Below are 144,179 nucleotides of genomic sequence, written 5' to 3' on the forward strand. Positions count from 1 at the left end.
TGAACAAATATCATAAGATGAAACATGCAAAAACAAAACTGCAACTTATCACATGTTAAATTTGTTTCCGTTGTTCATTCAATCGTTGCATGCATTTTCATGAGCTTGATGCGTATCAAAAACATATAATCAAATCTGTTTTTGAATTTGTTAAACAACCTGAAATCGCGGTTTTCTTTCAATTTGATGCGTTGCTTATTTCGATACCGGATCTTCACATAGCCGATGTGTGTGTGTGTGTGTGTGTGCGTTTAGTCTATTTTCTCACTTTTCGTTGAAATTCACAATTAGAGGAAAACAAAACACTTCATGTCGGTGCGAGAGATGCATAATTTAATTACTTTCAAATAATGTGTGCGATGTTGAATGCGTTCGCAATAGCAGATTCGATGATGGTTTTTCCAGTCGTTTTTTTTGTGTGCGGTTCTGATAAATCTGCTCGTTCGTTTTCATTGTGGTCAAAACGTGCATTTTGCACAATTTAATTCCATTTCTTTTCTTTTTTTCACGCCGGTGAAAATCAAGTGCGAAGATAATAATCAGATAATAGCCACCCAGAAATGGTTTCATGAAAACAAAACAAAAAAACAGACAATAAGCATCAGCTGATTCATAAAACAATTACGGACACTAAATGGAGGAAACTTTAATTATCAGTTGCATCGTTTGGATCTAAAAACACAGTTTTGAAGTAGGTGCTAATCCATAAATAAAATCGTTTGATTTGTATTGAAATAAGGTCGCCCATAGTAGACTTGTTTCACTTTTTCGAAGTCGTTCAAAAGAAACTAGAAGCTAATTATTATTTAGCGCTTCTTTTTGTGTACATTGTTTGATTTGATTTGGTTTGGTTTGATTTGGTTTGGTTTGGAGGTGCAACGAATGTCTTTTTTCGAAATAAGTGAATGTGACAAGCTGCTGTGAACGAAAGAAGAACGTCGTCACGTAGATATTTTTATGACAATGGCCACCACTTCCCATTTACGGATGGACTGATTATTATACATCGGAATGGATTCATAGCACTAATAGTGACAGCACAACATCTGTATCGCTCGCTCGCTTCGTTCGTGTTCATACTTTCCATGCGATTTCCACTTGAGTTGAAATCAATACCGTGCCATTGTGTTTTGTGTGAAATGTGACTTGGGATCGCAATGAATTCTCGTTTGTCACCTGTTTTACTCTCTAATTGTTTGAAATGACATTCGCGACGCGACTCTTCACTCCGCATTTGGCTTATGTCGACGGCGAACAAACAAAAATGTTCACAAGCGTTTCGCTTTTATCGATTTTGTAGGTCAACAATGGTTGGTATCGGTTGTGCGCGATCTGACAACGCCAAATCACTGGAATGGCCATTGTTTTTATGGTTTAGAATTGCGAAAACAATTAACAGTCTCTCACAGTTCGTCCGCTTTTCTACCACCGAAGTCAATTTCCATTCAATTGAATCCAGTGAAATTCTGGTGAAATTATTTTTAATTGTTTTTTTGCCTCAGTTGATGATCAAGATCAAAGTGATGATTACCCAATCTTTTCGAAATCCAAGCAATTTTCACATGTAGTTTTTTTTCTCTGTACATCAAATGGCCATGTTTCAATTTCTCTCTTTCTAAACTGCTTAATCGGTAAGTAAACACAGCTATTGAGCTCTCTTCCTTATTGTTGGCAAAAGCGCCAATTTACCGAATCAATGACCGGATTATTTCGATTGAACATAAGAAAAAAACAGTTTTTCTTCAAACAGCAAACGACCAACCGGAATTTTGCCAATAATTTCTGTGCAAGACAATTTTCAGTTAGCTACCGCTGAACAAGGCAAAAAAAAGCTGTCTCCGTTTTGTGTACTCCAATCTCCAATCGTGAAATGTTTTTCTTTTATTGCTGACTGCATATTTCAAAATGGAATTCGCAAATCGCATCAAACGTCTAGCGGTTCTTTTAGATTGGATTTTTTCTGAATTAGGCATGGCCATACGACGATATGCGATGCAAACGTGCTGCAATCAAGAGAGCAAGCATTACAACACATCGTGCATCAGGCCAAATGTTACCTCATTCATTTCATTTTGACGTTGGCAAAATGCGCAAATTGTCAATTCCAAATAAATTCAATCGTATGACCCAAGCATTTAACTTTATTTATGTTGCATAACGTCAATGCAATTTCGATGCACACACAACATGCACACACACACACACACAGAAATGGCATTCGAAAAATAAATCTATATCGTATGTAATCCGTTGTTTTTATTATACCTGTTTGCCAAACCACTGCAAATCTATCTATCGATACACTGATCGAGTCGCATATACCGTAATTAAACTGTTCTGAAATTGTGCACTGAGATATGTGCGACAACGACGAAACCGACTCGCTCAGCAATGAAAACAATGTGAATTCATTTATCAAAACGAAAAAAGCAATCGTAAAATATTCAATACCGCAATATAAACGAGTCACAGGCTAATGAAATGTTAAGCGAATGTGCCAATGTGGTTTGCGTTGCTGCGGTTTTCAATCTAATTTCGAAGGGGATTTGTCAACCGAACACTCACATTTAATTGAATAGTTTCGTTCATAGCATTTTTATGTAGAAAATATGCTGTGAATGAAGAAGTTCTTCCTTTTTACTTCTCTATCGAACAAAAAAAACGCCAAGTGTGATATTTTTAATCTCCATTTTGATCAGATGCGAACACTTGAGGCTTGGTTCTCACATTTATAAATTCAATGGGCTCCTATTTATGTTTATTCATTTTGTTCTTTCTCTAGACGAATAGAACATCATTAAGAAAATTTATGCAAATAGCCGTTGCCGCCATTCAAACGTATAAATCAACGTGTAAGCGTCAGTCATTCAACATCACTTGAGTGACCATACCATTTTAAGAGAAATGTTGAATGAGAGAAGAAGAAGAAGAACGTCGACGAGTTGCTTGTCATTTTTTCCTCTCAATGATCAACGTTTGATTATCATCGGCCACGTTAATGTATTTACATCGATAGCAAATAATGATGTTAAGCGATCAATGAGCTTGAAGCAAAGTGTGTGCGTTTTCCATTGACGCAATTTTATTTTAATATGCACGTTTGAACGGAACCAGCTCTTATGCATGTTTATATTTACAATGTTTCTTTCCTTCGGCTGTGTTGTTTTTTCTGCTCCTCCATTGATTTATGTTGAGGTCATTGTGATTGTAAAGAACGAAATTATTATTATCGATTATTGAACAAGTGTGGGGATTGTTGTGTGTATGCGCAATCGACGAATGAATATGTGATTTCAATTAAATTTTGGTTGGCTATTTATTTTATTATAGCCATGCCATGTTGTTTTTCTAAAGTTTAACACAGTTTTTGAACTGTGCTTGTAAACGCCACTCAGCATATACGTATGCTGAAGGTTCCGACGCGTTACAAAACCGAATAGCCTTGCGCTGTGGAAAGGGTGCCGAAAAAACATATTATAATAATTGCTATCGATCATAATCGAAATAATCTTAGTAATAACTTGAAACATTCCACAAATTCATTTCTGGCCCAACAAACTACTCGATATCAAATTAACAGAGTTGTTTGCTGATTATTTGAAATGGTCATCTCATGTTTGAATTTGATCCAAATTCTGAATTCGAATCTCCGGATCGATGGGCGTTCGTTATGGATGTGTGTTAAGTTTTGAAAACTTTTAATGAAACAAGACGATTACGTGACATACGAATCCAAATAAAGTAAACACTTTTAAATGTTACTATCAAAACAAACATAAATGAAACACACCGGAATGAATGAAATTCTACCATTGATTGAGCATTTGATGGAATTTAACACGACTGCCGTCTAGTTTTTGAATGACTTCATAAGCCAATAAGTTCTGTTCAGTCGCCTTCTGATGTCTGACAGGCCGAAAGAGCAAAAAAAAAACTTGTTCGACACACCGTTTTCAAAAGACCTTGATTTGACATTTAACGATGAATATCGGCAAAACAAACGAATTGCCTAAAAATAAAACATGGAACTTTTGATTTGTGTTGCTGCCATTGTTGTTGGATGCGCGCGCGTTTCGCTTCCTTTTGAACGAATGTGTAATTTGATTAATTAACAATAGCATCATTTAAATATGTGCGATCAGTCATGCTTGATATTGATATTAATTTTGTTTTATTACGACTTTTTGGGAGCGGCTTCGAGTATGCATTATATAATTGCCATTTCGAATCTGCTCAAACGAGATGGTGTTTGAATTTGGTGTTAATTTAGTCATTATTGAGAATTTCATTTTGAGATGCATTTGAATTTCAAATTGAAGCTTAAGTTCAAGCTATCGTCTATTCACTTCATCATTACATATCCTTTCATTTGCATAACAGTAACCTCAATTGAAATGCATCCATATGGAAATTTGTGGACTTAATTGGTTGTTTGAAACATTTTACTTAATTATTATGAATTGGAAACGCTTCCACCATTGATTACGTGCGTATCGACACGCACATCTAATTTTAACACACACGATTTGCCTCAATTGAATGGAACATCAAATGGAGAACGCCAACCATATTTTCAGCCGTAAATCCAATGTGAATCAACAATTTGATGCAACAGAGCCATCTGATTGGCTATAGACGAAGCAATATATACGATCGATGGAAAACTGTTTATGTAAATTTATGAGGGCTCTTGAGAAATAAATTTCAATCAAGTGAAACTTTCAATCGATATTTCCATAAAATGTTTGTGTGTCTTGGTCCATTCAAAAATGTTCAAAGGGGATAAAAAAACGTATCATCTTTTCGGCCCACAGAACATTCTTTGAGAGGAACCAAAAATTGTTGCATTCGACTCGATTCAAATTCGAGCATGAAACATAAATCGGATAGCTAAAATGAGTGTATCTCGTGCACCCACATGTTTCAGTGGAATTTCGATTTGATGCTTTCCAATGAAACCGCACGGCATTGCGCAGATGCGAGTATTGCAACCGTGGATACATTCAATGTAATCTAAATAAAAATAGAAAATATCGCTTAAAATGTTCACTTGAATCGTGAGTGTGTGTATACCAAATGTACATGCTACGAAGCGACCGCATCGCATGAATGTTCATCGAAGCATATTCTCGTAATTCTATACTCAACGGTGTGTTTATTACACACATGATGAATGTGACGGTTTGCGTGGCATACGTGTATGAGTGTGTGTGTGTGTGTGTGTGTATGGCGCTGTCATGCGTATTGCATTTTATTACGTTTATGTTTTGTATACTTTGCGTTCAGTTGAGTTTCTCTGAATGCATTGCGTTTTCCACCAAATGTCGATAGCATGGTGTATACGGGGGCACATATGAGCGTGTTTTGTGTGAACAGCACAACACAGCACCAATACCAATGCGGATAAAACTGACAGCAACACGGTTTTTATCTCTCATTTGCGTGCATTTCTCGTATAAATAGCCAAAACATTTCTCCTTCGCGCGCGTTGTGTCTTTCTCTGTTGCGCGCATATCGCGCCCGCATGTGAACAGCAAGCACAATGAACCTTTTCAATGTATTGAACGTTAAATTTCAACGTTCAATGGTAAATTCTTGACTCTCTGTACACTGGTGTGTACACACAATCCATCCAATGTACACACATACACACAGCCATGCATGCTGTCGTTTCTTTTTCCCTCTCCTTCTGTTTCATTCGTTGTATTTGTCGGTCTCGCTCGTTCCATTCCACTGTTTTTGACTCTCGCAATATCTCGATGAAGTTGAAGTTTTTTTTTTTCTTCATTAAAGCTGAACAACACACAACAGTCAAATGAGAAACGAAAAAAACGTAGGGCGCGCCATCATCATTTTCTCAGTTGCGTTCGATATATTTTTCATAATTTGTTCGGAAATTGACGGGAAAAGTTCGTAAAATTGTGCAAAAATCACCAATGAATATCATTGAATTGAAATTGTGATCGAATAAAGTTCAACGGCTTATCGTTTGCTTCGAACGAATGTGGTGTTCAGTTGTGAAATTCTGATAAGAAAATGTTCCATGGACGAGAGAGAGTGTGTTACGCGAAGTGAAAAGTACGAGTTCTATTCAGTAGTATGCGAAGTGAGAGTAGCAATAGTGCGTTCATACGTGCCACAGTGTACAGTGTGCAGTATGCTTGATAACGTTAAACCATGTAAACTTATTTAAATCGAACGGTAACGTTGACGAATACCGAACATTTGCTATGCGATTTTTCAGTTAATATTCAAACGACATTGAATCAAAGTGTGAAAAAGAAAAGAAAGCGCTTCGTTGCGATGAAATTCAATTTTCGCATACGCATTTAATTTCATTAGGAGGCGAAAATTACGCACATTCAAAGTTTCACAATATAATAATACGACTTTCGACAGATTAAGCGCCCTCGAAGAAAAGACTATGGAAATATTCGAATCGACCAGACGCCTTTAATTGTAATCATCTGATAAATTACAGCGCCTTTTCTCGGCGCTCTAGAGCTATTATCCTTTTTGTCGGCAACATTCAGCCAACACATCAACGGCGTCAAACGCGCGCGAGAGAGATACGCAACGATAACGTCTTTCAAGCTCATTATCCAGCAATTTTATCAACCAAACCGTGTGCATCAAACTCACTCACAAGACATATCGGCACGAAGAACATCGATACGCATGTTCGGTTTTGCGGGAAAAAGGCACGTTTTCCAAATCGTTCGCAAAATCAATGCTAAGAAACAGAGCATTTTCCGCCATCGCATGCGAATCACTTCCATTGTGAGTTCAGTTGTTGATATGTAAGCAACCTGATTTTCGTCAACCGAATCTCGTTACTCTATCTCTCCCCCTCTCATTGTGTTCGGTGATATCGTGAGAAGACTTTTCATTCACAAGGAATTTTCGATCAAGTTGAGCGCAATCAGAGTGCCGAAACGCGTAAACAATCAATAACCGAAGTGAGCTGAACAGAACAGCCAATGTTGTGTGTTTGTGGATATAAATAGTTTAACAGTGACGAAGAAAAAAGAAACGTTGAAAATAATGAAAGGGTTGAACACACATTTGGTTGAAATCCAATGGTGAAAAGTGAGTGCGTCTAAGCAATTTCAGTTCATCGATAATTTGTGAATGATTTCAAACTGAATAATTTAGTGTGTGTTAAGCGCTAAAATTGTGTGCAAACTGCCAAAGTGCTTGTATGAACAGAACAGCCTTCAAAACTATATATACACATATATATGTATGTTGGTTTCACATTCAAGTGGCATTTGTTCTAAATTCGAATTCCCGATTTGGATTCGGATAGTCAAACTACATTTCTGTAGACAATGTTGGCGATCAACACATTATTCACATTCGACTGAAGGAATTCCATTCAACTGAAGTACAAAGTAAGAATGCCATATTTTGGCGTATAATTCAAATGACAATCATTCTATGGTTTTATGTATAGAGAGAAATAACACATCGGTTGACAGTTGGACTGCTCATATTCGCATTCATATCGAAACAAAACATGCCCAAAATTTGTTTGTATTCAATGCATACATAATTTCAGTCCAGTTCAGTTGAGTACATTTATTTTGTAGTATTTTTGGCATTCATTATTCGAGTATCTTGTGGAAGTGCCCGTTTGAACAGTTACGATGTATAGACATTTTTGCATGTATGCGAGAATAACAAAAGTGTTAACAATGAATTGTGTGTAAGTGTAAATGTCGAACAAATATATGCGAATGCAAGACAGAAAAGGAGCGAAAGAGCGCAAAAGACCGATTGAGACTTGGTGAGACTGAGCTAACTCAACCAGCCACATGAAATGAACATAAAAACGATACATACGGCACGTAAACTTCTTACAAACACGTTTACAATAAAGCAGAAAAATTGTGTAATGTTTTGTTTGCTTGCGGTAGTGATGCGTAAAATACACTCATTTTTAGTCGATTCCTTTGCCGTAATGTGCCCAATGCCATTCACAGCACATGAATGCCACAGTGAATAGCAAGTACGGCTTTGTCAAAAGTGTTCACTTAGAACACTGAGCAGCTCATCTTCAAATGTTTCGCTCCATCGACCAGCTCGACGGAATATGACGACATCACATATGATGTTAAAATACTATAGTATTTTATATTGTACGGAGGTTCACCGATTGATCTTTCTGAATTCGAACGAATCTTTAGAGGCTTACATCATGTTCGAAGTTAGTAATAGCAATTCAATTTCTTGCCGATAAAAGAGAAAGAAAATGAAATTTGCCCGAGTTTCAGCCTCCACATGTTTTGACAACTTTCTACAATCACTGTGTTCGATGAGCAGCCAAGAACTTTAAAATGCTAGTTTTATTTTCGCACTCACTCTCTATGTGCCGTTCTTTTGCACTAGCCGCAAAAATTCTCGAATTTCCGCATCGAAAATGGTTTGCTATCTTGCAACATGAATTTTTTTTTTTTGTTCATTCGTTCGTCTTCTTCTTTGGGGTTGTGCTGTCGCACTTGATCTTGACAAAAAACTGCAAAATATATGTGTATGGCATATTGACATGAACGTTGTGAGTGCCATGTTCAAGTGGCTGTACTTGGAGTACATCGTGTAACTGCCACTTTGTTCGTTGCCTTCATTGTGTCGCCCGTGACATGCAATCGTCGACAAGATTTTACAAGCATCGAGGGTTGAGACGACGACACCATCATCATCATCATCATCCAAACCCATCGAATGCCCAGCGATTTTCTGTTTTTTTTTTCATTCGTTTGACATCGATTTATTTTCATCTCTGAACTTTCTCGCTTTTATGTATTGTTAAACATCATTTTGCCAGTGTAGACGAGCATATTGTAATCGTCAGTACACGCATCAAATTAGATTCACTTGCACAGATGTCATAAACTGATTGCGTTGCACTCCCATCGCATACTATCGATTACATTCATTTCTGCTTTCCAAAAATAATGATGATGTTCAACATTTTACTTGCATTTTCACGCACGTATTTTCTTTCTGAACGAAGAAAACTTTAATCGAATCGCTCATCCATCTGAATATCAGCAGAAGGAAAAAGTGTGTTCGAAGAAACAAAATTCATTGCATTCAGAGAGAAATATTCATAAATTTGTATTCGGTGCGACAATAAATAAAGTATACTATCTATCATCCCTTTACTTTGATCTTATCTGGTGAAATGTGTGCGCACTGAAGTTGTCAAAACATCATGTTTCACTTTCATGGATATATTCAGTGAATTTTATTCACTACAATAAACACAACGACTTTCTTTATCGCATTTGCGACTATTTTACAATTCATCAGTTTTTTTTCTATAAGCGCAGATTTTCAAGTAGATAAAACATATGACAGAGAGTGATAACGCATAATATCAGTTATCACGATGAAATCCAAACGTAGCAAATTGATAAGAGCTATCACTTATCATCCTTTCGACATTCACGAGACTTTTGAGATTCGGTGAAAGGGACGGAGAGGTTATTTTTTGTTTGATAAGCACTTGAAAGTGCAATTCATTTTACTTCAATTTTACTTCCGCAGTGAATAATCTGTCTTTCTAGCCGCACGAGCCAAAACCGGTGTCAATTATTATTTTCAATTTTCTGAAAAAAAAAAAAACGCAATTTTTTCTCAATACTTTCGAATTTTCACGTTAGAAATAGAAATTAATACTAATTTCTCCAATGGGTTCTCTAATCAAACAACATTTGTCACCTATTAGTTCTTTGCCTATCGCAATTTAAACGGTTTTGTTAGTAAATTTCAAATGTGTAGTGTGAATGACTTGAATGGGCGATTGACACGTGAACATACTACCTTGATCTATATTTCAATTAACCCAAATATCCGATGAATAAACACACAGTTCATGCGGTTGCCTTTGAATGAAATGGTTTTGTTTATGTTGCCAACACTTCACTGTCACTGCAATTGATGTGCATTGTTCCTATTTTCGATTCGACATTTTGCACGTTTTGCAAAATTTCGCAGAGAAGAGAATGACCTCGACCTGTTAGTTAATTGATGCATGTAGTAGCGAACGACGAGAGAGAAAATGACAACAACAAAGACAACAGCAGCCAACAGCAGCAGCAGCATCGGATCAGCATGTATATATCCAACGATAAACCATATCGTTCACATTAAATCCTCATCATGACGGAATTATCGCTAAAATGTTTAGCATCAGCATCAATAAAACACACTTTCCATGAGTTTGTCACTCATCCGTAGCGTTCCGAAACATATTGATAAAACGGATTTCATAAAATCAATAGTTATGTTGTTTTCGTCTCTCCAGCTACGTATATATATACAGCCATAAACAAGGGTTGAATTTCATTGAATGTTGGATGCTATCTCGGGAGCCGCATGCCATGGCAATCGTATTGTTATGCTTTCAATGCGATGATGAGTTGCTGGTGTTTGGAAATGCTTTTATGAGCGTATCCAGTTCATTATTCAGCATCCAATTCGTCAGCAAAGGCTGCAAATTGTTCGGATGCGTAAAAGTCAAATATTGTGGTAAACACATGACTTACAAATAAAATTTACCCTTTTCCGAAACAACCAACACCAATCACTGAAAAGTGGTTTTCGAATGCTGCAGCATGGCACGGCTCTGAACTCTCTGTGTGTAACGATGATGTTTTCATAAACAACGGATTATGAATCCACAAAATGGTTGAGCAAATGCTATCAATAGCTTGGCATCGTGCATATCATTTAGTGATAAATTAGTCGCTTTTAGTGTCGAATTTGTATAATTACTGTATGCGGCTTATGTCTACGTCTGATGGTCTGACACCAAAGTTGTTTTATGAATTGACGACATAGTGCAGGTGACCGAAGGCGCACTATCATCAAGTGCGTGTGCGGTGGTTCAGTCCATGGCCAAGAACCACCCATTGTATCGCAATTCCAAATGCATGCCATGCATTGACAAAACACACGTCTCCCATAATTTAACTTTATGCGATGACATCATTGTCAACTTTGATGCAGTCCATTAACATTCTCTAAATGTAAACGATGTAAATAATACGGTCAGTTAAGCCCTAATCCACTTACAACACAACATTGAATTTAGAATTTTATGAAAGAGTGCTTTTGTATTTGGGCTGGAATATTGCAAACTCATCAATCGAAAGCAACCGCAAATGTAGGGAGACAAACAAATTGAAGAGAAACAAAATAAAGACCGAAAAAAAATACTTTTATTCATTTTGTCTGTCGTATTTTCATTTTTTTTTTGTTGCTCTCTGTCGCTGTGCGGCCATAAACCATTGTGAGATAAGCGAAACTGTTGTTGACAAAGGTGTGAAACGTGACATCGTATCGTCTTCTACTTATTACTTCTTTTCGCCTTTGCCGCAAAACCAAACACACATTTTGTCACATTGTCCAATGTCATTTGAAAACAAGATTTGACGGCGCTTGGTTTTTTTTTTTGTTCATTCTCCTCACTTTTCGTTCCTGTTGACGGTTGCAAATTTTTGTTTTTGATTGCTCTTCAACGCTTAAATCATCTGTTTTATATGATATATTCTAATTGAAACAGCAAAGTTCAGGGCGAAAACACATTTTGTTTTTGCTGTTGACAAGAATCAAAATTTAATGACTGAGTTGGTGCCATCAAGGTTAATTGACAAGAACTGGTGGGGGCGTTAATTTGGATGTAAATTGCTAATTTTGCACAGACTGACTGTCGACGATGTGTTGCAAGCTTACGGAAGAACAATTTCATCAATTTCGTTTTCGTTTTCGTTTTCTCTTTCAATTTCAATGTTTCAGTAAAATGCATGCGAAAAAACCGCAGACGAGATTGGCTGGATCGTTGGCAAAATCGCAAAAGCCTAAAGTAAAGAAGCCAATAAAACCAAATACTGCCTCCAAACAACGTCCCATTCCGTCATCCGTTAAATCTGTTTCGAGTAAAAAACTAACAATCAAAAAATCGGCAAAAACCAAAGATGAATGCGAAAATAATGAGAAAAAATCAAAGTCATTAAATAAAACTGAAAGCAGCAGCACAACGGGCAAATCAGCATCAGCATCAGCAGCATCAGCAGCGATGGGATTCAATTCTTCCAAAGAAAAGTCGAATAACAAAAAACCGAAATCGGAAAGGAAATCCACCACGCCAATTCCACGGCGAAAAGACGAAACGGGAATCAATGGCGAGAAGAAGTCAGCGGCTGCCGTCGCTGTCGCTGCTGTAAAAGACGAGAAAATCATTAAGAGCAAAGAGTTGAAAAACTTAGATATTCAACTGTGCGGCTATAGCAGCGTGGCGGTGGTGACCCGCGAATCGACCGGATCTGACTCAGACACGGATCGTATAATAAAGGCATCGATATGCGAAAATGTGAAAACGAAGGCGCGTGCCGCATCAGCAACATTCAATTCATCGGGTAATCGGTCACCTTCCTCGGTTAGTTCACCTGGACCAAATCATTCGAACAAAAGTGCAGCCACAAACGAAAAACTCAGCAAAAATGAAGCAGCTTTAAAATCCGCTGAAAATAAAAGCGATAATAAAATGGGCAAAAAGAAAGAGACGGCCAAAGTTAAATCGCCCGCTAAACCGAAACCAACGACAAAATCGGCTCAAGACGATGAGAAAAATAAGAGAAGTACTAATGACAACAGAAAGACAGAGGGTGATAAAAATGCAAACAAATCACAAAAGGCAAAATTGAAGCCAACAAACGAATCGCCAGCCAAAGTGGTTGCACCTGTCGTTTCAACGGAGAAACGGATAGAAATCAAAACACAAGTGGACGAATCGAAATCACTTATCGACACAATCGCCGAGGCGATAAACGAAGTGGTAAAACAGTACAATGTCAGCAACAACAGTAGCGGCAGCGGTGAAGCAACAGGACCACCACCACACACGAACAACACCACCAGCACCAGTACCAAACCAGTTAAAAAGGATAATAAAATTGTGAAAACGACAAAGAAAAAAGTTTTAAATGAAAAGAAATTAGATGTAATTGAATCAGCGTCCGACTTGGTAACAAATAGTCGAGACGCAATCAAAACGATATCAAAGAATGCGAAAGCAAAACAAAAACTTGCAAATGACAATAAAACCGATGATAAAATTGGCGATCAAATTAAACAAAGCAGTGAACAGATTATGGACAAAGAAACAGCTGCCGCAATTCCGAAGGCGTCTCCGCATCAGGCATCAACCGAGGACACAAAGTCAAAGAAACCGAATGATAAAGCGAATAAGTGTGGTGGTAGCAAAGGCACAGCAAAACCAAAACCTAGTAAAAAATCTGCAAATTCCGAACAAACCGAGGCAAAAGGATCCAAGATTATTAAAATCGATTTGAAAAGCAAAAAGAAAGTCAAATCATCGTTGGCGACAGTAAAATCCGCATCATTGAAATCGGCAGCAAAACAACTCCAGAACAAAACGACAAAAGAACTGAAAGTGTGTCAAGATGATGGAAAGAAAAATGATGAGCATAAATCTCCAGCTGAACCAGATGAAATGTCTGACGACGACAATTTATCATTGACTGAGCTCAAAGCCCAGCTAAACTCAAAAAGTGACGCACAAAAAACGGAATCAAATGCGAAAAGCTCCAATGCAAGTACAAAACTAGTCAATGCTGCAAGCAGTTCAGCAAACAAACAAAATACAGCAAAAAGTAGTAACTTTAAAAAACCAACGGGTTCGAGTACTGGAACGGGCGTTGCTGCTGCTGCTGCTGCTGCTGCCACTGCCGCTCCAAAAAAGAAGTTAACAAACCAAAAGGAAACTGGAACAGCAACAACGAGCAAATCAGATGTGTATGAATTTCATGATGCAAACTTTAGCGGCGATGATACACCATACGTGCACAAGAAAAAGCGCGAAAAAATTCCATCAAATGCAGCGGCCAATGAGAAGAGCGTGGGAAAAGATGATGCTAAAAAGACCGTCGAGAAATCAAAAACTTTACCATTAAAGAAACAAATCAGGCACAAAGTTATGAAAGAAACAGCTAAAACAACAAAAACCGATCCCAAGCCAACGTCAACAAGCACAAAAGGTAGCGCCAGTCGAAATAGTGCATCTGACGCGAAAATCGAACAAGGTGACAATGATCCAGATAGTAATGCCGGCGAAACAAAGAAATCGACAAAAGTGCATGCAAATAATGGCCACAAATTGGCAGCCAAGAATCGTCGCTTGAAACTATTTGGATTTTATTCGGGACCAAAACGACATCGAATGGCTTCATTGAATGCACTGGCAAAAGTTCAATGTTTGTATGAGAACGAATCACGGACGGCTCAAGAGCTTGGTTTCGTCAAAGAGCCACAAAATGTGCAACGAATGAAAATTGTTTCGGATGCTGATAAGATTGAACCGAACCAAGCGACGGCCAAGAGCAGCCATGGCAAAGAGAAGGAAGTGAAAGCCGATATGGAGAAGAAAGGAAAGAAGCCGAAAAAAGATGGTGACAATGCAAATAGCGAAATAGTTCGTGATGACGTTGCTGTTAATAATCGAACTTTGCGCAAAGTGCCGGGTGTACGTGGTGAGGGCACAATGTGGGAAATGGAGAACAGCAGCATGGACGAATCTGACACGGAAAGGGAAGAAACACAAACGGTAAGTTACACATTGACTACGTTTTATAGATTTGATCAAATTTATCAGTTTGTTTATATATATTTTTTTCGGGTCGATTCGAACTTGTAGACGAAACCACAAAAAGCCAAAGTAAAAAAGAAACCTTTACCGAAAAAGTCAGTTGCATCGACCAAAAAACAGCCAAACACTGTCGGCAAAGATGAATCGAGTAAAGTGGCTCATAAAAAATTGAAAGCAACTCCAAATAAAGCGAAAAAGAAGAATGTCACCAAGGCAAAACCAAACAGCGATGACAGTGATAATAGCAGTAATGACAGCGATTCCGATCGTGAATCGCACACAACTGACCGAAAGCCTGTGCTGAAAAAATTTAAAAAATCCATAGCTCGCAAGGCTGCCACAGCATCAACCACCACCGTTTCCAAATCAAGCGATGTCAAAGAGGTGGTCGTTCGGAAGCGCATGGCAAGCTTGAATGCAAGTGCAATGATGGCAGCCACTTACGAGGTGGAACGTCAATTGGACAAATGCGAAGAGAAAATGTACAAAGTCAGTGCCGATGCAGACGAACGAATTACACCGCCGAAAAAAGCTAAGGAGATCAAAAATGAAGTATTCGAATTAAAAGATGTACGTATTTAATTCTCTCAAGAGGCATTTTGGATTTCGATGAGATTTGCTACTTTTTCGCATGAATGAATGTTTTCGAATCGATTTTTTTCTTCTTCTTTAGACAAAGCCCGTTTCGACGAACGTTGTAATCGTTCAAGACACTGACGTAACAATCACTGGAGTCTATGTTAATTCGACGCTTGGCTCGAGCCAAGAGGCTTATTGTAAGATGCAATATCGCGTTCAGTCTAGTGTAACTGAGGAGCGACTCGTTCGGCCAACGCCGCAAGAGCCACCCAAATCGTACACTCCACTGAGTGCATTATCGTGTATGCTGCCGCCAGGTAACGAATGTGGTGAGTGTGCTTATCACACCCAATGACAAACTAAGTTCGTGTTCAATTAACGCTACTATGTTTAATTTTAATTTATTAGATCCACACGGAGTACCAATTGGAACCCCGTCGTCGTCATCATCAGGTTTGTTATCGATGCCGCCACCCGATTGTGAGCCGCCGTATCGATATCCACCGATGTACGCACATCCACCACAAGGGACCATACATCCGCATTTACTTCAGCCACCGCCACCAATACATCATCCATCGAGTGCGTTTTGCCCAATGCCACCACAAGTACATCACGATCCCACTGGTGAGTGCAATGCAACTTTTTAAATTCAATTTTATTAAACTTCATTTCCAACATAAAGCAAAAACATCGCCTGCTTTTTCTATTGGCATGACAATAAATTTTTATGGTGTAAAGTTATTTAAAAAACGCTATTGTTTGCAGTCAGTAAGTTACGCCGAGGAAAAAAAACATAGTGTTCGAAACCAGTCCTATAATGGATTTTTTTTTTCTCTCTTGTCGCCTCATAGTTCAATCGGTGTTTTTTTTCAGCTCGATTTGTTGGTTTCGACGACAAAGAGACAGCTTGTTATATAAATCCAATGACTATGTTGCGGACACGAAAAATTGTATGCTCTCACAAAAAAAAACGAGTCTACCCGAAAAGGCTTTGGCAGCATTTTCGAATCGAGAGACAAATCCTCGTTTTTCATCTGTACACACAAACCGATCCGCATGAAATGTGATATCACATGCTGTGAAAGAGCAATTTATTCCTCCTGGCGGTTTTAATTAAACGGAAAAACTTTGTGTGTTCGTTTTTAATCTTTTTGTGTCTGCTAAAGTTTTTCCATCATTTTATTTTGGATTTGGCGGCCGTGTTTTTTTTCTCTCTCTCTCTTGCCTGTTTGTTTTTGGTTTTTCGAGAGACACAAAAAAATTACACCAACATAAATTGCCACCAAAAAGTTAAAGCTTAAGCGTTTACAAAAGTGTTGATTTCAATTTAACAAATGAATTATTCAGAAGCTTTTGTGTTTGATGCTCAATTTAAATCAAATTTAGTCGATGGGTGTGCTGTGTGTCTCGTTGTGGAATAGGGTTTGAATTGATTGGAATCAATACGCGGGCTTAAGTTAATCAATCGGTAATACTCCATTGTTCTGAATAACATGGAAAGCATCGACACGACACCCTTTTTTGTGTTATTGTTCTGTCGGCTTTCTAACACCAATTATGACAGACACAATTTCCATGAGTGCCTTAATTACAACAAATGAACAATTGATTCATGTGTTGTTGCGCTGGTGTATGAAGTACACGTTAAACGATAAATAAGCGTGTATGATATTCGGGCTACCATCCATTATAACTCTGACACTACTTTTCAAAAATAGAAGAAAAAAACAACAACAACCTGTATCAGTGCGTACCGCATATGGCAAAGTTCACTCAATTCACTCTCTCTCTCCCTCTCCCTCTGTTTCTCGTTCTCTTATCCACTAAATCTATTTGCTTTCATTTTGAATGCACCGTTTTATGACCTTGTGAATAACATCAATTTGTATACATTTATTTGACTCTGCGCAAAAACCAAAATGAAGTTAAAATTTGCGTTTATTCAGAGAGTGCGGGAGAAAACGTGATGAACGTCACAAATTGAATGCATTTTCAAATTTGGGACAAGTTAAAATAAAAATGCGCTTGAAACAGGTTGAAACAGGTAAGTAAAAGTTATACAAAAAGTGTTCCATTTTATGAAATTCTACAGAGTCATCGCAGCATAGCGAACACAGCTTCCTGAATCATTTCAAAAAAGCGTGCAGCTTTTTTTCCCCTTTGAATTGGAGAATATGATAGACATAATTCAACCTTCAGCAAAACAGCTTTTTAGGCGCGGCAAATTCTTTTCTTTCATTTTCTCGTTTGCAAACAAATCATACGTTCCCTTTTTATTTGAAAGTTATTTGATACACTGTACTACTATCGCTTTAACAAGTAAATTAAATATCATGAAGTGCTCCAAATGTACTACATCACTGTTGCACTTGAATATTTTTTGGGTGGAAAAACCAGAAAAAAGAATTCCAGACGTGACACACGAAAGGAGAGGATAAAATGATGAAATTATTTTCATATGCGTCGCATATATTATAAATACATGCATAAACACATTGGCAAACATGTGTGTTTTTGCCATTCTCGTGCCATTCTGTGGGGCTTCATTTTGGCTTTTCACATGTGTGAGATTTAAATTAAATTTGTGCCATATATTTACATTTCGCTGCACCCTTTCCATTATTCATGACTGCAAATGAATTAATTATGCGGCATACAACTCGACATTATGCTGTTTGTCTGTTGTCGAAAATCTCGTATGCATCGAGGACTCATCATTGTTATACTCTTTATAATTTACTAATTTTGATACTTGGTTATCGCGCAAGCACGTAAAATGAACACACACACTTTACATTGACTGGAGCGGTTTTTCATGTCACTCGCAATTGTGTCAAAAATCGAAGAAGGCTTTGATTTTATTCGCACCAAAAAGGTAACGGGATTCTTTTGCATAGTTTCAACTGAATATTACATTCTATGACATCACAATGGATTCGAGTGTATGAACGAGAAGCAACACTGAATTGCATGTTCAATCAAAAGGAATGTAAGTTTCGCATGATATACAAAGGAATTCACGTAAAGTGATAGCTTAAAGGTTCGACATCAATTGCGCATTCTTTGTCATTTCTGAAAAGAGTGTACTTTTCTTATTAGAGTGTGTCTTTGTGAACAGAGAGAAAGTTTGCATTAAACATTTATGCTTTTCTTTCACTCGTACCTTCGGTCGACTTGTGTTTGTGTTGCCCCCGTTTGAGACAAACATACATACGTATGATGTGCTTATGTGATGCAATGACGTTTTCAATGCAAAAGCACAAGAATCCACACAAGTATCAAGTGGTGTTGCTTTATTTCTTTTGCCAGTTCTTTTTTTTACTGCTTGACTCGTCATTTCATTCGACACATTTAAATACCATTATGTGTGTGTGTGTATGTGTGCTGAACTGCTTGATATGGTGCTTCAACCGGGGAAAATGAATAAAATATATATTACAATTGAATTGAAATAGTCCTGAAGCACTGGGTATAGCAAGCACATCGATGAGGTATTTTGTGTGAAGTGAACTCTTCATTCACTCTCGATTTCAATGGAAATCACTCGACGCTCGTTTCATTGAAATGCAAATATACACTTTTATTTGGCATGTCTCAATTGATTGCCACATTCAGCTTTTATTTCTAATACCGACGCTTCTTCTCTCTTTTTATTTTCATTATTTGAAGATATGATTCACTAGTACGCAGTAACGGCGACCATTTTATTGCTGCAACGAATTTCAAATGCGTTGTAATGCAACATATTGGTGTGGTATATCTAGTGGAATTCTCTTCACTTCTTCTGCATCGAAAAGAAACATTTTCCGATTACCATTTTTATGATTGCAGTTGGGGAATCGTAATGGTAAAAATTAACCAAAGTCAATTAGTATTGACGTATATCAAAGGAAATTTTACTGGGATATTTTTAGGATGGCAACCATATTCATATTGTTCCAAAGTATTGAATGTATCGAATCGTTGATGAGACTTCACCCTCTAAAAAAAAATTGAAACTACGACCACAATATACATGGTTCGAAAATAAAGTATGCAATGAAATCTCTTCGTTTGCTCGAATCAATTCCATTTTGAATTGGTAATGTTCTCGGGCACATTCGATGTTCATTTCGCACATAAAATCACAGTGTCGATGACTTTTTCGCCACACTCGACTGAGTCCGAATGAATCGTTGACTTTTCTCGTCAAATTCCCGTTCCCAAACACGTGGCTCCTCTATTGGTCTCTTTATTCGAATGGGAATAATTCTATTTTTTTTCTTCCTCTCTCAACTTCTTTTATGTGCGCTATCTTATGTTCCAGATCTGTATACACGCATTTTGGCGTGCAAAAATTTGCGCCAGCAAAGAGACGACGTGAATAGGGCAATGTACGCAACCGAATCGATCTTAAGTTGATCACTAATCGCGCTCATTAATTTGGCACTAGTGCATTGAACCGCTGTGTGACGTGGTCATTACTTGGTCGATATACTCGGTATTGCGTAAGATTCATGTGCGAAAAAAAAAATCAAATCGCACCCACTTCAACGCTATACTTGTTCGCTTAGAGCCCAATTTTCTATTGTATTTTGCGAATCTCTTCTTGCTCGTCATTATTCATGCCATTTCATGCTAACATAATTACCTCTTTCGGCACTTTGCCATTTTTATTGTTTTTGTTCCATCAGATTGATGTGTATTTTTTACTGCTGCCTCATGAATTCGGTTTTTTTTAAGTGTCATGACCGGCAAAACATTGGTGCAGAGGAATAAAAAAGAAGAAAATTTGTGTTGATGAGTTGAACGGAACTTTGACACCACCAAAACTGTTTGTTTCATTACAATTTGCCAAAATGTATCGGTATAACGGTGCCCAATCTCTTCCGTCGCTAAAGCATCGATGGAAAGATTGAAATCATAAAACAACATAGCAACATGTGAACATACTTTTGAATGTTAATCCAAATACACACATCAAATTCAATTCATTCGTGGGAGAATTTGCATTACTACGAAATCGTCATACGACAATCCACAAGTTCACTTCGTTCAACATCATTCGAAAGAGCAACAAGAGCGGTAGCGTAAATTTTCATGAGACGCAAAAGACGCACCACACACACAACGTTCAAAGACTACTTGCTAGCGTGAATCTATATGAAGTAATAGTGTGTTTGCTACTCAATATGTTCGGATGAATAACGCATACACAAGCGAAGGTTTCGTTCGTTGGCGCATGTGTTGTTTTTTTTCCCTTCTTTATTTGTGTTGTTTGAACAGCGTATCGTTATTCTAGTGTATAAGTTGGCTCAAACACCCATACAAATAGGCATTCGCGCGTTGGCTACACTGTTGAATATGATCGGTATACGATTCAAACGACGTACAAAGAGAGAAAAAAAATACGAAATCGAAATCAATTCACATCGCAATTGATTCAACGGCAGCGACAGCAGCAGTAGCAGCACTGATGTGGCGTTAAAGTCAGTTCATTTGAGAAGTGTATCGCTCAACGGCAGTGAACACACACAGTCAGAGAATTGCATGATTTTCAATTCTTTGGCGCTAATAATGCGCCTGCAAAATGCATCGAACTGGAAGTTTTTATGCACTGAGATGTGGCCTTTTGGCTACGATATAACAGAAGGAATTGAAGTGTGTGAAAGAGAAAGAGCGAGCAAGAGACGCGAGGGGAAGAAAGATAGAAAAACAGAGAAAGAGCAAGACTGATTGGGAAAAGCATTAGATTCAGTCGACTGAGTACTTGTTGTCACTACAAACTTGGTTGTTTGTGTATATCGATACACTGCCATCGGACTTCTCTCTCTCTCTCTCTCTCTCTCTCTCTCTCCCTCTCACACATTGATTCAGTCAACGAAATTATCAACTTAAGCACGAATCTGTTATCGGTTTAGAAAAATATGGTGTGTATACATAAATGCGAGCTCATCTACCGCAAACTCGGATTCAGACTCTCTTTCTCTCACTCGCTCACTCTCCCGCACATCGAAACGTGCGGAACATCGCATTGACGTGACAAAAGCCACATTCAATGCCATACACACTGCGATTTAACCGTCGCTACTCTCGACTAGCTGCTGCCTTTGCTCTAGCTGATGTTTTTTTTTGCGTTGTGGCTCGCACTGAATCCATCTGAAAAATAATTTTTCTCCAGTTTCAATACGTTCCTTCTAAACTCTGTTGCTCGTGTATCGTATCATCGCGGTCTTTTTGTCTCTCACTGTATGTGCCGTCTATTCTGTGTGCTGTTGCCGTCACTGCTGCTGTTGTTTCTTTTTTTTTCATATGATTTTGCACACAATCTGAAACTTTTGCGAGAATCTTCGAGTATGAAATTTCAGAAAATGTTGTTCGTTTCGTATTTCGCATGTGATAAGTGACGTGTTGTTGGAGTATGCGTACCGTTTGCACACAGTGTTGTGTACACACATACGATTGTGCGATGGCACCGCACGTTTTCAATGTATTGTTTCGACTGATTGCATAGTAGCAACACGCGATTCTCCTTTGCCTTTAGACTTGTTCTAGCGTTTGTACGAAGTGCTATTTGGACTGATTCAGGCAAAACGCTCCCTATATATATATATATATATATATATATTTCTGTTTTTTTTATTGTTATGTCACATGTATTCAAGAATACGAAAGCGAAAATCACATACCGTGCATGTATTCAGTCGTTTATTTAGTGCGCACTAAAGCGTGTTCGAATCAAGACACAGCCAGTCGTTTTGTGTGATGAATATTTCGCCGATGATTCTTCAGGCGAGCGAGTTTATTTCGTTTTTGTGTATCAAATTGTGAAACATTGGTCGTAACCAATTGAAAAATATTGACACTTGTTCAAGTGCTTATGTGTGACTTTCACAGTGACCGATTAACCATTGAATTAAAAAATTAAAAAAACCAAATCGAAAGGGAAAAACATACGAGACAAGAAAAAAGTGGATATTATTTTAAGTTTAACAAAAGCATCCAGTTTAGTTGCGCGCCCCCTCCGAAAGAGTTAAACGCGGATAAGTGATAAAAACAGAATTTCACACTCAAATTGAAACGTATTTCACGACACACGTTTTTTGTATTACGTGTGGATCATTATCTCCGATTTACCGCATTACAATTTCAACCACAAAAAGACTACTCCACCAAACTGGATAAAAAAAAAAACAACGTAACGTCGTGTGTTGTCATTTGTGACACGAACACAATTTCCCATTTTCGGCGTGTGTAAGTAAAAAGCCTGATATATTCCGAATCCATATGTATATGCATAGACACGCGGTATGTGTTTGTCAATTGTAGTACATTGGATTGCCTTCCTCAAACTCTGTTTTGTGTCGTCGGTGTAGTCGTGCTTTTAATCGAACGAAACGAAAAAAAAGAGAAATATTTTCGACGAAGTTTGCCAGTCAGTGTTTTTCCTCTACGTGTTCATTGTCAATTCCGGCGACTATAACTACCATCTCTCGTTTGCACGAGGCGCGACACAACTTTCCATTTATATATCTTCTTTTTTCGCTGTGTTTTTCTATCTCCCTCTCTCTCTCTCTCTCTCTCTCTCTCTCTCTCTCTCTCTCTCTCTCTCTCTCTGTTTGTAATTCGACAAGCAAATACGCAATTTTTGGTGAATGCAAATAACGCACAACGATATTGTGCTTTAAAAACCATTTTTCGTCGGCGGCAAGTGATTGTGTGTATACCGCATGGATTTTAATGCCGGAAAAGCGTTCAACGTCACCGGGTTTTAAGTTTGTACTCAAAATTCAAACGAGGTGTGAAAAACGATATTTAAACTAATTGTTGTAACTCGGTTTCATCCCTCGCCGTCTGTCACCGTTTCATCGACCACATTTCTACACTTGCCACCTTCAGTGCGACAAGGCGTTGAAAATTTTCTTCGTTTCGGTGTCAGAGACGATGTGAGCCTAGAGTGAAATGATGATCAGAATTAACACCAAACTTTAAATTAATTTTCCCAATGGCTGTCAGCTATCATGATAAAATCTTCATCATCATTTCAATTTCGCCCTGCACGTCTCGGCCTCATCACAACGCCAGATCGCGACAGAAAGTGTACGGCTTTCGCTGCGAAGGTGTCACATCATTTTAATTTTTTCTGTTTACGAAGGACCAGAGAATTAATATCATTACACCAAACGTGTTGACGCGTATAATTTGCATAAATTTTCAGTTTTTGTTGAAACGTTGGTGTACACAACGTTGCTTCAAGATTTGCATTGTCATTGAATGCTTTTTGCTTTGTCGAAAAACAAACCATCAGAAAAACACACATACTTTAATACCATTGTTGTTGTTGTTGAACTTAGTTTTGGTTGAAATTTTGTGGCCGACAAATGATTGTTGTAAATACATATTGAACGAGACAAAGTGAACTCAATTTCTTCGAATGTTCATAAACTTTGTGGTATAATACAAGAAACAAAACAAACTAGAAGACAAGAGACAATACACATTTATTCTGAAGTGGTGTGTTTTTTTGTGTGAAAACGTAATTAAAATCTTCCTCAAAACGGATCCCGCAATTTTGGATTATTTTGAATACCTGAATTCGTTTGGTAAGTATCTATAGTTGTATTTATTCCAAAGATCAAGTGGAAAAATCACATGAAAGTGTTCATTCGAAGAATTTATCGAATTTCCAAGCATTAGTTTGCCAAAACGATAATACTTCCGAGAAAATGGATGAATCAAACAGGGATCACGCCCAATATTGATGCTATTACAGACACGCAGAAAGTGTAGGCTATTTGCCAAAGACGATATATACCATTTTCATGATATTTTTCGAATGGAGGCGCTCTCTGTGAATGTAGTGGTTGAAATTGTCGATTAAATGCCCCGACATTGGTGGCATCGTCTTGTGTGCGGTGTTCCAGTGCACTTGCACTTGTTGTTGTTACCAGGAAACTTTGTTTCTTGTTTTCTACATTTTCAGACACTGGATACTTTTTCGTTGTCTGGGCTCTCTTTTTCTCTCTCTTGCTCTGAATGACGACGATATCGATAACTGAATTCATAGCGCAAATGTTGGATGCCGACGCCGCAAGTCTATACACTGAGCAAATGCTCATTGTAAATTGCCTTTTCCATACGGCATACATATATGTATATGTATACCTACACTACACCACACACATAGACATTTTTCATTTTTCTCGCAATGAATTGCGAGGAAAATCAGTTTTCTCCGAGTGCGCTTTCGCTTTACTGCCATTGATTTTAAAAGGCGAGACAGACACTACCTATATACACACATTCACTCTGCAGCCATTGCATGAACGCATCCCGAGAATGATTCCTCTATTTTGTACTGAACATCATCGTTCTCGCCGTGATAAAAACGTGCACGTCTCGCCGTTTGCATTTTCCGATAGAACAAACGCAAAATAACTCTTTTAATCCATTCATCAGGCTTATTTGCGACGAAAAAAAAACGATTCACATCTAGAGAAATAATATCGAATAATGGATCAATAGAGCTCATTTCATTTTCAAACTACAGTTTTTCAGTTTTTTTCCGCGGTTTTATTTCACTTCTACTCTCTCTATATTGAACGCTCGCTTTTTCACTCTCTTGGTGCGCACGAGGAAAATGAGGATATCTACTTTGAAAAAAGAAAGTTTTGCTGCGTATTTTTTTCCGCAGCAATTCATGGGAAAATGATTCAAATTAAAAGTTATTTTTCCATTTTTCTTTTCAATTTCAATTATTGAAGGAAAATCCAAATCATTATCGTTTGTTATTGGATATTTGATATGGGATTTCAATTGATGGAGAATTATCATTCACTGAACATTGTTCAGCAGAAAATGAACCGGAACCCTTTCGGAATTTATTTCCAGTTTTTCTCTCCCCCAACTGATATCGACATGACGATTGACGAAAGAATGTTTGTGAAAAAAACGAAAAATGTTGTTTCCGGTCATTTTTTCCGCTTCATTTTACACATGTTTCTGAATGGTATAATGGCCACACAACATGATGCTCGGAGCCGGTCAAATGATTTTCAAATTGAAATTTCGACATATTAAAGAGGTTAATAACGAGAGATATATCGACCCATCACCATTGTCATCATTGGCATTCACTGCGAATGTGTCATACATCATCGACACATACTTTTCCTGTAGTTCAACCGCAAAAATTTCCCCCAATTCATTCGGCCATTTTGGCCCGAAATGATTTGGGTTTGCCTTTTTCACGTTTCGGTTTGATTGTTGTGAATCAGATACCGCATCGCTTTCTCATGCCACAAACAACACAAAACAATTTACGGTCGACAAATGCGGTTGATCCGAAAATCCTTGTACATTCTCTCACGCAATATGACTTATCGTTCGATGGCTTCTACCCCCCTTTCTCTCTCTCTCTCTCTCTCTCTCGCTCTGATATATTCTGTTCAAAAGCACGACAATCAAAGCGGCATATTGGCATATAATTTCCGAACGTGATTCAAACATGACTCAAATGTATTGCAATCGAATTGAAATCCATCCAGCAAAGTGAATGCAAGATTTTTGATACAACATTTCACTTTGGCCACATTGACGTGCCTTTGATAACGATTTCATTATTTACGCAGATCAAACAAAAATCCATGTGCTTCGTCGAGTCTCACTGACGCGGCTATAGAGTTATGAACGATTAAAAATACATTTTATTGAATTTTCTGAGCGATGATAGCACTGTTTGCTGTGCACGGTAATGAAAGAGAGAAGCGTCCGTTATCACACCGAAAATATATACCGAAATTGACGTTATCACATTATTATCGCATGTTCACATTTTCACGTAGTTTCAAACTAACAAAAATAGATCTCGAAACTGTATTCATTTCTATTATCATTGGTATTCGCTACAGCAGGAAATGAATTTTTTTTCTTTCTCGGAAATTGTTGATAAAATTGACCATATTTCCTAAAAGAATGCAGCCTCTTGAACTGTTTCGCAATGAGTCATCCAATCAAATTCCAACTAAACGCAACACTCTGAAGCTTCTGAATATGGAATAAGACTAAGACGAAAAATATTTCATTATCGCTTCAAATTGTTGCGATACTAGAAACCGTTTACATTCTGTCTGTGGTGTAGTGTGATGAAATCATTTGCGTTTGTGACTCAAAACCGAATCTGTTTAACATATTTATGACTATGAGTAAAATCACGGTATTGCACAACGCTTCAAAATGTGTTACAGTATCGTGTCTTGCAAAAAAAAAAAACGAATGGTAAATCTCATGATAATTATAATCCAGACACGATATGACATGTTCACCACATCGTCAGACTTCCATTCTTTTATGTAATTGGTTTGTAAATTGTGCTCTGCATATCAACTGTTTCCATTGCAGAAAATCATTATTGTTCGATATTCATAATTAAAATCAATTAAATTTAAATATGCTACAATGAAATGAAAGTAAGGCTTTTGTGATGAGTTACCACTTTTTCGATCGGATTATATAGAACTGATGAAAGGACTCCGGTGGCCTTCTGTAAATAAATATGATTACAGTGAATAAACACGTATTTTATTTGTGTTGTGTGTGTATGTGGTTGTCATCAATTTACTGCATCGGAAATAAACCTATATTTTAATATTATATGCAATATAAATGGTTATGCAGTGGCAAGGACAGTGCAATGCAATGTATCCATGGCAACGCAACATTTACGGCAAAAAATGAACCCTTTTAATACGGTTCTTATTTGACGTAAGCAAGTTTCAGCTTGTGTTTGCTTCGTGTTTATGCGATGGCACATTTTCCATCGTTCTGGATAGAGCGTGTGGCTGTGTGTATGCGCTCAAATCGAACAGAAAGAATCCACTGATAATTAAGTTGCAAAGTACAGAGAAAAAAAAAAGATTAGACACCATGTCCCATGGTCAAAATATACACTGGGAGATAAATCGAGTGCTGTTGAAGGGGAGTCAAGTGTTTCGTATTGGGCATCGTGATACCATCACGTCTCACTTGCTCTCCCATTATTCTGCGGTTACAATTTCATATTTTTGCGATACTCAGTCGCTCTCGTCGTCCGCATTGCTACACAAAGAGCGTATAACTTCATCAAGCCAGGAAATGTGATGCTCCCGTTTTGGGAATAGACATCGAGAGAATGCAAACCATGCACCATAACAAACATGACGCGCTATAAAATGGTCGCCCACATATCAGAACGGCAACAGCAAACAGATATCCATAAATATATGTACATATTCTATTGAATTTGAGCGCTCGCATCACGTTTTGCCTTGACGTCATGCTTTCGTCATTGTCAATTTCTCGGTTTAATTCCGCGAAACGCAATCCCAAAAAAAAACAACTTTGGGTGCAAAATGCTGTATAAACGAAGTGAAATTCCAGTAAAAGAACATCAAGTATTTCGTTTCCGTTTCAAATTCACTACGACGCAAATCAAGTCAAAAGTTACAGTCACATTTATTATAATTTCATAATCAAGTGCAAATGATTCAAACGAATTGTGATAAAGCACGTGCGGTATTGTCAAATAATGTTCAACAACATTTTACCAAGCCGTACTTTTGCACATTGAACAGAAGCACTTCCACAGAAATGGTCGAGAACTTTGTTTTGGAAACAATTTCTGTAGAAATTTAGGCAGTTTACGATTAACGTCAATTCGTTTAAATCAGTTCAAGAGAATTGATGCAAAGGAAAAACCATAAAACACTTTTTCGACAAAATTTGAAAACATCGACATCGCCCATAAATCGAATGAAGCACAAGAAAACGCGTCGCATTTACATATATGATAATGAAATCCAACCGAAAACATTTTTGATTGACACAACATAAGTGTGGATGATTCTAATCATCAATTGTTTTTTAAATTCATTTTGATTGTTATCATGACTCATTTCGGCTCGTTTGTTTCGCTTTTTACTAGTCTTTTGAATCGAAGAACTATTTACGATTGGCCATTGTGAAATGATTCAAACGATTATGAAAAGAGGAATGAGAGACAAAAAGAGTGCCGCTCACATTGTAATTCAAAATTAATAGCAAATTTTTATGCTTCTTAAAAATGCAAGTGAGCCACAATGATGTCAATTTGCATAGATTTCATATATGATGCGTCAATATCGTCAATGCAAATGCTTTATTGAAATAAAAATTTAATTGGATTTTTTTTCCTCACGTAGCGTTACGTAATGGATTCGAAACGATTTTGCACCCTTGGTAGCAATTATGGCAAATGGGCATGATGTCAAAATAGGCATTTTATGCCGTGCACACAATTCAGTTTTAAACACATGAATCAATATTGCGAAATACGCAATGACTTTGCACTTTTCAATTCTTTAGTTTTTCATTTGACGCTGTTGCTGTGTTTTTTCGTTCTTTCTCTCGTTCAAGTGCTATTCGGTTGCCCCTAAAGTGTTTGAATTGTAATCAACTTCATTTTTTGTTCTCCCTCTCACTCTCTCTCTCACTCTCTCGCTTTCAATCAATTTCAAAACGTTGCGGCGATTCTGAATTGTATTGATTTGAGGGATGAGTGATGAAATTGAAATCTGGCTCTTGTCAAATCACTTGATTTTGATTCGATAGATTGAATGTACAAGTGAACGCTGCTGCTGCTGTTGCTGCTGCGACTGTGCTTGATTCGAGGTCAATCAAAATGAATATGCAATTAAGGCAAATTCAAAGACACATCAATCGCGCGCATACTGCTAGCGCACACCAGCCGAATGATTTATTCATTTTGTCTGAAAACTTTGTGTGTGTGTGTGTGTGTGTGTTTGACAATTGAAGAGATGCGTCGCATATTCTAGCGTCATCGCAAAAGAGGTAATAAGTCACAACGATTCGGCGACATTGATTTAATATATGGTCGAAAGTTTCTTTTTTGAGATTATTATTTGCTCATCCATTTTGTGGGGCGTCCAAAGCGTTCACAACTATCTAAAATCCATCGTCTAAATTCTGAGCTAATCTCTTCATTCGCGTGCGCACCACCGCCTAGTTCGATATTTCTTTTCCAGAAGACAAAGGAGCGTGTGGCAAAGTGAAGCCGAAGAGAGGAAGACAAAGAAAGAGAGAAAACGACGGCCAATTCAATTTATCGACCATCTGTTGTTTGGTATCGTTATTCAATAACACGAAATCGAACAAGCACGAAAAAAAGAAGGAGAAACTTTTCGATGGATGATAACTTATAATCGCATCGCATAACATACGACGTATAATTTATCTAATGCAAGAGAGGAAAGGAAGCGGCAAAAGGAAATCATGCAGCAAACCACTGAATAGTCTGAACAATACTTGGTTCGAAACTTCGATTGAAACAACTTCGGCGACGAAGACGACCACGGTGGCAGTGGCGGCAACGATTTAGTGCTGCTGCTGGTGATGGAAAATGATGCAGACATTCCGAAATCAAATTGATTCAAATAGTTTTTTCCGCTTTGCCAAAATGAATTTCCCCATTTCACTCTCCACAAACCACTTTCGGCCACTGTTTAGCTTTGTTCGGCGAAATATTCTCTCCACATGGAAAATTATTAACTGGCAGCAGCTGAATACTGTTCGACATACACAAACATAGACAATGGCATTGTCGTTGCCATTCTGTTATCGCAACGTTGCTATTTTCATTCATCGCATTGATTGTATTCGATTGAATATAGGTCTTTATTCTAATGCGGCTCATTCAATGAGCATGGAACGTGAAGAGCCTCCATCAAGTCTTTCTACATCTTCTTCTTCCATCTTTTGATCGAAACGATGGATGATGTCAAGAGAGCGATACTATTAAATATAAACATTTTATTGTCTTCAAATAAGTCGATTGACAATTTTATTGTTGAGAAAACATGACATGCGATCGAAGAGATATTTCTGTTGGATTTGCTCTTTCTCTTGTTGCATAAGCGCATTTCACATCGAAAGTCACTTTGAAATTCACTTTTATTCACAATGTGTTATGATTCGATTTGTCGTTTTCTGATCCACTGAATTTGTGTTATCAACTTTGCTCGCATGAATCTCGATTCGGTTATGATGTTTCGAAACTTCTGACCAGAGCGAACAATCGCCTTTTGAGTCTAGTAGACTAGAACGAACAATCGTTCTACAATGTTTTTTTTTTGTGTGTCTAAAGACATAAGATGTATCGTATTATACTTGGCATTTTACCAATTCCATTGAAATTCCTTCGCAGCGTATACAATTTAAGCACTTAATATCTCGTTATTGTTTTCGAGAGTCCTTACAATAAAACCAATTGAGACCAGCATTGAAGCTCGGTCACAAACAGATGAAAATTAGCTAGACTTCAACAATCCCCGAATTAGCCAGATTTTCTGTCGGCCGAAGCAAAAATTGAATAAAAGTCAAGCCTCTTCCATGGAAATACTCGTCTGGTCTGTGCACAGAATTTTATATGAACGGAATTTCCAAATCAAAGGCCAATTATATCAATAAGCTAAAAGTAAAATATTATGATTGATAAGTCTACTGCTATATACGCATGGAAATGCATCCAAACATTAAGAATAGTTGACAAATTCCAAGAAAAAGCCAAATATTTTCGTTGCATCGATCGATACGGTTAAATCCAATAACTAAAATTCAATCGCCTCAAACGATTTCAAACCAATTGAATTCCTTTTTTGCTTTGCCAAATACTCAAGGATCACACACACACACACACACATACATACGTATGCAACTGCATGAATGGAATACAAGCATCAAATATCTTTTGTACAGGCAAAACACATAGAATGAGCTACTACCCGTACAATCAAGGCTTTTTGCCATCATCGAGACGCAATCTGTTACCCGCTCGCTGTTGAAATAAAAGCAAAACATATGCCCTGTACACAGGGATATTTTATAAAATGAAAAAAAACAAAAAAAAAATAGTGCCATGGAAATTTCATTTTTTGTTGTTGTTGCTGCTGTTCGTCGTCAACGAAGCGGTGGTTGATGTGTTGTACACACTTCGATCGGCATCTGCTCGAAGGGATCGAATATTTCTCCGAACCAATCAAAACGTTGCATTTGACGTCTGTGTGTACGGCATGTATATATGCGGTATTGTTCAACTGCTCGGCTATTTGCCGTGTCTCTTTTGAAACGGCATTCGTATGGCTTTATTTTTGTGGTGAAATGTGCAAATAAGCGGCACATGCACACATATAATCTACCAAATTATTTTATACCGACGATATCAACGTTGAAATTAGTTCAAATGCAGTTTATTATTTGACACACTTCTGGCATCGATAGATGCATTCCATACTGGTGTTTGCCATCATTTTTTTTCTCCAGAGTTTACTGGTTCGATTTTATATTTTGCTTTAAGCACTCTACTGGGTAAAACCGGGCCCATAAAATCAATATTCAATTACCTGCTAGACTCCTGCAGCGCCGTCATCGTCACACAGTATTTCACACTCTTTTCGCTTTATCCCATTCAGCGCACGCATTCTCGAACTTTTCACCAACAAAAACAAAACCATTTTCATCAAAAAATTGAATTGGCGCTGTGAAATTAAACGATCGCATGTTCGATATATTTCTAATGTTCTTCCGAAATGATCCGAATGAAATGTGTGGCGATGCTGCTGCTTTACTCTAAATTGAAGGCATCGCAACATTGAACAGTAAACAGAGTACGAATACTTGGACCATTTCAAGATAGATAAACAACTGAATGAAACAAACCGACAAAGAACGAAAAGTAATAATTGAAAATAATGATAGTAATCGAGAAGTTTTGTAACACGTACATCGTACACGGTTTTTCGTCACATTCTACTTTCTACACCTATCGCTTCGAGTGATTATGCTGAGAAGTTTGTTGCTTCGTGGTGGGCGATACAGTTGAAAATATGGCAAATAATACTCGCATCCAGTCGATGTGTATACACATCGGATTTACTTAAACATATCTTTTCGTTATGAACAATAGCGCGTGCGATGTACAAACATGTAACAGAGAATATAATTCCTGAGTCACTCACTCATACCGAAAACGGGCAATTGAAAATCGGTAAGCTGATGCTAAATCCAACTCTAAGCTACCGAATTCACTTTGGCAGAGAACGTACGAAAAATACGAAGAGAAGAAAACAATCTCATCGTTATTTGCCACGATGGGATAAGATAAGAGAGTGCACGGCGCACGACGCGCGACGAACGTGTTAGCAAAATCGCTGTTGTTCTGCATCTTTGTTTGTACACAAGACAATGACGAGTGAAAAACAAAAGACGTGTATTGATTATGGGCTGTTTTTTTTCGGTACGTTACGGCGCAAACAGAAATGGAAGATGATGAAAACAAATCGGTGAACGAGCGAAAGACCATGGATATAGGCTGGTGATGCTTATGCTTTGTTTGCGGTTATAGAAATAGTAGCCAGGCCTTTATTCTGTAGAGTTTGCTTTTTTTCCTGTTCCTGTTTGTTATTTACACAGCACTTTTTTCTCTCGTTTATTTTGTTCCACTTCATCTTTGGATTTGTCTCGCGCTCTTTCTCCTTTTGGCGAAGGCTCGTAGGGCAGCAGAGCTGCTTTTTTTTACGCTGCAGTCATAAATGATTCATGTCAAAACAAGAGATAACATTGTCTTGTGCAAGATGTTCAGTGTGCTGCCTGGTACGAGCAGGCAAGACGAAAAACACACAAGTCAGCATTGGCACGAATTAATGCATTAAAAGTAATTTGCTCGATATTGATCGCCCGTATTTCGATGAGTTGCACAAGATTAGTTTCGGTACTTTTTTTTAGTATTTATTCAGTTAGCTCTCGATTTGCTTGATGAAAATTCAAGGTCAATTAATTACAATTAAAGTGTCATTTGGAGAGAAAAAAACGAAGAAATAACAGACTGTTGCGCAAGGCATAGCCATCAATTTAAATTCATCATTTCATTGAATTTACTGTTGTGAATTTTCTTTTGTTGTTCCACGTGCTCGAATGTAATTTGTAACAACGCTAATATTCTCATTCTAAAAAAAGCAGCAACAGCTGTGGCAATCTTGCCGAGAATTTCGTTCTCCAATTGCAATATTTTTCTTCAATTCAATTTAGCCGAGACATGCAAAAGTTGTCTCTTCAAATGGGTTTACTTAATCCACAGAGTTTTTCTTTTTCTTTCTCTCGTTCGTTTTTGTTCGCAAGAGCTCGTCGCTGTGACTTTGATGCAATGTGCATCGTTGCTATCAATTTGATGTGCTTGTATTGAAACTTCTTGTACGCTCCAAAGTATGCGTACCGCTTGAGTCCTTTTTATTCGTTTTCATTCAATAGAATTTCGATCGCTATTCAGAGTGTTCAAGGATGAAACTGAATCAATTTCTATGAAAGAAAACGAAAAACTGAAGATCTCAATGAATGGGGAACAAATATACACAGAAAAAATGTTTTACAGTAAATTAAACGGTTCTGTTTAAAATCACACAGCACAACACTGAAAATGCGCCCTTTGTTCGAGCGTCATGAAAGCAGTCCGCATTAAGTATGAAAACAATAAAATGAAATGCTTGAGATTGCATGCAATAAAGAGCAAAAAGTGAAGGAATTTTAAATTCCGTTGGCATTTTGACCGATTTTCCTTTCCTAACGCAACTGACATACATTCCTAGTCTCAAACATACTGTTTCAAGAACAGCATTTTTTTCGCTGTTGCGACTAAATAAGACGCGTTGTGTGCGCGCTGCGCGCCGATTTTGAATGTGTCAAATCGCACGTAGCTAGCATATTTGCGTAATTTTTGCGATGTTATTACGTTTTGGTCTCTATTTCGCCTTATCGTACTTGCTCTTTTCGCAAGGATAATCTCAAATGCACACAAGATGTTTCTCTATTCTATTTTCTTTTAGTTGTGCTCTTTTCCATTTCTCTGTCATTCGTAAATAGGACGAACTCTAGAAATGAAGACGAAATATTTTTCTGGTGCCTACTTTTTTTCCCTTCTTCTTCTTCTTTCGTTTCATTTCAATCCAGTTCAATTTGAACATATGGTTGCTTGCCTGGCTTTTCTAGAAAATTGAAGAAAACGACCGAGAAATGTGTGAGAGTGAATGCGGATGCGCGCGCGCGCGTTCATTTTTCATTCGTTTTTTTCAACTTCTTCGTCCCTTTGCCTTCTGACGATGACAACTACACGTGCCCCAATTCTTTTTTTCACTCATCGTTCGATGTTTTTCTTTACCGATTTTCAAATCGTCTAAAAAGACGGCTTCTTCTTCTTCTTCTTCTTCTTCTTCTTCTTCTTTTTCAACTCTCATTTCACAGTCGTAGCAAATTTATCGCCTTACATCAAATTGGGAGAGCAACGATGTCGAACAAAAACACACAAATATTCTTAATGTGTTTGATGTGTTTTGCAGTTCGTAAAGAAAATTACTTACATCACAGATTAAATGTTCCATTAAATCAAAGTGACTTTTTCTTCTGCTCTTCGTTCGCCTGTTTGACAGCACACATACACTTTAGCTGACTGGCTGGCTGGCGACCATTAGCCTCGAAACGTGCTCGTGTGTGTTTTATGTCCATGGGTATATTTGTTTTTATTAGTTGGTTGACACGGCGAACGTCTATAAACACATTTGAATAACGCTTGCCTGTTGTAAATCATAACATACAATTATTATGTTCCGTGGGCTTTTGTTCAAATATATATATGCGCACAATCTATTTAACACCTCTTCCACTTTGAACGGAACAGAGCAAGCAAGAGCGTCGAGTATACAGCACCAGCCGAGGAACAGAAAAAAAAATCAAAGTGAAATTGCTACAGAGCTCGAAGGTATGCCTTTATGGTTGGAAATATGATTTTTATGAATGGAAACACGCAATGTGTAAATATACACGCATTCCGTTTTTATTCACGTGCAAATCGCATGCATTAATCAAATGAAGCGGCACCGACAAATGTACATTATTGTTGTGACATTTCAGTAAAGATTAACAACAATGTTTTTTATTGGTTTTCTTGGTTCAGAACATGCACAAAAAAATATATACACAGCATACGCAGCACCGGCAGCAGCCGCATACAGTGAATAAATCGATTATTCAAAGCGTTTAAGGCTCGAAATATTTTGGTGGCAATTGTGATCGATTTCATCATTCAAATTCCATTCAACTCGCCAAAATTGGCTATCAATTCAATTTTACATTGCACATATTTGCGGTATTAACTGAATTTCCTTGTGCGGACTAGCATGACGCCTCATCAAATTGCCATGAATCTAAATATCACTTAGATTTAGTAACTCAATCAAAATTTTCGACCAATATGTGCCTGACCATCGCGTACACAGTGACGTGCATTTATATTGGTGGCGATTGTGTTTCCAAAACACTGAATATTCACAATATTCCGATGGAATCACACCAAAATGCAGCATTGTTTTCCATTTGTCGGGTCTGTACACACGCAAGCATACACAAAAACCGGAGCGCACAGCCGAGTGAATGGCAGCAAACGGAGAATCAAGAAAATACATTTCCGAGCGCAACAAGATGCCATCGCTGTGAAATTTATATCCCGCTGAACGAACAATACGACCATTACGACGCACCGAACGAGAGTAGATATGGAACGCCGTGCGACCAAACACAAGAGAGAGAGAGAGAGAGAGAGGGGCAGCGTGGAAAAATCCATTGAAACAAAAACCGATGAAAGCCAGTATGAATTCGGAAAATATGCATTCAGTGGCGCTTCGCGCGTCCGCTTGGCTCTTCTTCTCTTGCTCTCGCTCTTGCTCTCACTGTGTTTGTAAATATGAATGTGCTTCCGGATATCCTACGTCGGTGAATTTAACAGCGGAATTCATGTTTTGACTACAATATGCGTAGCGTTTCAAGCGAAATTGCCAACATATTCCGATTTTTTCTCGTCTATTTTCGGTCGTGTTAAACCGACATTCCCATTTGCTAGATATCATGCGGCATTTCCACACATTTTACCATGTACACAACAAACTCATTCCCAATCGTATTGAACGCCTTTGTTCGTCGAGGCCAAAAATGTGCACGCTATCAAATGGCACTTCTCTATTTTGTATCCTTTTTCCGGGTGAATTTTTTGAAAGTTATTGGCAAAATACGTGCCATCGATTCGATTCCATAACAAACAATTCAACGACATCACATTTCAACATTTTCACTCAGTTTCTCTCACTCAGAAATTTTTCTTCTGGTGTGATTCCAGTGAAAATGGAATCTCTTTCAAATATGATTTCATTGCATCCGCTTCAAAGAGTTTTGCTATTTTTCCAAACCGTTTTAAATGCTTGCCGAATATTTGAGTATTCCGACAAAAAAGCACACACAGAATATGCATACATATTTCAAATGTGATTGAGTGAAATCAAGTGTATTAATGTGTCGATCATGAAAATTACACATGAGAACGTGTATATCGTTTGTAAATGATCCCCGAGTATCGTTACGGATTCAATATTGACAGCTATTGATACTGTGTGTGTGTGTGTGTGTGCTATCATATCAATCATTTTTTTTTTCTCTTCTTCATCTTTCGAATAAATAATTCGGCGCGTTGCATGCTGATACGCATTTCGCTTCTGATTTATATTGATTCGATTATGTTTCATTGGTATTGGAATCCCATGTGGCAACGGGCACTTATAACGAGTATACGGCGCGCAATGGAATTTTTGCTTTGGCATGTACACGTCGTTGTTGTTTTTTTTATTCTGCGTCAACTTGATCTCTTGATTCGCATTAAAATTTCATGAACATTGTCATTTGATTGATTTATGAAATGTTTGATTTGAACACAGTCTCCGGCACAAATATGGTTCAACCTGTATAAATCACTCGGTGTATCGTCGCCACTTCACTTTTTAGGTGGGAATTTTTCAATTCACGTTGATTTATGTGGTGGCACTGCTTTTTTCCTATTGCGTTCTTCATTTCAAACGATCCGAATTTGAGATGAAACGTGCGAAAAACTCATTATGAGAATATTTGCGAACGCACCTCGTTCATTTGGTTGGTGCCCGAGTTCTGATGAAGGTGATCGACCCGATTTTGACGCAATGAAAAGAACCATTCTACAGCTTAAATAGGTAGGGTAATTTATAGATGTTGAGGATCACCGTTCAACGAGATTTAGATTAATGAAAACGTTCACACAATCGTCGTCATCATGTCATACACATGATATTCCTTATTCCCTTTGCTTTCTGTGCGATGCGAGAGAGCATTCGTTCAGCATTCGAAAATGGAATTCCACCCGAAAACGAAATTCCCATCATAACAACCGAATGAGAGAAACCGACCGACTAACTGTGTATGCTTCCTCTTGTGCTTCAGTGATCAGTGGTATGCGCTTGGTTTGTGGGAATTTTCATAATGATTCGTGTGAAGGGAAGGAAGTATTTCACTCTCTCTCTCACTCTCTCGCTTCGTTCGCCAATTCAATCATTGACATGTTGATCATATTGTATTGTTTATGTGAAGGTATTTCTTTCGCGCGCACACACAGAGAGGGAGAGTGAAAAAAAGGAGAGAGAGAAATGAGAGGCAGCAGAACAAAACAGCATTGAACACACAATAAAGGACAAACAAAAAGAGGATATGAATCCATTTAACCAATCTTGGGTCTCCGCATGTTTTTGATGCTGTGCATGTGTGTGCGTGTGTATGTGCAAAAACAATTCACTTTTGCAATCTCTCGAATGGAATTTGGCATCGCACAAAATACAAACAAATGAGTTTTTGCGCAAAGATGCGCTAAACGTTAACAATAAATCGCCTAAATGGAATAATAACATGCTTTCAGAGCAAACACTATGGAAACATAAAGGGCCGTCTGTGCATTTCTCATGCAATGCACGAACTCTTGTTCCGCCAAAGTCTCACACATCTTGCCCCTGATTTTGTTCCTCGTTCGTTTCTCGGTGTTCTCTCTCAATCGCAGGTAATTTTGAAACATAGAGAAATCTTTTTCATTCGCCTTGCAATGTACATTTTTCCTGTCCCTTTTTGTTGGCAGCATTTTTAAAAACGCGTCGCTCGAACTGTTTTCTTTTTTGTTCGTATTTTATTATTGCGCCTAAAGAATGAATGTGAATTCTTTTGTGCCGGTTATTCATTTACGGGTTCATCTTTGACGATTTTGTGCATCTTTGTGACTGAAATGTGAATCTTCGGCTGCGATGCCGCTTAGCAGCTAGTCAATTAAATGCGATTTTTGTTGCTATTGAAAAACAAGACGATTTGGATTCTGTTGTTGGCAATGCTTAAAGGGAGAGAACGGGAAAAAAAGCCGACAAGTGAGTTACAACGATAAAAATAAATATGTATTTTTATGAAGAAGGGATATCGCAAACGCACAAATTCCCCATAACAATATGCTAACCGGTTAACCTTTATTGTAGTAGCAATCAATAAATGCATAATTTTAAGGCTCAACAACACTTCACTTCCAACAGCTCTGCGTTGTCTACGTTTTTTTCTTTACCTCCTGTACATGGCCATAAAAAGGTACAACAACCATTTATTTGTTTAATTTGATGAAAATATGCGCCGCGCTTTGCCTGCGAACATTGATTATGTTGCATTTTTTGCGAAAATTATGCCATTCCTCGTTATGGTTAATGTTGTAAAAAGACGGCAGAATAAAAATAAATCAGCCGAAGGATATTTAGTTTGTTCTGTACATGACAACAACGAATTTGTTGAGAGAATAAATATACATTTTTTACACCGATTACAAAAACTGCAATGAAATGAAGCGGAGAAGAAAATTGCGTGCATGGAAATCAAAAACATCGATTCATTTTATTGAATTTACAAAATGTAATTCAATTTACCACAAATACCCAATGATCCGATTTCGATGTAACTAAAATCTGATGGATTGATTTCGTTTGTGGCGGCCAACCAATTTCAATTTTCAACCAGCCCTTGGTTTCACACGTGTGTGCGGTTATAATTGACTGTTGATTGATACTTGTGTATCATGGCTTCAAAATTGAGCTGTGAAATATATCACCAACATGGAAATATTAACACATATTTCATTGGACCACCGCGAGCGTTTGCATTTTGGTTCGAATACAATCAACACAATTGACATTTTCTGAGGTTGACCTGTTCATTTGACTGACCCCATTGAACGATAATAGCTCATTTTGTAAACAAAGCGTAATGTAGTCAAACGAGTTTGCATTTCTATCAGAGAGTGAAGCTCCTTTTCTCCTCCCAAAGCAATTCACTCACAATTTCGGCCATAACACACATTGAACGTGGTAAATGGAATGTGGTTTCTGATCGCCTTTTATGAAAATAATTTCATTTTATGCGAGAACAAAATGCAAAATCGCGATTGTACCGCGTCCGCAATGGACAACACCAATCCCATATTCACCTGAGGATTTTTCTTTTATTGTTCATTTTTATGACTGAACTTTTAAGTTTTATTACGGCCATACAATTTTGTCGCGCCTCACACACGTTCCATGACATCGAGTGCTACTTAGTTAATGGTAGTCACTAAAATGCACATCGTACGCGCTGCAATGCACTCACATCCAACCGAAATAAATTGCATTTTAGAAAAAAGATCAACAGAAACAAAACAAAAACCAAAGCGACGGAAAAAAATGATTAAAAAAATAAACCGAATGAAAAGGAAGATGAAAAAGAAGCACATAACACATACTATAAAAAGAGGCAATAGGTTTACACTAAGGCGTTTTTTTCCCAATCGCAAGCAAAAGTCGTGTTCATAAAACAGCGTGTTAATTTATGTTCCGTTTCACCGTAAAATCACTGGTTGCACACCACACTACACCACAGCAGAGCACACCACACCACTCCACAAACAAATTCTCTCTCTCTCTCTGTGAAACTGCCACAACTCACAAACAATAGTCTCCGTGTGTGCAGCACATTCGCTCCTCATTTTTCAAACTTTCAAAGAATTTTTCACCTGTTTCACATGTACACTCCCAGATATCGCTTTGCATCGTGATACTCACATCGCGCCATAAAATACGCGGTGTTAAGTCGCATAAGCGATTTTCGGATTTTAATTTATGCCGTGAGTGTGAGCGAAATTTATCAAACTGCAATTATCGGAGAGGCAAAGAGAATTATTTACGAAAAATATGAAGCATTGCTATGAGTCTCCACTCGGTTAAATGAATTTCTCTCCGATTTTATGTGACATAAATAAATTCCAAATCATTTGTTTTTTTTTTGCAAATGAATGCAAAAAAACACAGTGACTCATAATCGGTATCCCGATGCTCAAATATGACGCAATGCGCAGCAGCTCAACCGTTAATCGATTTTGTTTGTTTTGTTTGTAAACAACAGTGGTGTCATATTCCTTCGTTCGTCAAACGCTCGCCACATTATTTTGCTTTGCATGTTTTTTCCCTCGCTTCTATGCGATAAACATTTAGTTTACGAATGACGTCATTTGATTCGATCACTCATCGAGAGACTTTTATTCTCGTTCCCATCATGAATCGACTTTTTCACTCTGGCTGATTTTTACAGTTCGCTAAAATAATGTCGACTCGATTTTCACATAAATATTTTCTGTTGCCGCATAATTTTGAAGGTGGTCAGTGGTTTCTCAGTTTGGAAGGAGTGCTGTGCCTTAAGTTCAGTTTTATTTCCTGATTGTGTCGATAGCCTTCGTTGTGTATTACCTTCGTTGAATAATTCCGTGATATTCCTCGGTATCGTACACTGTTGAAACCAATATTGACCATCTTTTTTCTTTCAATTTCAATGCTTTAAATGAAATATTCATTCGTAGTTGTGTTTTTTAAATAACATTTCTCCTTAGTATTGTTGGCAGTATTGATTTGCCCATATAGTTTCATATAAAAAAAGAAAAAAAAAAGAAAATGGTACTCAGAGTCTCGATACACGGTAAAGAATACAGCAATTCAATCGTCGACCGCATGGATTTGTTCAAATGGAAAAAAAGGATGCAACATGACTGTGTTCTCTGTTAGTCTTGTTATCTTCATTTGAAATTGGATTTTTCACTTTGACGGTCCTTATAGTTCGCTGAAAAAATGTCGACATGATTCTCGTATAAATATCTTCTGATTCCATATACTTTCGGAGGTGGTCATTGGTTTCTCAGTTTGAAAGGAGTGCTGTGTCTCAAGTTCAGCTACCGACGAACGACTTTGTGTATTAAGAATACACGACACGCCACTTAAGAATTTAATACGATTGAGTGGATATGGTATATATACTAGTGCATGCACAGATAATGCTCATGAGCCATACGATCGAACGATTTAATTCGTTGATACTGTTGAAACCGAATTTGACCATCTTTTTTTATCTAAATACTCCAGAATTTTCATGCAATTTTTAGTTAAATTGAGTGTCACTATTCAATAATGGAAATAATTGCTTCTCAACATTTTATTTAGCCTTAGTCGGTTTCAATGAATTTATGAAATAAAAAAAACAAGAAAATTGGCTCGCAAACACGGTGAGACACACGGCCATCAGTTGTGAGCCTTTGTTCGAATAAAACCAAGCAATAATTGAAATGTGCGGTGTCATTTGTTTTGTTTGCTATTCTTTATAAAGAGTTTTCTTGCTAACTTTGCATTATTTATAGTTCGCGAAAATATTGTCGATTCGATTTGTGCACACATTGATTCCGTGCGCATAAACTTTAATTTAGTCGGCGGTTTCTCTGTTCCGATTCAATTTAGGAACCGATATCGTTGACGATTCGTTATTCTGACGATGATTCTGTCATATAATTTAATTGTAATCAACAACTACTATTGAAACTGATAATGGCCACCCTTTTCCATTTTGATTTACAGATTTTGTGATTTCTTAACTTCTTATAATGAGTCAAATAGTCAACGACATTCGATGCATCCAAATCGAGTAAAATTTCGAGTAATTTTCAAACCATAAAAAATGCATTGGTTTCAGTTTGAAGAATGATTTGTTTTGTTCTTTATTCGAAAGGTGTCAACACTATTGGGAGCGATAAAATTCGAAGCAATTGTTTTAAGTTGAATTTGTTATAAACCCAAGCTGCTATGTGTGTTATTCGCAGTAAATTGTGATAATTCGATGTTGATTTGAATAATGTTTTATTTTCCAGTCGTGACTGTAATCGTTCCGGTGCGAAAACATTCCACATTGTGCTCATACAATGGGCAATTGATATAATTATTTGAAAAAAAAAAAAAAACAACAATCACAATCGCTAAGAATAAGAATGTTAATTTTAGAGCTCGGTTTTTATTTTTAAAAAAATGTTCAAATAGCGAATTAACGGCAAAGTGCGATCATCTCATGAAATGTATTTTAAACAAAATTAACTGGGCTGACTAAGCGGATTGAAGGCATTGGTTTATCGAGTTTTTGTTTTCTGGTTGTATTGATATCGCTTATCCTCGGTTCGAAGAAAAAAAAAATAAGCGTTTTGAAAATCTTGGATAAGTCATGTTTTGCATTGCGAATGAGTAATCACATCAACTTGAATGTAACACAAAAAGGCAACAGCGTCTTACTATTATCCACTTTCAGTGGAATTTCTCAACGACGACGACACTTATTTTTTTTTTTCGTATGAATTTAAATAAGGCGACACATTGTGTTCGCTTAAATTCAATTCTACGTAAATCCTCAACTGCATTTTCGTTCATTTGCGCATTTTTCAACTGTAATGAAATTATCGATTTTTTTATGCATGAATGTACCCGAATGAATAGCGAGCACATAAGAGACGAAATAATTCCAGTGAAAAAAAAAGCAGTGTATTAATATATATTGAAGAGAAGAAGTAGAAGAGAGAAAAAAAAAACAGAACCTTGTGCTGAGATCGGCCGATTTAAATTGCTGCGAATGAGTTGTGCATGCACACAAACACATTGATTAAAATTATTGTTATTTTGTGAATCGCTTTATTGTTTTGCTAATTTGTGTTAAATTGCGCGTCAGAGCAACAGCAAAAGCGGCAAACGAACGAACGAAGCAATGTGAAGTGCACACGAACGAAGCGCTTGCAAAACGCATTACCAAGCCAGAAAGACAATGCGACGACAATAAGCCACCACAGCGACGACGACATAGCTTCGCATTCTGTGTAAACATTTATTTAATCTATAACAAATAAGTCGAAGGCTGTAGGCGATTTACTTCGCATACGGCCTACTGCTGAAAATAATAGATATGAAGTTCGGATATAGACTGAATCACGGGCAACTTGAACTGCTTTAATGATTTTCAATCTTGTGTGATGATGCTTAAATTCATTCGGTAATTTGCACAATCGATTAATTAGTTCACATGATTTACACTGACGTTTTGGATTTATGGGAAGCAGATGCCATCCGTCTAATTGATTAAATCGACTGATTCTCGATTAAATGTTTATTGACAGTATTTAAACTGGCTGGTAAATATTGTGGGTAGGGGATTTCGCGAATTGATGCATGCAATCAAAATTTCAAAACGTTAAGAAATTCTCGCTCGTTCGTTCGAAATGAATCATTCCCAATGCAGTAGTTTGCCGAATAAATTGTCGGCAAATGAATGTGTAAATAGACAGACAGTTTTAGTTTCCCCAGAAATTTCATAGAAAATTAGTGCTTGAGTTGAACTAGCGCAGAACGATTCCACTGGGTATGATGTTGTGTGCATTTGGCAGGAGTACAAATGCGCTCTCTCTCTCTCTCTCTCTCTCTCTTTCTCACTCTGTGGAATCAAATAGAATTGAAAAGAGATTGTAACGAGGTAAGTACGTGTATCGATGTGCTCTCACACATTGCACACACGATGCTCGGACAACGTTGAACATATTCACATTCATGTTTGCATTGTACGCATTTAATTATTGTGAATTTCTTTCGACCGTTTAGTATCTCATGGCCTTGTCGGTGTTGCATTTTTATTTCTGCTGTTGGTTGCTCTTGTTGTTCGGTACCAAGCGTTCATTCTCTTTGACGTTGTGCGCTGCAATTTTCGTGTTTTCATATATGTGGTGTCTCTTCTTGTTGTGTAGCAAAGCGAATGTTCTTTGCACTCGGTCTTCCCCTATCCTATATATCCTTTGTCGCATTCAGTAAAACCGGACTTTTTACACTCGATGCAAACGAATGCTCGACATCCGATTGGCTCAGAGTGTGGAACAAGACACAGTCGCATACACAAAGTATGTGTGTGTCTGTGTCTGTTTCATTCTCTCTTCATTATGCTTGTTTATTCGTTTTCTGTACAATGTTGGTGCACACGCAAAAAAAATAACAGAGAAAAAACCCAAAACCCAACCGATTTCAATTCAACGAAAAAGCCGTTTACGTATTCCCATTATTCCATGCGCAAACACATATCTATAGCACTGGCGATAGCAGATAATGGACTTTGTATTTTTGTTGTGGCGTTTTTTGTGTGTGGCAAACGCTCGCGCAATCCGTATGTAGAAAATAAGTTGTAGCCAGCGACAAAACAACTAACAAAATGAACTTAATCTGTGTCGCAGACAACAAACACACACCTCGCAATGAATCTAATGTAAAACATTTTTGTCGATTGTTGCTAAGTAGCTACAGAGCTACACACAATACAATGTGTTAATTATACGATGAATGAGTGTGTGTTTATTTTCGTCTTGCACTTCTTATCCACGATTATGTTGTTTGAGCAATGAGCATTGAAGTAAGTAATATCTTGTGTTTGCCAAAATATGTTGGCCTTTTGCTGTTGTTTTCACCGCTTTCGCTTCAAATTTGCGAGCCAAACGAATTTGCGAGACGAAATCTAAACTTTGAAAACCATTCGAAAATATCATCAAAAAGTTGTTGGAACGAATGAGGAGAATTGATGAGCCATGATTACTTCCAAATAGCTGCAGTGTGTAACGGAAGTTCGTTTTGCTGTCGCGCGTTCGTTCATTCGTTTGCTCATTCGCTACTCAATGGAAATGAAACGCAAGAGATGAAAACGAGGAAGCAAAATTCATTGAAATTTATGTTTGACTCTTTTTTTCTTCTTCTTCGGCTTCAACTTCTTCTTCTTCTTCTTCTGCGCTGCCTGCCTCTTGCATTTGTGCCACATTCTCTCTCAGTGTATTTTCAAGAAGTGATTTAAAGTAGATAACTTCTGTAAAATAAATTTCAATGCAATCGCAATGCAGTTGAATTCTTGATATAATGAGTTAAGCAGATACAGAAAGAAGAAGGAATAAAAAAAAAACTCGAGCGCTGTAAAGAGAAAATACGAGAAAAACGGCTAAAAATATCGTTAAATATGAATATACGCTGCAACTGAAGCAGCAGCAGCAGCAGCAGCACTAACAGCAATGAAGCAAATCACAGTGCACAAAAAAAACGCATCAGTTTTTTTTTGTGGTTTTGTTGTTGTTGGATTTCTGTAGTCACATTCAAGTGACGATACGAATGGGCGCACATTTAAAGAGTCGAACCGAGCGCACATTTTTTGCTCAAGGCGGAATTTATCTGTGCTATAGATTTTGTGTTTGGCGAACAAACAGTGGAGAGAGAAGAAACCAAAGAGAGAAAAAAAGATCAACCGCAGTTTGCGATAGTAGTAAATAATAATTTGTTCCGATAAACATGGATAAAAATCAAACTTTTTCCGTTCGATCGAATTTTTCGAATGATATGCTTTGCATTGCAAAAGTGCGCTCAGTTTTGTTGTTGTCGCCGTCGTCGTCGTCGTCATCGTTCGTAGCGATTGAATTGGTGCTTTCGAACGAATGACTCTATTTCGAGTACCGTTTTCAACTTATAATCAATCATCTGAGCTGTTATTACCGAGCACCACCAGCGAAAAGAACTCATAAATTCAATCAAAGACTCTGCATTTCTAAACTTTCATTACGCTTTCATCGTTGTACACAGTGGTAATTTCCCGGCTACCAGTCCGTAGCCATTTGCCATTTAACGATTTATCATTAATAAAGGTGCAGCAGTGCAAGTGCTAAATGGAAATTATCGGATCAATTAAACGCCCCAAAAGCCTCCATACATGGTCGGTCGATGATGTTGTTCCAATTTTTCATTTTACCACCGCGTGTGAAACCGCAAAAATCAATAAATCTCGTGCGCAACCGAACGAGAGAAAAAAAAAACGAATTTCACTTAATATTAAATTAATTATTCTGCTCTCAAAATAGTAATTTCCACGCAGTTCTTCTACACAACAAATCATTTCGGTTTCGGGTCTTTGAACTCCCAAAATAGTCGGTATGTTCACCTTTAAATTTCGGCTCACCTTCGCATAACGAAAAAGAAAACACACGAACAAACCAACGATGATTTTGGAAAAAAAAACAAATCGAAAGAGAATTCGTGTTTAGTTCTCGCGCTCTTCTATTTTTTTTTTTGTATACAATCAAAAATCTATCCAGAAGAACGAATCTGGCAGGCCTTTTGTTTGGCTCATAAACTGGCAAATAATTTGCGTTGCGAAAAATTCATAGAAGAAACAACATTTGGCAGTTGAACTTCAGCTAAACGGAACCGAAATTCAAACGAATGTAGCACAAAAGCAGGAAAAAAAACTTACAACAACAGCGATGGCAGCAACAGCCACGAAGAGAGAACTAAAGTGAATAGAATAGACCGAACAACAACGACGAAAAAAAAAATCATCAAATTTCCAACAAAAAGTAATTGGCTAGAGATAGAACATAATAGATGGAATGAATGTATAAAATATTCTTCTTCTTCTTTTCTTCCGTATATTGTTCGATGAGCGAGTGCTTCGGTGAGTTGAGCACGAATTCGAAGCACTATTCGCTTTTTTTTCTTCGCTTCTTCTCTGTACTTTCTCGGTCACCGAGCGTTAGATTTAGGCACAAAGCGCAAACACTACAGCATACAGAGAGTAAGTATTTTCACCATCTAGCTGCTGCTGCTGTTGCTGTTATTGATGTGGTGCCATTGTGCTCTCTATTTTAAACACACTGAGTATGGTTCCCAATATACCAAAGAGCAATGACTTTATAGAAAGTCGATTGAACACATTAAAAACGTAAGCGTGGCGCAAACGTACTACAACTCTTTTTCTTCTTTCTGTCTCGCTCACTCTCTCTCTGGCTCTATCGCTCTCTCACTCGTTTGCACTTCAATAGCCCGGCACACTGATGATTTTGAACTAATTTCCGTGCTGATCGCCTTTAATGAGTTGTAACGAAGTGATTGTTCCACGATTTTTCCCCTTGTGTCGATGCCGCCTGACACTGAAAATACTTGCCCGAACATGGAAAATTCGGGCGCGAACAGTGTTCCATGAGCGCACCATTCGTTGCTCAATCTCTGCTCAACCGCAATATTATCTACAGAAATATCAGCTTATAGGCATATTGTGCGCGCGAATGAGCTGTGAAATTAGATAAACTGAGAATGGAAATGAAGTGAAAGACGTGCAAAACGCTTGCCGAAGATCGTTTCTAAGCGAATTCAGCTGATAATTTCAAATGTAAACAACCAAGTATTGCTAACATTGATTAATTCTTTTTTTCCATTTGCTCTTCTCTTTTTTCAGGTAAGTCAATGTTTACTTTTTTGATCTCATCAGCGAATATAACATGTTCCAACTGCCTGATGCTGTTGCCACCGTGAAATAAGTAAGTGTAATTTAGTTTTAAGCGCATTGAAAGTTGTAAATTTACTCGGAAGATTATGGAGCTTTCTCCATAGCGTAAAATTGTGAAGAAAAACCATTGAAACGGTTAGAAACTTAAATTGGTAATGCGAATGCAGGAAATTGTGTGTGTGTGGCACACTGGCGAAATGAAAGGAGTTCATCAATGAGCTTTAAAATTGTAGCGAATATGTGTGGCCACTGGGGCAAATGTGACAATAAATCGATAATGATGTGCCAACCCTCAAAAACGCACGTGTCCGTATTGATTTGAATAAATCATCATGATCATCATCGGTTCAATGGCATTTTATTATTGTGATGTGACATGCATAAAATATGCGCAAAATTGCGTCATACTTTCGCTTGTTGCAAAGAATAAAACACACGTTGAACGATTAAAAAAGGACATGTGGCATGTTTTTGACATCATGTAATCACTTAGCTCAAATGCTACAATCACTTGAAATGAGCAGACACGGAACATTTTCATAAAATTGTGCATTATTTCGTACACAAAATGGTTATGCAGAATAAATTCTGCGCTGGGAAATTACCTCGAAGCCACAATAAAATACACGCAAACAAACACACATGCATCGTCACTGAAATCCGACGTACAATGAAAGCAGATTATGAAATCATTTTCACTGTGTGAGCATAAGTGAAACATTTCAGCATAAACACTTCTTCGTCTGAGAAGATTTTTATGTTATCAACATCGTTTGTGTCTCGTACACAACGATTCGAAATGCTAAAGTGAGGCTGAGTGATGTGAGTTAAGCGCCGTTGCCACTGCCACTGCCGCTGCTGCTGTTGCCGTTCACAATTCATGGCTTGAATAAATGAAGATGGCACACAGTCTGACTGAGCTTCTCTGCTCGAGAACAAAATGCTTTCCGCATAAAAGCCACACCACAAACACAATCTAAATGGATACTGATGGAATGCTCTGTACAAACAGGCATTCGTTGTGCGCTCTCAATCCAAGGACTTGCGTTTTTCCCTTGCCATCAAAAGTCTTTCTCTCATTCTCCAAAAAGAATGGCTGGCGTTCATATGAAAGCATAAAATCATCACGTACAAGTAAATGAGCTATAAATAAGAGCGTCATGCAATTTGATATTGCGTTTAAAATGCGGTGATGATGCTAAAAATGATTGAATTGAAGCAAAGGCGTTAAATGGCATTAACTTTGACTCAATGTGATGTGTTTTCTATTTGCTATTGCTAAAAACGTTTGGATCAAAGCCATTTACACTCTCGTTTGATCCTTACACTCTGGAATCGTCAATAGAGAGGAGCGAAATCTATTCAAAATTCTACGTACGGCTAAACCGATGAACATTTCTATTTACTGAACGTGTGCCATTCACAGTTTCTTAATTGATACAAATTGATTCCAAGCATTTCTCCGGCAATTTTCATTGACATTCAAATCATCAATAAGCTTCCGCTTTTGATTTCAAACCGAACCAATTAAAATGTTTTCTACGTTCATACAGTAGGAGCGTGTGCGCTTGTAAAATTCCATTCAACAACATTTGAAATGACAATGCCGTACCTATAGCGCGTGCAAAGCCATGTGTGTGATACGACACTCTAGCGCTATAAGTGTTTGCAAATGTCGTTCGCTTGAAACAAATATCTAAATCGGAAGCATAGAAGCAAAACGTGGCTAAAGCCGTACAAATAAAAATGCGAAAAGAACTCGACTACGGTGTTTGTCATGAATTTCGAATCGATTGTCATCGTGCCACACAAACACATACTCGCTCGCTCTGACGCCACACATTTCGACATTTTCCGTGGTCAACTCACAAACGCTTTAAGCGCACGAATCTCACATACACACACACACACGTTCCACTTGCTCTCACTCTCACTCGCTCACGGTGTCTTTATCTCTGCGAATAGTTTCGTTTTGTGTCGCAACCGTATGCAAACTGACAGAGAGCACAAACAAAGCAATCAAAACCGATTAGGCGCAATAAACAGTTTCAACACAAAATACCAGCATGACAACAAGTACGGCTTAAGCGTCTCGAGAAATTTGGCAGAAAAAATTTCCAGCGTTTTTTTCGTTGTTCCACAAAACACGGAAAGAATCGGAGTGAACAAAAAAAAAATTCAGTGGACGGAGAGAGATTTTTTTTCCTGGTGAATTGGTATTTGGCTCTGGGTGTGTTTTTTTGGTTGTGTTCAGAGAATGCACTTTTTCACTTTTGGGACTGTTATTTGTTGGTCAGTTTCAAGTGTGTGAGAGAGAGAGAGAGAGAGACTGCATGTCCCGATATTGGCCACAATATTGACTTTGACGTTACTTCATCCGTGTCTTCTTCGCAATGGGTATTTGCCACATAAACATCAAATCGATCAACATCAGAAAAAAAATAGCTGTCAGAACCAAACACGTGCGCTCAAATATGTTCGGTTGAAACAAAACGGATACATTTCGTTTTTTCCTCTCCACTTCGCCTTTTTTGTGGGTTCCTTTTTCGTATATTCTGGTTCGAAAAATACCATCAAGAGAACAAACATCGAGAATGTTTTCAGTGGCATGAATTCAATATATATCAAAAGGGCAGAAAGAGAATTGGTAATTATTGGCATGACATTAGCTTCAATTATTAATGATGCTTCGTGCTGGCAGGTGTGTTGATATTCCACCGTTGGCACATGTCAATAACGAACACACTCTCATACACACCACAAGAGCCATTCAATTAAGCAATAAAATCAAAATAATGAATCAATAAAAAAAAAAGCGCAATCAAAAAACGTCTTCAACTTTTCATAAGTATACCTTTCTCTGCTCTCTTTCTCTTTCTCGCCCTCTTGCCGGTTTCCCCGGTTTCAAAACTCATAAAAGGAAGCGCATCCACAGTGTGTGGATTCTATACGCAAAACTTTATGCGTTGATAACATTTTGCGAGATGAAGTTTTATGCGCTTGGCCTGGTTTTAACGTTGGAAATATGTTTGTTTAATTAGTGTAAAGAAGTTGACTTCTGTGTTGCAAAATGGTTGTTGTTTGTCGTTTGGGCAAACCGCGCTCATTAATTCTAGCCCATGCATCTTACGACAATATTCTCCGTCGTCGCTGTCGTCGTCGTCGTTGTTGCTGTTACAAAATGAAAACTTCTGTGTTCCGTAACAAATACAAATAATTTAATTCCACAAATGAGATGCGCATCCATTTAAAGCGAAGGGAAGTGCAATCAAATGACCATATCTCAATGAGTGTGCCAAGCTTATACATAGTTTCTGGCTACGTGACACAAACCGGAACAAAGTGATGCTTCGAACTTAGCACATTTAGTTAGTTAACTAATATACACTTAATTATATAAAATCTTCATCAGTATGGAATTATGTAACATGCTTATGCGAGTCCTAGTTATGGCTACGGAGATTTGAGCAAAACACATTTGCATTCATCGAATTGCACTTGCTCTCTCTCTCTCTCTCTCTCTCTCTCTCTCTCTCGCACAAATGAACATAAATTTACTCGAGTAAACCATAGCCATTGTGTGCTGAAAAATGTATGTACATACTCCAACCCAGTACATTAGTACATTTTGCACATGTATTCCCCGTTTTTTTTTTCTCCGTTCTTCTGCTGGTGTTGCTGCTTTTATTCTGTTTATGGCTGCTGGTTTGGGGAGCGAAAAAAAGGAAATCGTGAAACGGCAATGTGTTAAAAACAAAGTTGCAAATATACAATGTTCAGCAAGTGAATCAGTCACAAAACAAAAGCAATAGACAAAGCACATTCTCAAATGAATTGAGGCTGTTTGATGAACACACAAACTCACCTCATTTGGCAGGACTCCAGCTGCAAAACAATGGCGACAGTTCTGAGTTCACTCTCTTTCTCTCCATTTGTTTTCCTGCTGTTTGTCGCTCGTTCGCAATCGGGTAGTTTTTTTCTCTTTCTCACTTGGAATTCTTTTTGTTGGGCAGAAGAAATTCTCTGCTCGCATTTAATGACATAATCGCCTCACCCGAAGTGCCACTGCGAAAAGAGCACATATGCAACACAAGCACTTTGGCTACAAATTGAACAGTCGCAATGATTGAATATATCGATTGTTGTAAAAATAATAACTTTTCTATTGCAGTATTCCGGACTCGGCATCAACAAAACGAGAGAGAGAGAGAGAGAGAGAGAGAGAGAGAGAGAGAGAGAGAGAGAAAATAAATACAATAATATGCAGTTTGGAACAAAGTATTGGCTTTGCGACAAACATACACACTTTGAATTGTCCGGAAAAACAGAGACGGAAAAAAGTGCTGCAATTTTATTATTATCTTCAACATGAGTTCTAACCACAGCAACAATCAATATTTATAACTTTCAGTCAGTTGTAAATAAAATGCGGTTTTCTTTCTTTTGTTTCGACAGCACGAATGTTTCTATTGTCAATGGCTTACGTCACTTGCGTTTTTTCTGTTCAAGTGTTGTTGCCTTTACCCAGATATTTTATTTTATTTTGGTCGCTTTTTTTTCCCTTTGTTTTGTTTATCGCATTGCACATGTGTCGATTGCGGCGAACGGTTTCATTTGAACAAATAGTGTATTTGATCATAAAAAATTAATAAATAAAAGGCACACATTATAAGCGATGTGATCAAACAAACGATTTTGAGGCGAATGAATAGTATTTAACAAGCCAACATCGTGTCAAATAAGCGGAGAATTGTAATTCCAAGGCATACAATTTCGATACAAGCTCAAATGAATTAAATTTTTCATGTTTATTCGACATTTTATTCGTCCTTTAACCCAACAACTTTCGTAACTTCATTTTTAATCTCATTACACATCATTTTCGGATCGCATTTTAAAATGCAGAAAATTCATCATGTTGTAACGGTCTAGAGTCTGTTGAATGAAAATGTTCAAACCCGAAAATAAAAACATTATAATGTAAAGCTAATTAATTAAACACGAAAAGTGTAAAGAAACATAAATTTCAAAATTCGACAACAATGAAATTGTATTAGCATACAACTCCGAAAAGAAGGCAAAAAAAAAATGCCATGGGCGCGATTGTAACATCACAACAATACTAATCGTATTTAAATTTATGCGGCCGGTTTTTGATCGATGCAGCTAGCGCAAAGTGCATTTATTAAAATATTTTATTAAATGTTACAACATGAAGAATGTTTGTGGCGAAAAGAGAAATGAAAATGGTCAAACAACATATCTAGATCATATTTTTTTGGCTGTGCATAAGAGATTGAGCACCTTCGATGGCATTCATTTTACGAACATTGAACGGAGTTTCAAAATCTGCCATTCGACAAGTGAGAAGCTTCTTCTTTTTGTGTGTTTTGTTATATTTGTTTGAATACGGGTCTTTGCTCCGTTTTCACTTGCCCGGGGTTTGTTTTTCTCACAATACATTGTACATGTCGTTGAATCCTTATCGACGTCTTCGCATCGGCATGCGTGCATTTTGGCTTCGATGGTGGCAGTGAAGCGATTGCCCACTCGCAACAAAGTCATTAATTTCATTTTCGTGTATATGGCTTCTTATCAGATCAAGATGTTACACAATCTACGACAAACAATAGGAAATCTATATCACTTAATGATAATGTATCATAAAAAATCAACAGTTTGTGAATTATTTATGGCATTTGTGTGGTTGGAATAACAAGGAGGATGTTTTTTTTTCCTTCTGTTTTCAAGAGGTTCATAACAATAATTAATTGTATTGATCCTTTGTTTCCATAGAGCTAATAAGCACTCTGGTATGAATAACACGAGTGGAAACGGCTGGAAAATTATATCCCAAAAAAATTGCTTTTTTCCGTAAAATCGAAGCAATTTTTTTTTGAGCCAGCCGTTTTGATCCTCACTTGTTTAATGCAAATGAATTACCAAAATAATAATTTAATGAATGAAAAGCGAAAATCTCCCACGGAATGCTCGACGTGCAGAAATGACACTCGATTCAAGAAACAAAAAATATGATATAACGATCTTACGGAATGAAGTGTGAGAAAATAGGAGTCAAGTGAATATAATAAAATTTAAGCCAATGTGTTTTTATTCATTTGCTTCCATTTGCTCGTTCGGTGGGAAGTGAGAGAAAGAGAAAACGGTGCTTACGTTTTCATATGATTTCATTTGTTGTTTGCCATTCAGCGCTTGGCTTTTGTGTGCATCACCTTGTGTGCCTTTTCATCCATCGTCATCGTCGCCGTCGGTAAATGTGTGCAGCAGCAGCACTGTTCGTATTAAATATAAATTGGTAAGAAAAATATTATGATAATGCGGCCGCTGCTGCTGTTGGCTGCTATTCATCAGGTGCGTTTTACGGTCTGGTAAATATTATATTCATTTCAATTTTCGTTTTCCTTTTTTTCCCATCGTGTGTTTTTCTCTCCATCGTCGCATTTCTCCCAATAACACATTTCATTTATTCATATTCCTGTGATGGTGATGTTGTCTACGCTTAACATCTATCCAGCTACACCACGCGCGCAACACACTCTATCTCTATCTCCCTCTCGCGTAAACACACTCACATACCCATATGCACACTCCTCCAAATTGTGTATCAATAGAGAAGAAAAAACCTAATGGCAATTCTCAACTGTCGTTGCATTTTTTTTCTACATGAAAATTGAATATGGTTTCACACAAACTTTCGTTTACTTTTTTTTTTGCTGCTATGTGGAAAGCAAAACATGTTCAGCGATTCCATTTAGACGAGAGAATGGGTTGTTTTTCTAGGCAGATAAAAAAAGCTTGACACTTTCCAAATGGAAAATATAAATGGAAATGACAATTTGTGGCACCTCAAATGGGGATTTCTAAAGTGAAATCCATTAATAAACTCATTTGAAGTTGATTCTGTTTATATATTTATGATGCTAGACTGAAACGAAATTTTTCCACCTAATTTCAATACACAAATTGGAGCCTATAATTAGACTGCACGCTATATCATTATCACTTGATATTCCTTGACCTTTTTTCAACTAGACAGGCAGATGCGCATTTGAAAAATGACCACCAATATCGATCGAATCGCCACAGATATGCGAACCATGTCCATGTATCCTTCTCATTGGAAAATGAAAATATGCTTCGTGTGTATGTGTGTGTTTAAATATGCAATTTTTCCCATTTTAAAACGATAGAGAGAGAGAGAGAAACACAGGGAACACGTTCACTCTACTGTTTTATATAAAATTTATTATAGTAAAAAAAAAATGATTATGTCACGCGAATGCTATTCAAACGGAGGCACACACATAGACACATACACACACATACACGAGACTCAAGGTCGTAAGAACGATTTTACAAATCCGAACTGAACGGAACAGAAAAAAAAAGTTATAAAAGCGACGAAGAAAAAGTGCTCGGTTCAGCTTCGCTCAGCGAAAAATCCGGCAAGAATTCCGTTTGCGCTGCACCAACGAGCAAAATTTCACATCCACACGAATCCCATTTCACTATGCCATTTATAGATAAGCAGTGCAGTCGTGCTTTAATAAAAAAACCGACGTCATAGACATGCGAGACTCATCGACCATGGCTTCATGAATAATACCTACGCTACATACAATCCAAAAACGAAAACACCCAAATGGATTCGACTTCGTACTTACTGTAACAAAATTCACTCATTTGCTCGCTCGTCGGTCGTTCGTCTCACTCTATCGCCTTGCATACAATCACGTCAGACGTTTCCTTCAAGTAGTGCATGAAGTCATTTTGCTTTGTGTGCCCATGTTCACACGAACACATTATTTGAATTGCACAGCCAAGTGTGGTACATACAGTTTCAATGTCCAAAGGACAATGGAATAATTGATTTGAACTATAAATTTTTCTATCGTCTCGTGTGTCGGCCAATTTATATTTTCATTTTGGTTCAGTCGAAATGGACAAATCTCAAATGGTAAACGCATTTTCCAGATTCCATTTTGCATGTTGAATGAGCAATTGAGCATACGTACGAGTGGAAAAAAGGGGACGATCGATAAAATTTTAATCATAAACTCATTCGGTGACTCACTCGTCTGAAATTTAGCATTTTTCCTCAATGCGTCGTGACACAATCTCACATCCAAGGGCCTGGCTTTGCACATGTAAATGCCGTATATTTTGGGCATACGACATGCGTCAGACTTTTCTACAAAATTTCATGCATTGTGGAATGATCGAAGAGCAATTTCTTATGTGTGGCGTATGTGTGTAACCACGCCATCGTCGACATCATCATCACATCATCATTCTCGCTTCGCAATAATAATAATCACCGGACGAAAAAAAAAAAACAACGAAATACGAAAAGGGGGAACTTTTTGTTGCGCTTGGATTAGTGGCTGATGAGACTATAAAAGCAGAACTGTTGAGAATAGAAGGAAAAGGGAATCGAACAAATCCACGAACCGAAACCACTATTGAACTACTTTGGTGTGTGCATGTGCAAACAAGAAACGCTCGCTTATTGACCACCACCGCCACGCTGCTGCTGCTGCTGCCACTATCACTACAATCAGTTGCAAGCATTTTTACTGAATAATACACAATTTATCAAATCTATTTTTCTACTATCTGATTTACGATGACATCATCCAATGATGATGCTTCGACACGGGCGATAAAAAATTTTGCCATCGAGCGGATTCGTGTCAAATTTATATCTCTCTCGTGCACATTAGTGCCATTTATGACAACTCGATTTCATTTATGACGACTCGATTCCATCTGAAATTTCAATTAGTTCAACATTTCGTGAAGATTCGTCGTCATCATCTCAGCCAAACATCAATATGAAAAGCAAACATCAATATCAACTAATTGCGAAAATGATTCACTATTTACATTTGATATGGACAGAAAATCAATGTGATACTCAGTAAGGATGCTGGCACTGGATGAAAATGCGTAATAAGTGAATTGCAAATGAAGCGTACGGCTTTGTTTCGGTCGAAATTTCTAGAAACGAACGTTCCAAAGTACATAGAACATTACCAGTGCAGAGTTCAAAGAGTGACATTGTTGCATGAGAAACGATAAGAAACAACGCAATTTCAATGGGTTTGATGGGCAATAAAATGCAGACACAACTCATTTAATCCGTTAAAACCCCAAAGTTGTTGATATGAATCTGGGGAAAAGGCGATTTATTCGAAATTCCATTCGGAAGTGCGAAATATTCCATTTTACCATGAATATTCACTTCTGCCCAAATAATTACAATGCTCTCTCTGCAGAGGTGAATTTCTGCAAAATGCACCTGATTTCTTGGGCTCATTCGTGTAATCAGGCGTCTGGCCGAAATAAATCTGTCTGCAGAGAAGATTTAATTCAAGATTTATGGCGGAAAAATCGAGTTATTGAAGTTCAAAATGTATGCACACGTACGGCGTGGTTTCATTTCCACCGTAACGCGAACAAAAAAGAGAGAAGTGGAGAAATTCCATGTTAATATCGTTCGTTGATTGGTTCGAATTTTCTTTAAAATGCCGAACATTGCCGAAGCGCATAGAAAGCATAGCGTTTATTGTACGAATTCATGTTCGGCTCTCTCACCAACAAAATTGCACCAATCACAGGCCACCATTCACTGTTGAGTCTCTCACGTTACGCTCTTTTTCTGCTCTTCTGCTTGTTCGCTACTGCGTTGTACGCTCTCAAACCATTTAATTCATATGTGTGTGAGCCTCTCGTTCGCTCTCGCATCACACCATATGGAAACATACACGAACATGACATATGTTCTCGATTGTTCGTGAGCAAGAAGGTCAGTTGAGAATCGTTTGTCGAACACAGCAGACGTGTATTCGCGTTAATGTTGAAATTTCAAAAGAAATTAAACGAAATACGTTTCAATATCAGACACAGAGTGGTGTGTATGAGATTTACACACGTATCGTATAGAGTGTATGCAAAGTATTCAAGTGAATAAATAAAATAAACTGACAAAATATGTAAAAGAACACACATTCGGAAAACAGTAACACACGAGAAAAAAAAATACCGATCAAAATACGCAAAATACAAGGAGAGAGAGAGCAAAAAAAGTAAAAGAAAGAACATCCAAGACAAATAAAACCCGACGATAATTCGGCTGGCATTGTCGGCAAGCGAGTACGTAAGTGACGAAAAAAGGCGCTCTCTCACACATTGAACTACTGTGAAAAAAAAATGTGACAAATTAGTGCTCGAAAGAAAAAAATACTGAATATTTTATAAATTGGTTGTTTTCATCTGATTGCATACGTGCCAGAGAGAACCACCGTGCCGATTGATTTGCATAAATATTTTAATTTTTTTTCGACGAGGCTTTGATACTTCACACTCTCACTCTAAATATCAGTGCGCGATATTAAATTGGAATATTAAAAAACAAATACACATCCAAGAGTGCCACTTGAGAACTTGATCCCGAATTTTCTATCGATATTTGCTGCTGTTGTTGTTCAATCGTTTTCCATGTGAAATTTGAAGCACACGATTTCAATTAGATTTATAAAGGCCCATTTGAAGTGTCCATATGAACTGAATTTAATTTTCGTGAATGGTTTTTGCAAACGACTTCCCGAATCAGCGCCAAAATTGATGAAGTGTTGAAAGTCGTTTAATTCGTGTTTTTTTTCTTTCTCACTCTCTATTTTGGGTTAGTGCTGTTTTTATAATTGCCACGGAATTAACGACGCGAAACGTGTATATTTTGTTCACATGTGCCACAAGCCGAAAGGAAGACAAGCCGATACTCGACTGTTTGTTGTTTTATTTTTGGTGTGAATATTCAGAACTCGCTGTTTTAGCGAGTAAATCGCAGTGTTGTGTAGTGGAATATTTATTTGTTCTCCTTCTTCATTCGGTGTGCTAACCTTGACGTCGTTGCAAATTTTTAATACATAATTCGCTTAAAATGCGCAATTGGATCTCTTGCTAGTTTGTTTGATTTTTACACACCTTTCAGCGAACACATTTTTTGATAATGATTTGCATTGTGCTCTATATCGACAACCGCTCCCTTAATTTAAACTAAAAACGACGAACCAACCCAACGAATGTGAGAATTACTTAAGCGAACACATTGCAAAGTAACTGCATGAAAAATGTGTATATAACTTATTTTTTGCTGTTGTTGAGAAAAAAAAAGTACAACAAAATTGTGAACAAAAGCAAACCTTGGTGATTTTAAGGATTGAAATGAACAGCAGTGTCAGTGTATGTTTTAAAAGTGACCTTTAACAGAGGAGGACAACACGAGCTATTCACCGTTGTGTTGTTGTTTCATGTGTTTATGTGGAATATTGTATATTGTATAATCATTTATTTATTCAAATGCAAATATCACCCAATGGATTTACCTTTCAGTTTGCTATTTTGTAAGTGGTCAACTTGGTTTCGTTTTATATTGAGAAAAAAAATCGTTTACCGTTTTTTTTTTTAGCCAAAAAAGCACATTTATTTATCAGCCACAATCAGCCCATTGTAAACATATATCGAGTTCGACACCAAATGTGTAACTCGACTTCAATCGACTTCATATTTCCCTTCTTGAATATAGTTGCGTCAGTCATCGTTGTTGTTGCTATTTTTTTTTTCGTTCATTCGGCATGAGTCAAAGTGATTTATAGTTGTTATTGGCATTTATTCAAACGAGCACTGATCTCTCTGAGGTGAGCGAGCTCATTCGCTAGCTCACTCCGAAAACACGGAATACATTGTGCACAAGGAAATTCCGGGTTGCTGCCGAATATTATTTATGCTAAAGATGTGATGAGTTATGTCTTTGTTTTGTTCGAACACGCCAAACTGACGGCACATCGAATGCGTACCGAACCGCCGAACGAACGAAAAATGTGCATTCGGAACGATCGATCCGACAGACCCACACGTAATGTGAAATTGACGAAAAGGTATCGCTTGTAATTGATGGTGCATCACTTGCTGTGCTCGATAAAAAGCCGAACCGCTTTGCCACCTTTTCATTAAACATTCCGAATTAGGCGATGCACAAGCCTATCTGCATCATTTGATCTGCATAAGTAATGCGTGAATGTGCATAAAATAATTTGATTGAGGTGATACGAAAATGCGTATCAGTTTGCGGTAAAAACCACAACGACGACGACGACGATGATGATGAGGATAAATAAATAGATGCACACCACCACATCAAACGCAAACACATGCACACCAGTTGTTGGTATGTTGTCAAAACGGCATACATACACATTAATTACAGTCATTATTATGGAAAATGTTGCCGCTTAATTTAGCCGCGTTCTTCGATAATTTATTGTTTTTTATCACTGCTCAGCGATCGATCGAAAAGTTTGGTTCATTTTCGTAAAGAACGTCGTCGTCGTCGTTGGAGAGAATGAAAAAAGTGCATTCACACATGTAGCGTGTATCATAAGTTATTTAATTATTCGGCCGTTTGTTTGGCTTCTCTCTCTCCCTATCTCGTTCAGCCCGATTTAACGTTCATTTTTCAATATAAACTATGTGTTGCGAGTGTTCCTTTCGTATGCGCGCGGTTGTTTTTATTCCTTTGCGCGCACAAAAATCGATTCAAAGAAACAATCCAATATCGAAACAGATGCTGCTTAAATAATTCAGCAATACTCCACTTTTTTTTTCTTACCTTTTTGTTTGTGCAGTGTTTTATTGCGTCGTGCCAGATTTTTCGGGAAACAAGATGCATACACCAGAAATCACCAGATAAATAATAAAATATTTACACGTTTCATGGTGTATATTGCATTTTGCGTCGAGTGATTTGATCTTTCTGTGCTCTTTTGTGCTGATTGTTTTTATTCCGCTTCATTTCGGTTTTGTTGTTGTTGCGTATTTTCGGCAAAACGGCAAATTATTTGTGAAAATTCGAAAATGAAATATCTCTCACGCAAATGCCAAGCACAACAACTCGGTATTAATTTTAATGTGATGTGTAAGTTATCGTTCACATATCGGGCGCCAATTTCAAATTTATCGTTGGTCGTCGTCGTCATTGTTGCTGTGTGTTGCTTCATTCCTTTTTTACCTCTTTTTTTTTCTTCGGGGCTTCAAACAAAAGCCAGCACAAATAATGTATAACCAGAAAGACTGATGTTTTTTTATTCTTACGCGCGTGTATTTGAGTGCAAAGAAGGAAACGTAAAGACCAACATCAATGCCAGGACTTGAATGGGAAAGCAAGGAAGGAAAAAAACCAAAAAAAAAAAAACTAAACATACGTATTATTGACATTTCCTTTTTTCGGCACTTTTCCTCTTTCGTTCTTCGCTCTCTTTGTGTGCGCTCACAGCGCACTCCTTATTCCTTTCTTCGTTCTGCCGTTGCCACTCCAATTCCATTCAGTGCTTCAATAATACTGGTGGCTTCTCATTCAATGTCTCTGTTTTTTTTTCCTTCCTCTTCTTCTTCTGGTAGTTTGGCCCGTCCGTGTTAGGTTTGCTCCGATCAACACCATAGGGGTATTGCAGCGACCATAAAATATATGTATTGCATCAAGTTTATCAAGCTCTTTCAAGTTTATGCATAGTGTCGAACTTTTGTTCAAGCTCTACCATCTAAATGTACAGTAAAATAATTTACGGGCACGACGTAAGATGGCGTTTTTTCTGGTCAAAAAAGTTGCAATATCCCTTTGATCAACACCTGCCGTTTTTTGTGTGTTCATTTTCGTAAAACACATTTCGGTATCATGCCTTCCTTTTTGCTCTAAGTCTAATGCCATTTCATACGTTATACGTTTTCATTGTTTGCCAGGGATGATTTCTTCGGAAAAAGTGTTACGTCATACACCGTGGAGAAGAAGAAGAAGGAGGAGGAGGTAAGAATGAAAACAGTTGTTACTTTTTGAGCCTAATGCCAATTTTCGGCACATTCCATTTTTAATGCACGCTTGCATGCTGTTAATTTTATTGATCATCAGCTACCACAATGACTTCAAATGAGAATATTCAATTTTGCCTCTCGAAAATCATGCACTTCGCTCGCTTGATCGCTCCTTCGCTGAATCGCAAACGAATTTTGTAAAAGTCTTGGATGATCAATTTTCATATTCACTGCCATTCAACGGAAATGCGAATATCATCACACCAAAACCGCACCTACCGAGCGGAAAACTAATCGTTTAAGCTCCTTTGTTCCGTTGTATTTTGCGGGAAAAACTCATCGTTTCAGAGAGCAAATATCATAACACAAAATGATGCGCATTTTTCAATGGAGACGCGAGATTCGCTCAAACGCAATATTGAAAGAGTGGTCTTCAAGCGCATTCAATTTTAACTTTTGAACTTTAAGTGTCCACAATTCTATCTCCCACGATTTTCAATTCAAACAAAAAGTTTCCGAACGATTTTTTTCGCCCTCTCTTTATATGCTGTTTTGAATGAACCGCGGTTTTTAAATAAAAAAAAAACGAGACAACAACGAGAAAAAACATGATAAAAAAATAATAATAATAATAACAGAGAACTAGCCAACTAGAATGTATTGCGCATATGCTTTTCTCTGCTCTAATTGCATATTAAAAGCAAAAAGAAGTTGCATAAAACTCAACTATTATCACTCGCTCTCGTTCTCGTTCTCTCTCAATGCGATTTCATTCTCCCATTTCGTTTTATTCAAATAAATTGGTTGGGGTTTTGTTTTGAATGCAGAATATTTATTAAAATTCATGTTTTGTTTCATGATAAATTGGGAATAGGGTATTTTTTTCGTGTTTACATTGTAACCTTCGCGGCATTTTTCCACCGCTACATTTTTCCATATATGTAAAAACATGAGTTACTTTTGTTTATATTTCTCGGTTCAAAATTTAATTGGTTTTGTACAGATCCTCCTGTTTCACCTTCAACTTTATGTAATTTTCAACTTGCATCTTTTTTTCATTCCATGCCATTGAACAGACAACATCACATCGCGACCACACTATTTTGCGTATCAACAAATTGAATCGTCTATTTTATTATTCTATACAATTAATTACTTATTATTTATGCTTAATGGATATAATAATTCGCCCCATATGATATTCGGTGTGTGTGTGTGTGTGTGCAATGAAATAAATTTGAATAAGTCAATGCGATTTCATATGCATGGTCGGTTGCTTTGCTGCACTCAGTATTCGATTGGTTGTTTTTCGCATAAATTGATACGGATTTGAATATGAAACGGTATCCATAGGTTATAAACGATCGATTTTATCACATTTTAGCATGAAATATTCAACGACAAATGTGATTTGTGAAACTGAAGCCCAAGCGGAATATTCACAAGGTTTTGATAAATGAATATGTTTCGTGTTCAAAACAGAATGCTATTATCCCGTGAAAAATTGACGAAGTTGTGCATGCTAGCGTCCGTTTTTTTTCTTTTTAAATTCAAAACCATGACCAGGAACGATAGCCAATTAATTGGTTTATCGAGCATGGAAAAGTTGATAAAAAAAAAAACCTGAAAATGTTCAATATTTTCGCGTTGTTTTTTTTTCACCTTCACATTGACCGAACTTTGAGGTTGTGAGTGGATGAGAAAAAGTCCAGTTGCCATCATGGAAATAGTTTACGTTGAACTTTTTAGGCGAAATGTATCACCACTTTGTGTGTACTTCAAAAATGGCTCTCAAATCACAAAGTTGGTTTGGTTCTCTTTGGCAGCAAGAAACATTCTATCCGCAAAAAAAAAAATTGGTCATAAAGTTTTTCACTCTACGCCCATTCAAAAGCAATGAGTTATTTCGATGAATCCATCGACCAAGACCGAGAGGAGGATGCTCAAACGGAATGAAAGCTATTTGAAAAGTCACGCTGAAAATAAGCAAAAACATGTACTACCGCATTTCTTCGTTATGTGTCGACGCAACTGACAAACCAATTGGGATAATGTGATAATTTTATTACTCTTGGTAGCAGCTCTTCAATTTGCCTGTAACTGAGTGACTTTGATGTGAAAATGGTATATTCCACGGCACACTTTATTCGTTCGGTGGAATTCGAAACTTGCAAAAAAACAATTTACGAATTTAGCACACATTTGAAGTGAGATGTGGAAATGAAATTTATTTCCAGTTTGTTGATTTGAGGTGTCGAACTACTTGGAAATGGTATTTTCTTTTATTGCTGTTTGCATAAATGACTTCGACATTTTTACAGTTATTGCGTTTACATTGCGATGTATGCATTTCCTGTTTCTAATGCTGAAATAAAATACCCAAAGCCGAATTGTGTGCGCGCGCGCCATGCTAACCGCATTTGATATTCATGTTGCATCCACATCGTTCAATCACGGTGCACCTAAGAGTGTGAAATTTATGGCAAATGAAGCTGATTGTAAATCATGCGACACTTTGCTATAAATATACATTCTTTTCGAGGAGAAAGAAGTAAACGAGTTTTATTCCCAGAATATTTACTGTGCAAGAGACAAAAGCTGCACAGAATTTTGTGTGTGCAAACAAAGTAGATAGATAGCGTAGAGAGAAAGAGAGTACGTGTGACTTGTGAGTGGCGGCAGAAACACGCATCGCCGCAAATTAGACATAAATTGTTTCCATTAATGACACAGAAAACATCGAAATAAAATAAAATGCACCGGCAACGATGACGACGACGTCGACTGTTTTTCGGACCGCACGTTCAACGGATTACATACATGAAGCAAAGGCTTTTACCAGCTAGATACATACTAATAAGAACAACTTGTCGATTTCAAGTATGCGCGCGCACGGTCACATTTGCATGCACTCAATACGAGTAGTTGATCGGCCGCAAAAAAGAACGAGTCAGAGAGAATGAGAAGAAGGAATGAGCAGGAGTGCAACAATAAATGAAAACAAAACAAAACGAATATTCTCGACTCAAGCACAAAAATGTGCAGCGTAAAAAAAAACCGAGTGCTAAACGCTTTGAATGCGTTGTCAAGAACAAAAAACCGAGCGTATTAGTTATTTTATAGAGGTACACACGTAATTTTAATTGTTTTCGAGTGACGAATGTCGCTATTGTTGGTATTGTTGCTGTTGCTGTTGCTGCTGCTGCTGCTGCTACTTCTGCTTCTGCACGTCATTGTCGATGATTTTTTTTCGCTTCTCTATTTTGTCGGTATTCGTAATTATTGAATCGGGCTAATGTTCATTTGTTGATGCACCCGAATCACGAGCCCCAAGCACGTAGTTAACGATTCTGTCACTCACTCACCCAATGAACAACGTTTCTGCAAGTAGCGAGCGCATTAGGCAGTAATGCAAATGTACATACATATATTTAGTCAGTGAATGAATCGAAGTGCAACAATGACGAAGGAATGAAAAATGGCGCGCATTCCAACGCTTTGCCACTGCCATTTCAATGGAAATATGCAACGAATCAATAACATTTCGATTTATCGAGACATGTTCATCTTCGAACGCTATTGTGCGAGTAAAGCGTTTTGATAGTTTAATTGTTGTTGGCATTGGCTTAGCCGAAGAGTTAGGAAGCTGATGTTAATCCAGAGAAATTGCCATTGCTCGATTGATTGAATGGCGATGACAATCGTGGCATCTCATCGATGACAACTTCCACATCAACTGCGAATGCACTCGCAAAGAGAGAAATAAATCGACCCAACGAACGAAGACTAGAAATATCAACTAAACTGAAATGAACACAAGCCAACGATATATTCATTGAACTGAATGCAGCATTTATACATATATTTCTCTTTTTTTGAACTAGTTTTTATTGTGTGTCGCGCTTTTTTTCAACATATGCACGCTTGTTGCTGAATTGTCGTCGCATTAACAGAACACACACTTACAACTGGTGGCACAAATCGACTGCATGTTTATCCACAAATAAAACAAAGTAATGTCGACTTGAGCTCAAAATATTTTTCTGTATTTTTCTTTCTCTTCCTCTCTCTTTCGTTCGCTCGCTCGCTCGCTCTCTACATCGTCCACCGGTTCTATCGATATTTATTATTCGTTGTTTGCTTCATTTTTCAAAATGTAGTCGGCCCCTTTCTCCGTCTATCGCGCTCAGTATATATGCAAGATGTGATCAGTGTATTTTCAACAAACAGCAATAACAGCATCCAATTATGTGTCATTTTATTTGAAGCGCGCAGAATGAAAAAAAAAAAATAAACTCCAAATGAATATGACAATGTCAACACAACACACGCCACACAGACATTATTTTATAGATTGAGAGAACTAGAAATGAACGAGCGATGAAATAGAGAGAAAGAAAAAGAGCACACATCGTTCTAAAACCATATTTTCTCATATTCGGTCGCCACATAAACAGCTATAGAGCTGTGATAACTGGAATAGGATTCTCTGGTTCTGTTTGGTTCCGTGCAGCATTTTTCGTTTGTTCATTCTCGCAGTATTTTATTTTTCGTTTCGTTTCATTCCGAATGCACGTAAATATTTTATGAACACAACTGGAAAAGCACGAAAAAAGATAAACAAATAAAAGAGATTAATATAGCATGGGAGAGAGAGAGAGAGAGAGATAGAGAGAGAGGTTGCAGCAGCGAATACACTTCGCTTCGATTCGACTCAATTGAATATGCATGGCGCAATTCAATGAAACAATTTTTAAATCACCACTTGAGCAACGAGTGGTTCGGAGTTCACACTATGAGCGCAAATCGAACCAATACACACATACCGACAGAGTTAGATGTAGGTACGATTTATTGAAACTTTGTAATAACTAACGGCATAATTACATGTATTAGCACAGCTGAAAACATGCTTCTTGTTCTGCGGTGTGCATTTTGAAAACGCCAAACAAAACGAAAATGAAAAAAAAAAATGTTGTGAAGGCACCTGTACCGATAGGCTAGTTGAAACAGAGATAAAAGAAAGACAGAAAGAGAAACAAATTGCAAAGTGCTGTTGCCAGTCGAAATGCCAATTTTCGAAGATTAAACACCCGATAATTAGCATTTATGCATCCAACGGAATACACTCTGAATTTTGCATTGAGACGAAAGTACATTAGCAGACAATGTTCGTTTTATTGGAAAAACACAACATGTTCGTTCGGCACCCATCCATGTGGGTTTGTTTCCATGGATATCTGGAATAATTATTTCGGCTTATTTTTCAATTGGAATTTTTGGCATTTTTCTCATCTAATCTTGAAATTATTTCGGCATTTGAATCCAGTCATTTGCCTGTTGCGAGATGCCCACTTGTGATTACTATCATTGCCATTCAAATGCCAAAACTGTACCTACATTCGAATCGATGCACTGAACATCGATAAGAACAGCATGAATTATTCTCGTTTCTTTTTTCAGTCGAATGTGAATTGAAGAGTTTCCACTCGTTTTGATTATTATTTTTTAACCGTTGTTGCCATCGATAAAGTGTCTTCCTTTCACGGTTGTAAATGTGCAGTTCCGTTATGCGCATGGACATAAAAATGGTATTGTTCAAATCTCATTTAAAATTCTAGAAGCTTGAGAGAAAGAAAAGCAAATTAGTCAAACGGAAATCGATTTGGACCAAATCAAGAGGATCGTCTTTACATTGAATTTGAAATGATTTTCTTCTTTCATTCCCTTTGTGTTCGTACAAAGAACTTGCGAAGAAAAAGAAGTTTTTTTTTCTTTTGACTAAAATGAAAACTTATTTCTGTGAGAGTGTTGAACCATTCTGTGCGTCAAAATGTGAATTAAACCGAATAAAAACGAAGAAGAAAATTGATGAAATGGCTTAACATATATGAAGAAAGTAACGACTCTTTGTTCATAAGCACGTTGCATGAATGCTTGCCATTTACGTCAAGATTTATTGGATGAACTTTAGCTATTGTTGAATTATGCTCACTATTCAGTTCAATGAATTGAAGTGTGTGTGTGTGTGTGTGTGTTTGTCTGTGCGTAGATGCACGTTGATTGCAGTTCCATGTCATGAAAATGAAATATGATATCGAGCGCAATAAAGAATATTTCAAATTCAAACAAACAAATAAAATCCGATTTGAATTCGGTTGAATATGATCTGTTTGCGAACGGTGAGTTGGTAACTCAACCGAATCTAAATTTAAACTTGAAATATCAAGAAGCCAACCGATTGTCGGAATTACTTTTTTTTATTTATTTTTTTATTTTTTTCTTCGTCTGTTTCTTTGTTTTTGTACACTTGAAATGGATTCGCGAGCGATTGATGACGTAAGCGAAGCTCCAAAAATTATTTTCAAGCACTTTGCGTCTTAAGACTCCTTTACATAAATTAGCGTTTGCGATTGTGCGATGTGTTTGCCGTTCAAAAGCAAAATATTCATTCTTCAAATGACAAAATAAATTCATATTTAAATGGATGTATATTTGAAAAATATACGTACCGATTGGCATACAAATGAGAAACAGAGAGAGAGAGAGTCACTAGGCACTGTGGCATGAGATGAACGACAAAAATGAAATTGTGAATATTGGAAGCGTTAACGAATCAAGGAGACAAGTAAATCAAATCAATAAATGTTTTTGCATAATTCTTCAATAAACGGTCGAAGCCGTGTGGAGAGATACTTTGCGTTGTGTCTGTCGCGCATCACTGCTTCGCGCATCAAACGTCTTTATTGTGTTTCGAACTGACCGGCGACTGAGTTTAGGCAGATTATAAAATGTAAATACTCGGTAGAATGTCTTTTCTGCTCAACTTGATCAGTTCAGCACTGTTGTCTCTCGGTGGAGAGCACATTAAAAATGGCGCTTAAATGGAAATATCCTCAGCGTCCACTGTCTGTGAGATAAGCAATAACATTTGCATACATTGAAATGGAATAAATTAAAACAAGAATATGTATATTTGCCGTGGCATTGCCCCATCGAAACGGCTAGAAGTTTGCCTCTCTGTGTATAGAAAACACGACACTAAATGGGCTTTTAATATTTTCACATTTTCACTTTTCTGATTTTTAATGCCAGCATTTTGTCGCGTAATCATCGCATTTAATACATAACAAACACTTGCCGCTCGATTAATATAACATTGTGAATAAAATTGCTGGCGCTAAACTGGGTATCAATGTTGGAAATATGCGCACAAAAAAACTACAATATTTGGTGACATTCCATTGATTCATTGAGGAAATGTCACCGAATCGGCATATTTGACATGTCGATTCATTTCTAATTTATCAGCTCCGACAACAGCCGATTAGCTCGCATTCTTCTCGGCTTCCAATTGTTTCCGTTGCAATCATTTGGATGCCCGCCTTTTCGATACCCGCTTGTGCGCACACATGCATCGTTGTACGTATATAAACGTTAATTGCTGATTCAAAGATATTAACACAAAATGGGAAAAATTATTGATATGTCAGTAGCACAGCGGCTGTGTCGTTATCCCATCGTATGGATGCCGTGGAGTTGAAATACGAGAAAAAGGCAGAATGAAAAAAAAAAAAACGAAACGATTATGACACAAATAATTGCGCGATGTCTGCAGTATATTTTGTTTCATTGTTCCATTCTATTCATCCTTATCGATTTTCTCGACATTCATTCTCTCTGCCTTACTCTCTATCTCGTTGTTTGCATTGTTCGCTTTCATTCGTCTTAATCTTGATTGAACTTTTTTTTTTCTCTCTCTCAATCTCGAGATAAAGAGAAGGGATTAATATTTTGTATGCACAGAAAAAAGTCGATAAATTTGTGTACAAATCCATTGATTGCTTTGCGAAAATGTGAAAATAAGTCATCAACAAAAGTTGGCGCAACTTTTTCAACTCGTCGAGTAATTTTTTTTTTTAAATAAATGCAATGAGATTGCAAAAAGAATAACTCACAAAATCCTGAATTCATGAAAAAAGAAACATCATTTTTCGACGATATAGCCTTTAAAAAAATGTGTTTTTTCGATCGTTCACAAAGCTGGCGTTGAATTTCGTGGATTTAAGCGATGAACAGCCAATGAAAACCACTTTTAAAATTGCAATGATATTGAAAAAAAGCACCAGCGTCGAAATATGCCTCGACATTTACAAAGTTACAGTGCAGACAAGGAACGCACCAAAGTCATACGCAAAAATATGTCTGCGTTGTTTTTTGTGTGTCACTTCACCATTAATTGACCATATTTTTACATTTTCTGCAATTCTTTTATTCCGTGAGTTTGGTTCAGCGCCTTGCCAATGATCTGTGCCACATATGAGCGAGCGATGAATATGCGAGAAGAAAAAAACAGTCGTCAATGCTCTCAACATGCGCGATAAAGTTTCGGTTTCGGCATTGCAAATGAAGATCATTGGTAACATCTGGTAAATCAACTTTTTAAAGTGTTCACATTCGAATTATTACAATACCATTTATCGCATCGCATTTGGCGAGTCATGGCATTCAGTGAATAATGCACGATATGGGTCGGTTGAATTATTTGACGATGCTTCCAATTCTCTTGTCTCGCATTTTCGCTGTATACAACCAATCCATGGAAATGACGATTTCAACAGCTTTAACGGATAATTTTCTTTCCCGCACAAATGCTTGGTGTCATCTCTTTTATGCAAAGCTTGTCATTTAAGTAATTACGTTATTTTCATTACTGCCAAAGCGTGTATAAAATGACAGAAGAAATTGACCCAGATTCAAGGGAGATTAAGCAAAGAATTTAAATGGGTTTTCGGCGAATTATATCCCAAGTTGCTTTTTTTCCTCCTCATCAGAATTTAATATACTCAGTATAACGGTCGGTTTTTCTTTTCGCACACGAAAAAGTTAACTAAAGTCCTTGCCAAATGATTTGTGTAGCTTTCAACCTGTTGAGCCATTGGGCTAGAGATGCATTCACCGGCACGAGATTTATCTCTTCATCGAAATGTGTGTGTGCTGCTTCGCATACGTTTGCATCTCAAGTGTTCACCCATGAATTTGAGTTTTAATCGTGCTTTGTTTGACTTTTGCAATTGAAATAAATAACAAGAATTTCCTGGAGAAACAGTGAACGACGATTGAAATTTTCTTCGCTATTCAACATCTTTTGTATAAGATATTTATTGGAAGAGGAAGCGAAAAATTTGTCTTTTCAACTAGGAGTTGTATTCATGCGATGTGTACACGTCCATTGAACGTTAAGCAATGAGCAATGAGCATTGTTCATCATTGGCTGGCACTTGGCACAACACATGCTGCCACCGCCGCCGTTAACGTTGTTGTTGTTGTCGTTGAACCGAGTCAAAGAAAGCAATTTCTGTGCATTGGTAATGGAAGTGTCGGTGCACAGATATTCAAATATCTATCTGTTATGTGACCATTTATGGAGAAAGAGGGAGATTGAATGAAATCTGAACCACCGTGCACCACACAACTGATGCTTACGCAATCAAAATCGTGCCTCAAATCTTTTACCAAAGTGCGCGCATTGATTGTTACATTGTTACTTATATTATGAACTGTTTCGTCAGATTATATTAATATCAAGCTAACTGGCTTATTTCAATCCCTTTCTTTCACTCTCCCTTTGCCGTGCCGCGATAAAGCATAAGTGGCCTGTCGCTATGCAATTTATTGATTGCTCGCCTGTCCATATGTTTCCTTTTTCAGAATTACTACGCCTTTGGTGGGAAATGGTGAGAAAATATTCTGCGGTGGATAAAAATGTGAAATTGATTTAACCGCAAAAATTCCGTTTAACCACAGCTATTTAGTGCTTGTGTGTGTATAACGTGAGGATGAAGAGTGAAAACACACAGCGCGCCCAACACCAATTATTTCGTGTATTTCGTGAACATTTTTTGTATTCTGGCTTTGGCCGCCGGATCGTGAAACTTTCATTATGGATTGGCATTATTTTTATATCCATTCGGTGAAATGAAACCGGCCAATGTTTTTCAGTTGTATAGTACGCGAAGATAATGAACGGTAAATGACTCGACAAAAAAGAGTAAACAAAGCAAATCATTTGTGAATTGTGTTTACACTTTGCAAAGTAACTCTTACGTGACTCTTTTTTTTCGTTCTCTCTGTATGAAGTGTAAACAACACGGTACCTCAAAATTGCTTCATTTCACATACACACACTCTTGTCATGCTGCGATTTTTATTCGCCTCTCTCTACACTCTCACATGTATGTGCTCTTTTTTCTGCGAAACGCCCTTCTTCTTGACTTTAATAAATAATTATGGTCCAACCAATTTTAATTTTTTTTAAATGGCTTGTTTGTTGCAGGCACACGTCCCAATAATATTGAGTCGCTTAAATGAAAATTGTCATCCAATTTGTTTTCTCCACATATGAAAAATGATTTTTTGGGTGAAACTTTTTCTGTGAAAAGTGTGTGTGTGTGTGGATGATGTGAATGGACGGTATGCATAATATGCATATTGTTGGGCAAAGTTTTACCACTGCACTCGCCACAGCTTATTACATAGTCAATGGCATCAAATTTAATCTCCTTGTTTGCGGCCAATGACACAGCAACAAAAACCATGAAAATACAACATCGACACGTTCCGATGTGAATAACGAATCTGCATGGAGCAAGAGCTCACAGATTCACTCGCTCGCTCACTCCATCGCCTCCTGTCTCTCTCTCTCTCTCTCTCCGTCGGCGCACACTGTATCTTCGGCTACACACAGTAGCTGGCGAAAGCACAGCGCGCTCATAATAGATTTGACCTGATTGCATTCACTTCAACAATAATAATAATAAACATCGTCATCATCGCAGTCAGTTCAAATGACCGACAAAACTAGAACAGAATCAATGACATTGCACATGCAAAAAAGTGGAGTGGCAAGCGGAGAAATAGATTGAGCGAGCGAGCGAGCGAGTGAAAGAGCGAATGAACGAGTTGGTGACGGTGGAGAGAGTGAGAGGTGCAGTGTTTGTTGATTTGCAAGGAAATGTTTGGTGCAAGGATGTCAATGTTGAACTGTAGCCGTTTGAGGTTGAAAATTAATCTCGTTGACGCTCACTCTGATGCAATCAGTTTAAGTTTTCGTAATGAAAGCGATTTTCTCAACGAATCCGTAATAGAAAAATATCAATTTTTCCCACTAAAAGTTTTGTTATTTCTTTTTGTGTGGATTCGAATTCTGCGGCCTAAAAAACCATAAAAATGGCTGCTTTGAACAAAAATTTACTTTTGGTGGAAAAATACGTGGAAAAATGTGATTTTTTTCGATACGTGAACACTACCAGAAAATTTTAGTTCTGAGATTATTCGATTTTTGTCATGAGCATAGTCAACCTTAAAGTAATTTGAGGCGCTGAGTTCAAATTTTGTGTTAAAAATACACTTGGAACCATGTATTTTTGATATATGGCTGAATTTGTTAAAAAAAACCATGTTTCTGTACCTTTTTTTTTTAAAAGCAACATTAACTAATTTTTGACAACGGATTCGTGTTTAGCGTTCCAAAAAACCCTAAAAATGATATGTCACTAGATTAGATTTGAATAACCAATGGGTTTTCTATCAATATATATGTTGAAAAATAGGTTGAAAACAGTCATTTTAAGTACGGCTCTATCGACCACTAGATTTTAACATTTTTTTTTTATCTGAAAAAGGTAGTTATGAGCCCAATTTAATTTTAAGCTATTGGGAGCATATACCTTACCATGATAAATCGGTTCGGACCACCCTAGTGACCATTATCGCGTTGGATCGATGATGGGTGATAATTACACCATTTCAAATATCTTGCATTTTACGAAAAAAAGAAATTGCACGTCAAGGATGCACAGTGCACAGGCACACACACACAGTTATGTCATTCGCAAATATCTCTCCGTTTGCCACCACTTTAATGACAATCTTATCGATGTGAACACTGCAAAATATCATAAAATTTTGTGAAAAAGAAAAAAAATATTGAAACATGTAAATACTGGGTAGATTACATAACGATACTACTGAGACTTTAGCTATTTATAACAAAACCGAATAGAATTTCCTCTTTCGCAATCTCGTGAAAGCGTTCGGAATTTTAACAATTTGTGATGTGATAGGTCGTCGCTATGGGTGCATACTTTTTTTCGAATACCATGAATATTGGATGCAAAAATGCTTGTATTTTTCCATGTTGACCCACTTTAGCATGCATAATGCAACCCATTGGTTGCAGAGACTTGTTGACAATGAAGTCAATTGCATTCCCCCCTAATAAACCTGCAGCTAAATGAGTTACTCTGAACTTCATCTAATTTTTACAAAATGAAATGAAGACGTTACTTGTGTTGCTTGCATGCTGTTCTGTTCATCTATTTACTGCATAACATGGCTTTGTTTGCTGCTAAAGAAGATTACTTTTCTTCGAACGATTTATCCACTCGTTGTTGAGTTATCAATATATATGTCATGGCAAGAGAATCTTCAATAGTATCCTCCTCTTTGAGGGACAAGAAAAACACACTAGGCGCCGATCTATGTTTACAATGGGCTTCAATTTGATGGCATTCCAACTGTTTCAACCATTTATCAGTTTTTTTTAATTTTAATTTTACAGAATGCATCAATGGGAACAACATTAAACTCTTGAAATTGTCTACTTGAACGAAAAATGATACAAACAATTGTATTTGATGTTGGATTTTATAATTCTGAGCAAATGCCATAATACAAGTGTTGAAAAATTGATAGAACATCAACAGTGACGAAAATTTGATTGGCTAAACTTGTATTTTTCCAAGCAAAAAAGACAAAATGTGAATTATCTACACCGGCATTGCTTATTATTTGTTTTTTTTTTGTTTGCACTTAGTTCTTGAAACTGAATCAAAGTTGTGCACGGAATTGAAAGAAAAGTTTTGACGGAAAAACAAACAACCAACAACCCAATAGAAAAGTGCTCTTAGGATAGAAAAGAAGAACTGAGAATCAAAACGAAGAATAAAACACATTTGTTTTAGCAAAACAGAAAAAAAAAAAAAAGATTTGAAATTGTCTGTGATAAGTGTCACGTGGAATTGATGCACAAAATCAATTGAAACGTGATTCAAAGTAGCCATTTAAGAAGATTTTAAAACAAGAATACCAGATATTTATCGCGTCACCCAACAACGACGCTCTTGATTATTTACCATAAAAAAGGAGGAAGGTTAAAGCTCACAAAAGAAGAGAACAAAAAAAATGAAAGCCTTTAAATTGTGTGAAAATGCTCAACTGAAGAATTTGAGCTCGTCGGAGTGTAAAAACAACAACAACAATAGCACGAGCAATGGCAAAAGTGCCAACAGTTACGTCAAGAATGCGGTGGAAAGTAAAAATAATGGTGACGTTCTTAGCGATAAGAGTAGAGTATTTAAACAACGCATGAGTTCATCCACGTCGTCGTCGGCGGCGGCGGCAGTGACGGCGAATCAGAGTTCCGACGATAGAATGGCAAGCAGTGCAGCATCATCGTTGAAAAAAGCGTGCAACCTAGAAAACTTTTTGTCATCGAGCGGTGTTCCCAGTGCGGCGGCTGCAACTGTTGAAACAGCGCGAAATGGTTTTCTGGCAGCAGCCGCCGCTGCTCAACAGTACACACAGTTTAACCTATTCACACCGTACTTGAAGGACATGTTCTTTGCTGCCCAATTACTCAGAGGTAACATCGATAAAAAAAAAAACACCATTAAACGCCAACCAACTCACATTTCGAACTGGCCAGAAAATATTACACATTTATTAGAGTGGAAAGACCAAGTTAAAATCCACTCAACGTTTGTTACAAATTAAAGTTTTGTTTGAGTTTGCATCTCTACTGCATACGTCGACGCATTCAATTACTAAGCGATTTGTCGTAACTTTTCTCTTTCACTCACTCGCTCGGTCTCTCCTTCACTCGCCTAACCTAATGGCTTATTCCGCTTTTATCGACATCACCCATCTATTCATGATCACAATGCACGCGATGCGTAACATGTTCTTCAATGTTCTTTGATCATTTCGCCCTCATTCAGAACATCAATGTAAACACACACAATCTCACATACCGTTAGCCTCAAAAGTGGCTATGCGACCAGAGGAGATGCTCAATTAGTCACCGCTTTCTCTTCTAATGTGTGTGTGTGAGTGAGTGTGTGTATGCCCAAGTTTTTTGTATTATTCAAACCACTTTTGTTCAATTCATTTAACAATTCACGCAGATAGTGTTCAGCTTTCTGTTTAGTTTTGTTTGTTCAGCTCGTCGTCGATGCGACACATTTCAAATTGAGATAATTTTTCTCCAGTCTCTTTGATCATGATTATTCGTTTTTTTTTTAACAATGAATTTTCATTTGGCTTCTTTTTTTGTTGCTTCCATTCACTAGAATGGAATTTAATTAGAAATTTTTTAGCTCTTTTGTTATATCGAAAAATCCAAATGCAAATGCATCAAATTGCTTGCGTTTTGGCTGTGAACATGAAGTTTCAATCAAAATTCCTCCCATTGTGCCCGAAGAACAAAGAACCGAAAAAAGCCAACCGAAATCAAAAACGTTACGCACGAGAAGAGAACATCTCAAGGAGAACCGATTGAAGTGGCGAGAGGGAATTACGTGCTAGCGGACGTTTAAGGACATTTGGTCGACTTTCAATACCTTCTCCATTTAAAATCGTAAATACACCCGCCCGTGCACGCGAAGGAGTTCTCCGCGTTTTTTTTTTTTGCTTCGATGCGAATATAATATCAAATGCTCCAAGATTGCGACTATAAAATGAGCTCTAATAATAATACGCTGCAGTGGCAAGGCTGTTATTACGGCGCTATTTTCCATTTTGCATCCATTGTAAATGGAAAGTGGATATTAAATCGGCGACCAGCAGTTTTTGCTTTGCTTCGACTTTGTTTTGATTCCAAACAAACGATTTAGAAATCGTCATCGAATCAGAAGTTTTAAAGCCAACACATCGATTGAGTTCAAACATTTGCGCTCAATTCATTTGATCTACTGAAAAATATCTGACGATTCCCGTTAGAATTTAACCCATCAACGCAGAATATTTCTCCATAAAATGCAATCTTGTGATACATATCTCAGTGTTTCCTGCGCCACAATTCGAATACATGACCCAATAAGCGTTCGTTTTATGACTTGATACCGAGCATTTAACTAATTAAAACCTTCATTTGCAAGTAGAAAAACCATTTTTTGTGCCACCAGTCTGAAGTGCGAATGCCACCACGCAAGAAATGCGATAAGTTGCTCTTCTTCTTATGATAAATCATTTTTGGCTTACTGACAACATGTACATTTTTGTGCAGAAGCTGGCATTTTCGCTGGCCGTCTTGCATCGAAACGGAAGGAAAGACACAAACTTACGATGAAAGAAAAAAGAAGCGAAAGAATAAAAAAAATACAAACTTATAATTTTGCTGAAAAATGAGCGTAAACTTCTGGAAATGTACATTATGGCGCGAGAGCAACACGGAGAGTGAACGAAGCGCGAGAGAACAGCGAAGATTATGTAAATAGTGTGTGACAGGGCAATGTCAGGCAATGTATTATGAATTTGCAAACGACGGCTGCTGCTCTACCATGTTGACAAAACAATGGCTGCGACTCGGCTGTTATCCTGTTGCAATTGAACGCGCTGAATAACAACAACACGCCGAAAATATGTATCATAAGACACTTCATTCTGTGCACACAAGATAATTTGTAACATTCTTCTCCCTTCTCTCTCTCTTTTTCATCTTGCTTGTTATTATTTCTTCATACATAACAAAGTGCTGCTTCCTGCTACAATAATACTTCGTACAAATTTTGCGAACGAAAGGAAGAAAAAAAATGCTTCTTTCCATTTAGTTGACGGCAAAAATTTGTGATATTTTTGCGTTTAGCACTTTAAATGTGGTTAATGGGAAAAGTCAAGTCATCTCTTCGTGCCGACCTTCGAAGCGTTTATTTAATTAATTTATCTGCATCCATTAGACGTTTACGGCTTTTGTAAACAAGTTTTTAATTCTCGTGTCTATTGAAGAAATAAAAAAGCTGGAGAAAATCGCATCAAATCACCGAGACACGGTGTGTGTGTGTGAAGCAAGTTCGTTCCAGTCAAAAAATCATAATTTCCAACTAAACGAAAATGTGTGCTCCTTTCGATTGCAATGCATTCGACTGCGATGCAATTTGCTCTTTAATAAAACGAAACTTTGTGCTCACAATGGCAACTAACATAACGACTGAATAGCTGGCTACACGTTTTCTTTCTGAGAAGTACTTAATTTTGTGCAGCTCGGCTTGCATTTAATGCAAACTTATCATTTTTTTCCATTTCCAAAGTAACGGGATCCCCATTTCAAACTGGAGTAACAAAAAGAAACGGTGCGGCCAATTGTAAAGTGAACTGTGTGTTGTGATTTCGATTGCAGTGGCCACCGTGTCGTATCGTTTCACATGTTTAAGCCGAATGTTGATTGTGTGTGTGTGTGTGTGAGTGTGTGTATAGTGTACACGATTAATAGCGTCGAAACCTTATTTATGTAATCAAGAAAATGACAAACGGTAATTTACTGCGCTTACATTTCTCTACATGCACATTTTATCGCATTTAAATGTCATACGCAACGTCGCTTACCTCTTTTTTTGTACCCTGTTTTTACTTCTTTTATTATTCGTACATATGAAATTCGTTGGGTTTTTTGTGTGTTTTGCGCGCAGCAAATAGGTGTCAGTAATACGCTACTTTCTCCGTCAGTTTTCGACCGTTCAACTACATCATTTTGAAAATTGCTACGACGGCCCGACGAACATTTCACCGTAGCAGCCAGTCTAAGATCGTTTTATTTTCTTGCTGTTAAACGATTTACATTGCAAAAGTGAAAAGAAAATGTAAAGTAATAAATAATTTTCGGTTTTCGGCGATAAAAAGATTATGTTGCGAGATTGTGTGCGTGAGTTGTTAGTGCGCTGAGTAGGTAAAAATGTTTCACATACACAAATGATATAAATCAATGTCTCGTGTCACACAATCGTGTGCGGTTTTGTGCGTTTGCGATGTGCGAGTACGACAAACATCGGAAACTAAATAACATCGGATCAGATTAATTGAGAATGTGTACACACTTCATGTACGACAAATAAAATGTGCAATCAGCAAACGCAACAGCAACGAACGGCATAGCCACAGCAACAAAAAAACAACGAAATAAACGGAAACACACGACTGATTGCCATTGCATTAGGTTGCATATCGTACCGCCAAGTAAAGATCATCGAGAATGGCTTTTTTTTTCGCTTTTAATGCTTGCGCTCATTGAATGGGCGCTCTGGCTTTGATGGCCTTTGCGCGCCAAACATTTTCGATTCGATCGAGCATCATATTCGCGCCGTGTATTAGTCTCTCTCTCTATCACATGTTTTCAATAAAAATTTTATGTGTTCATAATGAAAGTAGCTTTCACCCGCTAAGCGAAAAGAAGAAGAAAAACATCATCAACAACATGGAAAAAAAAAAGTAAAATAAGACGTAACAACTACGCTGATCACAATACTTGCCACTCGTGCACGTACGAATCAAACGAATGAACAAAATATATGTACGATGAACAACAGAAGAGAAGGAAAAAAAAAACAACAGCAACATCGTCTGAAAAATCCAACACACAAGCGCACCACGGCACATATATTGAAAAGAGAAAAGCCACATCGAAATGAGATGAGGGCAATGTTAAGTACGTAAAATGAAACAAAATGAATGAAAAGAGAAGAAAAACGACGGCCACAGAGCACATGAGAGAGTGTGAGAGAGAGAGACTAGAGCGCAAGCACTGAGTAAACATTCCATTGTATGTATGTAATCACGAAAATAAGATGAAATAAAAAAGCAACAGCAACACACAACAAAATCGAAAAGCAAAGCGATACGCGAGACAAGAGAAAGAGCAATAATATTGAATTGAAAAATTCGTTTGTGAGATGTTTTTAAAGCGTCAAAATGAAATGGTACAAATGTGCACAACGCCGATCGGCGACTCACAGTGCGCACCGCGCACAACACTCTCACCTCTTTCAGCGCTCTCTCGAACGCGCGCGCATAAATCGATCGCGACACGGCCGACTCGAAAACTCGTTTGACGGTTTTAAATTTGATTTTAAAACTTCTTTCCTTCTCTCTCTCTCTCTCTCTCACTCTTTCACATGTACTACATGCCCGTCGCAGTGCCGTGACATGGCTATTGCAATGCTCAAGTAGCACTCTCTCAATACGTCACACAATATTCAAATCAATTGTAATTTCTTTTGTTTATAACGTTCGTTTGACAATTGCATTTCAAATTTGAAACGGGCAATTGCTCACGATCTGTGAGACTCTCTTGCGCGCCACATGAAAAAAACCATTCGCCTTATGGCCATTTAAGTGTATCGAGATGACTTTTTGCGTCACGTTGTGGCTTAGGACTCATTGAAATCACACTCCGATGCAATTTTCAATTGTGAACTTTGCAATCGCACATGAACAAAACGAAACGGCACCTTTCTTCCCAAGCACCGTTACAAATGAGATGCTAATCTCTCTGTCTCCATGACTTTTTATGCAGAAAACCTCTTCAACGTTTTTTTTTTTTTGCATTTTACACCACTAGATTAACATTTCAATGTTCCTGTTTCTGTTTTTTTTTCGGTTCGTTAGAGCAACAACAGTTGCATTTATGTTTACCATCGAATTGTTTTGATTGTGTTTGAGAGACCTCAAAATAGAATTACTTGTTTTGACTATTTGGTATTTTTTCCACTCGGTTCGATTCGGATTTAACGCGTTTGCTCCGGTCATCGTGATGACAAATAGCCATGCGATGGAATCTGAATGACGTATCAACTTCAAGCCGATTCTTTTTTTTTATGTGAAAAGAGATAATTACACACACACAGCATGTAACAACACATAAAACGATCTCACGGTAGTAATTTGGAAAACGTGAAACATACGCACCGTAATTTCGGCCTGATAGAGAGCCCTCCGATGTGTGTGGGCATGAGTGCACAAAAGAAGAGCGACGCACCAAAAACAGACAGAGAGACCAGTTGGGGTGCATCCGACGTGCGTTTACTTTGGTAAACGAGTAATCACGCATAATCACCAATGAGCCAACCGTCAAAAGGAATGAACCGACATTCGGGCATTCCAGTGTTTGATCAGTTTGATCAATGTGTAAAACACAAGAAATAATATGACATACTGAATGATTCAATCGATGCATCCATCTCGTGTTTGAAAATCGTTTTGTCTATCTCAAAGACTTTATATGTGCGTTTGAAGAATTTTCATAGCGAAGAATGTATTTAAGACCCCACTCTTGCACTCTGGTCGGAAACACCCAACACGAATGTTGTTCCTGTTTTGCCTGCGATAAAATGCGCCTTCTCTCTATTTGAAAAACAAAAAAACTTTTTGTATTCAATTCATTACAGTGGAGCTGGTTAAAACACAAACTGAACAAACAACCGCGTACTCAGTGAGTGAAAACAAAAGAAGAATCAAACTGATGCCAGAACAAAAGACCAGTATCTCTGCTGTGTTCCCTCATTCCATTCAGAATACATAAATACTTGTATATACAAAAAGTATTTCAACAAATCATTTGAGTCTTTTGATAATGCAGCACAAGCGAGAAAAGCACTTTTCGTAATTATCAAAATCACCATTCAAACGAGTCGGCATTTCTGGTTCTCGAAAGAATGCCATTGTGGAATCTGTGAAAATGTATTTAATTGCTTATCGAAAATTTTCGGGCGAAAAGCACAGAATAGCCGTTGCATATCGGTGATATTGACATGTCTTGTGTCGTTTTCATTTAAAAAATATGTCAATCCGAAGAGAAATGCATCAATCTTATCGTTTGGCTATTTAGATGAGGTGAAATGCATTTCAAACTTGTATCCCATAATCAACGAAACTAGAATCACTCTGAAGAACCAAGTGGAAAACTTTAGAAACATCAAATATGCATTCAGGTTGTGTTTGAGTGTGACTCGTAAGCAACAAAAATAGAAAATTATTTCAATTATTAAACATTTTGAATGTTGTTGTTGTTGACACGACATCACACCAGAATATCTGTGTGAAATATAATACTCTCTCTGGATTTGGATATTACTAAAGTGTTTGGGAATTGTCGTTTTCCTTCACGCTCTTCATAAAAGTTGAAATAGATCTTGACTTTATAAGTCAAACCGCATTTGAGGCGTCACGTTTGTTCAACGGGTGTCTCTGTTGAAAATAGAGTTGCGCTCTCCGTCTTTGTAGCACGGTACAAGAGCAATTATCGCACTTTAAAACACACTTCAAAACATTTTCGATTCATAATTTCACGGCTACATTTTTATTACTCAAACAACTGTGACTACGGATTTTTTCAACAATTTTTTTTTTTTAATTTTGCTACGCCGCGCGACGAACTAAATCGAGTTCATCGCGTGGAATTCACGACAGAATTTAAGTAAATCAATGTGAGAGCGTTTCTATGTTCGTTTTCAAAATTTCAAGAGAGAAAGAAAAAAATCAACAAATTTACTGCGGTAAATTATTACTAATCATTTACTTCTCATGAAATGTGTAAGTGGCGCGGCGTCTTTGGTTCATTTTCTAGCCTTTCGTCGGCCAGAGAATTCGACGAAAAACAGTGTATGGTTTTGTTCAAATTAAAGCCAGCAAGCTACTGTATCCGAATTCGATTCGTCGGAAAGAATAATTCCAAAATTTCGTGATCATCGATAATTTGGGATGTTTCGAGCTTAAACATCAAACGCACAAATCTATTTTTTTTTCGCTTTGATTTCGAATGAGAGGAAAAAACGGTCGAATGACCACGGGCATAGCAACAACAAACAGTCGTGCGTCGTTTGCTGTTGCTGTTTCTCTCTCTCTCTCTCTCTCTCTCTCTCTCTTTCGTTTGTTTCGATTTTGGTTTCTATTAGAGCGTTTATTTTGATCTCTCACATTCTCATTAATTTACTAGTTAAGCGATCGGCGGTGTGCGAAGAACGCAGACTCATCAACCTACGCATCGACATAGCAATCCGTCATATTTTTTCGGGCTGCAATAGATATATTTGAGAATTGTTCGCTATAGTTCGCTCGTACTCCTTTTTTTCGTGACATTCTCAATCACGAGTTCATCAAACTGTTTTGCTCTGTATTTTATTGTTCTTCTTCATTTTCATTCTATGTTTCAAAACGTTTTCCGTCGAAAGATCTAAAATTCAATCAAAATGGAAAACAATATTCGAAATTTCTTTTCAATTGTTTCATCTTAAGTTTTTTGTGAATGTATCGATTGACACAATCTTAATTTCGTTTTGTATTTAAAAGTAATCACTCAGCTTTAGTTTCGTTTGGCTGATGAGGAAAATCTCTAACGTTGCAGCTAAATTATGCTGTTAGGGAAACACAAACACATTTAACAATAGATTGACACAGCACAAAAGAACAGAATGATGAAGAAAAGAAGAACGACAGCAACCAGAAACTATGGAAATAGCGATTATGAATTGAAAGCGAAGGGGAAGCGGAATAATAAATGAAAAGAATGTTTTTTTTTCCTTTCGTTCGCTCTTTCGTCGACGTTGACGTCGACTTCTTCCACTGAAATCGCTTCATAAATATAGATCAGCTTGTACACGGGAACCCAACAGTCTTATATTTGTTTACGACATAGTATACAAAGTCGCACACCACATTTTCGTGTGGAATGCATTCAACGGGCTGGCTCAAGAGCTCACATGGAAATAATTATATACATATATCGTCGTATGCCGACGGTAGTTTTGTGTATATGCATTATGCACAACTCTATATACATACATACTCGTTACTTTGTTTTTATTGTGAAAATTCGAATTTTTAGTTGTGTTGAAAAACACAGAAGCAACATCGACGACAAATGAACGAAAGACTGAAATTAGAATGGAAAAATAAGTAATATTCAAACGGTTTTGCAAAAGAAGACATGCAAAATCGAACGTCTGAAAACTTCAGAAAAAAAGAGAGCGTTGAATGGATTCCCGAACGTCTACAAATCTCCTTTTGTTTGCCCTTTTCATCGGCGTAAATTGCCATCGTGGTTGAGCGAACGGTTGAGAAAAGGGACGGTTCACAATTTACATCTACGTATTACGATGGCTGCAGAGCAGCAGGCAGAATCGAAATCAAAAGACGAATAAAAAAGGGGATGATGAGCATCGATGTAATCACGCAGATTTTCTAAGCGAATGAGTTAATTTTTGAAGATTTTGACCAAACACAATGCCATTTCTTATTATTCTTTTCAGTCGAACAAAGCCGGATTTTGGGAGAAAGAACGAAAAAAAATATTACTACGCAGTTTCATGGAACATGTTATATTCAATTTTAAATTTCTTTTCATAATGAGATTTGATTGTAATGCATTCTAAACGACTAATGAAATGGTCTAATGAATTTGTTTTTTTCTTTTGTTTGCAGGGTATTATCAACCGGCTGGTCCATTGATAAATCCTCATCCTCATTTAGTTGGCGGCCCTCAAAACCTAACCAAACAACCTACATCGTCACCGTTAGACTCGGAATCGCTGCAACAGTCGCAACAATCGAGCTCAGTTGGCGAAGGTAATGAATGCGATCATTATGTCTGAATCAACACACTTTTTTCTTTGTACAATTGTATTTTCTTTTGATCTTATGCTTTTCTTCTAATTCGTACATTTTTCATCTTTCTGTAAATACAATTGAATTCCATGAACATTTTCAAATATTCAAAAAAAAATTAACAAAATTTTTGGCGATTACTAATGATTTACGCATTTCTTCAATTCCACAGGACCTTCACACACGTTCCGATATCAGCAACCACCAGTGTCATCACAAGCAATACCTCAGCCACAGTTGCAAGTGCCACCGGTATCACCGATACCAAGCCATTATTCACGGGCACCGCATCAGATGCACTGTCCCACATATCCGCCATCGTATTACGCATATGGTCAGCATCCCCGTGATATGTGCTATTCGCCACCATATCAACCAGGCTATTATACACCAAAGGTCTATCCAACCGCTTATCGTCAGTACATGCCAAGCACATCATACTATCAAGCCGTTCCGCCAAGTGAACTGTACGAGCATCCCGGATCAATGCATCAATCGCCATTAATTCCGCCGCCAGTATCACAGCAAGCAGCTCAATCGATTCCAACATCAACCGCACCAATTCAACCTCAACCACAGCAAATGCAATCGCCCAACACCCAATTAGTGCCGTCAATTCCGAATGCACCGCATTTAGAACCCTATCCACCATACTATACGCCCGGTTACAACCACGGAGGAGGCTATACGCGTAGTATACAACCTCCTTTTATCGGTAAGCAAAAGTATGGACACTGTATTCACATTCACACATTCTCGTGATTTTGCCAAATAGAAAAATCACGATAAAATACCCTGTTTATTTTGTTTGAGTTTGTGTGTGCGTGACTTATGGTTTGTAAGATGACTTGATTTCCTGCACATTTGCTCTGGAGCCATTTGTTTTGGTTGTCACTGTTATTGGTCTTAATTTCCATCGTTATATTTGGATTTTTCACGTAAATTTTTGTCAAAATTTCCTTGAATTTCATGTGCAGCGAAATTGTTGAATTTGTTTCTTTTTTCCATTTTGCGTGTGGAATGTTTTCGATTTTAATTTGAGAAAAATTGTTTGCTTTTCCAATATAGATTCATCACCATACCAGGGCAGTTGCCCATGTCCAATTCAGTCGTTTCCAAAAAACGTGCATATTGGGCCTCTTATTGGTAGCAAGACCGATAAGGGCCCGTGCCAAAAAAACTCATCACATTTACACGACTCTGCATTAATAAATCCAGTTCAATTCAAGCAAGAGAACAATAAAAACGGCGATCTTGACATTATTGTAAAGCCAGAAATTGTCGATCCACTCACCCAATACGATACAAATCATAAAAGTATCGATTCCATTGATCGATCGTATGAGAAAATAGCGCTGGTGCCACAACATCATCCGAATTATACATTGAATCCAAAATTATTGGAACAGCCCGAAATGTCGATCAGTCCAGCACGTGGTTCGATCGGACCGGGCATTCCAAAAATTCAAGCCGGTGCAACACAACCGCTGGATGTATCGTTAGAAAAACCAATATCGACCTCATTGAATCAGTCAACACCAGTCACAAGTCGACGGGCTCGTGTTGGCAAGAGTATGGCTCGCGAAATGATGCTGCAATCACATGCCGCCATAAATGATTCAGCTCATGAAATGGACATGGATTTACAGGGAGATTCACTAAGTGAATCGAAGAGCAACATTTGTGCATCGACACCGATCAAGGAACAGATTCACAATGACGAATATGAGAAGAATACCACGAACACACCCCATTTTCTGTCGACCACCAAACCAATGAATGGCACATTCATCAAACAGGAAGACGTTAAGAAGGAGTGTGATGACGATGTTCTACTGATCTCGGACAAATCAGAAACAGACACAATTTCATCGGATCACGAAAAATCCGTCGATTGTATACAAATCATCGATTTGTCCAGTGACAATGGCATTAAACTTCATACGGATGAACATTTGCCGAAAAGTAACTCGCTGAAACGTCACTGTGAGAATGAGAGTTCGGCAGATGAAATCATCGATTTGGACGAAGACAATGCCATTACAACGGTGAAACGACGGAAAATCCTCGAATTCCATAAAAATCCCAGCAAAAAATCACCACCAAATAGTTACAAGAATTTAATAAAGCCTTCCGATCCGAAATCATACTTGCGCCGAGCAGACTCAAGAGATAAAGACCTAGCGATCAAATGTAGTACACCACGAACGGATGAACAAACGATAAATCTAACACCAAATGGTTCCAATGAACATGATGCATTCAGAAATGGTACATATGATGTTGATGATAACGATGTTAAAACGATTGAGAGCAGTGAAAACCGAACGGAAAGCCTTGGAAAATCTGTGGATGCCATTTCATTGACAATGCCATCGATAGCTGATGAATTCCCACAAGAACTATCGGCTACTGAAGAAGAAAATTTCATGTCGCATCTCGACTCAAATAGCGAAGGCGTTTCGAAGGGATACTGTTCGGACAATGAGGTTTTGTCACGGAAAAAGGAACGCCTTAAAACGAAACTGCAGAAATGTGAAGGCCGATCTCGTTCTGAATCAAAGAAATGTGGAAAGATTCCAAATGGCAAATTGGCGACAAAGTCTGAGAAATCAAATCCAAAATCGAGAAAGAGTTCGCGCGATCGATCGACATCGTCTAGCAAATCGAAAGAACGTGCTGAAAAACCACCAGCAGCGAAAAAGGCGAAACAAAATTCGGACAATGTGTCTCCAAGCAGATCGTCAACGCCGGCTGCAAGCAAAAAGAAGATCGAGTCGAAAAACAAAAAATCAAAAACACCCAAAACGAAAAAGAGCTGTGAAAAATCGAAGAAGACACCCGAAAATCAATCGTCGAACGAATGCGACACGGACGATGCATTGCTGGACAATGAATCACACATCCAAAATAACAACAATAACATTTTGCTGGATAAAAATAATCACATGCATTTGGAAGCACTGGTGGCTCCAACGTTTAACGTGAACAAATCGCTGGCCACAAAGAAATCCAAATCACGTGGCAGCAAATTCAGCAATAAGAAGAGGCATCGTGCTCGTCATCCGAAGCACGTCGAAGAAGTGATCATTCCACGACAAACATCAGCCGCACCACGATGGAGCAACGGCTGGAATTGGCTTGGCGAACCGTTTCAAGGAAAAGTGTTCCTTAATGTAAGTTGATTGATAATTTTCTCCTTCTTGTTTTGTTCATTTTTGAAAAGTTCATTAGAACATTGAATCTAATATGAACTTTCTATTCGTTTCTCTACAGAGTGACGATCATCAAGTGGTTCGAACGCGGTATCCAGCGATGCGACATGACTGCGGAGATATCATTCGACCGGGTGATTGTGTGCTTTTGCGAGCTGGTAGCAAGAAAAATGAACTTCCGTACGTTGCAAAAGTCGCATCACTATGGGAAAATCCTGAAGATGGTACGGATTCTCCTACATTTTTATTGTTTTTTTCTTTAAATTTTTGATATTTCTGGAAATTGTAGAATATAATCACTATATCATTGAATATTATGTCATATAAAAAGAAGTCAGTCATTAAATAAACTCTATTCTAAACATTTTAGAGTTTATTTAATGACTGGCTTCTTTTTATATGACATAATATTCAATGATATAGTGATTATATTCTACAGAAATGAGTTCGATTTGAATATACTTTTGCTTAGGATATTTTTTTCATTTAAATTTAAATTTAAATCATTAAAAACCCAAACTGATTGATTCTTCAATTTTTCAGGTGAAATGATGATGTCATTGCTGTGGTATTATCGTCCTGAGCACACCGAACAAGGTCGTCAGCCGACCGATTGCATGGATGAAGTATTTGCATCAAAACATCAAGATCACAACAGCGTTGCCTGCATCGAAGACAAATGCTATGTGCTTACGTTCAACGAGTATGGCAGGTAAATGAAACAATTTTGATTAAAATTTTGAACATTTTCGTGCATTCAAACATCTATTGGTAAATTTAAACGAATCGTGTCCATTTCCTTATTCCAGATACCGAAAGAGCATTCGGGCCATTGAGCAAGGAATCGAAGAAGTTCCCTCAATCGTTCCAGCTTTAAAACAATCGACGGGTCGCGAAGTACCACTAAACACCAACAGTGAATTGATTCTATTCTGTCGTCGTGTGTATGAGTTTCGTTTGCGGCGACTAATCAAAAACCCATCATAGGCTCAGCCACGGAAATATCAATCAAGTGTGCAGCAGACACTTGAAACAAAAAATTTAAAATAAAACATAACATTTGAAAATAGTTCCTTATGATGCATAGACAAAAATGCAGGAAGATAAAAATAAAGCAAAAAAAAAATGTACAAGCAAATTTTTTCTCCGAAAGATTTGATCGCAAACAATCTTATAAGGAAATGCAAAACCAGAGAAAATGTAAAAATTTGATTAAACACAAACAAACACATAAATTGACACAAATGTAAATGTTGTTGAATTCAGGTCCAATTAATAATTAAGATTTAATACATACATACACACACACACACAGAAAACGTATATAGAAATGAGTTGAATGTGTATAGAAAATAACCACAGTTATGCTTCGATGGAAAGCATTTTGTTTCCATATTTGACATGTAAGATCAGAGCAAAACACTACTTTCCATTTTGTTTGTAAATTTACAAAGCGTTAGAGATTCTAATTAGGACGTAGATCGTAAATCTGTAATTCCGTATTCAGCCTTGGTGTATTTATATAAACAACATTCTGTCATGCTACGTAACAGATAAACAACGTGGAAAAGATGAGAAAAAAAATAAATGGTATAGTATATATGTCCGGATTGTAGCTAAAATTTCGGAGCAATTATTAAGGATAATCAGTATCTCATCAAATATGGAACAAGAACGGTTCGAATCAACCAAAAGGATGTGTGTGAACAAATAGAGGTCCGTGGTTTTTTTTTTATTATTCAAAATCAATGAGCAGAGATATGATAGCCATAGACAAGGAATTGCCTCTGACATTCTTTTGATTGCTTCATAAAATCGTGTAACATGATCATGGGAATTTATGAGTTTTTTGTTAATTTTTTTGTTGTTTTAAGTGGAACAAACGGTTAAATTTGCTACTGAGAAATCGATCCCAAAATGTAATCAACCACCATTTTGTTGAAAACGCTTCAAAAGCGCCAATTCTTGATTTTGACTGTCAGAAATTCAACAAGAGGAAATGAAAATGTAAAGTGAAATGCTGTGAGCGGGTATAAATATTTAAAAGCAACGATGACATCAACGGTGTGTCATCGAAATCCTATCATATTTATTTGAAACAGTTCTTGTACATTCGATTTTCGTCAGGAGACATATGCACGTGTAAAAAAATGAAAGAAAAAACTGGGCTTTGTTCAAAACAACACACCTATTTCAAGTTAATTTATTTTAAATTATTTTTATGCCTAACACCGCGCTCCATTATTTCGGACGACTAAGAATTACATTGTACACAAAAAACCAACGGAGCAAAATAAATATTTAAATTGTAAAAAACAAAAAAATACAAATCGATTTTGTCAAAGCAAAGGAAAATAAAGCAGTTGACTTGAAGAAACGAAAAAAACGTGAAAATGCTGAATTTAAATGTGTGTATTGTAGTGCCTTGTCCGTTCATTTCATCCGGAAAGTCTTTCTTCTGGTTAATTCTTAAGGGGTGAAATCATTCTTCTATCAATTTCCTCTCAGACGTGGATAATCACTCATCAGTCACTGGTTTTGTTCTTGTTTGGCCTAGAATAAATTTTCTTCCTTCATCAACAAAGTAACGAAGAATGATCAGGATAGTTTGAGTCACACATTACCATCAAACGTGCGATATGAATGATAAAATGTTGATTCCACGAGAAATTGACTTACTTTCGCACACCGAGGCAACAAAAGGGAGGAAAAAGTACACAAATTACATACGGTATACCGACGCATGTTAACCGAAATCATAACCAAAAAAATCAAAGCAAAATACAAGTTGTAAAAGTTATATATATATAAATGAAAACAAATTAAAATCTAAGTAAGCTATTTGTGTATTTTATTTGTATTTATGAAATAATGGAGCAAACAAAAGAAGAGAATCGGTTGCATTGTATCCGCATGAAAAATATCACATGTAACACAAAACCGAATTGTTAATTTAACTTGGCTCGGCATTACGTTCGAAATGGGTTGGAATTATTGGATGGATTGCAAGGGGAAAAAAACTATATAAAAATAGCATTTAATAAAGATGAGAAATGACAGAAAAAAAACACCTGAAAATATGTTTTTTCATTGAAATTGGTAATAATGTATTAAATGGAAGTATTGATCCGGTGTCATCATTCGCTCATTCAGAATGAATGCGGTGAGTTTGCTGAAAGTTTAATTGGCTGGATGCAGTTCAATCATATCAAGGTAAACTTTGATTGATTTCACAGTCGCTAATTCGAAATCGATTCTTAATTCGATTATGCATGGGTTTTCTCACATATACCAAAATTGAAATTGAATGCTCAAAACTTGGTTTGAATCCATGCAAAACTCAAGTATTGTCTAAACTATTCCGTGAAGGATATGCCATGAAAATTTAATGAGATATATGTGTTTGTGTTGAATCAGTTCACACTTGGACGCTTATCAGCACTATTCAACAGTGTTTCGCGTCAGCCCAGTGTGACGTAAATATCTCCATCTATTGCGCATCTGACAGGCACTAATGATTGTGTGTTTGCTCATTGCGAACGTTGTTATGCAAAACTTCAAAACACTCCAATGAGATCAGTGATATGAAAGCACATTTTATTCAATAAGGTACATCGAATGCGATGTTCATGTGTTGAAAACATCGAACAATTGAAAGCTTGTACTGAAATTCTGTATTGTATTCATTTTGTGAAATGAAAAATGATAAAATTGAAGAAAGTGTGAATATAATTGCAGATTTTTTTGAATTTATTTTCAAAATTTTTTTTATTTCGTTTTCGCTAAGCCAATAATAATATTTACTTTTTATAGTATTACGGGCCAAAAGTTCCGGTATTTCTTTTAAACGTCTTTCAATGAAACAAGGAAGTGTTTTGACAATTTGCCACGCCAAACAGCAAACAAGTTTATGTATAACAATTGATAACATCAATATTGAATTCATATCATCATTGATTCGAATTTTTTTCATTAAGAAAAAAAAAACCACAGAAAAAAAAACTTTTTTTCCGTTCAAATCGCTAAACATTCTAACCAGCGGCACAATCGGTAAACTTTCAAATGATCGGAAGAAAAAAACAGAATCGGGCGAGAAGGCAACTTCAGAGCGAACTGTCGACTCGTCTGAATAAAAATAACAATAACAATATGGAGGCAGTGCAAGGCATGCGCGCCATCTTCACCTTTTTCGCAGTTCAGACTGATTTGACAGCAGAGAGTTTTTTGAGCGCAACGCGATGGTCGTCGAAAACGTATCTTGAAAGAAGAGAAGAAAAAAAAAAATTGTAAATCGTATTCCATTGGAAAATAAAATTGCAAAATTGTTTACCAAAATGTGTATCTAAACCGCGTAATTAGCTGAGTTAATGTGATCAGTGTCGGCTGCATTTATTTGTTTTGTACGTGAAACGAATTGCATTTTGGTTTGTGTGAATAATGTTCAGTGAAATTTTTTTTTTTTAAAAGTCGACAGAATATGGAGGAAAGGATCGGGAAAACGAATCACTCGTTGCGTTTATGAGTGAAATGAAAGAAAAAAAGCATTGAAACTGTGTGTGTGTGTGTGTGTGCGTAAAAAAAAAGTTCGTTTGAAAAAAGAGTTCATGCAAATGATCGATTTGAGTTGGCGTTTGAAAGAGAAAAAATTGTGCAGAAAAGTTCATTATTTAGGTCTAATAGTTTTAATACGATTCGAAATTTATTTCACAAGACCTCTCAAAATCTCTCATTCTCTCTCTCTCTCTCTTTCACTCTCTCGGTTCGGTCGGTTGGGTGTGTATGTGTATGAATGTGTGTGTAAGTGTGAATGTGCGTGTAAGACCTAAATGGAGCATTGTCACGTATACACATACGAATTCGTCGTCACACATTCCGCAAAAGACCACAAAATCCACCAACAGTTTGTTGTAGTATCTGTAATATATGGTCAGATTTGTTGTTTCGTCGTCGTCGTCGTCGTCGAACTCTCGCTCTCTCGGTCCGTGTGTAACGCTCATGCACACATCAGTGTTAGCGCTCCTCCGTGAGTGCGATATATGGCATAAAGACACATATATTGTTTCTTTCTTTCTCTCTCTCTCTCTCTCTCTCTCTCGTTCGTCGCACGTTCGAAGTAATTGCGTTTAAGTGATTAAGCGCTGCTGTGAAACCGCTATTAGTCAAGCAAACGATTGTCGTTTTACAGTGTCGTTTTTGACACTCCGCACAGTCCATCGAATGCGCTTTTGTTGAACGAGAACGCGGAGAGCGAAGAGCGAAGAGAAACGCAAGCATACGCTGTGTCGTCGAACGACTTTGGTGTGTTCGATATGCTCGCACTGGCACTTTATGATCCAACGCAACAATACTAACACATAAACTTGACATCGGAATACTCACGTTCACCATCTCTCAGCCATGTCGCATTCGCCTGCTTGTTTGTAACTGTGTTTGCGAGCGAGTGTGCGTGTGTGTGTATTTGTGTGTGCATGCCCAAGACGAAGCAACTAGAGAATGAGAAACGAGCACAAAAACTTTTATGGGTGGGGAATACGAGTGCAAATACAATCCAAACCATCGTTCAAAGAGGAAAAGTGCAAAAGTGACAAGAAACAGAGGAAAAAAAAGCGAAATTTTTCGCATTTAGAGTAGATAAAATGTTCGTGCAGAGATTCCGATAATTTGTTCAATTGACTGAGACGTCGGTTTTTCCAAGGCGAAACACTCAGTTTTTTTTTTGTTCGAAAAGACGACGACGACGACGTCGACGAGCAAAAAAGTAATATCTATCGCTCGCTTGTGAGTCTTCTCATATATAGTTGACGTGTGGTTAACGAATTTACGCGGTGAAAACTAGAAATGTGTGCTCGATTTTGTTGTTGTTCATCGTATTTATTGAATTTATTGCGTGTGTCAGAGAATTCAGTCCGTAAGAAAAAGGCGTTCAATGTGATTTGTGACAAATTTTGTTGTTTTTTTTCTGTCGTTCCTGTTCTGTTTCTCATCCGTTCTCTTTTTATCCTAGAGATTCGCGAATAGCAAACCAAATCGATTTGACATTGCAATTCACTCAGAATACTTACAATTTCTTTTCTTTGTCTTTTTCACACTAATGAAACTAATTAAATGACAATATAGAAGCTGTTGTGTGCATCCAGATCGATTTCCTCTGCCATTCTACCAAAGAGCATATAAATCCAAGTGCATTCTGCAACGCGCATATATAGATAGAAAATATTATTTATTTTTTGAATGACGACACACGATCAAAGGCGATCTACTTTATTGATAAAAATTGCAAAATTGCGTGGAAAAATCAATTTGCACCCGTTTTCTACTCGCATTACCACACATTGAATCGTTCAACACCACGGAAAACAGCATATATTTATATGTATATTGTATAGATAGAAGTATTTTCAGTAAAGTGAAATTAAATTGGTCGTGTGCGAATGTGTGTAGTTGTGTGTCGTAGCGCACGTATGTGTATGGCTGACGGAACAATACAACACAAAATATATGTACTCAAAATTGGAATATACACAGTTTCAGTGCTTTTGACAGTAGCCCCGAAAATCGCTTTTGTTTTAACCAAAAAAGAAAAGAAAATTTCACAATGAAATCCATTAAGGATGAAATTGTTCATTTTCATTGAATATTTGATATGCAATCTGATTTTTGTTTTGTTTTTTTTTTTCGTTTCATTTCCAATTTGCAGTTTATCGAAGTGAGCAGTTGTTTTTTAGTTTATCAACCGCACAGAGAATTCATTCACCTAATGATAGAGACAATCTCTCTCTTAATAGTTTTTGAATGTTTATCCCAACATCAACAACAAACAATATCAACCGAAAGAAAAATAACATGCGATTGATTGCATTTTCCATTTAAAAGTGAATGTCATTTTAATAATCAGCGACAAAATTGTAATTCACAGCACTGAGAGACAGAACAAAAAGGGACTACATTTTGCTATAGAAAAGTGTTGAAAACAAATACGAAATCATCAAGACGAAAATCAGCCAGCAACAGAAAACGAATTAAACAAAGAAATAATGTACAACAGATAAAATCGTTTGTGAATTTAAGTAAAAGCAAGAACGAAAAAAAAAAAAAAAACGCAAATTCTGTTTGAACAGAAACGACAACAACAACAACAACAAAAAGTATCGAAATTTTCGTTCGACAAAATCTAGCTAGTTGTCACGAAAATCAACTATTTGTTGTCATCGATTGAGATTAAAGTCTCAATTACATTTCATGATTTAAATCATATTTTGTCGCGTCGAATTGTTGTGTGTAGTCCCTCATTCCCCACTTGTTGTTTTTTTTTTTTTCATAGGCATAAATCTCGTTCCGAACAAAACAAACAAAGAAAAGATTATCAGCAGAAAACAAAATATAATAAAAACATTCGTGTTGTCTATTCAGTTTCATTTCGTTGTGTGTTCTAATTAATTAAGTGCGAACTTACCAAACATTTTTCAAAACAATCAACATTTGCAAAAAAAAAGTTGAAAAGTAACTGAAACAAACAAAACAAAAAAAACATAACATTATGAGTGGTAGACCCAGGACAACCTCATTCGCTGAGGGCAACAAACAACCAACCAATCCGGTGGTTGGCATGAAAGTGAGCAGTAAGTATTCTTTTGTTTTGCATTTATCATCTGTTTTTTTTTTTATAAATCAATTTTAGAATCAAAATTCTATCATTAAGACCAAGCAAATTCGTAGAAATTCATACACAAGTACAATGGAAAGGCTCTCTCATCAATTGCATCAACCAAGTTGTAGACAAAGAAAAATCACATTTCCATGTAATCGTTTCCATCGTTGTTGTATTTTTCTTGTAGTCTCGCCCATTCTTTGAAAAACCAAAATTGTCATCAAATCCATTGGAATTGGCTCAAATCCATTTTGAGTCATATCCAATCAAAACTATATCACTTATGAAGCACCTGCATGCGAACAAAACTGTCAAAACAGTTGAAACGAAATGGCTATTTGCTGTGCAAATTCCCATTGTTTATTTGTGCGGCGCGATGCTCACTTGCTTCAAGTGATTCGAATTCGTTCATGTACTTTTACTTGGTGTTTTTGTTTCTATCCCATTGAAAAATTTGCACTCATAATAATCCAATCGCACATAAATAATATTCGATCAGAAAGTTCTCTCATCATCATCATCATCATCATTTTTTTTTCTACGTTCCGTTCTTCCAGCTGCACGGTTGTGTACATGTATATTTCTTATACGATTATTATATGTATATCTGTCGTTTGGCTCCGCTCTAAAAGTTTCAAAATGGCGTTCCAACCAATACAATCATAATCCTCACATCAAATTCAGTCAAACGATTTCCTTCCGTCTCTGTAATCGAATACAGTTCTCTTTTTCGCAACAAATTCGTAATTCCTGTCATTTTTTCCCTTCATTCTTTTTGTCGAATCGTAGAAAACAGTTGTATCTATCAAAATGCAAAATGTCAATTTTCGTTAATTTTGAAATCTGCATGAGTTGTTGTTGCTGTTTTTGTTCAAAGTGATAAATTGCCGTTATCAATACAGATAACGAAACGTGTTGCAGGCATTTTGTTTCCTTGTTCAAATCAACGTTTAGGATATGCGAATAGATCATTTTCACAATCTAAGCAATGGCAAACAATGATTTTACTTCATTTTTCTCGAATGAATCGCTTTTTTTGGCGATTTATTTAATGCGTTCAAATGAAAGTGTCAAATTGTGAGCGAACGGGGGCCGCATGAACCAAAACGCGAGTTGGGTATAAATACGCAATGCGATAAAAACGCTTGGGAATGTCGAACCGACAACGCAAACACCAATACCATCACCACATACGGTCGCTAATGGTACGAGTGAGGTCGTAGTCAGGAAAACATACGTTCTCTCTTTCGCGGTGAGAGACATAGAGAGAACGAGTGAGCGCTCGCGACTACGTCAGATATTCATACCGTTCGGTCCTCTTCATCGCATTCGAATCGCCCGTGCTCACACATTTACTCTCTCTCTCTCTCTCTGTCTGTCTGTCTCTCTCTCTCCCTCTGTCTGTCTGTCTCCCATTCATTTGCTCTCTTCCACTCTCCACTCGCGCTAAATTCACACAGTTGTAGCACACAGTGTTTGATTTTAGCATAATGTATGTGTGATACATATTTAAAGTTGCGCGTGCGTTTTATCCTCGTGCCAACAAAATTCGTTCGGAATTCCTTTTTCACGCGATGGCCCAAATGTACAAATATTCACCCATCATCACCATCATCATCATCATCATCGTTCGGTTTAGTTCAAACGAGCAAAAAAAATTAGCATTTAAACAGTTGAATGCATTCGATGTACTGAGCGTGAGACAGAGAGACATAAAACAATTTTATGCATGCGATAAAATCGGGCAATTGTTTCAATTTACTTGAAAGTCCGTTTCAATCCGTCTCTTGGTTTTGTTTTTTTTTTTTCTTTCTCTGTTTGCTTGTTTGTTTTTTTTTCTGTCTGTTTCTCTGGCTTTATTCAAACTTGCTTTCTTTTTCATTCATTGGGCTCAGTCTTTGTCGGCAACACTAAATTTAATAATGATTTGTCGCAATTAAGCTGAACACCACGGGGTATTAATGCTTGATATAGTCCACAAAAAAGCAATTTATTTAATCACAACAACAACTACAAAGCGCTTTCATTCTTTCCGACGCGGTGAATATTGATTTTCAAACTCAAAACCACCTTTTGCCATACGCTCGACTCTGATGTGAGCAAAAGCCATTTATTATTCGGCAATAATTAGTTGGGAAATTTGAAACTTATCATTAATTCAGGTGTATTACCTCCATTCCCGTTCAGAATACAAAAAAAAATGAAAGCTCTGAAAAAGCAAGCAAAATTTTTTTCTGCGCGGATTTGTTACGATGTAATCAGATTTATGGATAGCGGGGATTCTCCAAAATTCACATCGAAATGAATTCTCGGGTAATTCAATATTTCGGTAGCGTGGTGACGTCATGGCAATGCTCATTGCACAGGCGATGCTAATGCGCTAGGATATAAGCAAGGTCGCTGGTGTTGGTTGTTTTTTTTTCGTTGCTGCAACTGCTGCTGGTGTATCGAGCGCTCACAGAGAGAAATATAACAGGTGTTTCATTTATATTCGATGAATTCGTTCATTAAATTTGTATAACTTACATAACTCAAATTAAACGCCGATTAATTGCGTGAACGTGCTCTCGAACCACTCGATCTCATTCACTCACTCGCTCGCTTACCATTTCGATGCGAAGCATGAAACAGAAACGAAACGATTGAGAGATAGTAGAATGTGAATCTCAGCAAGAAATTTTTTTTTAATTGACTTGAAAATGAAGCGTTCGACAACATTGAATTTGTCACGTGGAGACTTTGGCTAAAGCACTAGGCGATAGGATTCATATACATAGTATATAATAGGCGGCCTGCATCGCTTTGAATATATCGGTCAAGCAAACGTAATATTTATTTTGATCATCTTATCAATACATCTACTGGCTCCTGTGTGTGCTGCTCCTTCTCGATACAGTTTCTTTATTTTATACGTATGGCAAATGGCAAACGTAAAGCAAAAAAAAATGCTAGTTTTTATTCCTTTCAATATATATGTATAATATACATTGTATATTCTTATTTTCGTCACTGCAAATTGCACTTGAATCGAATCGAACGAAAAATGCGATTCGCTTGATTCGAATTAAGTAAGCATCATTTAGTAATTCATTACGATTGATTCGGTTTGAGTCAAATTGATCAACGCATTCGTTAGTGTGTTTCAAACAGAGTGAATTTGTGACTTTCAATTGTTCTCTCCCTCTCTCTATCTCCCTGTTTGCCATTTTGTGTTCATTGGAAAGCAAAAAAAAAAAAAAAATTGGAAAAATAAAATGAACATTTCCGAAAAATTACGTAAAGAGCTACGTTTTGTGACTAGTGCCGAACAAATGATTCCATTTTTGAATCGTATTCGCACTACGAACAATGCAAATAACGATAGTGATGATCAAAATGCGAGTGATACGAACGAATGTATCGATCCATCGGATGAAATGTCCATAATAAATAAGAAAGTAACGACAATCTTAGTACCGCCAGCAATTACTGCATTAGCAACAAGCGACACCATTGCATTACCTAATATCTACGAAGAATATGTGAACTTTATCGACTTATCAGTGTTGAATCCAATTATTGACGCCACCAGTTGCCAACCAGACGTATTAATCGAGTCTGAAATAAGTGAGCTACGCATTTTTTTTTTTCTCTCTCTTCTTTGTGTTATGTGTGCCCCATATATAGGATTAGTGTGTAAATTGATTGAATAAAAGCCATTTCGAGGGGAATTATGTAGCTTGGTTAGAGGAATGTGAAGGGACAATAAACCGGAAGAAATCAATTTTTGTTGCATTGTTTTGCATTTTTCATGAGTTTCAATTGAACACTGGCAAGTGTTCAATGAAAGATCAACCGAGGATAAAAGAAACGTGAAAAAAGTGCTGAGCATGAACCTACCAGAGCTCAAGAACGCATCACAATTAAATCGGTCAATATATTCTACCGTCTATCACTCTATTTTGGCGTCTTTGTGCCATGACTGTGTGTATGGGCGCACTCTTTGAGCGGGTGTTTCAAATGAGCGGATTGTCCTTTGTAAATGGATATTCTCCCGTTTACTTGTTCGATATACACACCACTTACGTATTTAACGAAGAGGAAGCACAACAATGAATCTTGCTTGTGTTGATGGCTCCACTTCGACATGACAAGATAAATTGCGGTCAAATGTACTAAGAGTAGTAGGAAAAATACAATGGATAAAAAACATAAGACGTAAACATTACTTTATTGTCGCCAACTTCATTTGTGCACAGACTAAGGGACACAGAGAGAAAAAAAAATGATTGCGTAATACAATTAATGGAAAAATTCACAAAGTGACTATACGCAAAGATACACGGAATGTGACACGATAGAATGATGTCGTCGTCGCAATTCATATGGTTTCTAATGAATTTGATGAGATTGTGACAAAGATTTCCTAATTGCTTTTCTCATTTTGTTACACACTGATAATAATGGCGCTAGTAAATTGACTCCAGCATGATATTAAATGAAATGTCCTTAACGCCGACGACTCGGTTCATGCGATGTCGGTCCTTTGCGAGCAAATTTTTCCCAGACACGATCGAAACAAAGTATTTGACCTCTTCTCCGAAAAATCCTTGTCTCTCAAACGGCCCCAAATCGAACGAAAACCTAAGAAAGAAACGAATGACAGTGCGTGTCCAAAATAGAAACGAAAATGAAAACACGGCCATCCACTTTATTAAGCATATTGTCAACATGAATAATAATAATTTAGCATAAGCCAATGGGTCATTTTTATCGAGAAGAACGCTGCAACAAGCGGTTTGCTGTTCATATTGCGTGCGTATGTGTGTGTGTGTGTGTGTGTGTGCTCGTGCACGAGCTGTTGTGATTTCACTTCAAACCAAAAGTGCTGCTTTCGTGATTCATTAATATTTACGCTTCAATTTAATTATTTATTGAAATAAAAGCGATTTAAATGCTAAGCTGTGCTTTATTTCGATATGCTCCGATTACTATGCGATCTGCTGCGTCCATTGTTCTTTACATGTTCCAACGTCGATTTTCTGTTTATGGATTGCGAAAGTTAAACAGCCTTTTTTTTCCTGCGTTGAGAAATAGCCAGAGATTGTTGGTTCCATTGAAGGGAAATGAATCAGCTGCTCGATATTATTTTTCTACAACAATTTAATTCTGTTTATTTATTTTCTGTTTTTCCAATCAAAGTCGATAATTTTATTTATTTTATTTTTTTATGATTCATTTTTATTTATCTTATTATCGATTCAATTGTTCACCAGCCTAGTAGGTCCATTTCACTCGGTGTCTTATTTCTTTACTCTAGAACTTGGGTCCCGTATTTAGCTTTCATCTCCATTGACACACCAAAACGCATTTCCCGTAAACAAGAAACTATTTGCACTCAAACCGTTTCGCCCGCAATATAGCAACAAAATTTCATCACCTAGATCATCTGCACCAAAATGTCCCAAAAATGAATGTTTTTTTTTTTAGTAATATGTGTATCTCACATTGAACTATGGTTACGGCGAGTCAATCCTATTTTTAAACCAAATTCCGTTGTCCGAAATAGAATCCGAGCATTTTGTAGTATGATTTAATATATTTGGAAACGGCTCAACGTGATCATGGTTCTGTATGTAATATATTCGCTAAATGATCCAATGACAACACGCCGTTAAATCCGTCTCTCTTTCTCACACACACACACTCACTTCAACATACAATCTAAAACGTTTGTGTTTTTTTTTCTTGTGTTTTTCTTTATGTATTTTGCAGGTGCGTCAACAACGGTACCTCTAAGTATGTAAACATTTTGTTCTCTCTCTCTCTCTCTCTAAATTCAGATACAAAACTATTACTTTTATTTTATAGTGGCAAGTTGAGAACGCTGAACAACCTTGTTATTATTCATAGATGTCAACAACAAAAAATTCGATCATATGAAATGTATTTCAGTTTCGGTTCACGATTTCGGTTCGGTGGTTTTTTTCTCTCTCTCTCTCATCTGTTGTAATTTTTCGCCCTTTCATTGTCGACCTCTGTTGGCTGGTTGCGACACAAGAGTGAAAGAGAAGGACAGAGGTTGATGTGTTTGTTTTTCCCATTTGTTTTTGTTGTAGCACAAAAATTCGTGACGACACTGTCTGTGAGTGTTCTTGATAAGAATTCCAAGTGTTGATTTCATATGAAAACGCACACATGTGCATCAATTGCATCACAACCTTGATGGGCTTGTTCGTTGTAAATCGTCAGTATGAATTTTGATTTTATTGCGAATAAAACCAAAAGTGAGATTGATCAACTCCTGCTATAAAAACAATGCACACAGATTGATTCATCGAAAGTCTCGAAACTGTCAAAAAAAAGAGTTTGCTAGAATAACCAAGCAACATACCTTCCGTCAAATATGATCATTTGGACTGGAACGAAAATCAGCGCAATGGCACGAGAAAGAGTGTTGATCAACGAATAACGCGAAAGAAAGAGCGAAAAGAAATATGTGGATAGCACGATTTCATACGAACGCATATTATGTCGAACCGCAAAATAATCTAGCATTTCACATATTTTCGCTATTTTTGGCTTCTTCATAGCATACGTGCGTTCAAGATCGTTTCAAATCGGTGGCGGTGTTAACGTTATGTTATTGTGATCGGTCGCTATCAACGACGTATCGCTGCTGAAATAGGTTTAATCGCGTTTGACTGTAGGCGCATTCAGCTATGTGTCGCTTTAAAATTACAACAACAACAATAAAGTACCCATACATGCTCATCAACACAGACGACACACAAGCATCGCGTCAGTGTTTTCTTCTTCTTTCTCTTCAACAAACATACACACACACATGCACTTGCCTTGAAAATATGTGCGATCGCTGCTTGGCACTTTGCATGTGTGCACATTTGCTGGCGTATTATGTGTTCTGCTACGCGTCTCGAACGATTAGCCAGTGTTATTTATGTCTGAGCCGTTCAATGTGTAACTACTAAAAGAAATTCGTTCGACCGCTTAAAAACGCAAGACGTGCGGAACAAAAATTCATTCACTGTGATTCACTGGATTTTGTAACAATTCCATGGAATTTTTTTCGTCGTGTGACATTGTTTTATCGAATTTGTATATACAAAAACCGAGTTTTTTTTTCTTCTTTAAAATTCAAACAAAAAAGTGATGCAATAAAAGTGAAGTTTTTGAATTGAATAAAACAGAAAAATATATCAGTGATAAAATGTGACAATTTTGCACACCAGTTGCGAGGCAGAAAAAAAAAGAGTTTCACTACAAAATGTAAATGAACTTCTATTGACGTCTTTGAAAAACGAATATGCAGAATGAAGAGAAAAAAAAATTATCAGAAGCTTTCTTTTACACGTTTGAATAAAATGCGAACACAATGTTGGATCTCGTGCGATCAGTGTTGGATATAAATGGATGTTTGTGCTAGAGAATTCTTTAGAACGTTAAATTCCGATCAAACTAACGCAGACCACAATTTTTTTTCCTGTGTGCATGCCATTGCGTGCGCACACAATATTTCTAAAACGTTGCGAAAAATTTGGGGCGCTTCCAAATTAGAAGAAATGTCGTCTTGACGGAATGACGCAAGACTAACTATCGATGAACTCATACGATAACACGCCGAAAAAAAAAAAAAAATATGAATGAAAATCAAACGTTTGTTGATTGTGGGGTTCATTCCGAAATTATATCACGTCAACGAAACGCCAGCTCATAACTTTTAGAAATAGCACTTGTTTTATTTCATTTCGCTTATTGTGTACGAAAATCAACAACACAGCAAAATGAAACGAAATGAAAAAAAAGAAACTGCGTTTCATCGGAAGCGCATACTATTCGATCGCGTTCTTCATCTCTTTTTTCTCCATCGAAAATGAGCAAACCTGTTCAACCTCTCACTCACATTCCACATTATATGAATAATAACCGATACAGCAACAGCAGCCAGCTTTCAGCGCGTATTCGGAACCGGCAATGTTGAACCACGTATAAAAATTGTGTACACCATATATCGATAACAACTTGCGCATTCATGTTATCACGTGAACTTGCTACTTCGTTATTTTATACGTAGATATATTTCTGTTGCTTTTGTTTTCTGTTTCATGTTTGCTTTTTTCATCGGTTTTTTTGTTTCATTCGTTCGTTTGTTCGTTTCTTTCGTCTTCCACGTTCGTATTTTGGCTACAGCACATTTTGCCAAGTGTTATTTTATTGCTCTGTAAAAATATGTCTCTTTTAAACGCTTTGGCTGCACTCGAAATTTCGAAAGACGATAAATGCTGTTGCTGCTCTAAGCACCATACTGTCTTTGGTTCGGCTGGAAAAATTGTTTGTCGACATTTTTGTTGTTGTTGTTGTTTTTCGCTTGCGTCGAAATGAAATGTGATTCAAATACGGCCTGCATCTATCGTGTGCAAGCCTTGAAGTTTTTCATTTTGACGACGACGACGACGACAACGTCGTCGATCTGTTCACGTGCTTGGCGAAAAAAACGCGTCAGTTTTTTTTCTTCCGAAATTGAAAAAAAGGGGTCAATTCACACAACAAATTTTGATAATTATTTTGTCGGCTTATCAGAACGAACGACAAAAAAGCGCGCCACACTTGATCAAATATAATTAAATATGATGCTGTACATCATCCTGGAGATTTTCTATTTGTTGTATATCGAAGCATAAAAATACGCTTATCGTTCAAGTGTTTAATTAAAGCGATTCAATTACACACGGTAACCAAACTCAAACACACACACACACACACCGACTTTTTTTTCCATGCGCAACAAAAGTACAATTCCTTCGTGTTATCTTTATCTTTTGCTTCGAGTTCTTGTCGTTTTCTTGTTCAGCGAGTTTGTTCGCTCAAGAAGTGTACACAATCTCAATTAGACAATGACGTTGGCAATAAAATTTATTGTTTAATTATATCGTTAAAGGACTGTCACGGGTGTCATATTATTCAAAATCACACTTATACGAACTACGACGTCCAATTAACGTCAATTTCTTGTTACGTTGTTCGCAACGACTTGTTATTTATCATTTGGATAAATGATGATGATACTCCTCCATTCATCATCATCGTAAAATCGAATATCTCTTAAGTACAGAAATTGTTCTTACGCTGTTTCCTTATCAACAACTTCAAAGAAAAACAAATAATGTTGCAGTAAAATTGTTTACGATGTTTTGATTTTAGCGTTTGATGTCTAACGAGAAATGCTGTTTATGGCAGGAACTTGCAGACATCACCGTCGTCGTCGTCATCATCATCATCGTCGTTGTCTTCTTCTTCTTTGTTGGTTCGCAAAACCGGTTCGCTTGCGATTACATTTTATCTCTAACCTGCGCAAGTTTTGAGGCTTTTTCCATTCAACCATCCATACGATAATCTATTTTAAGATGCGAAAATTTGCTACATTCAATCGGAATCTAATGCATACAAATCATTCATTCAAGTGTTTCACAATTTCGAAATCGCATCAAATACTACAACAAAAAATATCTCACGATTGCGAATTGGTTTGGAATTGAATTGAATTGATTTACGATGTGTGGTGCTATTGCATCTATTTTTAGAAATTGAGTTTCTTCACGCGTTTCAATCTCAACCATTGAAATGGCAATGCCGTTGCAAATAGAGATGGTAAATAAGAAGATGAAGAAAAAAAAAAGAATTTCCATGAGTGCTGGCGAAAGCTCCTTTATTGGAAATGGTTCGATGGCGTGTAAAAGGCTTCAACAAAACTTCCATCTAAAGCTCTTAACTACTATGGTGAATCACAAAAAAAAAACAGATGTCAATTCGAGTGGCATAGCTACAGCGAGAACATGATTCGATAACCATTTGATCCGTTCAATGGAAAACTACTGAGCTGTATTAATATGACGATGGCTGTATTGAATTTTGTGTTTTATATCGAAACACTCATTCATCGTTAAATGATCAATTAATTGGACCCGTAGTGTAATATAATTAATTGGCAGAATATCTGTTGAGAGCGTATTATGAAAAGAAATTGATGCGATGCGCTCAATACACAGCAGTATAGTGGCGCTGTGCTCCCGATTGATGCAAGATATTTTCAATTTGTGTGTGTGTGTGTGTTTTCTCTCTCTCTTTCTCTCTCTCTCTCTCTCTCTCTCTCTCGCTCTCTTCATTTTCATTGAAACATTAAGCAAGCGATAATATGGCTAGAAATGCGCTAAAAATAGTAACGAAGGTGTGTGTATGAGCCGCCACACGTTTTCGTTCAAATGGTAGAAAATTCGCACTAGGCTAAACATCATTATGCTGACTCGTTGAGGCTTTTGAGCAAAAAAGCGTGAGAGTTTATTTTTATGTTGGTGGGCTAGTTTTTTGTTCGAAAAGCATCTTTGAATCTTTCATTCGTAAGAATTGCTCATAATGGCGATGAGGCGTTGCGCAAACGTCTTCTTTTTCTCGAAAGCTCTTGGCTTGTTACTGTCATTTGTCGTTCTCTTCAACATGCTACTTGATGTTTTAATAAAAAGAGAATCGCAGAGAAAAAAACCACAACAAGAATCCTACGATTTGTCAGATTTCCATTTCCCCATGGAATAAAATCTATATTTAAAATGCACGCACAGCGCACGACACACCATCGCTAATTTCAATCGCCCGACTTTCAACTTTTGAACACATCTGAACTGAATTGAAGCAAACAACACATTCGTATAAATACCATTGCCAAATGCTCATTTCGAGTGTTATTTCAATATATGCTATCCATCCGTGTGTATGCTTTTACTTTTTTTTGTCACTTTTTTTTCACTTTGTTGTGTATAAACAGATATGAAAATAACGAAGTTGGAGATAAAAATATTTAAATGAGTTTCTATGCAAACCACAACACCACACCTATTGCAATTTATTTTTGAACACATCATGAGTCGTTGACGCTGTTTGAAGAGTCGCAGTGAAAGAATGACACAAAAAATGCGGTCTCTTTGTTATGGGTTTCGCATTTTTTTTTTCTTCTCGTCATACAAAAACCAACTTTTTAGCTGAGTGCTTGCAATTAGTCAAAAAAAAAAAACATTTTCTAGACTTAAATTCTGAAGTTGAATACAATGCACTACTTCAAATTGCAATTGAATCGTTCACAAAAAGCAAGAAAAGAAACAGAAAAAGAAGTAGAAGACGACGACGACGATGACGACGAAAAAAGAAACTATTTGAACTGAATCTAAATTTTTAGTTGGATTTCTGCCAATGTGCTATGCCTATGGAAAATTTGTACTTCAATTCATTTTATTGTCAATGCAGTGCACTTTCCGACTGCGTGAATGCGTTTCATGTGTGACACAGAAAAACGAATGAAATTGTCGCAAAAAAATAAGAGATCCAAATTGTTTATCGCGTTTTTTTGTATTCATCGTCAGTTGTAAAACAAAGCTTCTGATCTCTGCGCCAAATTATTTAATCGTATCAAAACAACGTCGTTTTCAATATTTCTTTTTTGTTGAAGATAAAGAGACATAATAAAAAAAATTCCAAGTGTTACTGGACAATACACAAAGACAAGAGAATACAAAGACATTTATTGAATTGAAGTGTTTACGCAGAGAAAAAAGAAAGAAAACGTTTTTAAAAAAAAATGAAGGATATAGCGAGTATTGAATATGTGGCGGGTGACATAGAAATTTTTGAGGACGATGGACTTTGCAAATCGACAAATAGCTTGAAAATCGCTGTGGATATCAACGAAGATGAATCAAATAATAATTTTGTCGCGCAACGTGCGTCATCCAATTCAAATTTGCAAGAAATCACAGACAATGACTCAACGACGATCAGTCATGCGCGCAGCGAAAACATGATACCATTGTTGATGAAAAAGAAAAATCGCCTGATATCAACGGATAGCGGTTTCGGTAGCTATGGACCCGATCTGTATAACAGTGGTTCGGTTGACAGTATGGCACACATTTCGAGCGGACCAAAATATACGTCAATTCACACACGGCCCATAGTGAATACGATAACTTATCAAGAAACCGACAATCCAGCAAACGAACCAAATACAGATAATAATAACGAAAAAGAAGACAAAGTATCACCGCTGATATCAGAAACGGTTGTGACGGAATCAACGCCCAAAGCAAAAAAGTTTCTCTCCAAAAATCACCGAAACACAACCCTCAACAGTATTGATGACAATTTTGAATTGGATCCAAAGCTTATAAACCGTGATGATGGCTTCCATGAGGTGCAGTGCTACATCAATGAACATGGCAGTCCGATGGTACGCGAAAAACGGCGACGATCCAATGGAAAAAAGTCCACGCTCAAAGAAGAGCTGAAAGCACGCAGTTTGGGTGCATCGTTCGACGATAATCTGCTGATACGAAAAGATACAAATAAAACGCCAAGTTGCGTCAGTTTTAGTCGGCTGTTTAAAAAATTGCGCGAAACATTTTGTAAGTTATTATTTTATGTGCACCAATTGTCAATATAAAATTCATACATACTACTACGTACTATCATGCATCATGGTAATTTAAGGTTGAACTTTGCAACCGAACGAAAGACAAAGGAAAAAAAAACTCACACACGCACAACAGTGACATATTCAAATTGTGCCAATCATGAAAAACCCATAAATAGGCTAATAATCTATCGAAACTACAAAAAAAAAAAATTTGTTCATGCGATTGACAACAACAACAACGAAACCATCATTCAAAATTATCGGAATCTATTGGCAACGTGTGTGCAGCCCGATAAACTTTGTGAACTTTAATGCGTGCATTGCACTGCAATTAAGGCCGTCCATCGGTTTAGTGCATTTGCAACTAAGCTTGGAAATTTCAACATACATCAAAAACACTCACTCATATTTAAACCACCCAACCATTTAACTTTAATCGTTTAATCTCTAAATTCTATCAATCATTTCGGTTGATAGAAGTGGGTTAATTGAGTTCTCGTGTCGACTGTTTACTACTGCAAATAATTTATTGATTTATAAAAAGCCGTAAACATTTAGATTGATTTGTGGTTGAATTAGTACACCAAATCGAAACGGAAGTGTCATACCAAAGTTGAGCACATACTTGTCAATGTGCCTGTTTTTTTTTTTTTTTTTTCATTTTTCCTATTGATTAAATTCTTCTGCAATTCCTGTTGCACACAAGAGAATGAAATGTGGTGTTTGTTACTGTGATATGATGAGTTCGAAGTCGAACAAACAAAGCACTTTGTTCGATTGCGTTGTTTGATATCGCGCAGAGTCGCGCGCCTCGAGCTAACACTCGTAACTACGCATAAATATTGATGTTAAATGACTATAAACAATTTTCTGAGAATGTCTTGTTTGACATGTTATTCTCGCTCTCACGAGATGTTCATTCTAATTCGACACAACGAAAAAATTCGAGATGATAAAAATCAGCCCAAAGAAACAAACGGTACACGGTAAAGGCCCGGGTGCTCAACAACGAAATGAAACGATGACATTTTGTTTGTAAGCAATTTTGCTTAAATTTTCATTAATTAATTACTTTTGAGGTTGTGACACCGTAAAATGCTTCGTAGCAAAAATACCGCAGATGATTCATTTTTTTATTGTTTTATTTAGTATATTTGCAATAGATTGCTAGTCGTAACACGTTCTCCTTTGACAAGCCAGCAAATGGGAGAGAAAAAACGATGTCACGTACACATGCCAGCAATCTGCAATGCAGTTGAGCTCATAAATATCTGCGCCTGGTCTCTAATCACTATACAAATTGGAATAAATCATCAAACAAATGCGTTAATTATTATGTGATAGGGAAAAAAAATGTGATTTTTCAGTTGTTGCTGTTGCCACTTTTGTCAGCAGCGACAGCAACAGATACCCAACGGCGATTTTTTTTTCGTCGTTGTTGTCCGACTGTCGGCGGTGCACTTTTGATAGGGCATTTCATTTATAAAAATAACACACAGTGTGAACCGATTTCACGATTACAATTGTCGTTGAGTTGAACATTTCTACGCATTTTGCTAGAGATGCGTTAGAACGACGAAGAGAAAAGGATCAAGGCGACACACCACTCAGATAGACGAGTGCCGCGATTTAGAATTTTATTTTTATGCACAAAAGTTGTGTTTTTCATCATATTTTCACTTATTATATTTTTAAAACATTTGTTTTTTTGCTCTTCGTCGCGCTCAAAACACAGGTCGTTCGCATACAAGGGGGTCGATTACAACAGTCGTCAAGCATTATCGCTATCACGTTATTTCATTTTAAATCTGCTTTCTTTTTTTTCTCATTTTGATTGTGCAGAGTCGCGAACTGTGTTGTTTGCCAACTCGCCAAGTAGAAATGTTTACTAAGAAATATACTGGTCATGTCTTTTTTTTTCTTCCTTGCTCAAAACACATGCATAATAATAATCTGCTGCAAAGCTTATTATTTAATGTGCTTGCATTCGCCAGCTTCATGACGTATGGAGAGGGGAAGAGAGAGAGGGAGAGAGAGAGAGAGCGAGAGAGGTGCAAAAATGACAGCTTATTATATTCAATGGAAAACTAAAATGTCACTTCCATAAACAACTTTATCTTAATCTATTTTCTGAGAAACTCGTTAGCACTCAGACTCTAGACGCTTAGACTTGAAAGAAGAAGTAGAAGAAAAAAAACACAAACAGTTCATGTGACCCGATTGCGTTTTCCGTTCGCCCATTTGCATTTCAAGCTTTCATAACATCCGTAAAACTTGTAAAAAATTTGTACAAAACTTCATGTACACACAACCTTGATTCAATCGTATCCAACAAAAGCAGCAGCAGCTATTCTCTGATTCCACTTTCTATGAATGGACACTGATTACACTCTACACATACATTTAACAAACAATAGAGAAGAAAACAGCAACTCGAAAAAAAATCTCGAAGCCATAAAAATATACAAATTACATTTTTTTACCAAAGAAATTTCCGCTGATATGGTTTGTGTGACCTTTTGATGACGGATGAACAATTTGAAATAAAATTTCCAATCATTGTGCGCGTGATTATTTCTAAATGTACTAGCAACGCCACACAATCATCCGATCGTAATATAAATATTTTTGTCAACTGACAATTGACTATTCTCTTTTTTTATATGGCTATAACGATAGAACAAGCGAACAAAATAGCGATTATTCACGCAAAAGCCGTCACGATCACATGATTCGATAATCTTCTCGTATAATATTTATGTTTGTCATTTAAAATATGCGAAGACCCATATATGCCTTGCCATAGCAGGCAATTTAAACGAATGTTGGAGCAATATACATTATTTGAGCTAGCTTTTTTCGGGTGGTAAATGACAGATTATCGATTTTATTTTGGTTTTGGCTTCATTGCGCGGGTCAGCACTTGTGATCCTTGTTTCTACACCCGATTCTGTTTAATCTATTGTTAGCGTCTTTTTTTTTCTGAAAACACAAACAACCACAATGGAGAAGCGGGGAAAAACAACAACATACGTATGTTAAAAAATAGATTAAACACTTCATGGATGATAGAAGATGGGCGCAAATATTCGACGAATATTTTATTTGGTCAATTTATTCTTTACTAATGAATTGCTTGTGCTTGCGGACGCATTTAACCCGATTTTTAGACATCGCATCACCGAATTTCGTAAGCAATTGTGAAAACCCTGTTGAATAATTGAAACTGGATATTCCGCATTTCAATATTCCGTTCCACACGGTCGTCTGAATACAACAGCAATTTGGTCATCGTTTTCGGTTTGGCCGATGCGTGAGAATCTCATAAAATGTTTCACTTTTTATCGGTTAGACTTGTTATTATTTGCTTAGTAATTCCACAAAATAATAATGATGACTTTAATTAATGGCCATCGGGGCGTTATACATACACTCGGCATTAGTTAGCAGACATTCAGGGTGTTTCCATGCGATGAATGAAGTTCGAAATAGCAAAATTGAAATCAGGTTAAACTCACCGCATCTTCCGATGCGAGCGACATGAGAGCAAAATGAAAACAAATTGCACACACACAGAATTCGAAAACAAGCCATTTATAGGACATAGAGTAGCATTTCAGTTGGTTCTTCTGTTTGCGGTTGTGACTCTTTCGGGCTAATTAGAATGTTTGTGGTGTAAATTGTTACGCGCCATTTGGAGGTATATGTAAAAACCCATTGGATGGAATGTGTTGCGTTTTATTTGAAAAACATCGATTTTTTTTCTACCGTTATGTATTTTATTTTGAGAAAATGGATCGATTGAAAGTATCGTCCAAATACACGGAGAGAGAGAGAGAAAGAATTGGTGCGCAATATAGCAAAGAAAGTGTGAGCGAAAGAGCGAGAAAGTCCATCTAGTCAAATATCGTGCTCGACGAACGTGAAAATCGAACCAATGAACATGTGGAAAGCATATATGCCACATGCAAGGCACCGTGTTTTTCTCCGTCGCATTATTTTGTTGTTGTTGTTGTTGCTGCTGCTGATGTTTGTTGTTTTCTTTCTCTGTGTACATAGAATACATATTTCGGTGTGCTGGTGTGTTATGCTCGGTGAAAATTCAGTTTTTCTTTCTTGTACCCATACTCATCGACGCTGAATACATTGAACCTTTGAATATTTATTTGGTTTGTCTTACACACCACCCTTCATTCTGTCGCTCCGAATGTCGATTTTCTTTTCGATTTATGTTTTTCACTTGAACTTTTTCATTGGCATTTTCTTTGATAGTGTATACATACATATAAGTATCTATGATTGTGTGTCGTGTGCTCTTTCTCTCGCACCATACTAATTGACCTATTCGTATTCACTTTTGCCTGGTGTACATTCATATTCCATTTGGTTTGACGACCACGACGATGACGACGATCGAAGTGTGTGGTAGATATTGGCTGGTATTCGACTCCAGCCACGATTCGAATTTGGTTGGAATAATCGGATCAGTTGAAGAAATGATTCCGTAATGACAACAAGCATGGTTGCCATTGTCGACATTGTTCAGGTGGCCTTACGATAGTGAGTCGTGAGTCGAAAAAAGCACTTTGAAACAAAAGAAATTACGAAGCAAACGAAAAGAAATCGTGTCAAAATCCAAACAATATCAATTTGTGCTCTCTATCCAATTTCAATTGGTCGTCGGCGGTGTCGGTACCGAGTTGAATTTGAAGGTCAACGAAGCGCGCGCGAGCACCTTGTGTACACAATTTACGACATCAAATTCTCCTTCGTTCAAACTTCTTCGTCCACTGTGAAATTATGTGCAATAAAAGAAAATTAGCCATTGAATACCATTGCATCGAAATTGAAATGGTGTAAACAAATTAGCATCAATCTTTTGGGTGTGTGCATTGTTTTTCCTAGTTTAAGCGTGAAGTTGTGGTGCGAATTGAAGGAGTTATCTCCTCCTCCTCCGATTCTAAATGGAAATTAGCAAAATATTCTTTAGGGAATTCATCAAAGGTCCGTGATTTTTACACAATGTTATGCAATTGCCATAAAGTGTTTATCCATTTTGTTTCAACATTTTTACCTTTTAACTCCGTAAAATTGTGCCATTTTCTCGGTTGATCTAACTCTAATTATGGCTTTCTTTTCATCTCATCGCAGGCAAAGATGGTGCAAAGGTGACAACAGTCGTAGCTACTCCCGGCCAAGGATCAGATCGCGTTCAAGAAGTCTCATACACAGACACTCGAGTTATCGGAAATGGAAGCTTCGGTGTTGTCTTCCAGGCGAAGCTAATCGAAACTAACGAATTGGTGGCCATCAAAAAAGTTTTACAGGATAGACGATTTAAAGTGAGTTTTTTTTTAAAAAAAAAGATCGATCAAAACGAAAGGAAGTGATTTTTCATTCAGAAAAGAGTGATTCCATGGAAAACGTTGTGTAAAATAACCAACAGCGGTGTGATGGTGAGGCCACACCTAAAAAATCATTCACCTTGTCAAGTGTAGTTTAAAAAATTAAAAGAAACCCAAATTACAAATCGATTTGGTGCTATTGTATAATATATGGTTATGTGAATGACGGTGGTGGATATTGTATATTGGCTGAATGGTGACATATCAATTGATTAAAGTGTCCATTAAAAATTGACGGGCAAAAATGTGCCCCATTTTCAATGAGAAATGCTCATGGCCTCCACCTAACAATTCCAAGAACATACAAAAAGCCTCAGTTCCAACAAGTTTTCACACCACCAACCGTACAGTTGAATAATTGAAATGTAGAACAGAAGAAATTCGTGTGTGACGCATAAATTCATGGATCAATTACAACAAATTTCGATGGGCGTATAAACAACATTTTCCATGCAATAATTACTACTATTAAGCCGGGAACTGTTTTCCTCAAAACGTGTACGATTGTAATCTCTGGAACGTTCATTTTCAATTTCTTCTCTTTCAGAATCGGGAATTACAAATAATGAGACGATTGGAACACTGTAACATTGTTAAGCTAAAATATTTTTTTTATTCAAGTGGAGATAAGGTAAGCCAATCCAATGCATTGAATTACATTGTCTTATTATGTTTTTTTTTTTATACAATAATTGAGCTTGAGTTGATTCTAATTTCATATTTTTATTTCTTTAATTTTTTTCGTTTGATCTTTTCAACTTGGGCTTTGTTTTGAAATAAAATTTAATGAAAAAAAAACGTCATTAACGGCCACAATCTTGGCAACAATCAATGAGCATATTTTCTTTAAAAAAAAAATAAAATTGTTAACATAAACATGCGCTTGTGAAGTTTGACTGCAACCCATTCGATATGGGCATTTTTTCGGAATCATTGAAAACGCAGGTAGCCAAAGTTATGTCGCTTCAAAATGATGATAGTGATCCATTTATCACCGGAATTATTCCCAAATGATTTCATTTTTCATCGAAATCCAGTTTTTTTGTTGTAGTTTTGAATTCATTCATAAAAATGCTTCATAATATTTGTCATTGCTATTTTAAATGGCTTTCGATCGGCAAAATCAATGAACTTTTGTAATCGTCATTGCAATAAGAAAAAAAAAATCCTGCTATTTGAATTTGCTCATCACGATCGCACCACACAAAATGAATTATCGCTTAACGAATAGTTTTGTGCGCTGTGGTATTATCAAAGTAAAAACCAGCTCAAATTTCCCAAATGAATCATGCTGTTAATTATGAATTAGTCGTATCCACAATAATAGAACACTTTTGCATTGTTTATTTTGCTATTGTAATTGCTTGTGGTTCATTGTAATGAAAATTTGCCGCGAATTCTTTATCGATTGTTGTTAATTGGGCCAACCCCAGAAAAAAAGAAAAAAATAATAATTAACCTCTTGAAGAATAATTTACTCAATTTGTTTTGTTTTCGTTCCATCTTTTATTCCGCTGCAGAAAGACGAAGTTTATTTGAATTTAGTGCTCGAATATATACCAGAAACAGTTTACAAAGTGGCACGCCAATTTGCTAAAAGTAAACAAACAATTCCGATCAACTATATCAGGGTAAGTGTTTCTTCGTGTTTTTTTTTTGTTATCTCAATTGATTGAGAAGTGATCGATCTATGAGTTTGACGATATAATTTTTTTGATCAAATTGATCAAAAATCAATTTTCAATGGAACAAACACATTTCATTTAATAAACGAGGTTCAATTGATGTTTGTCATCTAGTTTGCATAATTTACGTTGTCGATCGTTCGAATATCAATTGAACCTAAGCATCCCGCGTAACAGGAACAACATCGACGTGCAATGTGTCAACTCTACACTCTAAGTAATCGATTAAATTAGCTACATCATGTTTGATTTCATTTCTCTCGTTCAATTGATTTATTTCTTGTTTACTTGTCATCATCGTCAGGGAATCGTCACATGACAAACGCTGTTTGGTTTGCCTTTTTGTGTCATTCAATTCTCTAGATCAATTCTATTTATTTAAATATACAAGTGAAAGTTGTTGTTTTTTGCTACTTAAATCATCCATATTTTTCAATTCCAATTCAAAAGGAATCACGCTGATTCGATCAATTCCAATAATGCGCACAGACATAGAATTGCGTGACCTGAAAATGGTCGACATATTGAGGAGCCGGATTCGAATCTGTTCATGCATTTTTAATTGGAATTTATTAGGATTTAATCAATAAGAGTTGGCTTGTTGCACGTGATGTTATTGTTGTTGACAGTGAACGAGGACTTGGATCGCAACACATGACTCAATTAAAATGTTGCCGATGAATATGATTTTGTTGACGATTTACTTATAAATTCTCTTTTGCTCTCTCTCTCTCTCTCTCTCTCTCTCTCTCTCTCTCTCTCGCCCGCAGCTTTACATGTACCAACTGTTCAGAAGTTTAGCCTATATTCATTCGTTGGGTGTGTGTCATCGTGATATTAAGCCACAAAATCTGCTCTTGGATCCAGAAACGGCCGTACTAAAGCTATGTGATTTTGGCAGTGCCAAACAACTGTTTCCAGGCGAACCAAATGTCTCGTACATTTGTTCTAGGTATTATCGTGCGCCCGAATTAATATTCGGTGCCATAAACTATACCACAAAAATCGGTAAGTTTTGTACCACAAAAATCTCTTATGCACCAAATAATCGTTCATTGACCCATTGTACCACTTTGACTCGAATGCAATTAATGGTTTGTTCTTTGGATTTTCCAGATGTTTGGAGCGCTGGTTGTGTTCTAGCTGAATTATTGCTTGGACAGCCGATTTTCCCTGGTGACTCTGGTGTCGATCAACTTGTTGAAATTATCAAAGTGTTGGGCACACCAACCCGTGAACAAATTCGTGAGATGAATCCTAACTATACCGAATTTAAGTTTCCACAAATCAAAAGCCATCCGTGGCAAAAGGTAAGCCCAAAATGGAATAAAAACTGCTTAATGCTGCTGTTGTCACATTGTTGTTAGACGATTTAACGATGAAAGTACATCTCCATAGCTTTTAACCAAGATTCAGAAATAACAACTTAGCAATAATAACTTGTGTCAGCTTTGGTTGTTTCAAACGTATTGAGCTGCTCTGTATGGCTCTACGTTCTATGTAGCATCTTCATCAAGAACGACAACAACAACAACAACAACCAGAATCGATGTATTCGTACATTTTTCAGACAATGTGTGTGTGTGTTTCTATAATTGTGTTGTGTCAAAAACAAAAACACTGGATTAACCGCCGATGATTGTATGATGTTTTGTGCCATCATATTTCATTTCTAAACCGCAAACTTACACCGTCTTCTCTCATGAGGCCACACGAATAATGAATGTTTTTTTTTTCGTTTTTTATCTCATCGCTCTCATTTGAAAATCAATTTTCTTACCAAACACACCAAAAAAAAAAAAAAAAACAAAATTGCGCTGCAACAACCATGAATCTCATCATTTGAATCAACTTGAACATGTTTGACAATTTGACGAGTGTGTCTTTTCATCTTTTGTTCGAATCTTTCTTTCCAATTTTTCTCTTCTTCTCTCTTTAGCTAATGCTTGAGCGAATGTCTTATGTTCCGAAACAGACAACGCCGCGCCAACGGTTCCGAGTAAGATATTTAGTAAAAAAAAAAAAAAAGAAAAGAAAAAAAAACACACATACAAAATTAAATTGATTGACCACTCCAAAAGTACTCCATGCGATGTGTAGTAAACGGAAAAAATGAAAATGAGAATATTCCATTCCAATATCATGATGGCAGAGGGTGGATGTCGTTGTGCAACGGTTTCGTGTATATGTTGAAAGTTTTGTGCGGAGAGGCAATAGACCGAATCGTTTCGTCTGTCCATTTTCCAGTTTCATTTGTGTTAATCAGACAAACGACCAAAAAAACAAGCAGAGAAGAAATATCTATATATCAAACACACAAACACACACACATACAAGCAAACACACATCTTATTTTATCGTTCTTTTTCATAATTTCATACGTGTGGCGGAGAATTGAGAGAATATAATCGATTTTTCCGTTTATTATTGCTGTTCAATTACAACAGCACATTTGCTAATGAATTTTTTTTGTTGTTGTTTCCATTGAACAGGTATTCCGTGCTCGTACGCCTCCAGATGCAATTCAGCTGGTATCACGGCTACTAGAATATACACCAAGCGCGCGAATCACTCCATTGCAGGCTTGTGCCCATCCATTCTTCAACGAGTTACGAGAATCCAATCAACAACTTCCAAACGGAAAAGAATTACCACCACTATTTAACTTCACAGAAGCAGGTTTGTAGCCAGAATAATAGTTGCGATTCAATTAAATTGATCAGTATGCTAATTGGTTGCCGTCTCTCTCTCTCTCTCTCTCTCTCTCTCTCTCTCTCTCTTTCTCTGTTTTTCTACTCAACAGAATTAGCTATCCAACCTAGTTTAAATGCAAGTCTGATGCCACGATATTCGACACAAAACGACGCTTCAAGTGCGTCCGATAAAGCAGCAGCAGCTGGTTCGAGTTCAACTGCACCGCCTCAAAGTCCAAGTGGTAAGCACATTCAGCTTCTTTTTTCTTCCTTCATTCCATTTGGTCAAATGAATTTGATTAGAAACTACAAACAGAACAAAATTAATTTCATGAATATGTTGAAAAAATTTCAGGATCGGCAACCACAGCTGGCGCAACGACATCCACATCCGGACAGAATGCATCGGGTGGCAATGGTGAGGCGGCAAGTGGATCAACATCAACGACGACTGCAGCCGCCGATTCAACGGCAAATGCTGCATCAAACAGCACTAGTCAAACAACAGCTTCGTTAGGTTAGCCAAACTCAAGCGAAGAACATAAAAATCATAAACAGTAAATAGTAGTGAATGAAAAAAAAAACAATAAAATTTCAAAAACAGCCAATGCATTGAAAACCCAATTATTTAACACATTGATGATAATGAAAAAGAAACACAGAATCATGAGCCATGAACGAAACAACAACAACAACAACAACAACAACAACAACAACAAATTCAACAAAAACTACTGCAACAACAACAAAGTAACAACCAACTAAACAAAAACCAAGATTGAAAAATAAGAATAAATGTGCAAAAGTTCGTATCGATGATTTTTCTTCATTACTTTTTATTTTCTAGTAGTATCGAATAATTTCTTCGTCGGTCGATCATACGTGAGTGCATGTGCAAGCGCGCGCGTGTGTGCATGCGTTCATTCACACACTCTCACCTACACACAGAGCGAGTGTTTTACGGATGCGATGGGTGCACGCGCGCATTTGCCGCCAAAATCCACTTGATTTAATTATGATTATTATAGTAAAAGTCATCACTGTTGTCAAATGTTACAAAACTCAGAGAGCTAACGTCTAATTTAGGTTGAAGTTACACATTCTGCTGAAGGAAAGACCGTTTCAGACCGTTTTAAAAACCAACGAAAGTGTTTTTTTTCGTGCGCGTTCGAATCGAATTTTTCGCGGAATTATTATTTGTTCTGAACTTCTCTTGTACAGTAAAATAAAAGAAAATGGAAAAAAAAATTAAAAATATGAATATAATTATGAAACTCTATTTAATGAATGCGAGAGAATGAATAGAAGATGAAGAAACAAACACGTAAGCCGACTAGAAACAATCAAATACGACGCAAATGACAAAAACTATTACATAAAGGGAAAAATAGCAACAACAGCAACAGCCAGTACAACAGAGATCGTATCGAAATTATTGTGCTAATTAATGCGGCTAGCATTTTGCATACACACACATACTCGAAATCAATTGAAATCAAAAACGCGTTCGAGATCTGTTACATAAGGAGAAATTACACAAAGATGAACTCAATGCTAGTTTTAGCAATAGGATCAAGCATTTTTTTTTAAGCTAGAACAAAACCAGAAAATAAAGAAATCTTACAAATCATTTGAGTTTTTTGTTCACATAACAAACACACATTCACACATACAACACAATAAATTGCATCGGCAACAAACGGAAAGTTGGAAATATAAAAAGCATTCACAACACATGTTATAATAAAAAAAAGAAGAAAAAGTGAAAACTGTATGGTTATTCTATTCACAAGAAGGAGGACAAAGAAACAAAACACGTAATTTAATAGAGAATAAAATGAAAAACCAACAGTAAAACACTACATATTAATAGTTGGAAATAAAAAAAAGAGCATGAAATAGTCTTAATTCTCTCTAGAAATAATTGAAATCAACATGCATGTAAACGAAGATTTCGAAAAAATTAAAATTTAAACAACAACAACAACAACAAAAAACCACAAAAAAAATCGTATATGACATAGGTATAATAATAACAGAACACAACACAGAAAAACAATTTATGTATGAATTCTATAAATATATGTATGGATTAAAGTAAAAGAAAATTAAATAAATTAGCAAGAATGAATAAAAAAAAAAAATCAAGTTTAAATAGATACTATAAATATATCTAATCTTTTATCTAAATAAATAAAATTAGACATAATGTAAGCAGTCTATTGAGGTAAAAAAATAAAAAATAAAGAAAAACAAGAATCATCAACACGATGTAGCGAGAGGAATGTATGCTAACTAATTTGATGGGGGAACATCCAACAAAATGAGCAAATAACAGCAATTATTGAACTAAATTTTAAATACCTTTTAGAGTTACGTTTTTAAATAATCAAATAGTGAAAAAGAATAAACAACAAAACGAGGAAAAAAAAATCAACACACACACACACATTAAAAAAAAAAAACATCAGCAAGACAACTGAAATTCAGCTAAGTAGCTACTACATGCAAGCACGGGCATCGCGCGTGTAATTAATAATGAATAGAATTGAAATTGAAATGTTATCATTTGACTAGTATTTAAAATGATTATTTGTAAAGAAAAAGAAACAAACAAAATCGCATATTGAGCAGATTTACTCACTAGGGTGGCTCGACGAACGATTTTATTTAGAGTTAGTTGTTGTGCAATCTGTAGTTTATCAAAATTGGATTCCATTTATATTTTATCACAGCTGACGGAGATTTTTCTGTGTATTTTCTTTTTGTGTTTTGCAACATACAAAAAATCCGAACAATATATGTCACGTTCAACCGCTAAGAAATTCTCTTGTGTGTCATTCTCATTTGAGAGAATCCACTCCGATTACTGAAAATATGAGAACTGGTTTTTCTCTTCTTCTTCTCATTTTTTTTCTGGTGAAATCAGGACTTTTTGTCGTGATATCAGTTATAGTCAAGATGGTATAGGGATAGACTGAACTAATTTTACCGAAAAAAAAAAGAATGAATTATGTCGCGCTTGTGAGAGCTGTTTAGCACTACTCCGCAAATGTGTGTGATATATTCGTAGAATCTGATATTGTTCAACTGGAAATTGTGTCTGGACCAAATGTTAGCTCCAAAACAGTCGTTCTGCGTGTCACCCTAATACTCACACTCTATTTAAATGGAAAGTTATAATGCATATTTAAATTTAAACAAAAAAAATCGTAAGAAAAAAAACAACAAAAATTCATGGCATAGACGACACATTTTTTTCTACTATTTTTTTTTTGTCTTAATTTTATTTCGTTGTAAAAAAAAAATAAAACAAATTTATCAATTTATATGAAATATTTAAAAGAAACTTGAGAAGCAGACCCCCCATATATTGTTCTTTCTATTCTAAGAAACAAATAAAACGAGCTATTAAAACTTATGATTTTTCACTTCTTTTATTTCGAAAACAACAACAAAACAAAACCAAAAAAACACAACCAAATTTAAATGTATGGTCACGCATTTTTGTTTGGTTCCATTTGAATTCGAAATGTGACATTTTGTAGCATTATTGGTGTATAATGTTATGTTGATGACATATGCGGCTCATTCTGTTTCGCGCCTTATTTTCTGTGGCAACAGATCAACATCTAGACAATTTCGATCTAAACCAATAAATGGGATGTAAATTAGTTCCTGTTACAAGGCACACACACACACACATACATTATTGAAACAAAGAACTAGCATTCGAATTAAAGAGAGATGAAAAACACACACACAGCTTATAATGGAATCTCTTTGACATGAAACATATACAAAATGATGCACCAAAATTGCAAACGACAAAATGTATTAATTAGGGCAACCGCAACCGAGTATTATTTAGTGAAAAGAAAAAATAAAATCAAATTAATAAACATGCAACAGCAACAAAAATTTAACATTTCACTAACAAAATTGCTAGCAAAAAAAAAACAAACTTATTATTATGTATATAATCCGAGCGCCGCAGATATATAGAGAGTAAAATGATTGTAATATCAAGACGGGAGTCAGAGATTTAATTATCCACTCACAACTATTTTTGACAGCATCAATTCAAGTTGCTACATTAGCCCATTTAACTCGAAGAACTTTTGCAGAAAAATGCATAAAATTCATTCATCACAAATGAACAAACAAAAAAAAATTAGCAACAACCAAACAAGACCAAATAGAAACATCACTTCGACACCACAAATGTCTGATGAATGGGATGAAATATATAGACAAATAGCCGCATTTTATCGTTTGTTTTGATTGGATTAGGTATTTCTTTTTTTGTTTTCAAGTTAAATGAAACGTTTTTTTTTGGCGAAAGAGTCTTTCGGTTTGTGCAGTTTTTATCCGGAATTCGGTAGTGGAGCTACGTGCGGACATCGCTAATTTTAAACGAAATTCAAAACATTTGTTCAACGCGTGATACAATGTTATTGTGAGTTAACGAGAGAAAAACAATATTGCTATCAAGAACGATTCATTCTATGACTCTTTCGCAAGGAATTTCTTAAGTTCGATGAACATCTTATGTTGTTTATTTTTTGGATGAATCTTACAAAAAAAAAGGTTTAATATGAACGCAAACAGACGAAAAAATTACCGATATACCAATGGCAATATAATCCTATCGAACCATTCAGTTAACTGTCAAACTACAACAAAATGAACCATATAATCGAATTTTATTCATATTTTTAATGAATAAAACGATCATTATGAAAATGTTTAATTTAAAAGAATCAATAACAACAACAGAAAAACCCACAGACACTCACACAATTAGCTGAAGTATAAAAAAATGGAAAAAAAAAATAATTGTATGATTGAATCTCTTGTATAATTCTGATATGTTATGGTAAAATTTCAAATAAACAAAAACGACTTAAAAATAAATTAGTAAATTGTTTGTTTTATTTTCGTGTGATTTTCCCCTTCCAAAGTGTCACTCTTTTGCTGATTTCAGCACCGTTTACTTGCTACAAATATTGATTCAGTCTGGGAATTGAATCACTTCTCGGGCAAACTCAAAAACAGGCGCTGAAATTGTGTTAATGTCTTGGTACGATTTTTTATTGCGTCAAAGCTCGAGAGAAAAAAACGTCAATCGCTATTATTAAGTCAGGTCATACACATTTGCATTGCAATAAAGGTCATTGGAAGATAGACTGTGAATAATCCAGGGAAAGAGTGAGAGCGAGAGAAAAACAGACGACACATATTTCGAATCGAATTTATTCGCCGCTGATATGCGCAGTACAAAAAAAAATTGAACTGATTGCAATTGAGAACGGGAGAAGAGAATCCGCTGGTTGCAAGACGGAATGAGAAGAAAATGTAGAATATAACAATGACACAAATATGTGTCTCTGTGTGGAGAGTGTGTCGTTATCAGTCTGAGCGACAATTTGTTTGTTCACTGATAAAACATTGTAAATCAGTTAATTGAGACTGTTTAGAATGATCATTGCCAACGTCGTCGCTGTTGGGCTTTTGATGAGCTCCAATAGGTGGCGACATCCATTTCATTCCGAGTCCATTCAATCAAGTTCAATTAAACACAAGCAAAGAAGTCTCTTCAACTTGGACAGGAGAGATAGAGAAACAAAAAAAATCACACGTCTATCTGTGAATTTTGATAAAATGCACTGAAAATAGATTTGATAATTTATTGACTAACGCAGTTGCGTTATCTCGTCATTGCAAAAAACCTTTGCCGGCTATAACACTTTGATGATTTTCGTTTTTCGTCAGCTGTATGTTTGAACAGATTGCATCAATTGATGTGATAAAAAAGTCCCAATCAAGCACCCAAATCATAACGAAATTTACCAAAAACACTCGTCCTTAATTACCGTTTATCTGTGCATACTTTGTATACAAAATTTTTATTATTTCATTCTTTCTTAATTGGCAGAATCACGAGAATGTAGCATTTTTTTCAATAAATATGTGACGGCAATGATAAAATGAACCCGTGAGCATAAAAACGACTTATCAAACAATCGCCGAACAAAACGATACAAGAAAAAACTACCAAACAAAACAAACGTTCAAAACGAAACTCCGCTGTGCTACACATTACCGCTGTGGTACGTTTTGTTCGGTAGTTTTTTCTTGTATCGTTTTGTTCGGCGATTGTTTAATAAGTCGTTTTTATGCTCACGGGTTCAAATATGCCTATGTTTTTATATGGAGCACATGTTAATGCTATATTTAAGCGACATCTTGACGCTGAACTATGAAACTTCTATATAAATATACTGCCAACTATCAATGACAACAACAATAGAACGTATTTGTATTGCAAAATACTTCCACCTTGCAGATGGCGCCAAACCAAACGTCATTCTAGTCATTTTTCTCATAGGAGACGGTATGTGCGTTGTGTACACACGGTTCACTTGAAGGACCCATAATATATTCGTATAGGGTATCAAGAAAATTCAAATTGTCGCGCTGTTTAGTTCGGAAAAAAAATCCGAAATTACATTGATTTGTCTATTGAAATTGAGGGCGCTCACGTCACTATAATTGTCATTTAAGTTGTTTTCGGCCTTGCTGCCATCCGATGTATATTCGCTCAGCTCATGGCAACTCTATTACGAAATTAAATCGAATAACGCGCACGCGCAATCCAAGATAAAGGGCACATGCAAACAAAACTCAACTGATACACCATTCGACACACTTTTTATACACAATGTTTCGCTTTATTACCGAGTATATTACTCTTCAATAACAATGATAATAGCATTAAGATTGTTTCAGGCCCGCCGATGGGGTGGCTGTTTGTTTTCTCTTGCACTCTGATCCGATAATTACAGTGCTTACTGTCTGCATGGTCAATTCTATGTGCAAATTTGTGATCACCCCCTTTTGAATAAATACGAATCGATTTGAACTCAGCCAAACAAATAAGCAAAATGTAAACGAAGAAAAATAGATAAGAATAAGTCGATCACTAGTCACCATGACTATTATCCATGCTTACATCAAATGATCGCTTACGGAATATGTATAAATTGTTATTTTTATTTCTTCATTTTGTAGTCGCAATATTCACCATTTTTCCTTTTACATATTGATTGTGTGTATGAGTCTTGTATACTTAATTCAAGTGCCAATGGCCAAAACGCGTTTGTATGTACTCGAGTGCTGATTTTTTTTCCACAAGCATTCATTCGTTCGTTATTGTTGTTATTGTTGTTGGCTCAGTCGTTTTATAGCTCTTATACGACATATAAAATTTACATATCAAACATACACCTAGAGAACGGTCAATGTGTGCGAATGCGATGATGATAATAAAGTAAATTTGCCGATGAGCGACGACAAAGCGCAAAAGTCGTTGAAACTAAAACGAATGATAACGGCAGCGATGAATGCCAAGTCGAAGCAGCAGCAGCAACAACAATGAAAAAAAAAAAAACGCTTACACAGCCATAACGACGTTCGACTGGAGTCGCATTTTATAATTATAATTTGCTAAAATGGGCCGTACCAATGATATTCATTGCCACTTCAGTTCATTCGATTTACGCGTATGAAAAAGATCGGTCACCATTTGGACTGTGTGTCAGTCGCGCATCGTAATTCGCAACCAGATTGAAAAAATACTCAAAAATTCCAAGCACATTTTTGTCGAGAAAAAAAAAAATAAATAAAAGTAATAACAAACGTGAGCTTGAGTGTGGCACTTTAATTTTAGAACAGAAGCGCAGAAGAATTCCGACACATATTCCGTGTGTTTACCCAGAAGAAATTTGATTTTCAGTGTGTTGAAAAGTCAAAGCAAGTGCAAAGCGAATTGTGAATAAATTGTGATAAATAACAGCAAGAACGGGGGGAAAAAAATATCCAGCTGGTTTTGTTACGTTCAACACAAATTGCGATTATTGTTATATGAGTAGAGAAAAAAGAATTGGGCATTTTTTTTATCAATAAACCGCATTCAAATATTTGAACTGCATAATCGTAATTCGCAGAAGATCGAGAGCAGTGCCGAGTACGAAGAAGAAGAAGACAAAGTAGGAGCAAAAAAAGAGAAGAGGGTGACAATAGAGAGTCAACGTTTATCGATAACAATCATCTTCAACAAGAGAATATATAAAATACATATGTTATTTGGTCGGTTGATTGTTTGTGTGTGTGTGTGTGAATTCGTGGGGCAATTTTTTTGAATGTCTCGCTATCAGAAGCTGAATACACACTGAGAAACCATAGCACGTACGGTGTGTGTGTGTCGAAAACGGATTCGTATGACATTAAACGTCTTGCGTATTGCGCCTTCGAAACAACGGCGCGTTTAAATTGCTGAATATATTAATAAATAGCACAGATTGAATAACAACACATCGGAGTGAGCGTATAATAACAAAGCGCGATTCAGGCTCAAGCAGATAGTTTGAATCATCATATCGTTGTGTACGCTGTGTTGTTCACTCTCCGGTTGAAAGCGTTCAATAAGCTAGATTCGAGCAACCAACAACAACAACAACAACAAAAAAACAACAACAGCTAAGAAGACGGAGCGGAAAAAAAATCTGTGTGTCGATTGTGTTGCCGGTTTTGTTCATATTTTGCGCACTAGCTGGATTAATGCGTGTTATGTGTTAGATAGATGACCAAAACAAAAAAAATCAGCGAGCTGAAAAGATTTAAAATATTCGATAGAAAATAGACTTGTTTACACTTGGTGCCATTCAATTGAAACATGGAAGTTTATACATCGGACAGCAGCGATAGCGATTCACACGAACAGAAAACACTCGATTACGGTCGTTTGGGTTTGACAGTCGAATGCTTGGAAGAAAACTTAACACATTTGCATAAAATTAGTAAATTGACGGATATCGAAACGGTGTTACTCAACCACAATCTGATTGCAACACTACCATCGCACACATTGACGCGTTTCAATAACTTGCATGTGCTGGATCTCAGTTCAAATGGTTTAACGCAATTGCCACCAGATTTACTACAAATATGCCCGCTCACCAAGCTCATTCTAAAGAACAACCTATTGACGAATGGATCAATTCCGAAATGCTTGAAATCGGCCAAACACAATGGTCTCAGAGAATTGAATTTAAGCGGCAATCTGCTTACACACTTTCCAGAAGCGGTACTCGAATTGAACAACCTGAAATACTTGTATTTGGGCGCAAACAAAATCACAAGCATCTCAAAGGACATTTGGCGACTGCAAAGGTAAGCACATCGATGCAAACATATGATATATGTATATATATATATGTGTGTGTGTGTGTATGACGATCACGATTTTGGTTTTGTTTATCGTTTTTTCGTCGCGCACAGTTAGTTTTGCCATGTGATATGAACCGTAGCACGGCGCGCATACTTAGTTGTTACCCATATTGTCAATACTATATTCATGACATTTTGCAACCGAATTAGTAAAACCACTTTTTTTTATTGCCTCTTCCGCACATATGGACACATACACACTCGCACACACAATCTCGATGTGCAACTTGTTCTTATTTTTCGTTGACTTGTTTACGTACTTCTACGTATTGCTACAGATCGAACAGATTAGCCCAAGATAGTTAGTTTTTTGCATTTTTGTTTTATTAATTTTCTGCATTTTCGCTTTTTCTGTTTCGTTTTTTTTTTTTTTCTTTTGCTGGCTCTAGTTTAAATGTATTATCTCTGGGCGGAAATTTACTATCGGAGATTCCTGAAACCGTTGGAAATCTTGCTGGACTGCAAGCCTTGACTTTATGTGATAATTTAATTGAAATACTACCGGCCAGCATAGCACGTCTCACCAATCTAAAATCATTGCTTTTGCACAAAAATCGATTGCGCCACTTACCGCGTGACATTATAACGTTGAAAAATCTAGTCGAAGTGAGTAATAATCAAAATTTAAAAAAGAAAACGCATTGGACACTTATCATTCAGTATGTATGAATGTTTCATAATTTTATTTGTGTTTTAGCTCTCGTTGCGAGAAAATCCATTGGTTGTGCGTTTCGTTCAGGAAATATCATTGCATCCACCGACGTTGCTGGAGTTGGCCGCTCGTGTAATCCGTACATCAAATGTAATATTTGAACCAAACGAAGTGCCCAAATCGATGCGTGACTATTTGAATACGGCTCATTGCTGCGTCAATCCCAAATGCAAAGGTACATTTCGGATGTCTGGCCCAAAATATTATTTATTCTACGAAATATATACATATACTATCATTAATTTTGTCATTATATCTCGATTATAGGTGTCTTCTTCGATAATCGCATTGAGCACATAAAATTTGTTGATTTTTGTGGAAAATACCGTGTACCGCTACTGCAATATCTATGCTCGTCAAAGTATGTGCCGAATAATATCTTATTTATATTGTGTCATAATTTAACGAAATTTTAATGATGTGATTTTAGGTGTATTGAGGGTGTTAACCGCAATGTTGAGCCACAGCCAAGCTCTAGCTTAAGTGCCAGTGGTATCATGATGCGAAAAGTTCTACTCGGCTAATAACCAAATGTTTTTTTTTACTGGAACGAATGCTGGATTATAACGATGATAATACGTTTTATTGGCCCTATAATAAATACCCCATATAAATATCAAAGAACAATCAATTTACACAAAGAATAACAACAACAATAGAAAAACAATAGAAAATAAAACCAATATTTAACCATATTGCAATTTACATACATATATTTACATTAAAAAGTGATTTTTGAGACGTTGCACTTGGCGAGTTTTTGTTTGCATTTATTCTATTATAACGTTTGGGTAATTAAAAATATAGAAAAGATTAAGAAATTTGAAAGTCAGTTTTGAACGGCGCAAAAAAAAAACTCGAGCCAACTTCATGTCGAACAGATTCAGTTTGACAGATGACAGCTAGCGAACCGAATGGGTGAACAAAGTTTTAATTATAAGTATTGGTTGCTTGACAATTCATTTATTGAGTGTTACTCGTGAGCTGCTGTAATAGAGAGAAAAAAAAACTACATCCAAAGCACGCAGTAAAACGAATCCAATTTCGCAAATTAGTCACAAATTTTGTGTATTTTTCTTTGCGCTTATTTATCCAATACATAAAGAACCAACAGATATTTCAAGCGACAACCAATTTTGCAATCATTTGATCGAAGAACTGAAGTTAAGAAGAAAAAACAGTTGTTTGTACGATAGGCACATTTTTCGATGGTGTGCACTTTTGACTACCACCACACTCAGTCAATGTGATCGTAGCAAACAATACGGTATTCTCGTAGAATAGGCGTTAATTCAATTTTTTGTTGTTTCTTTTTCGGACAAATCGGTGGCAATTTGTGGACATTAATAATTTAACATTGAACATTAGCATAGTTTTAAGAATTCGAGCAGTTTTGTTCGCAGATTTTTTTTTTTTTGCTGGTATATACGTAAGTTCGTTGTAAATGAAAGAAAAACATGCCGAATCCCAGTGGAGATATCGATGAATTACCGGATGACTTTTTCAACGAATTGACAAATGAAAACTTCATCGATGAGGTGATTGAAGAGGGTGGACACGAGAGCGATGAAGAGCTATTGCATTATGTGTCGGAAATTAATCGCATACAAAATGATATCAACATTCGAAAGCAGAAGATTAAGGAAACTGAGGCAAATTTGAAATCTCATCGTCACTCCAGATCACGCTCTCGTTCCAGCTCCAGGTCAAAGTCACGTCGTCACAAGGATAGCAAACGAAAGCGGAGCAGAAGTCGAACACGCAGTCCGCACACCAGCAGACATTCACGGTATGATGAGCGTATCCGAGAGAAACGATATCCATTGTCGCCGGTAAGAGGTCGTGCACTGCGTAGAAGTAGAAGCAGAAGTAAATCAATGCAACGTTGCACGAAACGCTCATCGTCCACACACAGGAACATATCATTTTTGGAAGAATTGGCGCAAAAATTCGCCGAAAAAGGACAAGCATTTCCAGAAAAAGATGCTCTATTGATGGGTGCTCAAAGTAATATGAATGCACCGATCCCAATGGATTTCGGAAATGGGGTACCATTCGATCAGTCGCAACCATTGATTGCGCTTCCGAATTTTCCACAGCAACAAGTGGCTTTCCCACCACAACAGAATATGTTTTATGGCGTGAATCCGATGAGCATTTTGGCCAGAAATCCCGTTCCTGTTCCGCAACAGCAACCGAATTTGGCACCGGTAAGTGAAACATTCAAATTGTTCTTTAACAACACAAGAGCCACTTTCTAAACTGTTCGTTTTTTGTTCTAAATTCCAGTTCCCCGGTCTTAGTGCAGGGCCTGAGATTCTACCAATGGTGGCTAATCCACACATGTTACCACAACCGATTGACCCGATTCAGTCGAATAACCAAAAAGGTATGTGTTTTCATTCGGGTCGTCCGTTTGACATGATATTTTTGATGCATTTTGAATTTATGCAATCAGAGACAGGGTTGATAGGGCCAAGGGATGAAATTACATGAAATTAGTTAGTTGGATAATTTTTGATTGCCAAGTGCACTTGAATGCCAAAGCAAATTAACAAAGTAGAAAATTTGAACAAACAAAACCATTTTCCTTCTTCGTATTGGAATCAAACGATAAATCTAACTATGTTTTGCAGCATTGATTGATCGTTGTGAACAAGCAATCAAACTAATTCGAGCCAAGGATAACAAGGTGCCAGTTATGAAATTTCTATACAATCGCACTTCGATGGTTGTGTCCAATTCAAACGATTTAGCCACCAATATGATGAATAAATCACCACTTCAAGCACATTCCACATTCAATGCCACATTCAAATTAAATCAACCGCCGAATGTGCCGTTGAAAAATGCGGGTCTGAAAATGTTGCCGAGGCGAGTAAAAGATGTTGCCCAATCGCTTGGAATCAACAGTGTGTTTTTGTTTGAAAAAATGCGCACTAAAGAGCTCAACGCACAAATTACCGATCAAATCAAATCCAGAGTAATGGAAAATGATGCAAGCAAAGGTGAAATTTTAATACAAACGAACACGTTTCCGTTGCCCGTAGTCGAAATGGCTGAAATGGGAACACAAACGGCCGAATTCAAGTGCCAACAATGCACCGAACGAAGCAAACGTATAATGGTGAATGAACACTCACAGACATTCATCCGGGGTGTTTCGATCGGTGTACAAACGAATGAACGAGATTACCGCGAACCAATTGTTGAACTGCTCAGCCGCATGACTGCCGCTCAATTGGTTGCAATCAAAGACTTTGCAAATATTGTTGAAGCACCGCGGCCAAGAAATACAGACGAAATGTTCAATATGCGCGAGAAATTAATGGATGTTTATAGTTTGTCACAACGCGATGCCGATGCTGTGCGTGCAGCTGAGGATAATGATATGGATGACACACCATTGATTGAACGGCAACGATTCAGGAGTAGAGACAGAGATAGTTTGTATGGCGTTGGTCCATCGCGAGATTTTAATCGTCGTTCAAATAGTCCACGTTTCAATGGGAATTCACGTGATGGCGATCGAAGTAGTTTCGGCAGAAATTTCGAACCGAATGATTTTGGAAATGAACGCAACGGCGCCGGCAATATGATAGATGACCGTCAACGTTTCTCGGATGGCCCGTTTCCACGTCGACCGCAACTCACCCAAGACGATGAAGATGAAATGGAGCGACAAAGATACATCCAAATGGAACGACAACGTGAACTGGAATTGGAAATGAACCAAAGGCGCTATGATGAAAAAATGGAATTCGAACGTAATGCACGCTTAGCCATACAGGCAAGTCTTCAACAACGATCAAACCAAATGGCAATGGAAGATGAGCTACGGTTCAGAGAGATAGAGGAAAGAGAAAGAGAGTTGCAACGGTCTAACACATTCAATATGGGTCGTGGTGGAGGCAGTGGTGGTGGTGGTGGTCCAATCAACCGGCGTGGACGAGGCGCTTTCCGTGGCGGTAACCGAGGCGCACGGCGCTAAAACTTTGTCTCATCAAAACGGATTTCATTACTTTTTGTCAATATTGACTGCAGTTTGTACGATAGATCCCGCTGAACGGTTGATTCTAATGCAGTCATATTAACAAAAACCCATTTCAAATGATTTAATGTATTTCAAGCCATTCATAAAATAAGTTAATAAGATGTTAAAGTCATGCATTGCATTTGGCAATCAACATTTTTTTTTCTTTTTTCATGTCGTCTGATGACAAATCATGTGCGAAGAAAAATTGAATGATTGCCGTTGTTTACATGACTTCCAACAAAAAAATCTATGTACATCGTATCCAGTCGATATTATTTTCGCAAGAACAAAAATAACACACACACAGAAGTGAAAATATTATATTTTTTACATTTCAATCAATGTTAAAGCCCTTTTTCCCAAAGCCTAATCAAAATAAAGTATTTTTTTATGAAATCATTCAGTTTTTGATGATCAATGTGACTATGCCAAAATTCATGAAAAGATGAAATGATTCACAGAATACATTTGATATGGTCATTTTGATTATAGTGTGACTTTTTGTCATTTTTTTAGTGCTTGGAGTTTTTTCCACCAAAAAAATGTGACCTCTGAGTTCTGTCACTATATAAAAATTATTTTAATGGATTTCCAATAAATCTGTATGTAATGCAAATAAAAAAGACAACATTTCGAATGAAAAAATTACGTTTCATGTGTATTTATAAAATCATTTAAAATTATTTCTTCCATAGGTAATTACTTTTTTCAGCTGCTTTTGTTTTGAAATCATTATCGAAATTAAATTCATATTTATATATTCAGATTTATGGTCAGCATTAGAACAGCAAAATTCATTCAATCGCCAGAGCTTATATTTTTGTCATGGTAAGCATAAAAATTCAATTCCCTTTATCTGAATCTTGTCCATGGCTCTTTGAAAATTGGTAACTGTTTATTCTTCTCATTTGAATAAACACAGCAATGTGTTTGCATCAGCTACTTTTTAATTGGTCTGTTTATGCTTTACTTGCGATTCGCATACAAAAAACAACAAAACATATTGCATTACGGGATAGAAGAGTATAGAGAGTATATTTTGTGGATTGTGATTCAAAGTGTACGGGTAGCGACAATTTATTGTGCTGCGGCAGGTGTTTGAGACATGTTTGAGTTTATTCAACTTGTGAATTTGATGCCGTTGTGTGGTCGTCTTGCTATGTGTTGTGCTCTGTATCTGCATGCCACATTCGTATAAGTGCGCGCATATCGTCGTACATTATAAATAAACAGTGTGTGTTATTCGGGTGCTCCTCTCCATTTTCAGAATATTATTGCTTGTTGTCTAGCGCGATCGCATACATTTATGCCATTTACACTTATTCGAGAGGGAGAGTGTGTGTGTGTGTGTTTGCGAGACAAGATTCGATAAATTTCATCTATACATATGCTATACATAGATATGCAGCAGAGTTTTGTATATTCAAACATATCCACATATATGTGCCCGATGCTATATTCTGTGTCTGTGCGTTCCGAATGTGTGCGTGTGTTTTGGTTGGCGTCGGTAGTGGCAGACGTATGCGTGTATTAGTGCAACTGGAATAATAACAATAATAATCGAATCGGTTCATCAACATGAGTAGAAAATGAAAACTGCTGAACTAGTGTTGCCCAATCAACCATCTGACTCACGATGTGATATGACATGATACCATTCCAAAATATTAATCTCTTCCTTTGAATATTGAATTCATATGCGATCAATTTCATCTTTTCAACAAACTATAACTTAGTTGGAGGTTAAAGGTAAGAAATTTGATAGATAATTCTGATGATTGTGTCAAGTAGACACTGACTTATGGAAAGAGTACAATTGATGCATAGACACAGTCTCTCTTTGGTAAACAAATTAGTTTTTCACACGAATCAAATGAAATTGACGCAAAATTAAAGTTCATTCTCATCTAGATATTTTATTAGCAAATAAATTTCGTTCCTTAAGACATCCGAAATCGAAAGAAAATCACCAAATGTGTTTGGGGCACAGTGTTCGCTTTCCGCACAGACAGTTGTTTGTTTGGATATATATGTTCAGAATGACGTACAAACGCACAGCGTTTGAATTGTTAGCGGGAAAAAATCACAACGCATGCACACACCGTAGGCGATGAAAGCGTTGGAAGACTGATACAGCAATGTAAGCAGCATTTCTCGCAACCGTTCCAATCGAACCGATGAACCGCTCCAAAGAAATCAACAAAACGTTCACACGAACACGGCACAAACCAATTTTTGTTCAAAATTTCCATTGACACAAACACATGTACGCGAATCGGTTCGGTTGTGTCGTTGTCTTCGCCACTTTTATCATGTAGCTATTCGTCGTCTTTGTCGTTGTCGGGACATCGCCATGTTTATTAAATTAATTTCATTGTAAATGAGCAATATAGCAACACAGAGCTCGTCTTCGTCCCGAGCTTAAGTCAGTTTCATACAAACTTTGTAATTTGGATCGCCATAAACACGAAAATAAAGTGAAAAAAAAAAAACAGAAAAAAAATAAACATCGTATCGCCCATTTGAATAATAAAAGTATTTTTTTTTTTGTGTGGAATTGCTTGGTAAATTTGTGAAATAGTTGAAAAGCAGTGGGAAAATTCGTCAGAAATTCAGTGTGTGCGATTCAGTTGTCAAAAAACCTGTGTGGCAGCAAACGGGAAAAATAAATGAATTTCATCTCAAAATCGTATTTATTTTATTAGAGAAAATTGTTGAATTTATTACAAACAATGCACAAAATTGCTAGCAATTTTGATGTTTTCGTGTTTAAGTGAGCGAATTTTCTTGCGAAATAAATCGATGTGGGTGAATTTTAGTTTTGATCAAAGTGTGTGTCTGGCTCTTTCGCTCGTGACGATGAACACAAAATAGAAGCAGCAAAAAAAAAAAAGAAAAACAACAACGTATATTCATATTTGACATTCCAAGTGTTGATCGATGATATGAAATTTCCTAGAAATTAGTGTGACAAAGAGTATGTTATTATTTGCGTATAACTCAATTTCAACAAACCTAATGAATGTGAGCGAAGAGTGTGTGTAACGCGAAAATTACGACGACGACGAAAAAACATAGAAAAAAATAAAAATAAAACAAAACCAAGTACGTCAACAAGAAACAACTTTACATTGATAGCAGCAAATCAAACAAAACACATATTGCTGGTAATAATACGTACGGTTTTGTGTGTTTCGTGGTAGTGTGGCTACTGCACTTATTATTAGTTCTTTCTTTGATTCTGTGACCGAGCTCATCATGAAAAAGGCTCGCTAAACAACATATTCGCAACGATGAATATTCATAATAAAGTGAGTTCAGTGTGGTTTTAACTTGATTTTGACTCTTTTTTTTCTTCGTTGGTGTGGATGCTGCATATTTATGATTGTTGTCTTTGTTTGTTGGTTGGTTGTTCGATGGAAAACACCATATTCATCACGCGCACTTTTATCTCTCGTCACACCAAATAAGCCAATTAAAATAGCCAAAATACATGCTTGTGAATGCACAGTGATATTTGTGAATTGGCGTGACTAAGACTCACTTTGTGTATTACGAACCGTTGATTATTGTTATTTTTATTTCGTTTGAGGCTGTGGATGTATATTTTGATTAAGTCTGTCAACTTATGGCCTATTGCTGTTGCCGTTGTTGAGGTCGTTACTGATTCCGGTGCGTTTCCGAGATCTCGTGCGTTGTGACGAATGAAAAAGTAGAACGAAAAAAAACATGCCATCGAAATTTGTTTTTTGGGTTTTATTTCGGATTCATTACATCGCTTTTTATTTTTTGCGTATCGCACATTTTCGCTAACGTCGTCGCAAATTTATGAAAGAAGAAAATGCAACAACAAAACGAATAATAAAAGATAGAAGAAAGTAACCGCATTCGGAATTGGGTCATCACTAATTTCATCCAAAATGAAAACTATTTCCAATTGAAAGTGTATTGAACGGCTTGGATTTGCACGAGAAAATATCTCTAGCCCTTTCTCTCCCCATCTCTATCTCTCTCTCTCTCGTTCAGCGAGAAGATACGGCACGCGGTATATTGAAGAAGTAGAAAAAATAAGATGTGTGAAGTGAGATCGGCACACCGAGCAATTTAAGCTAGCAACGACGTCGCTTATTTGTATTCCTCAATTTGATAGTGATTACACACGGAGAATTCGTGCTCTACAGTTGCTGCTGCTGTAGTTGTTGTTCTGTTGATTTTTTTTTTCTGTTTCGAGTTGGGCTGTTTATATTTTTTCCGTGTTTTCTTGTGTGTGTTCTCAAAGTGCGTTGCTCTCTGCGTGTCCATCATCATCGTCGTCGTCGTCGTCGTCGAGCGCCTTTGCCATTGTGAGTCAACGTATACATTATGCCCGTCATTTATATTTGCTGCGAGCAGCACTCGGTGTGTTTGTTGCTGTGTGTACGCTCATTGTAGCCAACCTCATGAGTCTTGGAGTTGTTGTTTTTATTTTATTACTTATACGAATCATGAAAATATCATTCGAATTCTAATGATTCGCTGCAGTTCAAAGTAGAAGCGGATGTTTATTGTGCTATGGGGCAGTGTGGGAAAGATAGATAGATAGAGAGAGAAATCGAATGAATGAATGAATGATTCAAGAGTAGCATTGCATTATTATCAGGCTGTTTATAACTGTGTATGAAAAAATTTAATAGAGAAAAAAAGCAAAGAAGAGAAAACTTGCGCCGTTGTTGCTGCTGTTGTTGCTGTTGCTGATAAAGTTGCATTCTTATGTCAATAAATATCGCACTGACGACAGAACAGAAGTTTTTCGAACGGAGAGAGCAAAACCCATGCGGTTTCCATATGCCGAGCAACGAAAATATTTGGAGCCAAAGTGAATGAACGATTGAATGTGACGACATCAAAACACGTTTTTTTTTTTCTCTGTTCGAACCACGGAATACCAGAAGAGTGAACAATATTTTATACGTACATATACAAAATAAACGAGAGATCTGGCGCGCAAACAAGAGAGAATCAAAATACACACATTCGAATGGTTTAACGATTCATAAAATCGTTACGTGGACAACTTGTTTTCGAGATTTTCGTTAAATCAAATTCTTCTCTCCACTGTTCGTTTCTTTTTTTCTTTTTTTTCCTCTTCTTATTTTCATTCGTTTCGTCACTTTAATTTGTGTTCTCTGTCTTCGGCTGACTCTCGGTACACGTTGCTGATATCCACGAAAATACAGCAGAAGAAGAAGAAGAAGAAGAAGAAGGAGAAAAAAGTACATTAGCCCGATGAGTAGTGTGAATGCTATAATGCACATACGTAGACACCAGGCGAACATACGTACCGAAAAAGGCGTACATAGCAACATCTAAAAAAGAATCGACGAGAGAGAAAAGAGACACACGAGAATCTCTGTGGTTACATAGCCACGCCGAACGTATCTATCTATATATGTATATACATGTATATGCATGTATATGTCCGTGCGTGTGTGGCGTTTCCATAGCCCGATGTCTGTGTGCTTGATATTGTGAAATAGTGGTAAGAAAGAATACGGATAACAAAAACAAACCGGAGATAGAAAGCGAGGAACTTGGAATCGAAGAAAAATATACAACACGAAATGAACGTACACGAAAGAAAAAAAAAATAGAAGAGTTTATATGCAAAGGGAAAAAAAAGAAACAAACAGAAGAAGCAAAATACAGAGAAGGTGAACGATCGCTTCGCATTATTATTACAATTGTTACTTTTATTATTATTTCGCAGTGGCGTGTGTGTGTGTGTGTGTGTGTGTGTGTGTGTGAGAGAGCGAGAGAGAGTGTGTGCTGGTTGGTTGGTGAGTGCGAGAGCCCGTGCTGTGCGCGGGGAATCGTCTCTGTCCCGTTCCAGTTCCATTATTCGTGATATTCTTTAATAATGACATATATACCAATGGTTAAGCTTGGATCAGTGCTGGGCACGGCATAGTGTTGGCTGTCGAACACTTTCGAACGAACAAAAAAATATTTTTTCAAATTGTCGAACGAACGTTCGAAGCCATCACTAGCCCGGCACTCAGCACTCGGCAATCTCTCAGCGCTCACATCTTAAAATCGCTTTTGGTTATGTGTGTACGCATGTTAATCAAAAAAAAAATTTCCTCAACACTTTCCGAACCAAACTTCGAAAATGTTCCCGCTTATTCTTTCGTCTGCCTCTTCGTATTCGTGTTGTGGCGAAAAACAACAACAACGGCCAAACAAAAGAATAAACCAGAGGTACATTCGCAAACAATGCCATTGATTTGCACATATTTTTCTTCTTCATTCGTAATGAAGTCCATTTGCCAGAAACAAAAGAGGTCCTACAATTTGAAATTTATAAAGACGCTACCACATAACAATTTGTTGCTTTGTTAAACAAATAAAACTATTTTCTTTCTTTTTCGCTGCTCTTTTTTTTATCTTTCTCGTGTGTGTGTGTGTATATAACCTTTCGCTATGCTGGTGAACAGAATGAATCTCACCAACTTTCTAAATAAAGAAAAAAGAAGAGAGACACACACACACAATATTTGCCCCAAAACACGGCGTGTGAATCAGTTTCGTATGTGAATTTCTGTCCGGTTAGTGAACTGGCCACCGTCAACTGGATAAACCATATATATATATGTGGATAATAAAACTGCAAACCTTACGGCAACCAAACAAAATTCTAATCGCACACATATTGTTTGCACGAAAGTGCTTTTCATGCGATTGGATCGATTGTGTATTGTTTGGCACACACACACACACATACACAAAATAATAATAGCAAAATAGAACTAACACATAAAATGCGTAATGCGAATTAACTTCAGACTAAAGCGTTTTCGATGTAAATCGCAAATTCGATAATTTGCGGATTCATTTGATACGTGGAAGCCTGATTTATACAATATGCTCGATACATTTCTCGCTTGAGCTGTACAGATAGATAGATAGATATGCACAGATTAAAGGTATGTACAGCGCCGTAATTTGATATTGTTGGCGGTGTGGCATTGTTGTTGCTACTGCTATGTCTCCGTTTGCAACACGTTCATTGCTGTGGCCGACTGTAGATTCAGATGGTCAACTAAGTCGGTTCGTTTGCAGGCTTCATGTTCTCGTATTTGAATTAAAGTCAAAATCCATGTCTCACATCATGCGATTCGCTCCTTATGACTGAAACCAAAGCATGAAATTCGCCGTTCGATTCTTTTTTTTTTCTTTTCTTTTCTTTGAAAGTCTTATTTTTTCATTCGTTCCCATTCGATCGAAACTAACGCAAAATTAGTTTTCATGGTATTCTTTCGACATGAATAACACGAAAAAAACAGAACACGAATCTCCGGCCACTTCTTATTCCATAGAATTAAACGAAAGAAGAAATTCTTGGTGTTCTGCATCAGCGAAATGTGACACGCTGAAATATCGACAGTTTCAGCGAATTTCGTGTCAATTTTGTCTCACCATGACATTTATTTTTCTGTCACCTGCACACCAACATATCCATTTCGTAAATTAAATCGTGCGCGTAACGCTACGAGACTTTGTCCTCGATATTTTCTTCACTGTCTCTGTCAGCGAGGCGAATTTTGGCCATTCTTTCGGTGTCAGAATACACTGGGCTGGCATGTTATAAACAAAAACATTGAAATCTAAGCACGTGGCTAACACACTCACCTCCAGCGATTGCATCAGACATTTTTTTTCTCGAATCAAACATATTCATTATTATGATGATTACTCGAAAGTCCATTGAATTCCATATTTCAAGTGGTCGAGAAAATAATTAAAATGAACGAACGATAAACGAGCAGACGTATACATACACATTTTTTTTTTTGCATGTTCCAACACGAAACGCGCTTGTGAACGAAGCTAAAATTCCGTGAATTCGAAAGGTTTTTGCGTGATATTGGATTTAAAAATAAACCAAATTGATATTTTCTCATCACAAAGCGAAAAGCCCATTGCATTGTTATCAGTTGTATTTGATTGATCAATTTACCTCGAAAATGATGAAATGTAAAATGCTACCGAATCCATAATCAATTATTCAACCTGCCGTTATTTCTAAAATTGAAAACGGTATCAAAGATATTCGAATTCTTTTTCGTAGAGTCAGTGTATAAGTGATATTTGATTGTGTACAATACGATGTGAAGCGAGCGTGAAAGAGAGTGAATGGCAGAGGCAATGATAGAGCGAAAGAGCATGCCATTCACACTTGAACGTAAGGAGAATAACACAGGGTGAGAGCAGAAGGTAGAGAGAGAGAGAGAAACACATAGACAGAGCCGCAAAACATAACAGCGCACAATTGCCGCTAACAATTTCATTATCTTCAAACAAGAAACATACAATTAGGTCGCTCACTGTTGGAAATATGCATAATTCAATTCATTCATTCATTCATTCAGACAAGCAACTGTCCCTGTCCGCGTTTGTGTTTGTGTTCTTATGTCTATACATTTTTTTTCGATCAACAGCAATGCTTTTAGAAAAGTTTTAATTGAATTACTGATCAATCAACGAAAATAAAATAGAGATAGTCAAAGCTAACAAAATTACATGTACTATTTGATAATCGGCGAAAAAAAAATTCAATATCACCTTCTATATCTTTTGTTTTAAAAGCATTGGTGAATCGAATGGAAATGTACACATCTATTTTGGAATTAGAAAAAAAGAAGAAGATAAAACCGAATAAAACAGGTTTTATTGTATGTACCACACTCGAGACACGAGTGAATCAATTGAAGTAGTCAAAGTCACGACGAATGAATCACACTCATCGTCGTCGCCGTCCTCGTCATTACTTGTTCTGCGTCATATAAATGTGCAACTTGCGTCAGTATGCGGACAATGAAACATCAACAGTCAAGTATAATTATGCGAGAATTGTTTATAAGTTGTTTGGCCCGCAATTGTCCATTTATTTTTCATATAATGCGCGCCGAAAAAGGAAATGTATGTGATATATATAGTAAGCTGACGAAGATGATGAAGACGACGGCAAAGAAGAAAAAACGGGCCACGGTCGCTAAAAAGGATTTCATTGACGCGACTGCTACTACAATAAGGGCATATTTGGTGCAGGAACTTCCTTTTTGATGATGATCTTCCACGAAGAAGAAGCAACAATTGCCATTTATAATGAAGGCATGCCACACACACACACACACACACAAAATGCCATTCCAAAAAATACGGAGAAAAATGCCTCTTCTGTCGACCATTTCTGTTGTTTATAATTTTATACTTCTTCTTGCATTATGGTTTTTCTTCCCTCTCTCTCTCTCTCTCTCTCTCTCTCTCTCGCCATCTATCGCTGCTCTTTGCTGCGGCCGTTCCAAGAAAAGCATTCGATACACACTTTTTTTCATCTTCACTCCTTTTGCCATCCTCTTATTATTAATTTGTAATCTAGCAGAGGGTTTTTGCTCTCTCTTCATTCTGTGAATTGGTTTTTTTTCCTTCGCTTGTTGGCGGCGGCGGCGACTTTTATACAGTTCGCGATTGCGGAATTTCGGGTTTATACGTCTGACTGCCTGCCTGATATATATTATTCAAGAAACCGCCACGGCACTCTTCTTTTTATTTCGACAATTTGTTTTTTCGTTTCTGTTTGGTGTTCACTGTTGCTTGGTGCGACGGACTTTGGCTTGAATTCATTTAAAATATACGTTGTGGGCAATCAGTGCGCGCATTCCGTCATCTATGCGCCAACAACGCGTTTATTCAGCTTATAAATATAAGCAGCGATTTGTTGTTCTTTTCATTATTATTATTGTTGGTGGTGTTGTTGGTGTTTTTTGATTTCCATTTTTTGCTTTGATACGGCAAATTTTTTTTTTTCTGTCTCGTTCACTGGTTTACCCACGTCGTGGGCTCTGTCTCGATGCGCAACTTAATTTTGTCTGATAAACTCTTTTGAAGTGATATTGTTGTTTATCACCATGATAAGTATTTTTATAGATCACTCCGAATGAAAGCAAAAAGAGTGTGCGAGAGAAGGAGAGAGAGAGAGAAAATCAAAAGGAAACAGAAAAAGCACCAAACGTATTGCATCTCAACAGCGACGTGAATGATAGGTAACATACTTAGAAGAGGATTCTTTATTCATTGCCACAGTTAGTCGTTTGTTAATAAAAACAAAAATAGCAACAATAAAAAACGGTTGACCCAACAACAGCTGCTGTTACTGTTACTGCTGCAGCTCGTTCAGCTTCTATGTTGTGCACTCAAGTAATTCGAGATGAGAAAAAAATATATATATATGGAGAGTATGATTTAAATAGAACAACCTATAAAAATCTTACTGTCAGCAATTTTTGAAGAAGATGCAAAAATTAGCGATCACTTGAGATTATGTGCTTGTTATTTTTCATTGTGTGTTTGCATCGGTGACGATCGTTTCATCTCTTTCACTGTTAATTAAATTTATTAAATGTCGATGTGACAGTTTTATGTTGAAACATCATCAACATGTTGTTAATGAAGAAACGACGAAAAAAGAGAAATGTTTGCATTGTTTTTTTTTTCTTCTTTCGTTTATAATAATAAGCTGTTTAAAAGTCAACGCAAATTTAATTTGAAGGTTTGTTTTTGGTCGGCCAAAATTGTCATGTCATCAAAATATTTGGCTTGAGGTAGCAACCGAAACTATTTTGATTCCAAGAATCAAAAGAAGCACAACATAACACAAGCACAACATTGACGTCACACTCCTACTACAATTTCGGTGCTCTAGACGTTTTAATGTGGCCATTTCCATTTGCGACATTATTCTGCTTGAGCTTGGCTCAGCAAAACAAAATCCACATTGTATGATTAATATTATTATTTATAACAAGCCGGACATTCTCGCACCATATTTTAATACACATACATAGAAAAAGAAGGAGAAAGAGATTGGTTTCTATGTGCTCAATGTTCAGTTAGAAAATGACTGGAATTCAAATTAAATAAATAATCATTTGACGTTGATGATTAGAGCTTGCGCTAATCAATTGTTATCAGGAAATTCCCTGCTTGAGCTATTTCATTCGACAGATGATTATATTTTTAAAAACATTCTCCCGAACCCATGGTGTGTGCTTATGTGCTCATAGCATCTTATTTTGACGCAAGCAAGCTTTCATTCAGCTGCCTGCTTTTTTCTCGCTCACGGAACAGTGTTTATTTTTATCTGACGCTCTTCACTCTATCATCGTCATTAATTATAATTTGAAATTTGGTGCCGAATTTTTTTTTACTGAAAATGAACTAAGGTCAAAGAAAAAAATCTAACCCAAAAATGAGAACATTTGTCATATATTTCATCGTTTGTTATCTGGTTTGTTTATGCGAAAATAAATAGGTCACATTTTTTTTTTGTCAACACATAATCGTGAGATCTGATTAAATTGTGTGCTTATACACAAAAAAAAACCAAAAAAATATTATTGTACGTCGAAAATTCATCAGGATTCTTTTTTTGTTGAATTTTCTCATCATCCAAAGTCTCCGACAATAATCAACAGACGAAATTTGTTTATTCTCTTGTGATTAGTTTTTTTTGTACTCACATTCTTTACTTATGTTTAACCGATGAAACGACGATTGAATACAAAACTGTATATCCGAACGCCACCAACATCCAAATATACAGCGTCTCTTTTTGCTAGAAGAATTTTTTTGTTTGTTCGCTAATGCGAACGCGCGATGAAAACATAAACCAAAATGGAATAAAAGATGATTTGGTCTAATAATAACATTTCAGTTTGCTATGCGATTTTATTTTGCCGACAGATTTATCGATATGATATGAAATCAGCATAATTTATTGATTCTCTTTTATGATTCTTTCACATTATGTCATAATGAGTTTGGCTGTATGATTTTGATTTGATTTGGTCCGCTTTTGTATATCGTTGTCTAGAATTCAGCGACCAAGCAAAAACGATGCTTACCTTGTTGTTATATGAACACACAGTAGTTACACAACACGATGCCAAAGCTTGCTCACAATATTCTCTTACCGATATTCAATATCATGTTTGATAACAGACTAAATAACCTATGTCGATTTTCTTTTTTTTTTTTTCTTGCAGAGGGAACCGAAGAACAATTTGCCGTGAAAATCAATCTCTTTTTCTACGTTGGACATCGAAACTTGAGGAGCATCTAAACAGACTCAATAACCGTGACACCATGATTTTCTATAATGTTCGAAGTTAGTTAGAACATGTGCTACAATTGTGATGGCATTAATAATGACAATATGATCCAGTTTTTTGTGTTTGCCATCAAAACGAAGCGATTACATCAGTGTTTCCAATTTATATAAATCTTTATATATACATATTTCATTTGTTACTTGTTTTTATTTCCATCGTACTGCATCTTTTGTCAATTCTTCGTGTTTGATATCAATATAGAGAGTCAAAGACGTCCAATTTACTATTGAAACAAAATCTCCCTACAAACCCAAGTGCTTAAAATAAAACGTACACAACAATTTAATCGTAATGAACAGAAAGTAAAGAAACAAAGTGCATTTCAAGCAAACGAAATAACGAAACTAAAAACTTACAAAGTATAT

At 36.9% G+C, this 144,179-nt stretch overlaps 5 protein-coding genes across 35 annotated transcripts in view; all 5 read left to right on the forward strand.

Moving 5' to 3' along the window:
* The first annotated feature begins 5,807 nt into the window (after positions 1-5,807).
* Positions 5,808-90,064, forward strand: LOC129568368 (uncharacterized). 2 transcript variants are annotated; one of them, XM_055446103.1, is made up of 11 exons: positions 5,808-7,394; positions 11,806-14,632; positions 14,723-15,244; positions 15,348-15,582; positions 15,662-15,880; positions 84,281-84,424; positions 84,636-85,178; positions 85,532-87,639; positions 87,740-87,902; positions 88,222-88,390; positions 88,488-90,064. In XM_055446103.1, exons 2-11 carry the CDS (start codon positions 11,810-11,812, stop codon positions 88,663-88,665), a joined length of 7,104 nt encoding a protein of 2,367 aa, XP_055302078.1. In that variant the 5' UTR covers positions 5,808-7,394; positions 11,806-11,809; the 3' UTR covers positions 88,666-90,064. The 2 variants fall into 2 exon arrangements, with proteins under 2 accessions (XP_055302078.1, XP_055302088.1); XM_055446113.1 differs by having other exon boundaries at positions 15,348-15,570.
* Positions 90,065-91,823: 1,759 nt separating this feature from the next.
* LOC129568372 (protein kinase shaggy) lies at positions 91,824-118,802 on the forward strand. 25 transcript variants are annotated; one of them, XM_055446210.1, is made up of 12 exons: positions 91,877-92,102; positions 94,376-94,714; positions 95,000-95,297; positions 101,081-101,104; positions 112,935-113,125; positions 113,736-113,819; positions 114,709-114,819; positions 115,644-115,881; positions 115,990-116,183; positions 117,366-117,552; positions 117,677-117,808; positions 117,922-118,802. In XM_055446210.1, exons 3-12 carry the CDS (start codon positions 95,216-95,218, stop codon positions 118,086-118,088), a joined length of 1,410 nt encoding a protein of 469 aa, XP_055302185.1. In that variant the 5' UTR covers positions 91,877-92,102; positions 94,376-94,714; positions 95,000-95,215; the 3' UTR covers positions 118,089-118,802. The 25 variants fall into 25 exon arrangements, with proteins under 25 accessions (XP_055302193.1, XP_055302279.1, XP_055302255.1 ...); XM_055446176.1 differs by having other exon boundaries at positions 91,877-92,078; XM_055446280.1 differs by lacking the exon at positions 101,081-101,104 and having other exon boundaries at positions 91,830-92,102; positions 94,376-94,745.
* Positions 118,803-125,025: 6,223 nt separating this feature from the next.
* LOC129568458 (leucine-rich repeat-containing protein 58) lies at positions 125,026-128,317 on the forward strand. The gene is made up of 6 exons (XM_055446380.1): positions 125,026-125,515; positions 125,576-126,800; positions 127,247-127,463; positions 127,555-127,744; positions 127,837-127,930; positions 128,000-128,317. Exons 2-6 carry the CDS (start codon positions 126,304-126,306, stop codon positions 128,091-128,093), a joined length of 1,092 nt encoding a protein of 363 aa, XP_055302355.1. The 5' UTR covers positions 125,026-125,515; positions 125,576-126,303; the 3' UTR covers positions 128,094-128,317.
* Positions 128,318-128,448: 131 nt separating this feature from the next.
* LOC129568371 (uncharacterized) lies at positions 128,449-132,001 on the forward strand. Its single transcript, XM_055446130.1, has 3 exons — positions 128,449-129,779; positions 129,859-129,958; positions 130,206-132,001. Exons 1-3 carry the CDS (start codon positions 129,027-129,029, stop codon positions 131,558-131,560), a joined length of 2,208 nt encoding a protein of 735 aa, XP_055302105.1. The 5' UTR covers positions 128,449-129,026; the 3' UTR covers positions 131,561-132,001.
* A 1,819-nt stretch (positions 132,002-133,820) lies between these two features.
* The window catches only part of LOC129568464 (serine/threonine-protein kinase minibrain), a 28,647-nt gene continuing 18,288 nt past the window's right edge, over positions 133,821-144,179 (forward strand). Inside the window, exons 1-3 of one of the 6 annotated variants that reach the window (XM_055446430.1) lie at positions 133,872-134,916; positions 143,689-143,810; positions 144,016-144,179. The exon at positions 144,016-144,179 is cut by the window's right edge and continues 140 nt beyond it. The gene's annotated coding sequence lies outside the window, so the exon portion shown is untranslated. Of the gene's footprint in view, positions 135,949-143,688 lie in introns of all 6 variants that reach the window. The other 5 variants (XM_055446412.1, XM_055446403.1, XM_055446421.1 and 2 more) reach the window with 5 other exon arrangements.

Source organism: Sitodiplosis mosellana, unplaced genomic scaffold (genome assembly GCF_009176505.1).
Source record: "Sitodiplosis mosellana isolate CC-2019 unplaced genomic scaffold, AAFC_SMos_1.0 Smas_scaffold_1, whole genome shotgun sequence".
Classification (NCBI taxonomy): Eukaryota; Metazoa; Arthropoda; class Insecta; order Diptera; family Cecidomyiidae; genus Sitodiplosis; species Sitodiplosis mosellana.

Bases quoted from the DNA above. Each gene is read 5' to 3' on its own strand.
- LOC129568368 (XM_055446103.1), top strand. From the start codon at position 11,810: ATGCATGCGAAAAAACCGCAGACGAGATTGGCTGGATCGTTGGCAAAA. The intron at 15,881-84,280 runs GTGAGTGCAATG...TTTTGTTTGCAG, and splicing joins AGTACATCACGATCCCACTG to GGTATTATCAACCGGCTGGT. The intron at 88,391-88,487 runs GTAAATGAAACA...TCCTTATTCCAG, and splicing joins ACGTTCAACGAGTATGGCAG to ATACCGAAAGAGCATTCGGG.
- LOC129568371 (XM_055446130.1), top strand. From the start codon at position 129,027: ATGCCGAATCCCAGTGGAGATATCGATGAATTACCGGATGACTTTTTC. The intron at 129,780-129,858 runs GTAAGTGAAACA...TCTAAATTCCAG, and splicing joins AGCAACCGAATTTGGCACCG to TTCCCCGGTCTTAGTGCAGG. The intron at 129,959-130,205 runs GTATGTGTTTTC...TATGTTTTGCAG, and splicing joins TCAGTCGAATAACCAAAAAG to CATTGATTGATCGTTGTGAA.
- LOC129568372 (XM_055446146.1), top strand. From the start codon at position 106,950: ATGAAGGATATAGCGAGTATTGAATATGTGGCGGGTGACATAGAAATT. The intron at 113,820-114,708 runs GTAAGCCAATCC...ATTCCGCTGCAG, and splicing joins TTTATTCAAGTGGAGATAAG to AAAGACGAAGTTTATTTGAA. The intron at 116,184-117,365 runs GTAAGCCCAAAA...TCCATTGAACAG, and splicing joins AAAGCCATCCGTGGCAAAAG to GTATTCCGTGCTCGTACGCC.
- LOC129568458 (XM_055446380.1), top strand. From the start codon at position 126,304: ATGGAAGTTTATACATCGGACAGCAGCGATAGCGATTCACACGAACAG. The intron at 127,464-127,554 runs GTGAGTAATAAT...TTTGTGTTTTAG, and splicing joins CGTTGAAAAATCTAGTCGAA to CTCTCGTTGCGAGAAAATCC. The intron at 127,931-127,999 runs GTATGTGCCGAA...ATGTGATTTTAG, and splicing joins CAATATCTATGCTCGTCAAA to GTGTATTGAGGGTGTTAACC.